We start from the raw sequence: 144179 nt of genomic DNA on the forward strand, positions 1-144179 counted from the left end.
AAGTCCTAATTTGCATACCCGAGGCGGCATTTCGACGCGAAATGCCCCCAGCGGCGGATGCGGTACTGCATCCTAAGATCCGACAGTGTAATTCAATTACACATGTCGGATCTTCGTCCTAACTATGGGAAACTGATTCTGTGGATCAGTTCCATAGTTAGGACCAGGGATACGACGGAGTAACAGCAGTTACTCCGTCGTATCTCTTTTGAGGATTTGGCCCCTAGTGTCTAGTTTCGCAACGGAAGTCCGCCAGCTCAGCGGGAGATGATCCAGGGCTGGACTGGGACGAAAATTTGGCCCTGGACTTCATCTAGACTGGCCCACTTTGACAGGCCTCTCCCACAACGGCCGGACAACTCCCGCACCCCCCCCCCCCCCCGGCCACCCAAGCCCCCTCTCCCCCTTCACTAGCCACTAGCCATTTTACTTTATTAGAGTAGAACGGCTGGTACTGGTACTCTTATAGGCAGTACCAGTGGGGAAGCTAGACATTATTTCACCCGGGGCAACAAATCAGTTTGGTGCCCCCCCCTTATGGGACAAGATTAGGCAGAAGTGAGAAACTCCCAGGCCGCTGTCACTGAAGCCGGCCCACTGAGCCATCGGCCCACCGGGAAAATCCCTGTAGTCCCAATGGCCAGTCCATCCCTGGGGAGATCTAACCGCAGATCTCCACTGAGCCGGCTGATGACAGGCTGCATTTATACAACACATTGCGTAAATTGGCTTCAATCTGCTTCTGTTACGCCTCGTACACACGATCGGAATTTCCGATGGAAACATTTTAGATAAAATTTTTTCCTCAGATATTAAGACGGTGTGTGTGTCCCATCAGAGTTTTTCCATCGGAAATTCCAACGGACTTAGACGGCTCCGAAGCATTGAACTTCATTTTTCTCGGCTCGTCGTAGCGTTGCACGTTTTGGACGGTCGGAATTTGGTGTGACAGTGAGGGTTATTTACGAAAGGCAAATCCACTTTGCACTACAAGTGCAAACTACGGGCCAGATTCAGGTAGATCAGCGGATCTTTAGATCCGCATGATCTATCTGATTTAAGATACGCTGCCGCAAGTTTGAGAGGCAAGTGGGTAATTCACAAACCACTTACCTCCAAACTTGCGGCGGCGTCTGGCAAATCCCCCTGGCGTTCCCGCGCCGATTTAAATGAGCATGCGCCGTCCGCGAAATTTCCCGGCGTGCATTGCTCCCACTGACGTCACTAGGACGTCAGTGGTTTTGATGTGAGCGTAACTTGCGACGCGCGGGTTTCTGAATCGACGTACGCAAACGACGTAAAAAAATTCAAAATCGACGCGGGAACGACGGCTATACTTAACATTGGCTGCGCCTCATAGAAGCAGGGGTAAGTATACGCCGGGAAAACCGCTACGGAAACGTTGTAAGAAACTGCGTCGGGTCCGCGTACATTCGTGAATTTGCGTATCGCGCTGATTTACATATTATTCAGTGTAAATCAGCGGGAACGCCCCCCGCGCCATTTTCAAATTGAAAATAAGATCCGATGGTGTAACACAGTTACACCTGTCGGATCTTAGCCATATCTATGCGTAACTGATTCTATGAATCAGGCGCATAGATACGACCAGTGTAAGTCAGAGATACATTGGTGTATCAGGAGATACACCGTCGTATCTCTTTGTGAATCTGGCCCTACAAGTGCACTTGAAATTGCACTGAAAGTGCACTTGGAAGTGCAGTTGCTGTAGATCCGAGGAGGATATGCAAGGAAAATAAAAAACAGCATTTTAGCTTGCGCATGATTGGATGATAAAACAGCAGAGCTTCCCCTCATTTCAGATCTACCCCTCAGATTTGCAGCGACTGCACTTTCAAGTAAACTTTCAGTGCAATTTCAAGTGCACTTGGCACTTGTAGTTTGCACTTGTAGTGCAAAGTGGGTTTGCCTTTCGTAAATAACCCCCAGTGTGTATGCAAGACAGCTTGAGTGGAATTCCATCAGAAAAATCAGTCAGAGTTTATCCCGACGGAAATTCTGATCGTGTGTACGGGGCATAAGTTGTACTGTCAATCAGCCTAATGTAATGTAGGGGATGGTACAAGCCCAGGATTTTTATAGAAGTCAAACAATAAGATAGGTAATAGCAATAACTAGTTATATTTAGTCATTTCATCATCTATGAACAGTATCTCATTCTTCCTTGAGTCCAGAGAACCTCTTGCCACTTTACAGCACCTTGAATTGCACAAATTCATACCTCACTTCTAGTGTTTGCTTTAGAAAGCAATCATAGCGAGAGTCTTACATTGCCGGAATAACTTGCGAATGGAGAGAGCCTTCTCAGCATCTCTTGAATAACACCTGGAACACTAGTGACTATTCTTCCTGATAGGAGCTGTAGACCTGGGTGCCCATTCTGCCAACAGAATAAATAATCAGGGACTCAAAAGAAGGTAAAACACACTTAAAACCCAAGGATCAAAATGGAATATATTTCAGCTTGCCATACCTTAGACATTGTGGCTACTTAAATTTTATTTTTATAAAAAAAAAAAATCTCAATTCCTCATATGCATGGATGCACGTGTACATCTGTGCGAAGGGATGGCTTTGCCCACACAGGATGTAGAAGTGTTCTGTGCATCAGCATGCGGGCACTCCCATTCATGTCTATTGGGATGCAATGGCCGCATGATCACAGCCGATGGTCCCTTTTTACAGCCGTGTGGGTGCGTGTCCCTGAACGCAGACAGCATGCAGATGGTATTTTTACCTGGCAATCCTGCAATAAGATACTTCCTGTCTTAGGGTGACAACATTTACTCACTGTACTGTATTCTGTATATAAGGAGGAGCAGCATTGTCAACCAAGGACAGGACTACAGATCATCTCTGACAAAAAACACAAACTCCTGCGCACAAGTGGGATCCTTGATAATTAGTCAGATGTCTACATACAGTTCTCCTTAGATGTCAAAAAAACCCGTAGTAACAGAGGCCTTGCTGCCCTTCATGGATGGGGGAATCCTGATAGAAGACAAAAAGGGAGAAAGAAAGGCGCACCAGCCTCGTGTACTACCGTTTGACAAATTTTAATGGAATAACAAAATAATAAAAACTACTCACAAACAAAGAATGATAAAAGGCTTGTCAAACGATAATTGAAATACCCCTCAAACCACACTCCAGAATGTAGGGGGGGTGGCGAGGTGCGTTGCTGCTTGGCTGACGCGTTTCGAGGTGACAGAGACCTCTTCCTCAGAGCCCAGCCATAGGCCAACCCCCCTACATTCTGGAGTGTGGTTTGAGGGGTATTTCAATTATCGTTTGACAAGCCTTTTATCATTCTTTGTTTGTGAGTAGTTTTTATTATTTTGTTATTCCATTAAAATTTGTCAAACGGTAGTACACGAGGCTGGTGCGCCTTTCTTTCTCCCTTTTTGTCTACAGATCATCTCCTTCACTCCTCTACAGGAAGTTCACAAGATTTCTGGCAGGATTGACGGGTACTTTTGCATTTATTGAACAGATATAGGGAAAAAAATTCAGTGGTATATTTAACAGACCTAAAGAGAGCAAACAAGAGAAGATAATGATTAGGGTTTACTTACACATGAATCTGTAATCCTATTCAATAAACAGAACAAAGAGCTCAGGGAATATGCAAGTACAGAAACATATAACAGTCAGAATTCAGGTAACTGCACTGCACTTGACATTTTTTTTTTTAATTCTTTCATTTGTTGCAGAAACATCAGCCAACAAGATGTGAAGAGACTATGTTCACCAACGAGCTATGGAGAGACTGTGAGGCCCCGTACACACGACCGAGTTTCTCGGCAGAATTCAGCCAGAAACTCGGTTCAGAGCTGAATTCTGCCGAGAAACCCGGCCGTGTGTACACTTTCGGCCCGATGGAGCCGCCGAGGAACTCGTCGAGAAAATAGAGAACATGTTCTCTATTTCCTCGTTGTTCTATGGGAGAACTTGGCCCGCCGAGCTCCTCGGCGGCTTCCACACTGAACACGCCGAGGAACTCGATGTGTTTGGCACGTCGAGTTCCTCGGCCGTGTGTACGGGGCCTCAGGCAACAAGCTGTGAAGAGACTATGTCCACCATTATGCTATGGGGAGACTATATCCAGCAACAAGCTATGGGGAGACTATGTCCACCATTAAGCTATGGAGAGACTATGTCCACCATTAAGCTATGGAGAGACTATGTCCACTAGGCATGTGCAATTTTTTAAGTTACGAATACGTTTTCCGTCAATTTTCGTTATTTTAGTTGATTCGTTAACATACGAATGAACAAATGGTTTAGCGCAATTAATAACGAATAACGATATTTTCAAAATAACGAATATGAAAAACAACGAAGATACGAAAGATGAAAGAAACGAAAACATAGAAACAACGAAAATACCGAACCCAAAAAAAATAATAATTACGAAAAACAAAATGAACGAAAATGCAAACTTACTAATATTCGAAGACCGAAAAGAAAACAACCGAAATGCCGAACAAAGACTAAAAAACGAAAATCAAAACTAACGAAAAATAAATTACGAATCTTCGGAAAACTGAAATGAAAACAACGAAAATACAAAATAATGTAAATTAGCTTTCGTTAGTACTGAAATATTTCTGGACATTGACCAATAGCCACTGAGCGCTGTCCCTTTCCTCTGAAGAGGTTTGTTCCTTCCCCCAATGAGCTTCTTTCTCATTACCTCCTGGCTCCTTGTGTCTTTTTCTGTGTTTGACTGCAGTGCATCTAATTTCTAGATTTGTATTTGTAATATCTGACATATTTTAGTTTTCTTCTACGTCAGACTTCATTCTAGACAGGGTGTGTGTGCTAACTAAGACAGTCAAGTCAATCACAGTAAAGTACAAATTACAAAATGACGACGAGTAGTGTGTGAATTACGAATTACGAACAGAATTACGAATGCAATAAAATCTACAAAAGTACGTTTTTACAATCAAAGGAAATTAGACACGAAAATACGAATGATCATAAAGCAACGAAAATATATTTCTTACGAAAATACGAATGCGGCATGATGGAAAATATATTGTAAATACGAATAGCAAAACAACGAATATTAAACTAACGTAAAAACGAAGGAACGAATAAAATCATTTTAAAAATACGAACGCGGCAGAATACAAAATATAACGAAAATACGATTCAACGAAAAATAAACTAACAGAAAAAAACGGAAAAAAGGGTGTTACGAAAATACTAAAGAGTACGAATACGATAACTAACGTCTTACGAAATTACGACTTGTTACGAATCACGATAAACGAACAGAAACGAAACAGAAATAAACGAAATTTTTTGCTGTACACATGTCTAATGTCCACCATTAAGCTATGGAGAGACTATGTCCACCATTAAGCTATGGAGAGACTATGTCCACCATTAAGCTATGGGGAGACTATGTCCACCATTAAGCTATGGAGAGACTATGTCCATCAACAAGCTATGGGGAGACTATGTCCACCATTAAGCTATGGAGAGACTATGTCCATCAACAAGCTATGGGGAGACTATGTCCACCAACAAGCTATGGGGAGACTATGTCCATCAACAAGCTATTGGGAGACTATGTCCAGCAACAAGCTATTGGGAGACTATGTCCAGCAACAAGCTATTGGGAGACTATGTCCACCATTAAGCTATGGGGAGACTATGTCCATCAACAAGCTATGGGGAGGCTATGTCCACCAACAAGCTATGGGGAGGCTATGTCCACCAACAAGCTATGGGGAGGCTATGTCCATCAACAAGCTATGGGGATACTATGTCCATCAATAAGCTATGGGAAGACTATGTCCAGCAACAAGCTGTGGCAGATGCTGAAATGTTGTTACATTCATGTATCTTTATATTTCCCTGTTACAGAGTCACAAAACTTAGTAACAATTTTTTTTAAACAGCAAAGATGATCCTAATGGTCAATAACATTATATTTTAATATATACCTAAGCCCAGCCCAATGGGGTCACAATGGGCAAATATAAACTTAACAGAAAAAGGTTTGACTGCGTTTTGGCTTTAATTTTTTGCTACTTGTGTATAGAAACCAGGGAGGGGAACACTTTTGTAATTCGTGTTTCGGTATGCGTGTTGTTGTTCTGTATAAATAATGCATTAGTAATACTGTACTGCAAACTTGAAATCAGTTTCGGTGCTGTGATTCATCCGCTGAATTCCAGGAAAAGGCTATATATCTACCGTACTTCTCAAGCCTATACTAAACCACAATCCAACCTGGGATAAGCTTCGCCCCTGCCATTCAAAAATCCTTGATATTGGATGCTGAATGGCAGTGGTTGGGCTTCATGCCGGAAGGGGTGAGCCTCATGCCAGCATGGACAGCCAGAAACTGATCTGAAGCATAACCCATACTTGAGGGATATTGTTAGTGAAGATAATGTGTAGAACCTGACAGCTTCACTTTAAAGTTATGCTTAGTTCTTAAAGTGGATGTAAACCCACTCTCATCTTTTCTAAACTACTGACATAGTGCTGATCTATAAGGATATACATGTATCCTTACCTGTCAAATGTTTCCCCTCTGTCTGTTATAAGAAATGAAAAACTGCAGATTCTGTGGATAGATCGGTTGTCTGGAGCTCGGTGGGTGGAGTCGTGATGTCAGTAGACTCCCCGCCCACCTCTACACTCCCCTTGTCAAAATGCATTTTTTCCTTACACTAAATTCTGCTATGATCACTAACATCCAGTCAAAATCCAGAAAAGTAACCACATGACTTCAGAAAAGGGGTGGGAATTAAAAAATAATGCCTGTCTCCGGGCTAGTTCATGAGACATGTAAATAACCTGTCACTCACAGCAAGGGGGCGGAACGGACCAAGGTTTTTCTCTGTAAGTACGTTTTATTTCACTGAACAATAAAAGAGGATTGCTCAGAGCTGGATTAACTATGTGTGGCAAGACTGGGCACAGATGATAGAAAATCTTATACTGTACATTGTGACATAATTTTTTTTTTTCGGGTTTACATCCACTTTAAGCATACACTGCTCAAATTTGGTCAGACAAGATCAGAGCTGTGAATAGCCCGGTGGGCAACCAATCCACTTGCCAGAATCCGATTTTTCAATCAACTTTTGTTGAAGGAGCTGATCCAAAAACTCCCAGCAGAACAGCATCTGCTGGGATCCTCCTCATAGACAGCCGATCCTCGCTGTCTCTGAGCGCTGCCGACAAAGCCCGAGCCGAGTGTACTACGCACTGGGCTAGGCTCGGCTCTGCCCGCGGCCACGCGAGAGGAGCCGAACACACCGGAAATCCGGCTCTGCACAGCTCGACCGTGGCGCCAAATTCAACGCTGCAACCCCCGGCAGACGGACGCGACGGACACAGTAAAGGCTGGACGGACCCCGCGCAAGGCCGCAGACAGACGCCGGATAAGGCCGCTGATGGACGCAAGACAGCAGACGAACACCGACAAGGCTGAGCATCCAAAAAGTAATTTTTTCCCTAAACTTCTCTTCTCAGGTTGGGGTGCGCGCTATACACCGGCGCGGGTGTATGCCGATAAATACGGTACTACCTGAATGTGACACTTCAGTCCCAATTCCTCTTTATTCTTCTGTTTACAGGAGCCTTCAAGTAGACGGTTCCTATTGGCTGTCCAGCAGTGGGGTACTCTCAGGATCCAGAAGATGATGATCCAGTGATAAAGTCAGTGCAAGAGCAAGTAGACTGTCTGGATCCCCAGTGCTGGGTTAGCTGTCCCCCTGAGGAACTAAGAGAAGAGACATAGGGGAATATATCTTCACAAGGTTAGTGGTAAAACAATAACAGATGGGCTGGGAGGATGAGAGGGAGGGGCGGGGGGTAATATTCGCCTTGAGATGAGCTGTAACATGTTAAAGCAGTATTAAACCCAAAATCAAACATTTATTATATTGTAGTTTACCAATCCTTAGATGTGTTGGCTGCATTCGTTTTCTTTTTTAGGCTTTTTTCCCTTATATTTTCATCTCGTGATCCAGTCAGTAAGTCTGTTGTTGTTCAAAAGAACAAGCTCTCTTCCAGATGTATCAGTTTAAAGGGACAAGATAAACCATGTAACACCAACAGGGGTGCTTGCAATGACCAGCTTTTATTTATTTATGTAAAACCTTTATCCCAAAAGAAAAAAGAACAACTGCTGTAACCGCTTATAAAGTGTGAGCTGGAGTTTGAGTTCAATTTGTTAGTGTATTTAACCACTTGCTGACCGCCTTCTGCAGATTACTGCTGCAAGGCGGCTCGGCTGCACAAAGAGACGTACCTGTACGTACCATGCATGAGATAGTGTGGAGCGGGAGCGTGCGCATGGGTCCGGTGGACTTGATGTCAGCTGGCCACCTGTGATCACTGCACAGAGAGGCAGAATTGGGATCTGCCTATGTAAACAAGACAGATCCCCGTCCTGACAGGGGACAACATGGAGATCTGCTGCTCCTAGTGATCAGGAACAGCGATCTGTGTGTTTTCCCAGTGAGCCCAGCGCCCTCACAGTTAGAACACCCCCAGGGAACACAGTTATGCCCTTGATTGCCCCCTAGTGTTTACCCCTTTCCCTGCCAGTGTCATTTATATATTGATCAGTGCATTTTTTTAGCACTGATCACTGTAATAATGTCACTGGTCCCCAAAAAGTCACACTTGGGGTATCTGCCGCAATGTCGCAGTCCCACTAAAAATCACAGATCGTCGCCATTACCAGTAAAAACAATAAAAAATAAATAAGTCCGTAAATCTATGCTCTGTTTTGAACACGCTACAGATTTTGTGCAAACCAATGTACGCTTATTGCAATTTTTTTTTTTTTTACCAAAAATATATAGAAGAATACATATTGACCTAAACTAATGAATACATTTTTTTTATATATACATATAGATTTTTTGGATATGTATTCTAGCGGAAAGTAATTTATTTTTTATTTTTTAACTGTCTGCCTTTTTTCGTTTACAGCACAAAAAATAAAAAGCGCAGAGGTTTTCAAATATTCCAAAAGAAAACAGTTTTTGTGGGAAAAAAAGGACATATATTTTATTTGGGTACAGCTTTGCAATTATCAGTTAAAGTAATGCAGTGTCGTATCGCAAAAAATGGCCTGGTCATTAAAGTGGATGTAAACCCGAAATGTTTTATTTATTTTTTTGCTGTCACAATGTACAGTATAACATTTCCTATCATCTGTGCCCAGTCTTGCCACACAAAGTTAATCCAGCTCTGAGCAATCCTCTTTTATTTTTTCAGTGAGATAAACAGACAAACAGGAGAAAACTTTTGTCTGTTCTTCCCCCTTGCTGTGAATGACAGGTTATTTACATATCTCATGCACTAGCCTAAAGCCTCGTACACACGACCGAGAAACTCGACGGGCGAAACACATCGTTTTGCTCATCGAGTTCCTTGTGAAACCGCCGAGAAACTCGACAAGCCAATTTTCTCCATTCCCGTCAAGGAAATAGAGAACATGCTTTCTTTTTGGCTTGTCGAGTTTCTCGACAGTTTCCTAGACGAAAATATACACACGACTGGTTTAGGGGTTAACACTAGGGGGTGAGGGAGGGGTTAAATGTGTACCCTATATAGTGTTACTAACTGTGGTGGAAGGGGGGTGACTGGGGGAGGTGACCGATCTGTGTCCCTATGTACAAGAGACACAGATCAGTCTCCTCTCTCCCTGACAGGACATGGATCTGTGTGTTTACACACACAGATCCATGTCCTTCTCTCTGTAACCAACGTTCGCGGGAGCCTGGCAGACATCGCGGCCGCCAGGCACGCGCATCGGCATCCCAGTGATGCGCGCCCACCAGTGGCCAGGAGGAGCGGAGGCCGTAAAAACACGGCGGCTCAGAGAAGTAGAACCACCCTGCGGCCGTATAAAGTCGTACGGCCATCGGGAAGTGGTTAAGGGGAACCCCGCCGTCAATTTAAAAAAAAAATGACGTGGGGTTCCCCCCAAATATCCATTCCAGACCCTTCAGGTCTGGTGTGGATTTTAAGGGGAACTCCACCCCAAATTAAAAAAAAAAATGGCGTGGAGTTCCCCCAAAAATTCACACCAGACCCCTTATCCGAGCACGTTAACCTGGCCAGCCGCAGAAAAGAGGAGGGGACAGAGTGCGGCCCCCCCCTCTCCTGAACCGTACCAGGCCACATGCCCTCAACATGGGGAGGATGTCCCCATGTTGATGGGGAGAAGGGCCTCATCCCCACAACCCTTGCCCGGTGGTTGTGGGGGTCTGCGGGCTGGGGGCTTATCAGAATCTGGAAGACCCTTTTAACAAAGGGGACCCCCAGATCCTGGCCCCCCCCCTATGTGAATTGGTAATGGGGTACATTGTACCCCTACCATTTCACGAAGGAAGTGTAAATAGTTGGAAAAAACACACACACCGTAGAAAAAAGGTCTTTATTAATAAAAAAAAAAATTAAAAAAATCCAGCGGTGGTAATCTACTCGTTATTGAAAAAAAGTGGTATTTACCCAAAAGCAAAGATTTATTGTATTGCAGTTTACCAACTCTTTAGCCGGCCATAGATGAACCACGAGTTGCAGAAAAGAAAATCGTCAGGCAGTTTTGATGGGGGAATCCCTCCCATTGTGTTCCCCTGGTGGGGGGTGGGGGGGGGGGGGGTGCGGGGAGCCATCCCTGCTGGAAGAACACAGTGACACAGTGATTATTGCTAGAAACTGGCAGTAATCGCATCCTAAAAATCTGACATGCTGGGGAGAGTTCCCCTCCCTTCCCATTGTGTGTATAGGGCAAGAAATTAAGGAAAATCTGATAAGCAAGTGGAAATTTGAACTGTCTATGGGCGGCTTTAGATTTGGTTTTCTTTTTGAAACTTTCTTTCTTTTATTTTCACCCAGTGATCCTGAAGATGTAGCAGTTAGAGGGTTGGAACAAACCATTTACCGCTGACAGAGGTACTTACAAGGATCAGCTTTTATTTATTCAGGTAAAATCTTTATCCCAAAAGGAAACAACTGTTTGCTTTAACTGCTTAAAAAGCGTTAGCTGGAGTTCAGCTTTAACTTTTTTAGTGTGTTTACAATCTGCTAGTGCATCTAAAACAGCCCATAGATGAGACTTTTTTTTTTTCATTCAACCAGCAAGTTGAGTAAAAAAAAAAAATCACTTGAATCCTCCATCCACACACTGAATGTGGATGGGGGGATCCTCCCTGCTGAGTTATTGTATTCTGACAGCAGAGCGACTTCCCCGCCATCAGAATACACTGATCAGCACTGCTGGCTGTAGCTGGGGGCGCTCGCTGAGCGGGGCTGAAGGAACAGAACTGTCTGTACAACCAGCCTGCCCATACAATGATCAACATTTGTCTACATGTATGGCTGGCTTAGCACTCCCTCTTCCCCAGACTGACAATGCTGCTGTCCAAAGGTGTCTCTGTTGCACCTTCATCTAGAGCGGGCATCACTAAATGGCGGACCGCGGTCCGGTTCCGGCCCCAGTGGCCATTCTATCTGGACCGCAGCCCCGCCAAGTAGTTTCCCGTGTGTCCTCTGTCACCGGCTCGCTCGCCCGCAGGCAGGTGCGGCAGGTCCGTGCCTTCTCTCACATCGCTGCACTCCCCCCTCGCTGCACTCCCCCCTCCCCACACTGCCTGTCTTAATCACACAGGACACGGAGCGGAGCGCGACTGCTCTGGACAAAGGGCGGGACTTTTTAAGTTAAAAAGTGGGTGATTGGTTGCTAGGCAGCGGGGGCGGTCCCAGCAATAAATCACTCACTTTTAATGGGCAAAGTCCCGCCCATTGTCCAGAGCGGCCATGCTTCATTTCCTGTGTGATTAAGGTAGGGTTCTGTGGGGAGGGGGGAGTGCAATGCAATGTAGGACAGGACAGGACAGGACAGGGGAGGGGAGGTCTGTGATGGGGAGTCTGATGTGTCAGGACCCGTCTGTGATGGGGGTTTGTGATGGGGGGGGGGGTCATCCTGTGATAGGTCAGGACCAGTTTGTGATTTGGGGGGGTCAGTCTGTGATAGGGGGTCTGTGATTTGGGGGTAAGTCTGTTATGGGTCAGGACCAGTTTGTGATGGGGGAGTCAGTCTGTGATGGGTCAGGTCAGTCTGTGATGGGTCAGGTCAGTCTGTGATAGGTCAGTCTGTGATGGAGGGGGGATTAGGCTGTAATGAGGGGTCTGTGATTTGGGCGGTCAGTCTGTGATGGGGGGGGGGGGGGGTCTGTGATGCGTCAGTCTCTGCAAGGGCAATAGAAAACAATTGTTTTCTATGTGTCCTGTTCACACTGCAACAGCGCCCCTGCGTACTGAGCAGTGTGTTGCAAAATGCATTCTGTTTCTATGCACCGCAATTGAATTGTGGTGCATAGAAATTAATAAAAGGTATTTTTACATTTCAATAAAGTTGAAAGAAAAAAAAGTGCGATGTGTGTTGGTCATAAAGGTGTGTGCATGTGTGTGGTGGTGGTGGGGCGCTGTGATGGGAGGTTGTCAAGTGGAGGATATCATGTGGCGTCATAGCACCAATTTGGCATTCGGACCTCCGCTGGAAGAATTTTCTTCCGACTGGACCCCGGTGAATTTTAATTCAGTACCCCTGATCTAGAGTGTAGGCATCTAATATAGGAGGTGTATTACTGGCCAGATCACTAGGTGAAAACAGAGGGAATTAAGCGGAACTCCTCTTTAAGATAGTATCTTCCAACAAATGATCGTCACTCACCTTCTTGTATGTATTATAATGGTCAAATGGATGGACATCTATGGATCAATTGTTATTATCCATTGATAATGATAATGATAACCAATTGTATTACCCATTGATAATAATAATAATGACCGATTTTATTATCCAGTGGTAATAATGATAATAATGATCGATTTTATTATCCAATTTAAATAACCCTAACTTCCCCTGCAATCGAGCAAGACTTGATATAGATCAAATTCGATCAATGTGAGTCGATCAACCAGGGTTTGAAAGTTATTAATTGATTCTGCATCTATCAGCCGCACTACATCTAATTAGAAAATTGTTCATGAAATTGCAAACGGATCAAATTCCTTACGATCGTATCTTCCAACAAATGATCGTAACCCGCCTTCTTGTATGTATTATAATGGTCAAATAGATTGACATCTATGGATCAATATTTATTATCCATTGATAATAATAACCGATTGTATTACCCAGTTATAATAATGACTGATTTTATTATCCAATTGAAATAATGAAATACCGTATTTATTCGAGTATAACGCGCAAAATGTTATACCCCAAAAAAATCAAAGTTTTGGGTGCGCGTTATACACAAGGACTGGGGTGGGATGACAGTGGCGGGACCGATACCGAGTATTAGCGGGAGTACTCGTACTCCCGCTAATACCGCCGATACTAGAATACTTCCCCCCTCCCCCCGCCGCCGCCACCAACGCCGCTACAACGTTAATCCCCGCGGCGCGGGGAACATTACAGACAGCTTTCGTTTGAATAGCTGTTTTCCCCGCCGCGCATAGACACTCCCCCTTGGACGGATCTGTCCAATCGCGAGCAAGGGGGAGTGTCTATGCGCGGCAGGGAAAACAGCTGTTCAAACGAACGCTGTCTGTAATGTTCCCGCGCCACGGTGATTAACAGTAGGTGGCTGCATATACAGGGGACATGGCTGCACATACGGGGGACATGGCTGGACATACAGGGGACATGGCTGGACATACGGGGGACATGGCTGGACATACGGGGGACATGGCTGGACATACGGGGGACATGGCTGGACATACGGGGGACATGGCTGGACATACAGGGGACATGGCTGGACATACGGGGGACATGGCTGGACATACAGGGGACATGGCTGGACATACGGGGGACATGGCTGGACATACGGGGGACATGGCTGGACATACAGGGGACATGGCTGGACATACAGGGGACATGGCTGGACATACGGGGGACATGGCTGGACATACGGGGGACATGGCTGGACATACGGGGGACATGGCTGGACATACGGGGGACATGGCTGGACATACAATAAATGATTTTTGGCAATTACAATGATTTTATACCGATTTTTAATCGAAAATTAGGGGTGCGCGTTATACTCGAATAAATATGGTAACCCTAACTTCCCCTACAATCGAGCAAGCCTTGATATAGATCAGATTTGATCAAAGTGAGTCGATTAACCAGGGTGGAAAGTTAATGATTGAATCTGCATCTATCAGCGGCAATACATCTAATTAGAATATTGTACATGAAATTGCAAACGGATTAAATTCCTTACGATCGTATCTTCCAACAAATGATCGTAACCCGCCTTCTTGTATGTATTATAATGGTCAAATGGATTGACATTTATTGATCAATTGTTATTATCCATTGATAATGATAATGATAACCAATTGTATTACCCAGTGATAATGATGGCCGATTTTATTATCCAGTAATAATAATGATCATAATGACCGATTTTATTATCCAATTGAAATAATGAAATAACCCTAACTTCCCCTGCAATCGAGCAAGCCTTGATATAGATTTGATCAAAGCAGGGTTGAAAGTTCATGATTGATTCTGAATCTATCAGCTGCACTACATCTAATTAAATTATTGTACATGTAATTGCAAACGGATTAACTTCCTTATGATAGCATCTTCCAACAAATGATCGTAACCCTTGAGGTATTTGTCTATGCCTATAGGAAAGTAGTAGCTCAGTTGATATTTAAATGTACTGTTTTTATAATTAGTATATTAGTATTTACTAACAAATTCTTAAGACCCCATTCACACCTGGGCGTTTTGTAGCTTGATGCCTGAAGCTACAAAACGCTGGAGGGGAAAAAATCTATTATTCTCTATGGAGATGGTTCACATCTCCACTCCAAAACGCCTGAAGCCAGAAGTTCAAAAACGCCTGAAGCTCAAACAAGTTCTGGGACTTTTTTTTAGGCAGATTTGGGCGTTTTTCTGTTTTTAACATTGGTGACCCTAGACCTGTCCAAATTCGCAACCAAACGCGGTAAAAAACGCCGCAAAAATCGTGGTAAAAAATTCCGCAAAATGCGGTAAAAACTCAGCAAAATCGCGGCAAAACGCTACGCTCAGGTGTGAATGCAGCCTTACATGTGTATTTATAAACCTTTTGTATTCATTGTAAATTAATTAAAGTCCCTGCGTCCCTGAAGAAGCCTAAACCAGGCGAAACATGTAGGACTGCAAGCTTGTGACTTCAAAGGAGTGCACTGTGTTGTATTTTCTTTCCTTATTTTTTAATGCTAATATCATGTTATTCATGAATAAAAACACAGATTTTTTTAAGAATAGTTTTTCTTTTTATTTGATAATGTTAATTTTTCAATAATCACCTCTAAAACCCCAAGTCCTTTTCCCCGGTTACGGGGGCTCCCATAAATATTTTTCTCTTTCATAGGGGTGTAGGTGCTATTGAACAAATAATGATATCTTAGCATTTGCTCTATATACTATTTATCTAAAGATCAATGGACCAGATTCACGTAGAATCGCGGCGGCGTAACGTTTTGTAGATACGTTACACCGCCGCAAGTTTTCATCGCAAGTGCCTGATTCACAAAGCACTTGCGATGAAAATCAATGGGCCAGATTCACGTAGAATCGCGGCGGCGTAACGTATCGTAGATACGTAACGTATCGTAGATACGTTACACCGCCGCAAGTTTTCATCGCAAGTGCCTGATTCACAAAGCACTTGCGATAAAAACTACGCCGGCAGCCTCCGGCGCAAGGCGGGCCAATTCAAATGGGCGTGTGCCATTTAAATTAGGCGCGCTCCCGCGCCGGACCTACTGCGCATGCTCCGTTTTGCAATTCCCGTCGTGCTTTGCGCGCCGTGACGTCATTTTTTCGAACGGCGACGCGCGTAGCGTACTTCCGTATTCCCGGACGTGTTACGCAAACGACGTTAATTTTTAAATTTCGACGCGGGAACGACGGCCATACTTTAGACAGCAATACGATTGCTGACTAAAGTTAGGGCACCCAAAACGACGACTTAATTTGCGACGGGAAACTAGACTAGCGGCGACGTAGCGAACGCGAAAATCCGTTGTGGATCGCCGTAACTCCTAATTTGCATACCTGACGCTGGTTTACGACGCAAACTCCCCCCAGCGGCGGCCGCGGTACTGCATCCTAAGATCCGACAGTGTAAAACAATTACACCTGTCGGATCTTATGGATATCTATGCGTAACTGATTCTATGAATCAGTCGCATTGATAGAAACAGAGATACGACGGCGTATCAGGAGATACGCCGTCGTATCCCCTTTGTGAATCTGGCCCAATGTTATTATCCATTGATGATAATGATGACCAATTATCCAGTTGTAACAATAAACCACCAAATAACCATAACTTCCCTTGCAATTGAGCAATACTTGCTATAGATCAGATTCAATCAAAGTCAGCAGATCAGCCAGGGTGCCTTTAGTAAATCATCATCTTATGTTGCTTGCAACCCGTTTTATTCTTCAGAAAGGTTTTGGGCTAGAGTTACACTTTAAGGCAAGCGATGAGAAAAGTGAGACAATGGTGTGACTCCGGTGGATGCTCTTTGTCGGTTTCCATCCAGTGGAGGGTACAGGACAGAGGAGACGTCTTCATCTGCTAGCTTGTCACTGACTTTAAAAAAAAAAAAAGGAGGAGGGAGCTGTCAAAGCCCGGCAGGGAACAATATGTTTCATACGCCTGGCATAACTTTAGGAAGAATCTGCCGTAAAAAAAAGAAAAAAGGAACGATCAGAAGCCTAAGTGGAGAAGGAGGGGCTGCGATATGAGTGGTAAACAGATATAACCAGCCCCCTGCAGCATTGTCCATACTACAGTAGAGGAATACTACACACCCTGCTAAAGGATCGCCTGACAGACAGCCTGAGCTGGAAGATTCACAACACAAGAGGAATGCACGCCGTGAAACAGGATCCCAGTGTTCCAACTTCAGGTATTCACCAGACACCGGCCAAGCTGTCTACCTGTTGATTATCACATGAAGAGACTGCTGGCTCTTCACCATGAAATCCACTCTCTCCGCCGACGTCGGCTGCAAACCTCCAGCTTCAGGAAACAGGTGAACGTCCTGCGGATTTTTAATTTTTTTTGCTTTTTTTTTGTTTTTTGATTTATTTATTTTTTGTTCTCCCCGCCGCTGCAAAATTCACACTTCAGTGGGAGACGACACTTAAAAAAAAAAGGAGACATGCACTGGATGATGGTGAAGAGCGATCACTAAAGGGTGAGCTTTGCACGCTGGCTGCATCACCCAACTCCACGTGTGACTGGCATACAAAATCCTCAGCTAGCCCCGAGTAAAGGAGGAGACGTTTTTTTGGGGGGGGTTGGGGGGGAGGGGGGGGGGAAGAGGCTGCCCACACTGACCGGACCTGGCTCTAGTCCCTTGGGATTTACAAACACTCACTGTCTCATCTCTTCACCAAAAGGGCTTTTGGTTGTTTTTTTTTTTGGTGTGCTTTGCTTTTTTGATGCTTTGACCTGGATCTCCTGTTCTCCCCCCCCTCCTCCCCGCCCCCCCCAAGACTGTCGGCTCTCAGCGCTTTGGATCCCCCCTGCCTAATCCAGGAATATGAACAAGAAGACGAGACGTTGGATTTTTCATATCTTTCTCAGTCTGGGGATTGTCTATATTAAGATTGGGTAAGTAGGATGACAGCGAAGGATGACCGCCGGGCATTGATCGCTGACCAGGAGCTGTCGTCTGTACTCAGTGCTGGTACCCAACTTCATTCATTCATCCTGGCTGGAGCATGGGAGAAGTTTTGGGACTGGATTGAAGTTAGTTTGGGAGGTCCAGGGTGTGAGGAGGTGATAAGTCCATTGATGCTCATACACCATAGACTGTGTATTGGGTGTACCTGGAATTCCATGCACAGAGAAATATACCTATGGTATAGGACCTAAAGCTCACCATACACATTACCTTTATTTCCGTACACAGAGAAGTATACCTATAGTATAGGACCTAAAGCTTACCATACACATTACCTTTATTTCCGTACACAGAGAAGTATACCTATAGTATAGAACCTAAAGCTTACCATACACATTACCTGTAATTCCATACACACAGAATAGTATACCTATGGTATAGGACGTAAAGCCCACCATACACATTACCTGTAACTCCATACACATAGAAGAGTATTCCTATGGTATAGGACGTAAAGCCCACCATACACATTACCTGTAACTCCATACACATAGAAGAGTATTCCTATGGTATAGGACGTAAAGCCCACCATACACGTTACCTGTAACTCCATACACATAGAAGAGTATTCCTATGGTATAGGACGTAAAGCCCACCATACACGTTACCTGTAACTCCATACACATAGAAGAGTATTCCTATAGTATAGGACGTAAAGCCCACCATACACGTTACCTGTAACTCCATACACACAGAAGAGTATTCCTATGGTATAGGACGTAAAGCTCACCATACACATTACCTGTAACTCCATACACATAGAAGAGTATTCCTATGGTATAGGACGTAAAGCTCACCATACACATTACCTGTAACTCCATACACATAGAAGAGTATTCCTATGGTATAGGACGTAAAGCCCACCATACACGTTACCTGTAACTCCATACACACAGAAGAGTATTCCTATGGTATAGGACGTAAAGCTCACCATACACGTTACCTGTAACTCCATACACATAGAAGAGTATTCCTATAGTATAGGACGTAAAGCCCACCATACACGTTACCTGTAACTCCATACACATAGAAGAGTATTCCTATAGTATAGGACGTAAAGCCCACCATACACGTTACCTGTAACTCCATACACACAGAAGAGTATTCCTATGGTATAGGACGTAAAGCTCACCATACACATTACCTGTAACTCCATACACATAGAAGAGTATTCCTATGGTATAGGACGTAAAGCTCACCATACACATTACCTGTAACTCCATACACATAGAAGAGTATTCCTATGGTATAGGACGTAAAGCCCACCATACACGTTACCTGTAACTCCATACACATAGAAGAGTATTCCTATAGTATAGGACGTAAAGCCCACCATACACGTTACCTGTAACTCCATACACACAGAAGAGTATTCCTATGGTATAGGACGTAAAGCCCACCATACACATTACCTGTAACTCCATACACATAGAAGAGTATTCCTATGGTATAGGACCTAAAGCTCACCATAAACGTTACCTGTAATTCCATACACAGAGGACCTAAAGCTCACCATACACGTTACAATCTGACCGTAAAATCGACTTTATGTTAGATACATACCGATTTTATTCTCAGATCAAATCGATGAACAATCGAATAACGTCCCTTGCGATCGAGAAAGACTTTGGTATAGATCAGATTCGATCAAAGTGAGCCGGGCAGCCATTGTAGTAAGTTATTGATTGATTCCACCTCTATTAGTTGCACTACATCTGATGTTACATGAAATTGCCCATACAATCGATTACTTAAGATCGTATCTTCCACTAAATGATCGTAGCCTGTCTTCTTTTATGTGTTATAATGGTCAAATGGGTGGACATCTATAGATCTAATTCATTATAGTTGCGCTACATCTGATTGTACATGAAATTGCAGATACGATCGATTACTTAAGATCGTATCTTCCACCAAATGATTGTAGCCTGTCATCTTTTATGTGTTATAATGGTCAAATGGATGGACATCTATAGATCGATTTCATTCTCCAGTGATAATATGATAATAATAACCAATTTTTTATCCAGTGATAATAATCACCGATTTTATTATCCAATCGAAATAATGAAATAACCATAAATTCCCTTGATCGAGCAAGCCTTGATATAGATCAGATTCGATCAAAGTGAGTCGATCAACCAGGGTGGAGAGTTATTGATTGATTCTGCATCTATCAGTTAGTTGCACTACATCTGATTGTACATGAAATTGCAGATGGGATCAATTACTAAAGATCGTATCTTCCACCAAATGATCGTAGCCTGTCTTCTTTTATGTGTTATAATGGTTTAAATGGGTTGACATCTATGGATTTCATTATCCAGTGATAATATGATAATAATGACCAATTTTATTATTCAGTGATAATAATGATAATAATGATAATAATGACTGATTTTATTATCCAATTGAAATAACTGTAACTTCCGCTACAATAGAGCAAGCCTTGATATAGATCAGATTCTATCAAAGTGAGTCGATCAACCAGGGTGGAAAGTTATTGATTGATTCTGCATCTATCAGCCGCACTACATCTAATTTGAATATTGTACATGAAATTGCAGATGCGATCAAATAACTTAAGATCGTATCTTCCACCAAATGATCGTAGCCTGTCTTCTTTTATGTGTTATAATGGTCAAATGAGTTGACATCTATAGATCGATTGCATTATCCAGTGATAATAATGATAATAATGACTGATTTTAATATCCAGGGATACTAATAATAATAATGATCCATTTTATTATCCAGTGATAATAATGACCGATTTTATTATCCAATCAAAATAATGAAATAACCGTAACTTCCCCTACGATCGAACAAGCCCTGATATAGATCAGATTCAATCAAAGTGAGTCGATCAATCAGGGTGGAAAGTTATTGATTGATTGCGCATCTATCAGCTGCACTACATCTAATTAGGATATTGTACATGAAATTGCAGATGCACTTTAAATATTTAAGATCGTATCTTCCAACAAATGACAGTAACCCGCCTTCTTTTATGTGTGGTTGACATCTATAGATTGATTTTATTATGCAAAAATAAAGATGATAATGTTAATAATGACCGAATTTATTATCCAATTAAATCAATAGGCAATGAAATAACCATAACTTCCCTTACAACCAAGCAAGACTTGATATAGATCAGATTTAAACGATCGCAAGGGTACAAACCTTATTGATTGATTCCGCTACTATCAGCTGCACCACATCTATTTAGGAGATTGTAGGAGAAATTGCGGATACAATGGACTAATTAAGATTGCATCTTTTAATGAATGATCGTAACCTGCCTTCTCGTTTTGTGTTATAACAGTCAAATGGGTTGATGAATATAGATCGATTGCACATATTGGGATTGATAGGAAAATACATTGATGATTTACCAAGGCATGTGCTAGGTTTGCCAAAACGATGTCAAAGTACAGATGCAACCAATTACTTAAGATCGTATCTCCCAACAAATGTTTTATAATGAATGAATGAATTGATGACTATAGATCAATCGTTTTTATGCATGACTTAGACTTCCCAAACCTACAGTATGTAATATGAGGACCTGCCTAAACTATCCAATTGATCTGATCGACACCCACCTTCCTGTTTGCTTTATAAGGATTGAATGAATTGATGACAATAGATTGATTGTCCATCTCAGAATATATCTATCGGAAAAAAATCAATGATTTATCAATGTGCATCCTAGGTTTGCCAAAGCAATGCACTAAGATCGTATCTTCCTACAAATGATCGAAGCACGCCTTCTCATATGTGTTATAATGGTCCCATAGGTTGACCACCATAGATTGATTGTTCTTATTGGGATACATCGATCAGAAAATAAATAGATGATTTATTGATGCGTGTGTGTTCGATTTACGCAAACTATGTAATATAAGGGACCTGCCTAAACTATCCAATGAATCTGTATCCAATCAGGCAAGATCTTACACTACATAGTTGTTGGTAGGTCTATAGTAGATTGCACAGTCAGATTGTAATGTGTGTGCTGAGCTTATGTTGGCCATACACTGACCAATCCAAGTTCTGAATCTTAGTTATTGATACTTTTTCACCACCATTTCATCAATCGTTTGATGAAACATTTGTTTTGATATACTATTCTAATCCAGCGATTATCAACTGTTACAACCATTTAGGTCTTTTTTGACCACTTTAGATTTTTCTATACTTTTTCCACTTTTGAAAATGAATACATAGATCTGAGCAATCAATAGGTTTTTTAGACATCTAACTGATGAAAACAATATGAATGAGCAAACACTGTGCACAGTGGTAAACAATAGTGTTTTCCCAATGGGCATAATGTGTAATTAAAGAGTCTCTGCAGGCACAAGAGACACAATGGCTAATCAATTGTATTGATAACGATAATGATTTTACTGTCCCGTGTCACTGTTTGTCTGGAGAGTGCAGTCACTGAAAGTAATATCCAGTATTCACTTTGACAAACAATGGCATGGCACTGATTATTGACATGCCACTGAGTACTGACATGCCACTGACTACTGACATTGCACTGACTACTGACAGGGCACTGACTACTGACATGGCACTGATTATTGACATGCCACTGAGTACTGACATGCCACTGACTACTGACAGGGCACTGACTACTGACATGGCACTGATTATTGACATGCCACTGATTATTGATTTGGCATTGATTACTGACATAGCACTGATTACTGACATGGCATTGATTATTGACATGGCACTGATTACGGACATGGCACTGATTATTGACATGGCACTGACTACTGACATGGCACTGATTATTGACATGCCACTAATTATTGACATGGCACTGATTATTGACATGGCACTGACTACTGACATGGCACTGACTACTGACATGGCACTGATTATTGACATGGCACTGACTACTGACATGGCACTGACTACTGACATGGCACTGATTATTGACATGTCACTAGTTACTGACATGGCACTGATTATTGATTTGCCACTGATTATTGACATGGCACTGATTACTGACATGGCACTGATTACTGACATGGCATTATTTATTGCTTGGGCACTGCTTACTGACATGGGATTGATTATTGACATGGCACTGCTTACTGACATGCCACTGATTACTAACATGGCACTGATTATTGACTTGGCACTTTTTATTGACATGGCACTGATTACTGCCATGACATTGCTTATTGACATTGCACTGGATACTGACATGCCACTGATTACTAACATGGCACTGATTATTGACTTGGCACTTTTTATTGACATGGCACTGATTACTGCCATGACATTGCTTATTGACATGGCACTGGATACTGGCATGGCACTGATTATTGTTATGACATTGATTAATCAACCTCCTGGATCAATAAAGGAAATTAGTCACAGGTCACATCAGGACATTTCCAGACCTTTGTTTAGATACACTGGAGGTGTCTGGGCTTTCACTTGCTGCCTCTGCTGTCAGCACTAAGGCTGGTCATAGACGGAGCGATTTTCTTTCCTGCAACCACAGACAGTGTTGACAGGGGAATCCCTCCTGCAGAGCCATTGTGTTCTCAGAGTTCTGAGAGAACACATTGATTATTGCTAGCGGCTATAACAGCCGCTGGCAATAATTGCATGCAAAATCCGACAGGCTGGTTGTGCCCAAATTGACTGATCGATTAACACAGGTATATTCAGCCTGCCCATACATGGTTTGAATCTTGGCCGGTTTCTGCTAACTTGGGTAACTACAAGTGGCACTTTCATGGAACTACATGTCCCATTCCTGTCCCTTCTTATATACATGTACTCACTCCATCATCAGCTGGACATCATTACTCCCAATATTCACAATGGTGGACCATGATGGGTCACGTCATAAAGATATCTCCACTGCACTCTATAGCAGTATTTGATCTTGTGTATAGGGTGCTGTAGCGATTAATAGACAACACTATTTTTAAGATGTGTCACCAACACATGTATTTCCATGAAGAATGGCAATCCTTTATTGGTGCATGGTTGAAGTCACAAAATCAATGCAATGTATTTGATTCTTGCAGGGTTCCTTCATCAAGGCAGTGTCAGTTTGCATTGATGAGGGCACCCTGTTGGGTTCCAAAAACTCCAATTTGTTTTGTTTCAGGGTGACAACACAGAAGCACAATTGGGAGACAGTAGTCACCCCAAAACAGAAAGTAACTGAGCAAAGACTAAACAATAGCTTCCACTGCTGCCAAAAGCCAATCAGGAGTGCAAGTCCACAGAGAGGCAAGGCTCTCATGGACATCGGGGGGGGGGGGGGGAGCCTCTTAACGCAACTGCCTAAAAACAACATTAAACTAAGCTAAGCTTACATTGGATGAGTTCAGGGGCAGCTGAAAAAAGTGTCCATCTGCCTCTGAATGCCTGTTTACCAGCAGCAGTGTACATGGGGCCTAACAGAGGGACATTGAGGCCCCATGCATACTGGATGTTAAAATAACGTTATAAAAACGCCAGTAGCTTTGCAGTGATTTTTTCAACTTTTTTCAACGTTTTTTCAATAGCGTTTTTTAGCGTTTATTAGAGTTTATTTGCGTTTTTCCGCATTAGCGTTTTTTTGTTGAAGAAAATATATATATATATATATTTTTTTTTTTTTCAATGGATCAAAAACGCAAAAAAATGCTGGCGAGTGAAGTATTTGAGCGTTTTTCTGCATTTATCGACGTTTATCAGCGTTTGTCAGCGTTAAAGCGTTTTTACAGCTGAAAAACATCTCTCAGCACCCACTAGTTTTGGGTTTTTTTTACTGCTCAAAAACGCCAGTGCCCAAAACTGCTAATAACAACCTACATGTGCATGGACACATAGGCAAGCTCGGATTTACTCCCTTTGCAGCCCCAAGGCAGGGTCCTTCAATGATGCCCCCCCCCCCCACGCACACACACACACACACCACAATTCTCGTCCTTTATCGATGACTGCTACAATAGATCAATTAAAAACATATTTCCACACATGAGAACACTGAAAATAACTGTGCCCACTAATTGCAGGCTCTGTGCCCTTGAATGCAGCCTCTGTGCCCACTGATTGCAGCCTCTGTGCCTATGAATGCAGCCTATGTGCCCATGAATGCAGCCTCTGTGCCTATGAATGCAGCCTCTGTGCCGACTGATTGCAGCCTCTATGCCCACTGATTGCAGCCTCTGTGCCCATGAATGCAGCCGGTGTCCATGAATGCAGCCTCTGTGCCCATGAATGCAGGCAGCCTCACCATTTCCTGGATGGATAACACTCAGCGCTTTCCTCCCTCTGTCCTCCGGCGCTCAGAAGTCACGGAGCTGGGTCTGTGTCTGTGTGCAAGGTCCCGCCACCCTAGAACAGCTTGTGTGATAGGCGGAACAGTGATTCAATCTACTATCACACAAGCTGGTCTAGGGGGGCGGGACCTTGCACACAGACACAGACCCAACTCCGTGACATCCGAGCGCCGGAGGACAGAGGGAGGGGAGCGTGCCGCCCCTGCACCCACTGCCGCCCCAAGGCCTGGCCTTGGTGGCCTTGTGAGGAATCCGGCCCTGCACATAGGATAACATGATGAAGAGTTTAATTAACTGTAGAAAAAAAACGTCTACTGCCAAAAACAGCTGCTGTAAAAACGTCCAAAAAACGTTCAGTGTGCATGAGGCCTGAAGGATGAAAAAGGATTAGAGGGACTTGGTTCCAGAAGAGGGACAGTGTCTTCAAAGGAGGGACAACTGAGAGCTTTGCTAGTTTAAAATAATGGCTTTGGGCAAGTAGAAGCATGCTGGCTGGAGAATGAAGGAAAATGCTTTTGTGAACAAGTCCTCATATAAGAGCCACTTTGAGGCACTACTGAGGTTCTCAACAGACTCAAGACAGTAATTTCACTGTGCTGGCATTTGTCTGTCTGAAGGTAGATAAGATACCATACCTGTCCGGAAGGCAAAGTAGTCTGTGTGGGGCTTGGTGACTGAGACAAGCAATTCCTAAAAATGGTAGTGAGATATAAAGATACATAGAATACATTCTCGTCAAAATTAGGAGAAATCTCCTCTGAGGCCTCGTACACACAACCGTTTTCCTCGACAAAATCCATCAAGAAACTTGGTGACAGAGCTTTTTTGCCGAGGAAAACGGCCGTGTGTATGTTTTTCGTCGAGAAAACTGTCGTGGAACAAGTTCTCTTTTTTCTCGTCGGGAGTCTCAATTTCCTCGTCGTGTTCCTCGTCAGGCTGGTTTACGACGAAAAACACGTTCGTGTGTATGCTTAGAAACCCGCGCATGCTCAGAATAAAGTATGAGACGGGAGCGCACCTTCGGTAAAAGTAGGGTTCGTAATAGAGATAGCACATTCGTCACGCTGTAACAGACTGAAAAGTGCAAATCGTCTCTCACCAAACTTTTACTTAACACGCAGTAACATGAGATTAGTAAATGCAGCCCCAAGGGTGGCGCAAGTGGAATCAAACTTCCCCTTTATAGTGCCGTCGTACGTGTTGTATGTCACCGCGTTTGAGTATGACAAGATTTTGTCTTGACAGTGTGTATGCAAAGAAAGCTTGACAAGATTTTCGACAAACCTGACAAGGAACTCGTCAAGGAAAACGATGTTTCTTTTACGACAAGTTTCTCGGTCGTGTGTACGAGGCCTCAGTCCCCATGCACATCTGAGCTGAGCTTTTATCAGGCATTTTTTCAAGCGTTTCTTTTGTGGCCATTTTTAAATTTTTTCCTTTCTTTAACTAATTGCCGACCGCCGCACAGATATATCTGTCTGCAGCATGGCACGGGCAGGGAAAAGGACGTACCTGTACGTCCCCTTTAAGAAGCGGTTGTTGCGGGCGTGCGCCTGCCGCGATCTCCGTGAGCGCGCCCGCGGGTCCTACGGACTCGATCGCCGCAGGCATACCCGCGATCGTCTCACGGAGAGATAGAACGGGGAGATGTTAGTGTAAACACAACATCTCCCCGTTCTGCCTAGTGACACTGTCACTGATCATGTTCCCTGTCATCAAGAACATGATCAGTGACGTGTCACAGCAAGCCACACCTCCCTACAGTAAGAATCACTCCTTAGGGAACACTTAACCCCTACAGCGCCACCTAGTGGTTAACCCCTTCCCTGCCATTGTAATTTTCACAGTAATCAGTGCATTTTTATAGCACTGCTCGCTGTAAAAATGACAATGGTCCCAAAAATGTGTCAAAAGTGTCCGATGTGTCCGCCATAATGTCACAGTCACAATACAAAAGTGCAGATCGCCGCCATTACTAGTAAAAAACAATATTAATAAAAATGCTATAAAACTATCTTATAACTTATTGCAATTTTTTTTTGGACCAAAAATATGTAATAGAATACGTATCGGCCTAAACTGAGGAAAAACGTTTTTTTATATGTTTTTGGGGATATTTATTATCGCAAAAAATAAAAAAATATTGCATTTTTAAAAAAAATATTTTTGTTTATAGCGCATCAAATAAAAACCGCAGAGAAACCCAAAAGAAAGCTCTATTTGTGGGAATAAAAGGACGTCAGTTTTGTTTGGGAGCCACGTCGCAGGACCGCGCAATTGTCAGTTAAAGCGACGCAGTGCCGAATCGCAAAAAGTGGCCCGGTCATTTAGCAACAAAATGGTCCGGGGCTTAAGTGGTACCTGAAGACAAAGCCCTCCAGGAGACTGCTTCCATCTTCACCCGGTCTTCCTTCTGGGTTCCCAGACTTCGGCTGTGTGAGTGGCCAAGGGAGCCGCCGCTCATGGCACAGGCCTCTGAGGGAACGGCACGATATGCGCATGCTCCGGTGTCACCGGCTGCTTAAAAAGTAAATATCTCCTAACCCGTGCATGTTTTGGAGATATTTACAGTACCTATAGGTAAGCCTTACTATAAGCTTACCTATAGGTAAAAGTCATTAATGGGAGTTTTTGCAAGGGAGTCATGCAAGTTTTTTGTTTTTTTTTGCATGTGTATTCAAGCTCAGGCATTTTTGTTTGGGTCAATGTAAAGCTGTATTGCTTTTGATATCATATATCAATACGTATACTGAGGTCTACAGGCAAATAGAGGCTCACTATATGGCTGTCATGCTATGTGGCAAAGTATGACTCCCAGAGTATGCTGGATTCCCAATGTCCTCCCAAGACCTTTGGCTCTTGCTCCTGCTTTTGTAATGTGCAATTTTGGAGTTGTAAAGATTGGTGTATGCCGTAGGGTTGCCACCTTTCCAAAGAGAATAGTAATGTGGCGCACATAGTGCCTCCTCTCCCTCCTGTCAAGCTCTGTCCTGAGCAACATTCCTGTCTGAATGATGTAAAATAAAAAGTAAATACTGCGCTTCCCTAAACTATCTCTAGTGGGCAGCCAACACAACAAAAGGATAATTGTAACAGACTAGGTAAATAAAAGTGCAGCGCCTATAACAGGAACTCCTATAAAAAGAGTTCTATATAATGAAGTGTAGTGAAACAAATTCAACCGTATCAAAGTGAATATGTGATTTACAACTTAAAGAGGATGTCCGCTAAAAAAAATATTAAAAGCCAGCAGCTACAAATACTGCAGCTGCTGACTTTTAATATTAGGACACTTACCTGTCCTGGAGTCCAGCGCCGTCCGCAGCAGAGGACGAGCAATCGCTTGTCACTCTGCTGCTCCTCCCGCCATCCTCGGTGAGGGAACCAGGAAGTGAAGCGCTCCGGCTTCACTGCCCGGTTCCCTACGGCGCATGCGCGAGTTGCGCTGCGCCTGCTGATTGGCTCCCGCTGTGTACTGGGAGCCGAGTGTTCCCAGCACACAACGGGGGGGGGGGGGACGTGACGTAATGCCCGCAGTCTGCCCGAGACTGTGTGGCAGGAAGTGGGTGCAAATACCTGTCTTTAGTGAGGACACAGGAATAAAAACCTGACAGGGTTCCAATAGTTCAGTACTCTATGTTTTGGCTTTAGGTATTCTTATTGCGTTTTGGATTATGGGAGGAAACTAACTTGTGTAAGTTGAGAACATACAAACTTAATGCAGATAAGTAGGCATTGAATCTAGGAACCCCAGCATTTCAAGTGCTAATATAAAGCGAAGCTCCACCCAAAAGCTTGTCTGCCCCCCACCCCCTTGCAGCCACATTTGGCACCTTTTGAGGGAGTGGGTACCTGGTACCTCCTTCCCCCACAGCCTTCTGGGACACTTCACAGGTCCCAAAAAATGCAAACAAGAAGAACTTCCACTTTTGAGTAAGGTTCCACTTTAATGTTCTTTGGGATTTTGAATGGAAACTAGGGAACCTGTATGCAACCCATGAAAGCATGAGAGAAAAAATACAAACTCCAGATACAGTGTCTGCAGTTGGCATTGCGACCCAAGCCTTCAGCAATGCAAGGCAAGAGTATTAGCTTAGTCCTAGTGATCCTCGATCTTTAATTGATCTGCAGGGGATGTTATACTGCCTTTTCACCACCTGTCAATTACCGTATATATATACTCGAGTATAAGCCGACTCGAATATAAGCCAAGGCACCTAATTTTACCACAAAAAAAATGGGAAAACGTATTGACTCGAGTAGAAGTCTAGGGTGTCCATCTGCATGCCTCACTGTGCCTCACTATGCCTCACTGTGTCCATGCCTCACTGTGCCCATGCAATACTGTGTCCATGCCTCACTGTGCCCATGCCTTACTGTGTCCATGACTAGACTTACGTTTAACATGGGAGTATATAGGTCCCCAAAGTTACCAGAGAAATTACCGTTTAACATGGGAGTCTATGGAAGGGGTGCCCGACTTTGAAAAATCCCAGACAGCAAACTTTGCACACTTGTAGAGGAGAACTGGGGCTACATGTGTGGCAAGTTTGGGGTTCAGGGGACCTACGGTCGGCTGATACCGGGTCCCCAAAGTCCGGGAAATTAGGCGCAAAAAGGTGACTCAAGTATAAGCCAAGGGGGGCATTTTTAGCACAAAAAAATGTGTTGAAAAACTTGGCTTATACTCGAGTATATACGGTACCTAATTTCAGAGGTGTTTGACAGGCGGTGAGGAGGCAGTATAACGTGGCTCAGCCACCTGCTTTAATCCCCCTTGTAGACTCCTATGTGAAAAGAGGCCTTAGTGCCCATATGTTGATGATTAGGCTGCAATATATATATAGCGATTTTCAATGCGCATTGTAACGTGTTATGCAATTCCATACACCTTACAACGCTGTAGACCGGAGAGGTCATATTTTGGAAATTATGCTGTAAACAGTGCAAACCTTACTTATAACATTGGGACTATGTGCAGACATTTTGTAATGTGGTGGTACGGTGTTCACCGGCCCTTAGTATTACAGCCTGAACGCTGGATCTAGAGCTGGAAGACAGTAGCACGATAGATAACTAGTAATAACTTTTTCCTTCCACACTTGAGAATCAGTGTGGCAGCTTGATCGCCCTGCACCGCTTCCACTATAGCCCTGTGTGTTATTGTACGCTTGTACTGAGCGCTCTTTGATTTATGAGTCAGGAAGTAATGTCAGGATTTGGCACAAGACACCGGCTTTTTATCGGTGTTATAATTATAGCAAGAAAAAAAAAAAATCACAAAAACACACACAAACTGATAGGGAAAAGGCGAGGTTGAGCTGTCCGTGAAATTTACACAATCCTTCCTCCCAGCGTCATTTGTGATTACAAGAGCTACTTTTGGAGAGGGAGAAGATGTTTGATACCAGACGTTACCGCACACAAATCCCGCGGTGTCCTTTGGAAGGGAATGTCTTCAGATCTACATGTGCAGCTGAATGAACTTGTCATTGTTTAGTCTCTCAAAGCAGGAGACAATAGGTTAACCAAGCAATACATAAAACAGGGAGGAACTGGACGAGAAGAAAGGAGATCCCTACTTATTATTACAGCTGGGATAGCCAATCCTGCCGGTTTCATCAACGAGGCTTTAAGGCTTCATTTAGAAGTGCAGTTGGGGGAGCAACATGCAAACTAGGGATCAACCGATATACAGTCGATACCGATATTTCGGCCACCTCTCAGGCCGATAGCTGATATTATGTGCTGATTTTCTGTACATTTAAAAAAAAAAAGTTTTTTAACCACTTAAGCCCCGGACCAATATGCAGCCTAAAGACCCAAGGTGTTTTTACAGTTCGGGACTGCGTCGCTTTAACAGACAATTGCGCGGTCGTGCGACGTGGCTCCCAAACAAAATTGGCGTCCTTTTTTCCCCACAAATAGAGCTTTCTTTTGGTGGTATTTGATCACATCTGCGGTTTTTAGTTTTTGCGCTATAAACAAAAATAGAGCGACAATTTTGAAAAAAAAGCAATATTTTTTACTTTTTGCTGTAATAAATATCCCCCAAAAACATATATAAAAACATTTTTTTTCCTCAGTTTAGGCCGATACGTATTCTTCTACCTATTTTTAGTAAAAAAAATCGCAATAAGCGTTTATCGATTGGTTTGCGCAAAATTTATAGTGTTTACAAAATAGGGGATAGTTTTATTGCATTTTTATTTTTTATTTTTATTTTACTACTAATGGCGGCGATCAGCAATTTTTTTCGTGACTGCGACATTATGGCGGACACTTCGGACAATTTTGACACATTTTTGGGACCATTGTCATTTTCACAGCAAAAAATGCATTTAAATTGCATTCTTTATTGTGAAAATGACAGTTGCAGTTTGGGAGTTAACCACAGGTGGCGCTGTAGGAGTTAGGGTGCACCTAGTGTGTGTTTACAACTGTTTGGGGGTGTGGCTGTAGGAATGACGTCATCGATCGTGTCTTCCCTATAAAGGGAATGACGCGATCGATGCGCCGCCATAGTGAAGGACGGGGAAGCCGTGTTTACACACGGCTCTCCCCGTTCTTCAGCTCCGGGGAGCGATCGCGACGGAGCGGCTATAAACAAATAGCCGCGCCGTGGTCCCGGATCGCTCCCCGAGCGGACCCGACCTCCGCATGTAGCGGGGGGGGTCCCGATCGGACCCCCCACCCGCTAATAGGCGAGGACGTACGTGTACGCCCATGTGCCTGTACGTGCCATATTGTGGACGTATATGTACATGCGGGGGTCGGGAACTGGTTAATCACTGTTATTGCTGCCACAAGGAATGTAAACATCCCTTGTGAAGCCTCGTACACACGACCGAGGAACTCGATGGGCGAAACACATCGTTTTCCTCGTCAAGTTCCTTGTTAGGCTGTCGAGGAACTCGACAAGCCAATTTTCTCCATTCCAGTCAAGGAAATAGAGAACATGCTCTCTTTTTGGCTCGTCGAGTTTCTCGACAGTTTCCTCGACGAAAATGTACACACGACCGGTTTCCTCTGCAAAAAAATATCTCCCAGCAAGTTTCTTGCTGGTTTTTGCCGAGAAACTCGGTCGTGTGTACGAGGCCTGACAGTAATAGGCAGTGACAGGTACTCTTTATGGAGGGATCGGGGGTCTATAAGGCCCCAAACCCCTCCTCTGCACTTAAAAGTATTCAAAACGTCAGGATCTGCATTTTTGAACACTTTCTTTTTTTAACAGCTTTAGCCCCGGACCATTATGCAGCCTAAAGACCTGACCACTTAATGCGATTCGGCACTGCGTCGATTTAACTGACAATTGCGCGGTCATGCGACGTGGCTCCCAAACAAAATTGACGTCCCTTTTTCACCACAAATAGAGCTTTTTTTTTGGTGGTATTTGATCACCTCTGTGGTTTTTATTTTTTGTGCTATAAACAAAAATAGAGCGACAATTTTGAAAAAAATTCAATATTTTTTACTTTTTGCTATAATAAATATCCCCCAAAAATATATACATTTATTTTTTTCCTCAGTTTAGGCCGTATTCTTCTACATATTTTTGGTAAAAATTTGCAATAAGCGTTTATTGATTGGTTTGCGCAAAAGTTATAGCGTTTACAAAATAGGGGACATTTTTATCGTGACTGCGACATTATGGCGGACACATCGGACACTTTTGACACATTTTTGGGACCATTGTAATTTTTACAGCGATCAGTGCTATAAAAATGCACTGTTTACTGTGAAAATTACACTGGCAGTGAAGGGGTTAACCACTAGGTGGCACTGTAGGGGTTAGGTGTTCCCTGCATAGTGTTTCTTACTGTAGGGGGGATGGGCTCTGTGTCACGTGACGCTGATCTCCGCTCCGAGTACACGGAGCGGAGATTAGTGTCATTCTCACTAGTCAGAGCAGGGAGATGCTTGTTTACACAAGCATCTCCCCGCTCTATACCTCCGTGCTACGATCGCGGGGATCCCTGCGGTGATCGAGTCCGCTGGACCCGCAGTCCGAATCACGGGGAAGGCAGCAGGGTCGCTAGCGCGCCGCCGACGTTGCGCTCCCGATGCGCTTGCGACCACATGGCAGGCATTTAAAGGGCCACGTACAGGTACGTGAATATGCCTGTCTGTGACATTCTGCCGACGTATATATAACGTGGGGGGTCCTTAAAGCGGGGGTACACCTGAATTTTTTTTTTTAACATTAGATTGAGGCTAGTTACGGGAAGCAGAATCGGGTGTTTTTTTTTAAATCAATGCAGTACTTACCGTTTTAGAGATAGATGTTCTCCGCCACTTCCGGGTATGGTCTCCGGGACTGGGCGTTCCTATTTAATTGATAACCTTCCGATGGTCGCATACAGCACGTCGCGAGTTGCCGAACGTCGGTGTGGCTCTATACGGCGCCTGCGCACCGACGTTCGCCTACTTTCGGAAACTCGTGACGCGCTGTATGCGACGGTCGGAAGGCTGTCAATCAAATAGGAACGCCCAGTCCCGCAGCCCATACCCGGAAGCCACGGAGAACATCTATCTCTAAAACGGTAAGTACTGCATTGATTTAAAAAAAAAACACCCGATTGTGCTTCCCGTAATTGGCCTCAATCTAATGTTAAAAATTAATTTTTTGGGTGAACCTCCACTTTAAGCGGTTAATGAAAACCAATTAACAGATTCCTCCTTCTGCACAAACGAGGTGGATGAAGGAATTCCCGCAGCTGGGATATTGTATATTGTAAATGTACACATGACCGGTTTCCTCTGCAAAAAAATATCTCCCAGCAAGTTTCTTGCTGGTTTTTGCCGAGAAACTTGGTCGTGTGTACGAGGCCTTAGGCCTCGTACACACGACCAGTTTCCTCGGCAGAATCCGTCAAGAATCTTGGTGGAAGAGTTTTTCTTTGCCGAGGAAACCAGACGTGTGTACATTTTTCATCGAGGAAACTGTCGAGGAACTCGTCGAGCCAAAAAGAGAGCATGTTCTCTTTTTCCTCGACGGGAATGGAGAAAATTGGCTCGTCGAGTTCCTCGACAAGCCTAACAAGAACTCGACGAGGAAAACGATGTGTTTCACCCGCCGAGTTCCTCGGTCGTGTTTACGAGGCCTCACACGGATTAAATATCCAGCACTTACTCACTTGCCTGCTTTTAGGGCTCATTTACACTTGCGATTGGAGAACGGGGTGCAGTGAAAACAAGCATTTTTTTACTGGTCCTCCTTAAAGTAGAACTAAAGTCAATGCTTTTTTTCTCTCTTGTTTTGGGGGGAATACTCTTCACTTTCTGTAACATAGCCAAAACAAAAAGTGAGGGAATCCCTGGTTGTCACCAGAACTAGTGTCCCCATTGGAAGATTTACCCTCTATTAATGTTTTGGCGTCAGCTCAAAATTTGTGACTTTCTTTTACTTTCACTTTTGGTGATAATGGTAAACAGGACGGAGGGTGAATATCCCTAAACACAGACAGCAATAAAAGTATAACAGGTGTTCTAATTCCTCTTCACTCTCTCCAAACGAAAAAACAAAAAAGTTTTGCCTATGCTTATAATTTAAACTGCAAAGGAAGCTGGATAAGGGTGTATACGTGTAATGGTAAAATGATGCCCTCTGTTGCATTCAGTAGGCAGTGCAGGTGCTGAACCCAACCAATTTAAGTGAATGGGGTTTCATTGCAACCACCCTGCAAACACAAGTTATGCACGGGTGATGGTGCAGCATTTACAGGGTTGAACCCTCTGGGGTTGATTTACTAATGGCAAATTCACTGTGCACTTTGCAAATTGCAGTTGCACGCTGCAAGGGCAGTTGCTCCAGAACTTAGTAAATGAGTAGAAGCTCTGCTGACTTTCATCATCCAATCATGTGCAAACAAAAATGCTGTTTTTTTTTCTTTCTTGCACGTGATTGTGTATTCTTTGCAAACTGATGCTTCATCTCATTTACTAAGCCCTGGAGCACTTGGACTTTCGGAGTCAACTGCACTTTAAAAACTGCACAGTCTAGTTACCTTTAGTAAATCAACCCCTCTGTCTTGTGATAAGTATGGAGGTTGCCATTGCTGGCCTTTCTCTAAAAATGTCTATTTTTGGCAATAATACTTGAAATCACTGACCTGGAACGTGCATGTTGTGTTTGAGTGTCATAAAAGTGTCAACATTCTTTATTTCTGCTCTTGTTTTTAAGCCAGTCACTAAGAAAGCAATGAAGCCAATGACTTATGCCTCTCAGGCCTCATACACACGATGAGGAACTCGTCGAAAAAGACACATCATTTTCCTTGACGAGTTCCTTGTTAGGCTTGTCGAGAAACTCGACAAGCTTGCTTTGCGTACACACGGTCAAGACAAAATCTCCTCGTTCTCAAACGCGGTGACGTACAACACAGGAGAAGTTCGATTCCACTGGCACAAACCTTGGGGCTGCTTTTGCTAATCTCATGTTACTGCGTGTTAAGTAAAAGTTTGTTAAGAGACGATTTGCACTTTTCAGTCTGTTACAGCGTGAAAAATGTGTTATCTCCATTACAAACGCTACTTTGACCGAAGGTGCGCTCCTGTCTCATACTTTATTCTGAGCATTGGCGGGTTTCTTAGCATACACACGATCATGTTTCTCGTCGAATACCAGCCTGGCGAGGAACACGACGAGGAAATTGAGACTCCCGTCAAGGAAAAAGAGAACTTGTTCTCTTTTTTCCTCGTCGAGTTCCTTGACAGTTTCCTCGATGAAAAACATACACACGACCGGTTTCCTCTGCAAAAAAGCTCTGCCACCAAGTTTATTGATGGATTCTGTCGAGGAAAACGGTCGTGTGTACGAGGCCGTACACACGATCGGTTTTCCTGACAGGAAAAGTGCGATGTGAGTTTTTTTTCAGGAAAACCGACCGTGTGTATGCTCCATCACACTTTTTTACACTACGTCACCGCGTTCTTGAGGTTCGGAATTTAAGACAAGATTAGTGTGACCGTGTGTGTGCAAGACAAATTTCCTGTCGGAAAAACTGATCGTGTGTACGAGGCATTATCATGATAGCCAGGAAACTAGGATATTCATAAGTGACACAGCAATAGCAGACTCTATACTTCCTCATGACAATTAAAGGACAAGTTCATCCAGAACTGATATTTTAAGTTGAACCGCTCACAGGCTTATTTTATCTCTTGGGCATCTCAAATTTCCCTAGCATAGTTCTCCAGCATTCCTTATACTGCCTTGGAATCCTCCTGGACTTTTTCTGTATAATAGAGGTTCCAATTCTGCAACCCATATAATATGAGGGTTGTACCGAAACTAATGCAAAAGTGGGCGCAACTTTTTTATTAACTAATCAAATTTCACATGTTAGTAGAGTAATCCTTCAATGGTAACTCTTCTTTTTCATTGCAGGTAAATATAGGATTCCAAGCAGAAGCAATGTGCTGCCATTGAGTTATTGACAAAGGAGGGATACAGGCTGTCCAGCATTGATAGTCTCCCAATGTGTGGTGTGTCCTAAATGCTGGTTTGCCCTTCTGTAAACTTTTTAATCCATCGGTGAACATTGCTCTTGTCAATGGTGTCATCTCTGTTTATAATTCTGTAGCCTTCTGTAGATGATGGACAGCCTATACAACTCCTTAGTCAAGAACTCAATGACAGCACAGTGCTTCTGCTTGGAATCTGTTATTTACCTGCAATGAAAAAGAAGGAAGAGTTTCTGTACCAACATGTAAAATTTTAATGATTTAAGAAAGTTGATAAAAAGTTATGTCCAGTTTTGCATTACGTTCAGTACAGCCCTAGTATAAAGCATAATAATAATACAAAAGGGAGTGCGAGATCAGCTTGTACTGACCTCAGCACGTAGGATCCCAAGGACCACCTTGTCCTTTAAAGGTAAGAGAAGCTGGTGGGTTATTGACTTGACATATATATACCAAAAACTGTCGCGCATGGGATGACCCTCTTGGTAATGAATAAGAGCTAAACGAAATGTGATATGCACAAGCAATGAACACAGATGTTATTTCTAATTAACAACATTGCTAGCGACAGACAATTCCTATGATAGTTCTACGTTGTAGAAGGACCTGTGATTGACTTATTAGGTCAGGCAATGACTGGTACTAATGTTACTCTTTTTCCTGTCTCCTATAATAGAGGCTTCTCTTCCGTGGTGGCACTGGGGGCCAGTGTAATCTGCAGTAAGATTCCAGGCTTGGCACCCAGACAGAGGACTATCTGTCTCAACAGACCTGATGCTATCATCGTGATCGGAGAAGGAGCTCAGATGGGGATCAATGAGTGTCAGTTTCAGTTCAGACATGGACGCTGGAACTGTTCTGCCCTGGGAGAAAGGACAGTGTTTGGGAAAGAGCTGAAAGTGGGTATGTTACTAATGATTTGATACTGTACAGCTGACATCTCAGTCATTTTCTTACCTCTGAACAATAGCAAAGTTATCTGTCCAAGTCAGCCATCTGCAAAACTGGGTCACGTACTGGGGAGTCACTCATCGTAGAATCTTCAAGGAGTCATTCATGAAAGTCTTCTTTCTATTTAGTGTGGAAAATTCCACATTTATAGGTATTTGATCATAACCCTTTTTTGTCTGTGGTTCATTTGAAATCCTAAAATAAAAATGATCTAATATAAAAAGCTTGCAATAAATTTCACAATTATATAATAAAAAAAAAATCCTATGGCTTTATAACACAATTTCACAGGCTGTGAGGCTGTGTTTTGCCCATGCTGGACAGAAAACGGTTTGCATCATTGCCGCACTACTCTGCTACTTGTTTTCACCTTCCATTCACTTCCTCACCACCCCATTTTCTTGCTGACAGGTTGGAGCTTAAACAGAACTAGGGACTCAACCCCACATGACAAGCTTGAGGGCCTCCTCCCCATTCTCACTGCGGTGCTGCCATGGCCAACCATAACCAACCATGGGAGATATCATATGTTACACCAATGCCAGAAGTACTGGATATAAGGGGTGATGGTAGGGATGTGCACTGATAGTCGGCACACTGAAATATTTTGTTGCGGAATTTCGTTTTCGTTCCAAAAATTAATTTATTTAGTTACTCCCGAAATTCGTTTTTATTTATTTTGTTTTTCGTTAGAAATTGCATTAGTCCGAAAATCCAAACAAATTAAGGTTGAATCTGTCATTGAAGGCTTATGGTGTCTGTCGAATGTTCAAAGACGATTCGACGGAGCAGCGAAACTGTATGACGCCGCAATCATACAATTCTGGTCGAATGTTCGGCCTACAAGCTAGCTATAGTAGAATTCTAATGTTGTATGATTAGTAATAATTATATTTATTAATTATTATTACTAGTCTCCCAACATTAGAATTTTTCTATAGCCTATGGGCAGAGCATTCGACCGGAAATGTATGATTGCGGCGTCGTACAGTTTAGCTGCTCCGTCGAATCTTCTTAGAACTATCAACAGACACCATAAGCCTTCAATGACAGATTCGACAATCAGCCAATAACATTCATCTTCATCATTATTTTTTATTTTACTTCCCCCACCCAATTCCAGTAGCGATCTTTTCTCTCTATGTCGAATCTTTTCTTTATAATGTAGAATCTTTTCTCTCTATAATGTCGAATCTTTTCTCTCTATAATGTCGAATCTTTTCTCTCTATAATGTCGAATCTTTTCTCTCTATAATGTTGAAACTTTTCTCTCTATAATGTTGAATCTTTTCTCTCTATAATGTCGAATCTTTTCTCTCTATAATGTCAAATCTTTTCTCTCTATGTATAATAATCTTGGACTAATAGAGTTAAGGTTAGGCACATTCAACCAACGAAAATGAAAATAAAGCATTTGTTTATGTCGGATCTTTCGGTTTTCGTATTCTGTGCGTTCGTTTTCATTCGTTAAAACGATAACGAAAAATTATTGGCTGAGTTCTGCTGCCAAACTCGGACCTGAAAGCAAGCCGGCAACGCACATGTACATTTCCGAGCCTGCACCTGCTGAAGGTTAAAGTTGTACAGGTTTACTTGTTTATTTATGTACAATTTACACAGTGTTTTGTATATAGTATATTCATAACAGTCCGCTCAAGGAGATGAGGCTTGATATACACAAATTTTTGTAATTTGGCCTGTAGGCTGAGCGAAAAATATGCAAACCTGGTCATACACTGTTGGTTTTCTCAATGAAAACGAAGGGCAGCCAGTTAATTGAAACTGTTACTCCACTGCATGGGCAAAGCAGAGGTCTTCTTTGCAATATTGAGAACTTAAAGGGGTTGTAAAGGTTCATGTTTTTTCACTTTAATGCACCTTAAGGTGAACAAACTTATGACGATTACCGGTCCCCCAGCACCCCGTTTTACTTGCCTGAGCCCTGGAAGGTCTTGCATTTAAAACATGCTCTTCCTTTGCTCGGGCTTTATCGGATAGATTGATAGCTGCGCAGCCTTGCGCTGCTGTCAATCAAATCCAATGACGTGGACGCCGGGGGGGGGGCAGGGCCGAGTCCTGTACTCGGCGGCTATGGACGCCAAATGCAGGACTCGGGAGCATGCTCGCAAGGTAACCCCCTTGGGAAAGCGCTTCCCAGAGGGGGATATCTGAGGCGGGGAGGAGCCGAGAGAGACGCAGTGAGACCCCAGAAAACACCATTTGGGGCCACTCTGAGCAAAACGAGCTGCACAGTGGAGGTAAGTATGACATGTTTGTTATTAAAAAAAAAAATGCGAACCTTTACAACCACTTTAAATATAATCTTTGATAAGAACAAAGGTCAGCCAAATGTACTACATGGATTTTAGCATTCTTACTAAGGAACCCTGCCTAACTTTGTTTTGTAAGTATTATACATAGGCTTTCCAAGTGGAAAATTAGGCTCAGCTCTATTCATAACATTGATCTTGGTTTTGGAGAGAGTGGGAAAGAGCTTTTGAGAGGTTTTGTATTTGAGTCCTAGTTGTAGCACTCCCCATTCTATCCAAAATGGGAAACAAGGGGCCAGATTCACAGAAAAAGTACACCGGAGTACCTAAAAGTACGCCGGGAATGCGCCTAATTTAAATGATACACGCCCCATTTGAATTATGCGGGCTTGCGCCGGACGGATTTACGCTACGCCGCCGCAAGTTTACAGGCAAGTGCTTTGTGAATCAAGCACTTGCCCGTAAAACTTGCGGCGGTGTAACGTAAATGGGATACGTTAGACCGCCGCAAAAGTACCTGAATCTGGCCCCTTGTTTTGATGTAAGTCAGGAAGCCCAACTCCAGCCAAGACTGGGGAAAAGTTAACATTTTGGTCAGTTTTTATTCAAGTCTGTGACATCTTTGGGGAGATTTTCATTCACTTCCTGTACCTTTAACACCCATGGAAGAAATGAAAGGAGTTGTAAAGGCAGTTTTTTTTTATCTTAATGCATTCACTGATTCACACTGTACAGGTCACAGCACCTATGTGAATGAGCCCCAAGACCTCACAGAGATTTATATATCACTCAATACAGTTTTATCTTTATCCTGTCCTGGTATGAGGTCTGGACCTAAGCTGGACATACATTATACAATTTTCTTGTTCAGTTTCCTTTACATTTACCTTAACTATGTAGTACAAGGACCTGCCGGATTGCATACAAATAAAAGGGTTTAGGTTTGACCTCATATTATATGGTTTTGGTAAATCTAAAGGAATATTGTACAAAAAAATTGTATAATGTATGGCCAGCCTTACACTGGATATACAATAGGTTTTCAGGGGGAAAATGTTCATAGGAATATTTGTCTGAAAATTGTTTGCACATTTAAAAAATGGATAAATGTTTTTCTAAAATTTCACTTGCTTGATTTCCCAAACGAATACCACATACAGTACACTATCTGAAAACACACTCGAGAAAAATTCTCAATCCTGCTCCTTTGAATTTTCTCATGACTGTGGTAGAAAACGAACGTTGATCTTACCCAACTAACGATTAGAAAATTAAACAAATGTTCTTAAAACTAAAATTTTCAAATTAAAATCTATTTGTGTATGGCCAGCATTAGTTAATATTTGGACAAATAAACATGTACGTTTTATGATAATTGTGGGAAAAAGTATTCGGTATGTACAAACCTCCTTGCATTACCAATCAGATATAGAGGACTGTCAGAGATGTCTTTTAAATTGGGTTATTTATGTGATATTCATCTTTATTAATTTACTGCAGATCTCTCGTTATTTTCCATTCATCTTATTGTATTTGATCACTTTCTGTACTAAAGAATCTATCCAATCCATTCAATTTCAATGCATTAGGATGGCATATTTTAACTTTCTTTGTCCTGCAATTTTTCACGCATTTTTTGCGTGTTAATAAGTCTTTGAGTTTCTCAATTGACTCATCTCCATTGAAAACCTCTAAAAAACCTTAAAGGGTCTTATTATCACCCACTCTGCACTCTGTGACAGCTCTCATGGTTTTACAAAGGGTGTTCAGTTAAGCATAATATCCATACATGTTAAAGACACCACAATACGATGTTGTTTAAGTGACTTTAGAAAATACAGTTAGCCTTGCTCTTAACTATGTTTTCACAAGTGTGGTCTTTTTTTTCGGGGGGTAACCAGGTTTCTCCCACGGTCCAAAAACCATTCTAGTTGGTTAATTAGTATCTGACAAGAATTTGCATGTTTAAGTAAGTGCAAGTTGTCCTATGATATAGCTAAGCTGAAATACCAGTAAACCTATACTGGAAAATGTATTGTATTATCCACAAATGTATGTGTTAAAATATCCATGTAAATAATCTAAGACAGCCTTTCTAAATATTTTTAACATGTAGGAACCCTTGAAGTAATTTTCAGGTCTCAGGGAACCCTTGTTAATAAGGACTAAGGGCCAAATTCTCAAAAGAGATACGCAGACTTAACTCCATTTTTCTAATTTTACACGGCGCGTATATTTGCGCGCGATCGTCAAAACGACTTAAGCAAAGATTTCCGTATTTTCAGCCGTACTTAAATTAGTTACGCCTGCGCATTCCCGGGCGCAAATTACGCTAGGCTCGCCGCTGTTTTTGATAGGCAAAGATGCAAATGAGGGAGTTAGGGCGATTCTCAGAATTAAGTGTGTGTGCCGTATTTTCCGCCCTGTGCGCACCTGTTAGTTTTTCTGACTAAATTTCCACATTATAAAACCAGCCCTAATTTTACACATGCTGTGGAAGGGTTTGCAGAAGGGAGTTACAGCTCTAGTTGTGAAGTTTGTTGCTGAAAAATGCCAGGACCAGCAATGATTTTGACGGCACTTGCTGCCTTACAGGCACAAAGGAGGAGGAGGGCACAGAGGAGGAGGATGAGGGCACAGGCGCGTGTTTATCGGCCACGTCGTGATATTTGGCAAATGCCAGTTTATGAGGTCATTGGCAACTACCGATTTGATAGGGAGGCCATCCTGGAGATTACCCAACTCCTTCATGAGGATCTAATCGCCCCAACCCTACGTTCCCATGCCCTGACACCTCTGGAAAAAGTTATGGCAACACTGCATTTTCTAGCGAGTGGCTCCTTCCAGCGAGCATCTGGAGGTGTGGCTGGGATGGTGCAGTCCACCATGAGTAAATGCCTACATCAGGTGGTCCCTGCCATACTGCGGCGCATGAGCCATCAGTTTGTCATGCCCACCCAGGAGGACCAGCGTGTGCAAGCCATGACAGACTTCTACAATATTGCTGGCTTTCCTAAGATCATTGGTGCGATTGACTGCACCCATGTGGCACTCCAGCCCCCCCATGAAACTGAACACCTGTTCAGAAACAGAAAAGGGTGGCATTCCATCAACGTCCAGATGATTGTAGATGCCCATGGCCTCATCTGGCACGTTTGTGCCAAGTTTCCAGGGTCGTGCCACGACAGTTTTATTCTACGGCAGACCAAGATCTACCAAGACTTGGAGATGAACGTTTATGGAGACAGCTGGCTGATTGGTGAGTGACATTGGTGTCAGGTATGCCCCCCCCATGATGGAGACATCACAAGGGGCACATGCATGACTAATATCCTCCTGTCTTTTCCCTTACAGGTGACTCAGGATATGCATTGGGACCCCACCTGATGACCCCCTTTAGAAACCCCCAAACACCCGGACAAAGAAAATACAATGAGGTGCACGTCCAGACCCGGGCTATAGTTGAGCGGACTTTTGGCATGCTAAAGTCACGATTCCGATGCCTGGACAAGACTGGGGGTACACTATTATATTCCCCAGACTTTGTGTGCAAAATTATTGGTGCATGTTGCATACTGCACAATTTTGCATTAAGAAAGGGCATGCATGTGGACATATCTCCTGACCTGACCCCCCACCCAGGCAACCCCCCCCCCCCCAAACCCCTCTACCCGGTCTGCTGAGGGCCAGGCAATCAGGAGACAACTGTCTGAAGGCATCTTTGCCCAGTAAATGCATCCTAATACAATTTTTGTTTTTGATTTGCCAAGACCAAATCACAGAGATTATGTGAGCTTTAAATCTTTATTTTGTTAAATAAATGCACATTACTTATATGCCAAACAGAATGTTTATTTTGATTTACAAAACGCACATTAATTATGTCACAATGAGAATGCATGAATGCACGTCACTGTGGTCCCTAGCACAGACACATCACATGCACATAGAATTGGATTAGATCCAAGTACCCCCCCCCCCCCTTTGGTACTTGGGAGCAGTAACGCCCCGCCACGGCTCCAATTATGTCACTGTGCATTCATACACCATTCAGGAACCTAGGATGACTTCTCCCTGGTCCTGGGGATCCCTACTCCACCAAAACTGAGGGTGACACCCTTATGTTTTCAGGAATGCCATCCCCCCACATTCACACATCATTCACACACATAGACCAAATCATAAGTACAGTGTAAAAAAAAAAAAAAAAAGTACCCCTGCAAATTAGGGATGTTGCCGAGTGCTCCTTCTGGGCTGCCCACGGGCACGGGCACGGTCACGGGGACGGGCACGGGGACGGCCACGGGGACGGCCACGGCCAACTGGGGGATCTTCACGGGGGGGGGTCTGTGCAGGGGAGGGAGTATTTTCAGGGGGGGGGGAATGTGCAGGGGAGGGAGTATTCTCAGGGGGGGGGGGACTGTGCAGGGGAGGGAGTATTTTGAGGGCGGGGGGACTGTACAGGGGAGGAAGCAGCCTCCCCTGGTGTCTGTCCTCCTGCTGGCCTTCCCTCCAAGGCAACGGCTATCCTTGTCAGACATGAAGTTATGGCAGCCGTATTGGCCTGCACAGCCCGGGTATTGGCCTGCACAGCCTGGGTGAGGGCAGTCACCTCCTGGGCCACACCTGTTGTGGCGTTCCTCATGTCCCACAAACAGGTGATGACCCCCACGGAGTTGGTGGCCACGTCACCCAGTGACTCCCTCATTGCACCCAGGCTGCGCTCCACCTTGGTCATTGTTTTTTGGATCGCAGACAGACTGCGGGTCTGCCGGACATTGTCCCTCAACAGACTGACCGGCAGACGCACCAACCCCCCCCTGTTTTCAGGGGTCGGCATCCTACTTGCCCCTGAGGCTTGTGGCCTTGGAGGAGGAGTTGGAGTGAGCCATGGGTGCTGCTGCATGTTGGAGGAGGGTTGGAAGGGGCGACCCATGATGGTGGCCTGACTTCTGGGCGCCTGTGGGGTTCCCTCAGGGGATGATTCAAAGGTCATATCTTGGCCCATCATTATTTCCTGCCCAATCAGAATATTGTCATCTTCCTCCCCCTCATCCTCCTCCCACTCAACATCCAAATTAGGGGAGTTGTGGGCACTCCCCTCCCATGGCGAATCCTGCCCTTCTTGTGACTCTGCATGAGCCTGTCTTGGGGGTGGTGCAGCAGCCTGCCCTGATGGGCCAGCAACCTCCTGACCTGATGGGCCAGCAACCTCCTGACCTGATGGGCCAGCAACCTCCTGACCTGATGGGGCTGCCACCTCCTGGGCTGATGGGGCTGCCACCTCCTGGGCTGATGGGGCTGCCACCTCCTGGGCTGATGGGGCTGCCACCTCCTGGGCTGATGGGGCTGCCACCTCCTGGGCTGATGGGGCTGCCACCTCCTGGCCATCTGGGGAGGACACAAAACAATCACAGGTTGTTGTATCCACAAACTTGACACATCTTCCCTTCCCCCACCCACACATGCTAATCACCAGATAGAAATTCCAAAAAATTACCTGTCCTCATAAGAGGATCATTGTCAAAGCCAGGCAGGCCCACCACCTGCTGTGGGTGGAAACACTGGGCCACTGCCCATTCCTCCTCACTCATCCTGACTGGGCAGGGTCCCCCTCCTCCAGTGCCCCTGGTATGGGCATGCAGCGTTGCCAGCTTGTTCCGGGACACGCTCCTCAAGTCATTTATTTTTTTTTGAACTCCAGCGATGGTCCTGGTCTCCCCCCCCCCCGCCGCATTGATCCGATCGGTGATCTTTTGAAGGATCTCCTTCCTCCTGGCCGGGGGTGGTGGTGTGGCTCTCAGGGCCATGGAGAAATCGCCCAAATTTAAGGACGCCCTGAGCAAGTATATGCTTCTCTGCCGGTGAAAAATTTAGCTTCCTGCGCTTGGGAGCCATGACAGACAACACCCAGCAACAGGGAACTCAGCCAACAAACAAACAACAATACACACACACAACAAAGAAAATACAAACAAGCCAAAATAAAAAATAGACAGACAGCTACTATTAATTCAAAAACAAACAGGCAAAAAAGAAAATCAAAAAATATAAACAAAACCCAAAAAAAACTATTAGTAAAAACAAACAGGCAAACAATCAAAACAAAAAACAAATTAGCAAAAACAAACACCAACTATACCCTCCAACTCCACAAACACTTTTCTCACAAAACAATCTTACCAACAAACACTGACAAACGTTCAAAGCAGAAGCAACTTGCTTTAGGAAGGGAACACAGGGAAATACTTTTGCAATTGAAGTGTGTTTGACTGGGGCTATTTAGCCACAGGGCGATCTTCAAACTAAGTACGCTTGGCCTTTTACCTATCTCACTGATTGCGCTGACCAAAGTTCTGCACATGCGCATTGAGGTCCAGATTCGTGCGCGCATGCGCAGTACGGCCGGCACTTCATTTGCATGGGGTCACGGCTCATTACAATGAAGCACGCCCACTTCAATCCCACTTGCCATAACCACGCCTTAGGCATTGAAACTTAAGTTAAGGATGGCGCAGTTTTGAGCGCAAATGCACTGAGAATACGGTAGTTACGACACCAACTTAGGGCGCCCTAACTTAAATGACATAAGTTAGATAATCCTAAATTTACACATGGTTTTGAGAATTTGGCCCTATATCTACAGCTCACAGTACATCAGCAAGATGGTCAGTGGGAAGATTGGACCAAATCCTCAAAAGGGATACGCAGGCGGAACTGCTGTTCAGCCTGCGTATCCCTGTGCCTATCTTTGGAACTGATCCTCAGAATCAGTTTTCCAAAGATAGGCAGAAGATCCGACATCTGTAAGAGACTTACACTGTCGGATCTTAGGATGCAGTACCGCATCCGCCGCTGGGGGCATTTCGAGTCGAAATTACGCTTTGCGTATGCAAATGAGGACTTAGGCAGATCCACAAAGCTTTTTAGCTTTGTGTTTTCTGCGTAAGTTACGTTTTGCATACGTAAAATTAGGGATGCTTTTACAAGGTGTAAACTAGTAACACCTTGTAAAAACATACCTTTTTTTCGATCGCCGCTATTTTTTTTAAATTTCAAATTTTATTTTTCGCCGCGTAACTTTTTTTTCCCCGACGCAACTTTATTGTCCCGTCGCAATCCACAAAGCCCGACGTAACGTAATTTCGCGCGCTGCCCGTCGGGAAAAATGATGTCACACGCATGCGCAGAACGTCCGGCGCGGGAGCGCGCCTCATTTAAATTGTCATCGCCCCCTGGATGAGAAGACCGCCTTGCGACGGAGGCACTTAAGTTACACAGCCGAAAATTTCTAGGTAAGTGCTTTGTGGATCGGGCACTTAGGTAGAAATTTTCCGCCAGTGTAACTTAACTGCTAAAAGTTAAGTTAGGCAGGTTTTTTGAGGATTTGCCCCATTGTTTCTTACATTTGTGTTCGGGGGAAGAATAGACTCTCAGATTACTAAAAAGATCAGTGATTACTAATGTGAGATGAAAAAATTGCTCATTAATTGCTCAAGAAACACCTAGCAACCCGTGGAAGAGCCCTGGTTGACAAAGGTTGAATACGTTGTGCCAGCTATTCTGCTGTATGCTATTTGCTTCTTTAAGCCGGCAGACTTAAAGTCTAAGTTTTCACTTTTGTCAGTCATGAGGATTTTAACAAATGTATTTACCATTTTCTGCTCTGAAGAAAAAGCTGTTTGTGTCGCCATGTCCTTTGCAGACCGAATCTCAATTGGTGGGACTGATTGATTATAGTCAGCTGGTGCACTCTCAGTGTTCTGATGGCAAAAGCTGCAGTGTCTGAATCCCTTTATGCCGTGTACACACAATCGGATTTTCTGTCGGAAAAATTTTGGATGTTTTTTCGGACGAAATTCCGCTCAAGCTTGGCTTGCATACACACGGTCACACAAAAGTTCTCTGAACTTTCGACTGTCAAGAACGTGGTGACATACAACACTACAACCAGCTGAGAAAATGATAGGTTCCTTTAAGCTAGTGCAAAATATATTACTGCGCTGATCCTAATGTTAATTCTTTAAATAATACAAATAATCAATAATAAATAAATAAACTAACAGCATTATTAAATCTAAAAAAATAAATTCACCAAAAAAACAAAAGTGACTAAGTGTGTCAAAAATATGAATTCAATATAAAAAAAGTCCAATACTCCCCAAACTCCAAAAATCCCCCAAAAAAGTATGAGAGCTCCGTGAAGTGAATGGATCAATAGTGAATCTTCCACCAGTTGTGCCATCGCCACCTACTTCCAAAATGCACACTCACCAGACCCAAATGTAATAATCACCTTTAAGATCAGCCAGTACGCTATTTCTCAAGTGTAAAATGGATGTTTCTTCTCTTTCCAGCCCGTTCACTGTTTCCCTCTTTCCATGAGGTGGTGCTATAATTCTCTTAAAACAAGGGGCTCAACATAGTGTAGTATGCTCCAAAAAATTGCTTTATTAATGTAAAATCTTTAAAATACACTCACATGGTATTGTGCCTCTTAGACCGGCACCAGTCTCTCTAGCATTACCGAGCGCCACCAACGCTCCTTCGTATGTTGCTCCACGCCTCGGTCTCTGTGCGGTTCAGCGGCAGGGGATTTGCGCGTGACGTATTTCCACCCAACCTGAGTTTACCCAGAAGGCTCTACGCGTTTCGCAAACAGTGTTGCGTCATCAGGAAGCTAAGATGCACAATACCATGTAAGTGTATTTAAAAGATTTTAAAGATTTTACATTAATAAAGCATTTTTTTGGAGCATACTACACTATGTTGAGCCCCTTGTTTTAAGAGAATTATAGCACCACCTCATGGAAAGAGGGAAACTGAACGGGCTGGAAAGAGAGGAAACATCCATTTTACACTTGGGAAATAGCGTACTGGCCGATCTTAAAGGCGATTATTACATTTGGGTCTGGTGAGTGTGCATTTTGGAAGTAGGTGGCAGTGACACAACTGGTGGAAGATTCACTATTGATCCATTCACTTCACGGAGCCCTCATACGTTTTTTTGAATTTTTGGAGTTTGCGGAGTATTGGACTTTTATAAATTGAATTCATATTTTTGACACACTTAGTCACTTTTGTTTTTTTGGTGTATTTATTTTTAGATTTAATAAAGCTGTTGGTTTATTTATTTATTATTGATTATTTGTATTATTTCAAGAATTGACATTAGGATCAGCGCAGTAATATATTTTGCACGAATTTCACACACCTTATAATTTTGAGGTGTTCACTGTACTGCAGCAGACCACTTTTATTATATTTATATATTCCTTTTATAACAAAATATTTACATTATTGATGAGCCGCTGGTGACACCTAATATACATCTATCCTTTAGAGTCGGTTCTCACTGGGGCGACTTGGGATCCGACTTGAGGTCGCCTCAAGTCGTCCCAAGTTGCGCTGTAGAGAAAAACAATGTAAGTGAATGGGAGTGGTGTTAATACACACTACTCAAGTCGCTCCGACTTCAGAAGAGGTTCCTGTACTACTTCAATCCGACTTGTAGGCGATTTGTACCCATTGATTTCAATGGAAGTCGCCTCCAAGTCTGATCACTGTCTTAACTAAAGCGACTTTCCAGGAAGATAACATACATTTCTCAGGCAAACCTCTCCCTCCCTCCCCTAGAGCTGATTGTTGTTTGATTGGCCACTGGAAAGTCTCCTGTACTGGAGACGACTTCAAGTCGTGTTGTAAATCGCCCCAGATCGCCCTGTGGTTCATGCTCAAGTCGCCTCTGAAAGTCGCGCTGGAAGTCGTGTCGCCCTAGTGTGAACCGACTCTAAAGCTAGTGCATTGTTGGTTCACTTACCTTTTCCTTTGATTTCCCTTATAAATATTTGTTTTCTTTGTCTGAATTTCTCACTTCCTGTTTCTCCTCAGTAAGCTTGCCACCATCATCCGAGCGGTGGTTAGTCAGCCAGAACAGCTTACTGAACAGCTTACTGAGGAGGAACAGGAAGTGAGAAATTCTGACAAAGAAAACAAAGAAAAAAAACATTTAGAAGGGAAATCGAAGGAAAAGGTAAGTGAACCAACAATGCACTAGCTTAAAGGAACCTATTTAGAAAATAAAAAACAAACCTTTACAACCCCTTTAAGGCTTAGGGTCACACAATCTGTATATAGGGCATTCCATTAATTCCAGTGGGCTGTCATACCTGCAGAAACATGGGGAAAATAGTCCTGCGCACTTGTTAAAAAAAATCACGCCACAGCGAACCGCATGATCTTGCAGCACCATTTGGCTTGGTGTACGTGAAGATGCTCTATGGTTGCTGATTCTTGAGGGTGCATGCACAATTAATGGCCCCCTGTGTGTCTGCTAAAAATGCAGCATGTTTCACTGCGGTGTGGGAACACGTGCAATTTTGCCTCCATTTCTACGCACAGATATGTAAACTTAGGGTAAGAGTACCCACACATCATTCTATTTTTATAACATTAACACCCATACTTGTGGATTTTTTCTTCTTAAAGTCCATTACTTTTTTCATAAAGGGAGTACAAGGGATTCTTGGGGGGGGGGGAGTGGGGTTGCCTTGCAAGCCTTTAGAAGTGGGAATTCCCAAGACTTTGACACCACCGTTTGTTCTGCCTCATTGCATCTTCTGAGAAAATGACACCTGGGCCTCTTCCCTTTTAAGCTTTGATGTTGTCTTCTTCAGGATGAAATGCTTCATTTTCTTTTAAATAAAGAAGCCAAACACTTCTTTTAAGAGAGTGTTTCTGTATGGCATAATGAGCCACAGTCAATCAGTGAAATAGATTGAGATAGAGCATTGTGATTTGTGCAAAGATGTTGTCATTAAATTTGCCAAATTTTTAAATGCCATGCCACTTTCCCATCTTCTCTTTTGAAATATATATGGAAGATTGGCTATGCATGGGTCACTAGAGACATGGTGCACTAACCTCGCCCCTCCTTTTTCTTCTAAGAGGGTTTCTTTTGTTGTCAACTTTTCTTTAGTAGTAAAAGTGTGCCGTTCATTGAACAGTAGAATACAGAAAAGAAAAATATTGTTTTGAATACATACTGTTTTTTTACAAAAGCTTCTTGTGAGATGTACACAACATGATTAAAGCAGAACCCCAGACAGAAATACCAATAGCCCATTAAAAGATGAAATAAAAAATAAGTTGTTTATTGACTTTCAACCAGGAGCTCCCCCTGCAGTACTTCTTCTGCCACAAGATGTCCTCAGTCTGATGGCCAGTATTATTCAGTCTGCTTCCTCTGAGCCCAGACTGTCCTGGACCTGTCCCAGTTTGTGAGTAGACAGTGAAAGCAGAGGTAGCATAGCCATGAGCTCATCTCTCTGCCACTCTGCCCTCCTATCTTATCAGCATGCTACTTGTCAGTACATGAACTGATTGCCTTCTTCTGCCAGTTTTTCCAGACTAAATTGGTGCTTGCATTTAAAACGTGTATTAATGTTTACAGAGCTGCATTCACATGTGTCTATTATGGCCCAGAGTTCAGCTTCAATTGGTTAGTTCAAGCTTCAATTGGTTAGTTCACCTGTACAATAAAATTGCCCATGCTACCTATTAAAAAAAAATGCCCATGTATGCCAGCATCCCCAGTACAGTAAAATCCCTCATACTACTAGTTTTTGAAAAAAGAAGCTATAATGTTATACCTGTAGACCATGCATGACCTTTCCCAAGCCTGTCCAATTAGCTCCTAGGTAAGCGACCCCTTGCAGAAAGGAGTTGCTTCTTGTACAGAAGATTTTCCAAATGAGTTTGTGTTAACAACACAGAACAAGACTTAGGGACTGAAGATAGAAATTATAAAGTTAATCTGGGTACACACGGGCTAAAAATGGTCGGTTCAGCAGGAACTGGCTGAGTTTCGGCCCGTGAGTACAGCTCTCGCGACCGACTTCTGTCAAACGAGCATGGTGAAAAAAATGAATTCGGTCACTGGCAGTCCCTGTCTGAACACAAAAGCTCAGAGGGGAGATCACTGCACTAACTTCGGATGTGATAGTATGGCGAACTTCCTGTGTGTGCCCAGCATTAGTAAATGCATGTCTAATTTACTGCCTTTGTTATGGGGCAAAAAGCATGCACTCCAAAAAAATCTAATTACCAAGATTTTATGAAAAGTGACAGACATCAATGCATTTTCTCTGATTTCCAAGTTTTAGTGATGTTTAATTAAACGACAAATATCGGTGATGTTTTGTGACTGTTTTACGTACATATGTATTATTAATGTGCTGGTCATGGTTACAAAACTGTCGGTTAGTTGCCAGTCTTGATTAATCATGCACTCAATCTCCCGAACACATTGGCCCGGATTCACATACATTGGCGCATATTTATGCTGGCGTAGCGTATCCAATATACGCTACGCCGACGTAGCGCAGAGAGGCAAGCACCGAATTCACAAAGCACTTGCCTCCCAAACTGCGCTGGGTTCCCTCGGTGTAAGCCGTCGTAGGTGGAAGTGGGCGTGAGCCATGCTAATGAGGTGTTACCCCATGCTAAACGACGTAAAATAAGACGGCTGTGTTCCCTGGCCCATACCTTAGCATGAGTTGCGCCTCATATATGGGGAATAACTTTACAGCGGACGTACGACTTACGCAAACCGCGTATATTATGCACCGGGCGCAAGTACAAACGTGATTTGACGTATCTCTCTCATTTTCATATTTGAATAGGAAATCAATGGGAGCGCCACTTGCGGCCAGCGTAAATATGCGCCCACGATACCCCGGCGTATGAAAGTTACGTCGGTCAGATGAAGCCTATTTTCAGGTGTATCTCAGTTTATGGGCACGGCGCATAGATACGATGGCGCATATTTACACTTACGCGGCGTATCTCGAGATACGTCGGCGTAAGTGCTTTGTGAATCCGGGCCATTTTCTTTGAAAGACCAGAAAAAAAAATCTACTGCTCATATAGCTTTACTGTTGTTATTAAATGTATAGTATACCAACTGAGATTTGTGTCTTGCTGAAGGTATCCAAGTGACAACCACACCCAGTGACCAAGTGACAGGACACAGACAGAAATAAACATCCAAAATGTTATTTCAATATATATGAAAGAAAAAATAAATCAATGAAGGCTTGAAGGATTGGGTCAAATTTTCAGAAAAAAATTAAACGGTGAACTAACACCCCCCAGTCCCCTGGTACTTGCCTCCATAAGTGAGTTTTCAGTGCCGACACTGCCAGTGTAGCGGTCTGGAATTTGAAAACTCTGCTTTTCTCCTTCTTATTTCAGATGCTCTGTTCTGACACTCTGCCCTCACCAATCAGAATCATCCCTCTTGTTCTTTTCTTGTGACAGGAAAATAAGAAACTCTGCATGTTACTATTATCTATTCTCCTTTTGAGTCAGTTGATTGAGTTCTAGTCTGATTTTTACCTGTTGGGCTGATTTAGATTTATGTGCTAAAAAAAGTATGCGTACGAATGAAGCCTCGTATACACGACCGACGAACTCGACGGGCGAAACACATCGTTTTCCTCGTCGAGTCCATTGTTAGGCTTGTCGAGGAACTCGACAAGCTTGCTTTGCATACACACTGTCAAGACAAAATCTCCTCGTTCTCAAACGCAGTGACATACAACACATAGGACGGCAGGGGAAGTTCGATTCCACTGGCTAAACTCTTGGGGCTGGTTTTGCTAATCTCATGTGTTTGCGTGTTAAGTAAAAGTTTGTTAAGAGACGATTTGCACTTTTCAGTCTGTTACAGCTTGAAAAATGTGTTACCGTATTTTCCGGCGTATAAGACGACTGGGCGTATAAGACGACCCCCTAATTTCCCAGGAAAAATTTTGATTTTGGGATATACTCACTGTATAAGACTACCCCCTTCCTACCAGTCTTTCTGGAAGCTGAGGGGTAGCCAGAACCGCTGACAGAAACAGGCTTTTTCAAATCTCACTGTGCCATTACATTCCTCACTGTGCCATTACATTACATGCCCAAACTGTGCCACTGTGCCATTACATGCCCCCACATTGCCATTGTGCCATTACATGCCCCCACATTGCCACTGTGCCATTACATGCCCCCACATTGCCACTGTGCCATTACATGCCCCCACATTGCCATTGTGCCATTACATGCCCCCACATTGCCATTGTGCCATTACATGCCCCCACATTGCCATTGTGCCATTACATGCCCCCACATTGCCATTGTGCCATTACATGCCCCCACATTGCCATTGTGCCATTACATGCCCCCACATTGCCACTGTGCCATTACATGCCCCCCACATTGCCACTGTGCCATTACATGCCCCCACATTGCCACTGTGCCATTACATGCCCCCACATTGCCATTGTGCCATTATATGCCCCCACATTGCCATTGTGCCATTACATGCCCCCACATTGCCATTGTGCCATTACATGCCCCCACATTGCCATCACTTGCCCCTCACATTGCCATTGTGCCATTACATGCCCCCACATTGCCATCACTTGCCCCTCACATTGCCATTGTGCCATTACATGCCCCCACATTGCCATCACTTGCCCCTCACATTGCCATTGTGCCATTACATGCCCCCACATTGCCATCCCTTCCCCCCAGTGTGCCTGAACTTGTTGCCCCCCCCCCCCCCCCAGTGCAATAACACTCACTTTTTTTCCCCAGCGCTGACAGTCTAACATGCTGCGATCGCGAGCGTGTATTGATTTCAAAGCCGCGCCTTCACTGCAGAGTGTTCTGTGATAGGAGGAACAAAAATCTTCCCAGCAGCGCCTCTGTTATGTTTTCCGCCTATCACGGACGTCTTCTCATCTCGTCCGAGGATGAGAAGGCATCTGTGATAGGAGGAACAAAGAACAGTGGCGCTGCTGGGAAGATTTTTGTTCCTCCTATCACAGAACACTCTGCAGTGAAGGCGCAGCTTTGAAATCATTCACGCTCGCGATCGCAGCATGTTAGACTGTCAGCGCTGGGGAAAAAAAGTGAGTACTGAGACTGTACCCGGCGTATAAGACGACCCCCGACTTTGGATTCATGTTTTTGCATCCAGAAAGTCGTCTTATACGCTGGAAAATACGGTATCTCCATTACAAATGCTACTTTTTCTCCCGTCTCATACTTTATTCTGAACAAGCGCGGGTTTCTTAGCATACACATGCTCGAGTTTCTCGTCGGAAACCAGCCCGACCAGGAACTCGACGAGCCAATTTGAGACTCCCGTCGAGGAAATAGAGAACTTGCTCTCTTTTTGGCTCTTCGAGTTTCTCGACAGTTTCCTCGACGAAAATGTACACACGACCGGTTTTCTTGGCAAAAAATATCTTCCAGCAAGTTTCTTGCTGGTTTTTGCCGAGAAACTCGGTCGTGTGTACGAGGCCTGAGACAAAGGGTTGACTCCCCTATCAGAGATTTCTCAGTTTCAGTCAATGAGCCACATAGTAATTAGTGTTTAATGACTTGTGGCTTTAACTAATCCATACTGCTCTAGGGATCCTTGTTGTGTTTTAGATGTTTACCTGCAAAAAAGATATATATATATATATATATATATATATATATATATATATATATATATATATATATTGAATAACATTTTAAAATGAATAAACAAATAAAAAGAATAACACACTGCTAGATTTCTCCTGCTTCCTTTCAACTGTAGTGCCTTATGTACCCAAAAGATAATGTTAGAAGCCACACTAGAGGTCTTTTGGAGTCATGAATAGCTGGAGTCTCCACTAGGATTTCCCTCCCTTTGGTTAGAATAACTGCACTGCACATAAAGTTATCTGTCTTTCTTTAGTAGAATCCAGTTCACCTTCAGAAACATAGTTCAGGCTGAGACACTCAGCAGTACATTCCAGCTGCAGGAATCCTTTGAAACGCAACTGATTTCTTGAAATTAAAGGGGGAAAAGCAATAGTAAAAGAACCCCCTGTCAGGTGTCCTTGTTAAGGAGATACACTTTCTCTATTTACCCAAATGATCATTGCCACTGAGACTGAAAGTGAAGGAGAATCCAAAATTGTGAGTTGTCACCAGAACCAACAATGGAAGGGAGAGAGAGAGAGAGAGAGAGAGAGAGAGAGAGAGAGAGAGAGAGACTTGTAAAGCGCAACACATGGGAACTGAATCACCTCTGGGCGCTGTATCCATTTCATGGGTAAGGAACCCCTTGACCTCAGAAGAGATGGGTTTTAATCTTTCTCCTGAAGGCCAAGTGGTCCGACTCCAGTCGGATGGTGGTTGGTAGTGCATTCCACAGGCGAGGTCCCTGGACTGCAAATCTTCGATCTCCTTTGGACTTGTATCTGGCTTTGGGTATCTGGAGGAGGTTTTGATTGGTGGATCGCAGAATGCGATTGGGGTTATGGGCTTTTATTTTTTCGCATAGATATTGGGGGGCGTTGCCTTGAATACACTTATGTATTAGACAGAGTGCCTTGAAAGTGATTCTGTCTTTTACTGGCAACCAATGAAGGGATCTCAGTGAAGGTGAGATTGATTCCCATGGTTTTTTCCCAGTCACTAGTCGAGCGGCCGTATTTTGAACGACTTGCAGACGAGTGATTTGGTATTTGGGGAGTCCTAGATAGCGGGCATTTGCGTAGTCGAGTCTGGAATTGATGATTGTTCCCACCACGACTGCAATGTCCTCTTTCGGGATAAAGGGCGTGAGTCTGCGTAGTAGGCGCAGCAGATGGTGGGATCCGCTGACTACTGACCCTATTTGTGCATCCATTGTCATGTAGGTATCGAAAATAACTGTGAGACTTTTGACTTTGGTGCTAGGGGTGATAGTTTTACCCAGAATGGGTGGGGGAGTCCATGTTGACGCGGGGTGATTTTTCCGGTTAGCGTGAAACAGGAGAAGTTCTGTTTTCTAACCATTGAGTTTAAGATAACTGTTTGTCATCCAGTTATCTATTAGAGTGAGGCATTTCTCTAGTCCAAGAGAATGATCCTTTTTGTTGCAGATGCGGAAATACAGTTGTGTGTCGTCTGCATAGGACGGGAGATCTTCCAGTGGGGACATTTGTTTTAGGGACAACTAAAAGGGGATATCCCTCACTTTGGAAATTCCCTCTCACTTCCTTTTCTGTCTACTGTACAGGAAGTGAATGGAAAGCTTTCCAGTGGGACACAGATGGCAAAAAGGAGAGGGATTTAATTCCACATAAGAAAAAAGGTTTGGGCTTCATTAATACATTAAGTGGCCTATGAACTAAAAAATAAGTTAGCTACCCCTCTAACAAGAGTGCTGTTTATAATGCTGGGTTTCCTGGCCTAATCAAGCTTAATTCAACTACTTGCGTTTATTGAGGAGGTGACTACTTTTAGAGGGGAACTTTCAATCTTTGGGAAAAAGCAGGCTATGTGGTAGCAGCCCTGTAAGTGAAAGGTTAACAGGGTTAAACTTTCTGGCATAAAGGGACTTATGTTGTAAGTACCGGACTTGCTAGGATTTATTTGAATTGTATTTATTTTTCTCTGGAGACATAGTTGTTTTGGGTGCTGGAAATTCAATATAGCAAACTCAAGATTTGGGGAAAGAAAGGCTGCTGTTATTATAGTAGTTAACAATTATTTACTATTAAGTCACTGCTGAAAAGGCTGCAGGGACAATAATATATAATTGCAGGTCTTCATTGATATATTACTTTAGATTCCCATGATTTCCGACCTCTGTCCTAAAGACATTCTCAACACTGAGGCCTAGTGCCAACCTCAGCTCGGATGTTTGCTATGTTATGTTTACAGTCTTCAGCGAAGATTAGAAGGACTGGAATACTTACCTGGAGTAAATGTTCTTCCATGCTCCCTTTAGTTATGGTCACGTGGCTAAAACTTTAGGAATGTTGGGCCAAATTCTCAAAAGAGATACGCAGACTTAACTCCATTTTTCTAATTTTACACGGCGCGTATATTTGCGCGCGATCGTCAAAACGACTTAAGCAAAGATTTCCGTATTTTCAGCCGTACTTAAATTAGTTACGCCTGCGCATTCCCGGGCGCAAATTACGCTAGGCTCGCCGCTGTTTTTGATAGGCAAAGATGCAAATGAGGGAGTTAGGGCGATTCTCAGAATTAAGTGTGTGTGCCGTATTTTCCGCCCTGTGCGCACCTGTTAGTTTTTCTGACTAAATTTCCACATTATAAAACCAGCCCTAATTTTACACATGCTGTGGAAGGGTTTGCAGAAGGGAGTTACAGCTCTAGTTGTGAAGTTTGTTGCTGAAAAATGCCAGGACCAGCAATGATTTTGACGGCACTTGCTGCCTTACAGGCACAAAGGAGGAGGAGGGCACAGAGGAGGAGGATGAGGGCACAGGCGCGTGTTTATCGGCCACGTCGTGATATTTGGCAAATGCCAGTTTATGAGGTCATTGGCAACTACCGATTTGATAGGGAGGCCATCCTGGAGATTACCCAACTCCTTCATGAGGATCTAATCGCCCCAACCCTACGTTCCCATGCCCTGACACCTCTGGAAAAAGTTATGGCAACACTGCATTTTCTAGCGAGTGGCTCCTTCCAGCGAGCATCTGGAGGTGTGGCTGGGATGGTGCAGTCCACCATGAGTAAATGCCTACATCAGGTGGTCCCTGCCATACTGCGGCGCATGAGCCATCAGTTTGTCATGCCCACCCAGGAGGACCAGCGTGTGCAAGCCATGACAGACTTCTACAATATTGCTGGCTTTCCTAAGATCATTGGTGCGATTGACTGCACCCATGTGGCACTCCAGCCCCCCCATGAAACTGAACACCTGTTCAGAAACAGAAAAGGGTGGCATTCCATCAACGTCCAGATGATTGTAGATGCCCATGGCCTCATCTGGCACGTTTGTGCCAAGTTTCCAGGGTCGTGCCACGACAGTTTTATTCTACGGCAGACCAAGATCTACCAAGACTTGGAGATGAACGTTTATGGAGACAGCTGGCTGATTGGTGAGTGACATTGGTGTCAGGTATGCCCCCCCCATGATGGAGACATCACAAGGGGCACATGCATGACTAATATCCTCCTGTCTTTTCCCTTACAGGTGACTCAGGATATGCATTGGGACCCCACCTGATGACCCCCTTTAGAAACCCCCAAACACCCGGACAAAGAAAATACAATGAGGTGCACGTCCAGACCCGGGCTATAGTTGAGCGGACTTTTGGCATGCTAAAGTCACGATTCCGATGCCTGGACAAGACTGGGGGTACACTATTATATTCCCCAGACTTTGTGTGCAAAATTATTGGTGCATGTTGCATACTGCACAATTTTGCATTAAGAAAGGGCATGCATGTGGACATATCTCCTGACCTGACCCCCCACCCAGGCAACCCCCCCCCCCAAACCCCTCTACCCGGTCTGCTGAGGGCCAGGCAATCAGGAGACAACTGTCTGAAGGCATCTTTGCCCAGTAAATGCATCCTAATACAATTTTTGTTTTTGATTTGCCAAGACCAAATCACAGAGATTATGTGAGCTTTAAATCTTTATTTTGTTAAATAAATGCACATTACTTATATGCCAAACAGAATGTTTATTTTGATTTACAAAACGCACATTAATTATGTCACAATGAGAATGCATGAATGCACGTCACTGTGGTCCCTAGCACAGACACATCACATGCACATAGAATTGGATTAGATCCAAGTACCCCCCCCCCCCCTTTGGTACTTGGGAGCAGTAACGCCCCGCCACGGCTCCAATTATGTCACTGTGCATTCATACACCATTCAGGAACCTAGGATGACTTCTCCCTGGTCCTGGGGATCCCTACTCCACCAAAACTGAGGGTGACACCCTTATGTTTTCAGGAATGCCATCCCCCCACATTCACACATCATTCACACACATAGACCCAATCATAAGTACAGTGTAAAAAAAAAAAAAAAAAGTACCCCTGCAAATTAGGGATGTTGCCGAGTGCTCCTTCTGGGCTGCCCACGGGCACGGGCACGGTCACGGGGACGGGCACGGGGACGGCCACGGGGACGGCCACGGCCAACTGGGGGATCTTCACGGGGGGGGGTCTGTGCAGGGGAGGGAGTATTTTCAGGGGGGGGGGGAATGTGCAGGGGAGGGAGTATTCTCAGGGGGGGGGGGACTGTGCAGGGGAGGGAGTATTTTGAGGGCGGGGGGACTGTACAGGGGAGGAAGCAGCCTCCCCTGGTGTCTGTCCTCCTGCTGGCCTTCCCTCCAAGGCAACGGCTATCCTTGTCAGACAGGAAGTTATGGCAGCCGTATTGGCCTGCACAGCCCGGGTATTGGCCTGCACAGCCTGGGTGAGGGCAGTCACCTCCTGGGCCACACCTGTTGTGGCGTTCCTCATGTCCCACAAACAGGTGATGACCCCCACGGAGTTGGTGGCCACGTCACCCAGTGACTCCCTCATTGCACCCAGGCTGCGCTCCACCTTGGTCATTGTTTTTTGGATCGCAGACAGACTGCGGGTCTGCCGGACATTGTCCCTCAACAGACTGACCGGCAGACGCACCAACCCCCCCCTGTTTTCAGGGGTCGGCATCCTACTTGCCCCTGAGGCTTGTGGCCTTGGAGGAGGAGTTGGAGTGAGCCATGGGTGCTGCTGCATGTTGGAGGAGGGTTGGAAGGGGCGACCCATGATGGTGGCCTGACTTCTGGGCGCCTGTGGGGTTCCCTCAGGGGATGATTCAAAGGTCATATCTTGGCCCATCATTATTTCCTGCCCAATCAGAATATTGTCATCTTCCTCCCCCTCATCCTCCTCCCACTCAACATCCAAATTAGGGGAGTTGTGGGCACTCCCCTCCCATGGCGAATCCTGCCCTTCTTGTGACTCTGCATGAGCCTGTCTTGGGGGTGGTGCAGCAGCCTGCCCTGATGGGCCAGCAACCTCCTGACCTGATGGGCCAGCAACCTCCTGACCTGATGGGCCAGCAACCTCCTGACCTGATGGGGCTGCCACCTCCTGGGCTGATGGGGCTGCCACCTCCTGGGCTGATGGGGCTGCCACCTCCTGGGCTGATGGGGCTGCCACCTCCTGGGCTGATGGGGCTGCCACCTCCTGGGCTGATGGGGCTGCCACCTCCTGGCCATCTGGGGAGGACACAAAACAATCACAGGTTGTTGTATCCACAAACTTGACACATCTTCCCTTCCCCCACCCACACATGCTAATCACCAGATAGAAATTCCAAAAAATTACCTGTCCTCATAAGAGGATCATTGTCAAAGCCAGGCAGGCCCACCACCTGCTGTGGGTGGAAACACTGGGCCACTGCCCATTCCTCCTCACTCATCCTGACTGGGCAGGGTCCCCCTCCTCCAGTGCCCCTGGTATGGGCATGCAGCGTTGCCAGCTTGTTCCGGGACACGCTCCTCAAGTCATTTATTTTTTTTTGAACTCCAGCGATGGTCCTGGTCTCCCCCCCCCCCCGCCGCATTGATCCGATCGGTGATCTTTTGAAGGATCTCCTTCCTCCTGGCCGGGGTGGTGGTGTGGCTCTCAGGGCCATGGAGAAATCGCCCAAATTTAAGGACGCCCTGAGCAAGTATATGCTTCTCTGCCGGTGAAAAATTTAGCTTCCTGCGCTTGGGAGCCATGACAGACAACACCCAGCAACAGGGAACTCAGCCAACAAACAAACAACAATACACACACACAACAAAGAAAATACAAACAAGCCAAAATAAAAAATAGACAGACAGCTACTATTAATTCAAAAACAAACAGGCAAAAAAGAAAATCAAAAAATATAAACAAAACCCAAAAAAAACTATTAGTAAAAACAAACAGGCAAACAATCAAAACAAAAAACAAATTAGCAAAAACAAACACCAACTATACCCTCCAACTCCACAAACACGGGGCCAAATTCTCAAAAGAGATACGCAGACTTAACTCCATTTTTCTAATTTTACACGGCGCGTATATTTGCGCGCGATCGTCAAAACGACTTAAGCAAAGATTTCCGTATTTTCAGCCGTACTTAAATTAGTTACGCCTGCGCATTCCCGGGCGCAAATTACGCTAGGCTCGCCGCTGTTTTTGATAGGCAAAGATGCAAATGAGGGAGTTAGGGCGATTCTCAGAATTAAGTGTGTGTGCCGTATTTTCCGCCCTGTGCGCACCTGTTAGTTTTTCTGACTAAATTTCCACATTATAAAACCAGCCCTAATTTTACACATGCTGTGGAAGGGTTTGCAGAAGGGAGTTACAGCTCTAGTTGTGAAGTTTGTTGCTGAAAAATGCCAGGACCAGCAATGATTTTGACGGCACTTGCTGCCTTACAGGCACAAAGGAGGAGGAGGGCACAGAGGAGGAGGATGAGGGCACAGGCGCGTGTTTATCGGCCACGTCGTGATATTTGGCAAATGCCAGTTTATGAGGTCATTGGCAACTACCGATTTGATAGGGAGGCCATCCTGGAGATTACCCAACTCCTTCATGAGGATCTAATCGCCCCAACCCTACGTTCCCATGCCCTGACACCTCTGGAAAAAGTTATGGCAACACTGCATTTTCTAGCGAGTGGCTCCTTCCAGCGAGCATCTGGAGGTGTGGCTGGGATGGTGCAGTCCACCATGAGTAAATGCCTACATCAGGTGGTCCCTGCCATACTGCGGCGCATGAGCCATCAGTTTGTCATGCCCACCCAGGAGGACCAGCGTGTGCAAGCCATGACAGACTTCTACAATATTGCTGGCTTTCCTAAGATCATTGGTGCGATTGACTGCACCCATGTGGCACTCCAGCCCCCCCATGAAACTGAACACCTGTTCAGAAACAGAAAAGGGTGGCATTCCATCAACGTCCAGATGATTGTAGATGCCCATGGCCTCATCTGGCACGTTTGTGCCAAGTTTCCAGGGTCGTGCCACGACAGTTTTATTCTACGGCAGACCAAGATCTACCAAGACTTGGAGATGAACGTTTATGGAGACAGCTGGCTGATTGGTGAGTGACATTGGTGTCAGGTATGCCCCCCCCATGATGGAGACATCACAAGGGGCACATGCATGACTAATATCCTCCTGTCTTTTCCCTTACAGGTGACTCAGGATATGCATTGGGACCCCACCTGATGACCCCCTTTAGAAACCCCCAAACACCCGGACAAAGAAAATACAATGAGGTGCACGTCCAGACCCGGGCTATAGTTGAGCGGACTTTTGGCATGCTAAAGTCACGATTCCGATGCCTGGACAAGACTGGGGGTACACTATTATATTCCCCAGACTTTGTGTGCAAAATTATTGGTGCATGTTGCATACTGCACAATTTTGCATTAAGAAAGGGCATGCATGTGGACATATCTCCTGACCTGACCCCCCACCCAGGCAACCCCCCCCCCCAAACCCCTCTACCCGGTCTGCTGAGGGCCAGGCAATCAGGAGACAACTGTCTGAAGGCATCTTTGCCCAGTAAATGCATCCTAATACAATTTTTGTTTTTGATTTGCCAAGACCAAATCACAGAGATTATGTGAGCTTTAAATCTTTATTTTGTTAAATAAATGCACATTACTTATATGCCAAACAGAATGTTTATTTTGATTTACAAAACGCACATTAATTATGTCACAATGAGAATGCATGAATGCACGTCACTGTGGTCCCTAGCACAGACACATCACATGCACATAGAATTGGATTAGATCCAAGTACCCCCCCCCCCCCCTTTGGTACTTGGGAGCAGTAACGCCCCGCCACGGCTCCAATTATGTCACTGTGCATTCATACACCATTCAGGAACCTAGGATGACTTCTCCCTGGTCCTGGGGATCCCTACTCCACCAAAACTGAGGGTGACACCCTTATGTTTTCAGGAATGCCATCCCCCCACATTCACACATCATTCACACACATAGACCAAATCATAAGTACAGTGTAAAAAAAAAAAAAAAAAGTACCCCTGCAAATTAGGGATGTTGCCGAGTGCTCCTTCTGGGCTGCCCACGGGCACGGGCACGGTCACGGGGACGGGCACGGGGACGGCCACGGGGACGGCCACGGCCAACTGGGGGATCTTCACGGGGGGGGGTCTGTGCAGGGGAGGGAGTATTTTCAGGGGGGGGGGGAATGTGCAGGGGAGGGAGTATTCTCAGGGGGGGGGGACTGTGCAGGGGAGGGAGTATTTTGAGGGCGGGGGGACTGTACAGGGGAGGAAGCAGCCTCCCCTGGTGTCTGTCCTCCTGCTGGCCTTCCCTCCAAGGCAACGGCTATCCTTGTCAGACATGAAGTTATGGCAGCCGTATTGGCCTGCACAGCCCGGGTATTGGCCTGCACAGCCTGGGTGAGGGCAGTCACCTCCTGGGCCACACCTGTTGTGGCGTTCCTCATGTCCCACAAACAGGTGATGACCCCCACGGAGTTGGTGGCCACGTCACCCAGTGACTCCCTCATTGCACCCAGGCTGCGCTCCACCTTGGTCATTGTTTTTTGGATCGCAGACAGACTGCGGGTCTGCCGGACATTGTCCCTCAACAGACTGACCGGCAGACGCACCAACCCCCCCCTGTTTTCAGGGGTCGGCATCCTACTTGCCCCTGAGGCTTGTGGCCTTGGAGGAGGAGTTGGAGTGAGCCATGGGTGCTGCTGCATGTTGGAGGAGGGTTGGAAGGGGCGACCCATGATGGTGGCCTGACTTCTGGGCGCCTGTGGGGTTCCCTCAGGGGATGATTCAAAGGTCATATCTTGGCCCATCATTATTTCCTGCCCAATCAGAATATTGTCATCTTCCTCCCCCTCATCCTCCTCCCACTCAACATCCAAATTAGGGGAGTTGTGGGCACTCCCCTCCCATGGCGAATCCTGCCCTTCTTGTGACTCTGCATGAGCCTGTCTTGGGGGTGGTGCAGCAGCCTGCCCTGATGGGCCAGCAACCTCCTGACCTGATGGGCCAGCAACCTCCTGACCTGATGGGCCAGCAACCTCCTGACCTGATGGGGCTGCCACCTCCTGGGCTGATGGGGCTGCCACCTCCTGGGCTGATGGGGCTGCCACCTCCTGGGCTGATGGGGCTGCCACCTCCTGGGCTGATGGGGCTGCCACCTCCTGGGCTGATGGGGCTGCCACCTCCTGGCCATCTGGGGAGGACACAAAACAATCACAGGTTGTTGTATCCACAAACTTGACACATCTTCCCTTCCCCCACCCACACATGCTAATCACCAGATAGAAATTCCAAAAAATTACCTGTCCTCATAAGAGGATCATTGTCAAAGCCAGGCAGGCCCACCACCTGCTGTGGGTGGAAACACTGGGCCACTGCCCATTCCTCCTCACTCATCCTGACTGGGCAGGGTCCCCCTCCTCCAGTGCCCCTGGTATGGGCATGCAGCGTTGCCAGCTTGTTCCGGGACACGCTCCTCAAGTCATTTATTTTTTTTTGAACTCCAGCGATGGTCCTGGTCTCCCCCCCCCCCGCCGCATTGATCCGATCGGTGATCTTTTGAAGGATCTCCTTCCTCCTGGCCGGGGTGGTGGTGTGGCTCTCAGGGCCATGGAGAAATCGCCCAAATTTAAGGACGCCCTGAGCAAGTATATGCTTCTCTGCCGGTGAAAAATTTAGCTTCCTGCGCTTGGGAGCCATGACAGACAACACCCAGCAACAGGGAACTCAGCCAACAAACAAACAACAATACACACACACAACAAAGAAAATACAAACAAGCCAAAATAAAAAATAGACAGACAGCTACTATTAATTCAAAAACAAACAGGCAAAAAAGAAAATCAAAAAATATAAACAAAACCCAAAAAAAACTATTAGTAAAAACAAACAGGCAAACAATCAAAACAAAAAACAAATTAGCAAAAACAAACACCAACTATACCCTCCAACTCCACAAACACGGGGCCAAATTCTCAAAAGAGATACGCAGACTTAACTCCATTTTTCTAATTTTACACGGCGCGTATATTTGCGCGCGATCGTCAAAACGACTTAAGCAAAGATTTCCGTATTTTCAGCCGTACTTAAATTAGTTACGCCTGCGCATTCCCGGGCGCAAATTACGCTAGGCTCGCCGCTGTTTTTGATAGGCAAAGATGCAAATGAGGGAGTTAGGGCGATTCTCAGAATTAAGTGTGTGTGCCGTATTTTCCGCCCTGTGCGCACCTGTTAGTTTTTCTGACTAAATTTCCACATTATAAAACCAGCCCTAATTTTACACATGCTGTGGAAGGGTTTGCAGAAGGGAGTTACAGCTCTAGTTGTGAAGTTTGTTGCTGAAAAATGCCAGGACCAGCAATGATTTTGACGGCACTTGCTGCCTTACAGGCACAAAGGAGGAGGAGGGCACAGAGGAGGAGGATGAGGGCACAGGCGCGTGTTTATCGGCCACGTCGTGATATTTGGCAAATGCCAGTTTATGAGGTCATTGGCAACTACCGATTTGATAGGGAGGCCATCCTGGAGATTACCCAACTCCTTCATGAGGATCTAATCGCCCCAACCCTACGTTCCCATGCCCTGACACCTCTGGAAAAAGTTATGGCAACACTGCATTTTCTAGCGAGTGGCTCCTTCCAGCGAGCATCTGGAGGTGTGGCTGGGATGGTGCAGTCCACCATGAGTAAATGCCTACATCAGGTGGTCCCTGCCATACTGCGGCGCATGAGCCATCAGTTTGTCATGCCCACCCAGGAGGACCAGCGTGTGCAAGCCATGACAGACTTCTACAATATTGCTGGCTTTCCTAAGATCATTGGTGCGATTGACTGCACCCATGTGGCACTCCAGCCCCCCCATGAAACTGAACACCTGTTCAGAAACAGAAAAGGGTGGCATTCCATCAACGTCCAGATGATTGTAGATGCCCATGGCCTCATCTGGCACGTTTGTGCCAAGTTTCCAGGGTCGTGCCACGACAGTTTTATTCTACGGCAGACCAAGATCTACCAAGACTTGGAGATGAACGTTTATGGAGACAGCTGGCTGATTGGTGAGTGACATTGGTGTCAGGTATGCCCCCCCCATGATGGAGACATCACAAGGGGCACATGCATGACTAATATCCTCCTGTCTTTTCCCTTACAGGTGACTCAGGATATGCATTGGGACCCCACCTGATGACCCCCTTTAGAAACCCCCAAACACCCGGACAAAGAAAATACAATGAGGTGCACGTCCAGACCCGGGCTATAGTTGAGCGGACTTTTGGCATGCTAAAGTCACGATTCCGATGCCTGGACAAGACTGGGGGTACACTATTATATTCCCCAGACTTTGTGTGCAAAATTATTGGTGCATGTTGCATACTGCACAATTTTGCATTAAGAAAGGGCATGCATGTGGACATATCTCCTGACCTGACCCCCCACCCAGGCAACCCCCCCCCCCAAACCCCTCTACCCGGTCTGCTGAGGGCCAGGCAATCAGGAGACAACTGTCTGAAGGCATCTTTGCCCAGTAAATGCATCCTAATACAATTTTTGTTTTTGATTTGCCAAGACCAAATCACAGAGATTATGTGAGCTTTAAATCTTTATTTTGTTAAATAAATGCACATTACTTATATGCCAAACAGAATGTTTATTTTGATTTACAAAACGCACATTAATTATGTCACAATGAGAATGCATGAATGCACGTCACTGTGGTCCCTAGCACAGACACATCACATGCACATAGAATTGGATTAGATCCAAGTACCCCCCCCCCCCCCTTGGTACTTGGGAGCAGTAACGCCCCGCCCCGGCTCCAATTATGTCACTGTGCATTCATACACCATTCAGGAACCTAGGATGACTTCTCCCTGGTCCTGGGGATCCCTACTCCACCAAAACTGAGGGTGACACCCTTATGTTTTCAGGAATGCCATCCCCCCACATTCACACATCATTCACACACATAGACCAAATCATAAGTACAGTGTAAAAAAAAAAAAAAAAAAGTACCCCTGCAAATTAGGGATGTTGCCGAGTGCTCCTTCTGGGCTGCCCACGGGCACGGGCACGGTCACGGGGACGGGCACGGGGACGGCCACGGGGACGGCCACGGCCAACTGGGGGATCTTCACGGGGGGGGGTCTGTGCAGGGGAGGGAGTATTTTCAGGGGGGGGGGAATGTGCAGGGGAGGGAGTATTCTCAGGGGGGGGGGACTGTGCAGGGGAGGGAGTATTTTGAGGGCGGGGGGACTGTACAGGGGAGGAAGCAGCCTCCCCTGGTGTCTGTCCTCCTGCTGGCCTTCCCTCCAAGGCAACGGCTATCCTTGTCAGACATGAAGTTATGGCAGCCGTATTGGCCTGCACAGCCCGGGTATTGGCCTGCACAGCCTGGGTGAGGGCAGTCACCTCCTGGGCCACACCTGTTGTGGCGTTCCTCATGTCCCACAAACAGGTGATGACCCCCACGGAGTTGGTGGCCACGTCACCCAGTGACTCCCTCATTGCACCCAGGCTGCGCTCCACCTTGGTCATTGTTTTTTGGATCGCAGACAGACTGCGGGTCTGCCGGACATTGTCCCTCAACAGACTGACCGGCAGACGCACCAACCCCCCCCTGTTTTCAGGGGTCGGCATCCTACTTGCCCCTGAGGCTTGTGGCCTTGGAGGAGGAGTTGGAGTGAGCCATGGGTGCTGCTGCATGTTGGAGGAGGGTTGGAAGGGGCGACCCATGATGGTGGCCTGACTTCTGGGCGCCTGTGGGGTTCCCTCAGGGGATGATTCAAAGGTCATATCTTGGCCCATCATTATTTCCTGCCCAATCAGAATATTGTCATCTTCCTCCCCCTCATCCTCCTCCCACTCAACATCCAAATTAGGGGAGTTGTGGGCACTCCCCTCCCATGGCGAATCCTGCCCTTCTTGTGACTCTGCATGAGCCTGTCTTGGGGGTGGTGCAGCAGCCTGCCCTGATGGGCCAGCAACCTCCTGACCTGATGGGCCAGCAACCTCCTGACCTGATGGGCCAGCAACCTCCTGACCTGATGGGGCTGCCACCTCCTGGGCTGATGGGGCTGCCACCTCCTGGGCTGATGGGGCTGCCACCTCCTGGGCTGATGGGGCTGCCACCTCCTGGGCTGATGGGGCTGCCACCTCCTGGGCTGATGGGGCTGCCACCTCCTGGCCATCTGGGGAGGACACAAAACAATCACAGGTTGTTGTATCCACAAACTTGACACATCTTCCCTTCCCCCACCCACACATGCTAATCACCAGATAGAAATTCCAAAAAATTACCTGTCCTCATAAGAGGATCATTGTCAAAGCCAGGCAGGCCCACCACCTGCTGTGGGTGGAAACACTGGGCCACTGCCCATTCCTCCTCACTCATCCTGACTGGGCAGGGTCCCCCTCCTCCAGTGCCCCTGGTATGGGCATGCAGCGTTGCCAGCTTGTTCCGGGACACGCTCCTCAAGTCATTTATTTTTTTTTGAACTCCAGCGATGGTCCTGGTCTCCCCCCCCCCCCGCCGCATTGATCCGATCGGTGATCTTTTGAAGGATCTCCTTCCTCCTGGCCGGGGTGGTGGTGTGGCTCTCAGGGCCATGGAGAAATCGCCCAAATTTAAGGACGCCCTGAGCAAGTATATGCTTCTCTGCCGGTGAAAAATTTAGCTTCCTGCGCTTGGGAGCCATGACAGACAACACCCAGCAACAGGGAACTCAGCCAACAAACAAACAACAATACACACACACAACAAAGAAAATACAAACAAGCCAAAATAAAAAATAGACAGACAGCTACTATTAATTCAAAAACAAACAGGCAAAAAAGAAAATCAAAAAATATAAACAAAACCCAAAAAAAACTATTAGTAAAAACAAACAGGCAAACAATCAAAACAAAAAACAAATTAGCAAAAACAAACACCAACTATACCCTCCAACTCCACAAACACTTTTCTCACAAAACAATCTTACCAACAAACACTGACAAACGTTCAAAGCAGAAGCAACTTGCTTTAGGAAGGGAACACAGGGAAATACTTTTGCAATTGAAGTGTGTTTGACTGGGGCTATTTAGCCACAGGGCGATCTTCAAACTAAGTACGCTTGGCCTTTTACCTATCTCACTGATTGCGCTGACCAAAGTTCTGCACATGCGCATTGAGGTCCAGATTCGTGCGCGCATGCGCAGTACGGCCGGCACTTCATTTGCATGGGGTCACGGCTCATTACAATGAAGCACGCCCACTTCAATCCCACTTGCCATAACCACGCCTTAGGCATTGAAACTTAAGTTAAGGATGGCGCAGTTTTGAGCGCAAATGCACTGAGAATACGGTAGTTACGACACCAACTTAGGGCGCCCTAACTTAAATGACATAAGTTAGATAATCCTAAATTTACACATGGTTTTGAGAATTTGGCCCACTTTTCTCACAAAACAATCTTACCAACAAACACTGACAAACGTTCAAAGCAGAAGCAACTTGCTTTAGGAAGGGAACACAGGGAAATACTTTTGCAATTGAAGTGTGTTTGACTGGGGCTATTTAGCCACAGGGCGATCTTCAAACTAAGTACGCTTGGCCTTTTACCTATCTCACTGATTGCGCTGACCAAAGTTCTGCACATGCGCATTGAGGTCCAGATTCGTGCGCGCATGCGCAGTACGGCCGGCACTTCATTTGCATGGGGTCACGGCTCATTACAATGAAGCACGCCCACTTCAATCCCACTTGCCATAACCACGCCTTAGGCATTGAAACTTAAGTTAAGGATGGCGCAGTTTTGAGCGCAAATGCACTGAGAATACGGTAGTTACGACACCAACTTAGGGCGCCCTAACTTAAATGACATAAGTTAGATAATCCTAAATTTACACATGGTTTTGAGAATTTGGCCCGTTATCTCTGTTAAAGGATCATATTTAAGATTCGCTACCCTTTAGTAGAGGTCACGTGAACAAATGCCTAGGGTTCTGGTGACATGGCCAGCAGTGTAGAATATACTTTTATAACAGTTTCAATAGGTGCAGATTACATTTTTCATAAAGCTAAATATGCTGTTCTACCATTAAAATAAATTTGTAACAAGCTTCAGCTATTTAAACTGACTATATGAAGAAAAAATGCATAAGAAAAGGTTTGCTATAGTGAATGAAAAAGTACATATTAAAACAATCAGTATATTTAGTAATACAGACAGCTGAAGTTATAAGCCAATCTCTGCTTTCTATAAGTCTTGGTTAACCCAACTCTCTGTCACCTCCCAAAATCTACCTTTTTGATATTGTAATGTAGTGGTCTGCAAATTTTCTAAACAAAAGAACCAAGTTTAGTGACCCTATAACATTAGGTGAACCAGACTGACCCAAGGGAGTAGAAAAATACCCCACCATTAGTGGGGCTAAGTAATGCCTCAGACTTGGTAGTCAGTGGGGGTATAAAAATTAAATAGCGCCTGTAGTCATTGGTATCAGTGGAAGGACTACTGCCCATTGTTTGTGTCAGTGGAAAGAATGGTACCTCATTGTTTTTCAGTGGGAGAAACAACGTTCCTCATCATTGGGAGGTATATTACCTCATATTAACAGGAGGAATAGTGCCTCAAGAGGACTGCGCTAAGGTAAAGGAGGCAATTTAGGGAATTTTTTTTTTTACATTTACAACCCCTTTAATGTAATGGGTATCCTCATTAACCACTCGGATTGCTTAGAAAGACAGTGGGGTTGGAGCCAACTCAACTTTACAGCAAAATGTGAGATTTTGATTTAAATTTTAATGCCTTTATCTTTAGGTCAACTGATCACTTTATTGTGCAATTTTCCCCGTTCATAGTCTGGCCTAGTACACACGACCGTTTTCCTCGATAGAATCCATCAAGAAACTTGGTGGCAGAGCTTTTTTGCAGAGGAAAACGGCCGTGTGTATGCTTTTCATCGAGAAAACTGTCGAGGAACTCAACGAGGAAAAAAGAGAACAAGTTCTCTTTTTCCTCGACGAGAGTCGCAATTTCCTCATCGTGTTCCTCGTCGGGCTGGTTTTCGACGAGAAACACAATCGTGTATATGCTAAGAAACCCGCGCATGCTCAGAATAAAGTATGAGACGGGAGCGCACCTTCGGTAAAAGTAGCGTTTGTAATGGAGATAGCACATTCGTCACGCTGTAACAGACTGAAAAGTGCAAATCATCTCTTACCAAACTTTTACTTAACACGCAGTAACATGAGATTAGCAAAAGCAGCCCCAAGGGTTGTGCCAGTGGAATCGAACTTCCCCTGCCGTCCTACCTGTTGAACGTCACCGCGTTTGAGAACGAGGAGATTTGGTCTTGACCGTGTGTACGCAAAGGAAGCTTGTCGAGTTCCTCGACAAGCCTAACAAGGAACTCGTCGAGGAAAACGATTTGTCTTTTCCGACGAGTTCCTCGGCCGTGTGTACGAGGTATCAGTAATTGTTTCATCATATTCTCAGCTTGATTTGCCAGAGTTTGTGGCAACTTGCTTTGAATTAGCTTGCACTTGAGTGCCTTATGTAAGAAAGGCATCTAAAAAAATACATAATTTATATTCATTGTTATAATAGGTAAAGCAATACATATTCTGTATTTAAGCATTATAGTTTGGGGCAGTGTTATAAGAAGAATCACAAATAAATAATGATTATATTAAACAATTGATCTTTAAAAGGTTACACATATTTAGTATAAAAAAAAGTACACCAAATGGCTGATGTGCTCAAGTGAACTTCATGAAAAAACCCTCATGTTCAATTCATATTTCTTTTGTTTCATATGTTCTAAATTATTGTCACGTACACAAAAGAAAGGGATGTCAGAAATGTAAAACCGGAGCTGTATGTTGAAAAATGTATGTTTTATTTATTACCCCTTCATAAATGCTAATCTCACACAATTGTCATTCATCTATGCATGAATGTATTCGTGCCTCTCCTCAGGTTTAGGGACAATCATATTTTCCATTAATTCATTATTCAATGCTTCATCAAGAATCACCTCCGTATGTGCTACATATTTATTTCAGAAATAGGTACTGAAATAAGTTTGTTTACCAGATAGATCTGACAAGTCAGCCAGAGACTGTTAAGGGCCAGTTATGGGATCCTCTTACAAGCGGCTTAAAACACGATTTTTATAAATGTACCATCCCTCTAATTAAGAGATTTTGAGGACGTAATGAAAAATCTTGCAAGATTAGTATAAAAAGTTTCCAGTGCAAAACTTTAGTCACCTGTAGGTCCATAGAGGGATTTGTGGACTCAAGACAAAGAGGGCAACCAGTCTCCAAACTGTATTTTCATTTGATTCTGACTCGGCTAGTTCCACTAAAAGTAATATTCTCAGGATGTGCAATTCTTTAAAAATGTTTAAGCTAGTTTTAAAATCCAGACCAGATGCTTTCCAAGATCTTGACCATGTTTTCTTCTTCATTGAAATCAAAGGAATACAATTTATCCCAAGCTTGTGAATAGGTAGTAAAGGAACAGTAGGTCACTGATAAGGTAATCTCTGAGCTCTCTCTTCCAATTAAAAAAAGCTTCTTTCTGTGTAGTCACAACACCGTGCAATGCTGCTAACCTTTATTGGCTTACTGCCTCTCCCAATCTAATGATATGAAGGGGATTACAGGAGGCTAGGACAAAGACGATGGAATTTAACCACTTAACAACCAAGGACGTCATATGACTTCCTCGACTTTGTGCAGTGATATCTGAATGATGCCTGCAGCTACAGGCATCATTCAGATATCACTGTCTTCAGCCGCCGATTCTCTGCACGATAAGAATGATCAAAGCGGCAGTTCCGTTGCTTGATCGTTCTTATAGGCAGCGGGAGGGGACGTCCCCCCCTCCCGCCACCATCCGGTGCTTCTCCGGGCTCTCCCGTGCCATCGGGGGCCCGGAGAGCGAATCGGCCGGCGCTGACTGGGAAGCATAGAGATGACTGGTGACCAGATGGTCACCAGTCATCTCTATGATCGTCGGAGGCCCAGGTGCGACGTTATGACGTCACGCCCAGTACCCAAAAGTAAACAAAGCCGCAATCGCGGCTGTAGGGGTGAGATCTGTGAATTTTTTTCACAATCTCATGCTTGTAAGCCTGGAGGAGAGATGTGGGGTCTTATTGACCTCACATCTCTCCATAAGAGGACCTGTCACACTGATTCCTATTACAAGGGATGTTTACATTCCTTGTAATAGGAATAAAAGTGATAAAATAAATAAATAAATATGTAAAAAAAATGAAGTAAAATAAAATTAATTATTTTTTTTTTAAAACGCCCTGTCCTCGGTAGCTCGCGTGAAGAAGTGAACACACATGCAAGTCCCGCCCACATATGTAAACGCCGTTCAAACCCCACATGTGAGGTATCATCGCGTGTGTTAGAGCGTGTGCAACAATTCTATCACTAGACCTCCTCTGTAACTCGAAAATAGTAGCCTGTAAAACATTTTAAAGCATCGCCTATGGAGATTTTTAAGTACCAAAGTTTGGCGCCATTCCATGAGTGTGCACAATTTTAAAGCGTGACATGTTAGGTATCTATTTACTCGGCATAACATTAACTTTAACATTATTTAAAAAAATTGGGCTAACTTTACTGTTTTGTTATTTTTTGATTCATGAAACCGTTTTTTCCCCCCAAAATTGCACAAATACAGTGCAAAAAAAAAAGTTGCAATGACTGCCATTTTATTCCCTAGGGTGTCTGCTAAAAAAAATATATAATGTTTGGGGGTTCTGATTAATTTTCTAGCAAAAAAAAAATTGATTTTTACATGAAGGAGAAAAGTGCCACAATAGGCCCGGTGGTCAAGTGGTTAAACATACATTTATGAATTTTTACAACTACAGTATATAAAATGTGTGTTTAAGTTTGTTTGTGTCTATATTTATCAATCCAATTAAAACTGGCAAAAAGTCACTTTCCACCATATTTCTTTTTGGACTCAACAAACTTTAGTTTTCTTTGCCTGTATAGAAAAATGACTTAAACCCCTTCCAAAGTAGAGAACTCTGGCTTGGAAATTAGCAGATCAGCTTGGTCACCTGTAAAGGTTTTAAGGACCTAACTTGCAGAAACCTTAAACTAAAGAAACAAATTAGAGAGTGGGTAACCGCTCAAAGAGAACCAGGTAATCTGATTCCTGTGGTCCGAGCCAAGGGTGCAGGCAGTGCAATCAAAATGCAGGTTAGGATGAAGGAAAAAAGCTGGGACAGCCGCACTTCAAAAAAACTCCTCCTTTAATTAAAAATCACAAAATACATGCCACAGCAAAAAACAGCACAACAAAAGAAAAGCTGACGTTTCGCACTATGCCTTAGTGCTTCTTCATAGCTGTTGTGCTGTTTTTTGCTGTGGCATGTATTTTGTGATTTTTAATTAAAGGAGGAGTTTTTTTGGAGTGCGGCTGTCCCAGCTTTTTTCCTTCATCCTAAAGAAACAAATTAGCAGATCTTTTTAAATGTTCTAGGTAACTGTATCAAAACTTGAGATGTTAACATAAAGGTTACAGTGCAGTACTATTACTAATGAAGACATAATAAACCTTAAACCCTGTGTGAGCTGCATACAGAAGCTATTTCACAGTAGTTAATAACAGCTTAAAATATTTTTACAATTATACATTAAAAATGTATCAGTGATAAGATTATAAAATGAATTATGGAAAGTTTTTACTTCTTTTTTTAACCCTTTTTCCTAAATGACACAAAAAGTTTCTTTTTGTTTATATGATCATTGCAGTTTTTTTCCAAAGGGCAAATTAGCAATATTTTTAACTTCATGTCAGCCTTGATTAATGGCCCCTTATCTTATGATATGGACATAACTGGTCTTTGTTAACAGGCAGTGTGGAAACTTCAAATGCATATAAATATGGCAGTTTTTAGTGCTCCTATAGTTTGGATTTATTTCTAATAAACCTAGTTACTTTGACATTTTCTTGCTTTATATAATTACACTTTAGCAGGTAAGACATTAGTTGGGATTTAGTACATTAAAAAATAGGTTATGTTTTTTTGTTTTAAGGACTTAAATCCTAATGAGTAATGCTTTGTTAACTTTTTTGGGGGAAAACCTTAAAGAACTTGCTTTGGAAAATTAGATAAGATCCATTCTAATATATTTGGAAAATGTCTGGTGATAATAGAATGGAATGGAATTTCCATTAGACACCTTACAATATAGAAGGAATCTGGATTGTTTTAAAGTCTAAGGAGTGATTTACTAAGGTTTACCAGAGCATCAGACCCATGTTCTATTCAAACTATGGTTGTAGTAATGAGAAATGTAAAAAACAAAACAAAAAAAATAATGGTTATTGGAAGCAAACAAAAAATAACCTCATGCAAGTAACTTGGTTAAGTATAAAAAAAAACACATACAAAAATATGCTATATATTTTACCTGCTATACATTTGACTTTCCTCACATATATATTCTACGTAGCTCTGTAGGGATCACAAAAATATATAGGATGCATTGATGATTATCAGGTACTGTAAGCTGTTCCTTGCAGCTAGAACCCCTGAAATTCCCATGCAGATATATACTTACACAGTTAAACCTTGCACAGACATAAGCAAATTCCTCGGTCTCCATGCAATAGTGCCTAAGTCTTGCAATTAGCTCTTCATGCACCAAGCACTGCATTTTAAAAGCCAGTGAGCCCATGCATTAGTGCCCTATACCCAGAAGTACAAATACCTGAGGGACTTTTGTCAGTGGATCCAGCAGTAGGAAGTTCAGTAGATGTAAAATACGCTAGGTAGGGGCACTCTTTGTTATACTTTTTACCTACAGGTTCTGAGTTACATCCACAAAAACATAGCATCAATATATTCACCTGTGACCCAGCATGTTTCTTCTTCAGGTATTCTGTATCCATGCTACTTCCTGTGTAACTCTAAAACTAGAAATGTGTGCGACAATCGCACTTGTTGACTGCCCCCTGCTTGAACAGCCAATTAATGCCTTTGCCTCTAATATCCCCAGCTCCTCGGCTGGTAGGCAGAAAATATCGGGGATGTAGAGGTCCCATTGGAGGACTGCCCCAAGTCCCAGTTAAATATTTGGGTTCCATTTATTACTTAAGTGAAGCTAGGCAGCATGGGGTCAAGTTGGACCTAAACCCAGTATTATGACCAGTTTTAGAAAGGGTTGCACTGTGTTTGCTTGTACCATTTATTTATAAATTATTATTATTAATTATATTTTATATAGCTATATGTTAAATGTAAGCATTATTAAGCAATAGATGTTTGAAATGCCCGTTGTGTTCAATTTGAGTAACATTTCTTATCTTTTTCTACAGGCAGCAGGGAAGCTGCATTCACTTACGCCATCATTGCGGCTAGTGTGGCCCACGCCATTACGTCTGCTTGTACTCAAGGAAACATGAGTGACTGTGGGTGTGATAAGGAGAAACAAGGACAATTTCACAGGGAAGAAGGCTGGAAATGGGGAGGCTGTTCTGCCGATATCAGATATGGATTAGTATTTTCCAAGGACTTTGTGGACTCAAGGGAAATCAAGCAGAATGCAAGGACACTCATGAACCTGCACAACAATGAAGCTGGACGCAAGGTAAGAATCTGACCGTAGGCTCTTAATTACATGCAAACATTGGCATCATTTGGCATGTGATGGTTATAAAGACTGAGGTCAGACTTCCTAATAAAGGAAAACTTTGCTAAGTATTGCCTGTATGTAACATAGCCACATGGCTTGAGCCTAAAGTTGCTAATAAAATTTGAACCCATTCTGTGTCCTCGCCATTGTAATTGCTAGGGCCCATTTAGAGAAACATGTACTTTGCCCCAGTGTATAAGCACTTTCCCTCCTCAACAAACCATAAGTGAGAAGGTCAAAACCAGGAACTCAGACTGAGCTCCTACTATACAAAAGAAACTTTCAGCACTTAAGGTATGTAAGTTGTCTAGTCTGGTGTAGTGGTGACCTCCATACGTGGGAATATCAGACAAAGGGTTACAAATTACGCACATCTCAGGTAAAAATTGGTGAAGGCTTTTTACATACGTACAAGTTAAATATATTTAGCATTTTTAATCAGTCTTTAAATATATGATAGATTCTTCTCCTCCATCCTCCAAATTTTTTTTTAGAGTAATTACTTACCTTAAATCAGTTGTGGTTTACTCTGCAGGGCTGGGACAGTTTTTGGGCCTCTCCAGTCTCAGTGCTCCTTTGAAATTTGATGCATTTGTCTAGAAGATGATATGGAGAATATTGATTGTCCCCATTTTTAGAGTTAAGGTGACCATTGCTCTGTATGGTGGCTCATGTCATATGTACCGGATTAACAAAGATGCCCTAGAAGAACTGGAAATCTGACACACTGTTACAAGCCACAGTAATCTGGTTAGTGTAAAAGCTCAAGGATATTTACAGGGGCCTTATAGTGTTTAGGTGTTTGTCAAGTGCTTCACCTCCTATTTTATCTCTTTTGGAGGGTTCAGTCTTTGAGATTCAGCACTGGATAGGCAAGCAACTGTCAAGCCTCGTACACACGGCCGAGGAACTCGACGTGCCAAACACATCGAGTTCCTCGGCCAGTTCAGCACTGAAGCCGCCGAGGAGCTCGGCGGGACGAGAGCTCCCATAGAACAACGAGGAAATAGAGAACATGTTCTCTATTTCCTCGCCGAGCTCCTCGTCGGCTTCCTCGGCCGAAAGTGTACACACGACCAGTTTCCTCGGCAGAATTCAGCCAGAAACTCGGTCGGAAGCTGAATTCTGCCGAGGAAACTGGTCGTGTGTACGAGGCCTCAGACTTCAGGTGTCCCTGACACTCCAGATAAAAACTATCACTCTGAGATATAAAAAAGTAAGATTTTTTTAAATATAAGCCTGCACACGCCAGTCCACTCTATTGTTGGTAGAATCAGAGGAAATGATTTCCCAGCTTGAAGAAAAATCGTTCTAAGCTGATATTTGGTATCAAAAACTGTTGAACAGACAATCATTTACATTGCAGGGCTAATGCAATAACAGATATCTGAAATTGTTCACAGCACAGACCATCCAAAAAATAATATCCACTTACGCCAAACTCATGCAAGTTGTATAAAATGAGGCCAACTGTGCCACGATCATGTATTCACTTATAGCCATTATGGTAAAGAATTTTCATTGAATTTTGAACATTATAAAAATTAGCTGGGCCTGACCCTTCTAAGAGAATTCCTTTGTTCAGCTGTAATCCTATTACTATAGCTGCATTGTCTCTTCTATGCATTCAGTGTCCTGCATGATATGTAGATAAGTGTGCCATCCAGCTTAAGTTTCCATGGAAATTTAATTAAAATGTTGGCAGCAATTGATGCCTTCAGGAGGTAAGTTTAACAGGCAGTGGAAGAGAAGCCAAGAACCCAAAAGGGAATTTACCCCTGGGCCAGTGTATTTATCTAATGAAACTGACAAATAGAGAAGGAAAGGACTCATTTTATGGTGTAATTAGTTCTTTAAGCATGCAATTAATGCATATAGTAAGGGAAAGTGTCTCAGTAGGCCTTATGAGCAGTATATAGCACATTTTTGAAAGAAGGAGATTGCATAGATACTTCCAGGGTTATACAGTAAAGCAGTGCAAGGACATACAAGTCACGGGTTGAAAAATGACAAATATCCAGTTTGTTCAACCAAGAGACAAAAGTATAACAATTAAAAAGCTTTGTTTTTACAACTGTAAATCTGTAAGTTGATCAAGAGGAAAAAAAAAAAAACCTTCCAATTTTCTGCCAAAGGAAAAAAAAATGATTTCTTAAGACAATAGGATACTTCCCTGGATAAACAATCTATGGTGTTATTACATGTGAATAATAATGTATAGATAAACACAATAGCAAATATGTCATATACAGTAAAACCTCAGATTGTGAGTAACGCAATTTACGAGCGTTTTGTGATACAAGCTGCTTTAAAAAAAAAAACCTGACTCGGTTTGCCAGCATTGTCTCGCAATACAAGCAGGATTCAAGCCTCTGGAGTATGCAGTACCGCATTTGGCCAGAGGTGCAGGGGCGCCGGTGACACTGAGATACACTCGAAGACTCTCGGAAACACTCTGTTCCCGAGTGTTTCAGAGCGTCACATGCGGTACTGCATACACTGGCAGTGACACTGGAACAAATTATCAGATTTTTCATTGATTCCCCTTGGGAAAACTCGCTTTGATATACAAGTGCTTTGGATTACAAGCATTCTTCTGGAACGGATTATGCCGGTAATCCAAGGTACTACTGTACTGCAGCTTACCAGTCCCTAGACGTGGTGACTGCATTCGTTTTATTTTCATGTTTTTTTTTCATCTGGTGAGTCTGCCAGTTACACATTTCGGGTCCTAGGATTCGTACACTAACTCATCCTTCTGTATTAGAACTACAGAAACAAGATAGGAATATAAAATTCCATCCCATAACACAAGGGAACATGTATAACAAGGGAACATGGTTCTGTAGTCTTCGGAGATAGATGAGAACAACCTGGCAGCAAGCACAGGGAGTTATTAGCTCACAAGATTTCTGCCAAGATCAACAGGGATTTTCTTAAAGCTTATTAAGTACTGTCCGTGATACTTTTTATATTTGCACAAACACTTCAGGACAAGCTTACGGGGTATGTCCCCTTCTTTAAGGTCCCAGAAAGATCCCAGCAGGGGTACTGCTGGGATCTTGAAGAAAGGGACATACCCCGAAAGCCTGTTAATATTTTTTATATATATATATATATATATATATATATATATATATATATATATATACTGCTCAAAAAAATTAAAGGAACACTTTGAAAACCAGATCTCAATGGGCAAAAATCTCATGCTGGATATCTATACTGATATGGACTGGGTAATGTGTTAGGAATGAAAGAATGGCACATCATTTGATGGAAATGAAAATGATTCACCTACAGAGGGCTGAATTCAAAGACACCCCAAAAATCAGAAAATCAAAGTGACAAAATTATGCAGCAAGCTAGTCCATTTTGCTGAAATTTCATTGCAACTCATAATGGTCCTCAGTAGTTTGTATGGCCCCCAAGTGCTTGTATGCATGCCTAACAACATCAGGGCATGTTCCTAATGAGATGATGGATAGTGTCCTGTGGTATTTCCTCCCATATCTAGACCAGAGCATCACTGAGCTCCTGAACAGACTGAGGTGCAACCTGGCGGCACCGGATGGACGAAAAAACATAATGTCCCAGAGGTTTTCTTTAGGATTTAGGTCAGGTGAGCGTGGGGGTCATTCAATGGTATCAATTTCTTCATCCTACAGGAACTGACTGCATGCTCTCGCCACATGAGGCCAGGCATTGTCGTACACCAGGAGGAACCCAGGACCCACTGCACCAGCGTAGGGTCTGACAATGGGTCCAAGGATTTCACCCCGATACCTAATGGCAGTCTGTGCGTCCCTCCATGGATATGCCTCTCCAGACCATCACTGACCCACTACCAAACCAGTCATGCTGAACGATGTTACAGGCAGCCTTGAGGTGATTCAGTTCGCATTTGTAGCGCTATACAAGTTACTCACTCACTTACTCACTCACTCATAGTTCTCCGCGGCTTCTCGAGACCCTTTCACATCTGTCACATATGCTCAGGGTGAACCTGCTCTCATCTGTGAAAAGCTTTGGGGCGCCAGTGGTGGACCCGCAAATTCTGGTGTTCAATGGAAAATGCCAATCGAGCTCCACAGTGTCTGGCAGTGAGCACAGAGCACACTAGAGGACGTTGGGCCCCCAGGCCACCCCCATGAAGTCTGTTTGGTCAGAGACATTCACACCAGTGGCCTGCTGGATGTCATTTTGTAGGGCTCTGGCAGTGCTCATCCTGTTCCTCCTTGCACAAAGGAGCAGATACTGGTCCTGCTGCTGGGTTAGGGACCTTCTACAGCTCTGTCCAGCTCTCCTAGAGTAACTGCCTGTCTCCTGAAATCTCCTCCATGCTCTTGAGACTGCTGGGAGTCACGGCAAACCTTCTGGCAATGACACGTATTGATGTGCCATCCTGGAGGAGTTGGACTGCCTGTGCAACCTTTATAGGGTCAAAGTATCGCCTTGTGCTACCAGAAGTGACACTGACCCTAGCCAAATGCAAAACTAGTGAAAAACAGTCAGAAAAGATGAGTAAGGAAAAAGACACCTCCACCTGAAAAACCATTCCTTTTTGGAGGTCGTCTCATTGTTGCCCATCTAGTGCACCTGTTGTTAATTTCAATTAACAGCAAAGCAGCTGAAACTGATTAACAACCCCCTCTGTATGCTCACCTCCCCCTGCTACTTAACTGACCAGATCAATATCCCAGGAGTTCTGGTTCAAAAGTGTTCCTTTAATTTTTTTGAGCAGTGTATATATACATACATACACACAAATGCATCGTTTTGTACATTTTGGATATACTAGCTGTGATAATTAAAAATGTATAATAGGCAGGATCATCGGTGTTGTAAATTAGATTTAAGTTTTTTTTCTTTTTCTCTCACTGCACATATGATTTAGAATTTGGGAGTTGTCTTTATCTGTGGGTCAGACGTAGCATTTCCTGAAGAATGCAGTCAAGGTTTTAACAATGGCAGCAGAAAGAGGCTAATATTTCATCTTCTATTGCAGAGTTGTTTGGCCAAAAAGGGCTGCCTTCACTCTCAAGGCAGGAAGAGAATCCCAATCTTATTGTGCTTCTCTATTTATTGCATTTAGGAGCCTGTCACGATGAAGTCAGCCCATTGGAAGGTGGTGGCCTCATAAAGATCAACAAAGGACACCTTAGTAAGCAGGAGTTAGCACTCTTAGCACAGTTAGCATTTAGACTTAAAAAAAAAAAAAAAGATTTGATTTCTAATGTGGTTCTGTGGGGGTCACTGAAGTTTAAAGGAATTGTAAATTCTCATATTTTTTTTTTTTAATAGAAATCTTCACTGCAGGGCTGCCCTGTCCTCTTTTTGCTGCTGAAAAACTGCCACATGTTCTGAAAAACAAAATAATCTAGCCTCTCCCCCCTACCACCCTAGAACAATAACAATCTGACCGATTCTGACTTTTTGTATTCTACTAAAACAAAGAATTTTTTTGTGTTACATTACAGAGTTCCCATTACATGTCAGGTAAAATGTTGTCAGCAGAATAGGAAGTTAAAGTAAATATCTCTAATGGAGCTGCAGATAGGCGTAAAAAACAGACAGGAGTTCTAATCCTTCCCCTCTCTGTCCAAAATCATGCAATAAAAAAACTTTATTGTCTTATGGAGACACAGGAGTGTTGGAAATCCTTGAACTGTCAGGTTTTACTGCCACCCACAGAAGTTTGGTACACTGGCAACATTTTTTTTTAAGCCAGCTCCTGTTTAACAACTGCCATGCTTTTTAGCTCTTTTTTGACTTTAATAAAAAATGCTGCTTAAACTATTTTGTTTGCAGCAACTATCAGGATCAATTTACACAGCCATGCCTGTATCCCGTTGGACTGGAAGATAATGGGTGTAGCCTGGAATTTTACCTTTAAGCACCAGGGTCTTCATTGTGGCGCTTTCTAGACATTTGTGTGTTAGCCACAGAGTGCTCCCCAGGTCAAGAGCCATGGTGTGACCCAGCCTCTATGGTTGACGCAGAGAGAACTAGCACTGATAGTACTAGCACTGACGTAACTCGTGAATCATCCAGTCTCCGGTCTTGTTTCGCTGTTCACTTACAGTGATTTGATCACTTCTGGCCACCTGTGACCCTCAGGGGCGTTTTTTAGGTGTGAAAAAGACCAGGTGTTTCAGTCTGAAGTCCAAGGCCGGTGGTGGTGGCGGGTGTTAGGCTCACTTGCTGGTTGCTGCCTGGCTCACCAGTGCCCATTCATGCTGACCACTAAACTGACCTACCAGACCCCTACACTACTGATCCCCCTGACACCCACACTGATCCCCCCTGACACATACACTGATCCCTCTGACACATACACTGACCCCCCCTGACACATACACTGACCCCCTGACACATACACTGATCCCCCCTGACACCCACACTGATCCCCCCTGACACCCACACTGATCCCCCCTGACACCCACACTGATCCCCCCTGACACCCACACTGATCCCCCCGACACATACACTGATCCCCCTGACACATACACCGATCCCCCCTAAAACATACACTGATCCCCCTGACACATACACTGATCCCCCTGACACATACACTGATCCCCCCTGGCACATACACTGATCCACCCTGACACATACACTGATCCCCCTGACACATACACTGATCCCCCTGACACATACACTGACCCCCCCTGACACATACACTGATCCCCCGCTGACACATACACTGTCCCCCTGACACATACACTGATCCCCCTGACACATACACTGATCCCCCTGACACATACACTGATCCCCCCTGACACATACACTGGTCCCCCCTGACACATACACTGATCCCCCCGACACATACACTGATATCCCCCTGACACATACACTGATCCCCCCCCCCTGACGCCCACTTACTTTCACAGTCCCCTCCTTTCTGGTATCCTGGTCCCCTTTACAGCCATCTTCTTTCTTTGCAACAAACACAGTTCCCTTTATGTCAATGCCCCCTCCCTTACCTTATACAGCAGGGAGAAGAGAGAGGATGCGGCATGTCTGAGCAGAAGGCACGAGCTGTTCAACTTTCCATGTAACAGACAATTGGTTGCTAGGACCACCCCTAGCAACAAATCACAGGCTTCTTGACTTGAAAAGTTGGACAGCTCCCACCTTCTACTCAGTCATTCTGTCTTCTACCTGCTTTTTGTAAGGATGAAAGCGGCGGTGGGGGAAGAAGGAGTTACAATGGGAGAGAAGAGGACACCCAGGCAGGATGTTCAACAGGTTCACTGTTGTCACTTTGCACATGTAATCCACTCGCCATGCACCCCGTCCAGCAGTGATACTTTGCAGCCTGTACTGGAATTGTGCACATGCAGTAGTTGCAATGGGTCCCGCTACCTTCCTCCCCAGCCAGCAGTCACAGTGTATACAGGCAGTTTTCTATGTACTAGACGAAAGGACCCTGCATATGGGTATCGGGGCGTGTGGCCGCAGTGAGAGTGGAGCTGTCAAATCTAAGCACTGATGTTGGGGATGGGCGGGCCCCCCCGACATCAGTGCTTAGAATTGACAGCTCCACTCTCACTGCTGCCGCACAACCCCGGCTTGCCCACCAATCACTGGATGTTTACACTCAGGGCTAATATTTCTACATGAGAAATACGAGACTCTGGGCTTTTTGGGGACCCATTCAGGGTCCAGCCCCCCTCCCGACGCCCCTGGTGACCCTTATCAGCACCTTGCAAACCTTATCATAATGCTTGAGTTTTTGATTATGGGAGGGCTTACCTTACTTTGGCCCTAGTTGTTTTCCACTATTAAGTGGAATATGTTTTTTCAAGGACACACAGAAGTGCTCCCCAGGTCAAGGGCCATGGCACAGCTTCTGGTGTAACCCAGCCTCTAAGGACTCACATAACGACTAATGCTGGTCAGCTTTAAACACTATTAGCTTCCTCGCAGTCGTTACCGTTGGGTGGTTATGGTAGACGATGAAAGAACTAGTGGAGTGTCTCTCGGCATATGCATGCTCCAAGCTCTCTTTCCTGCCATTCTGCCTAGAGAAAGCACTTTCCTTCTGTTACTCTTTCTTCAGAAGTACCTTGTGGATCATCCAGTCTCTGGTCTTGTTCCACTGTTCACCTACAGTAATTTTGATAAATTCTGGCCACCCATGACCCTTATCAGCACATTGCAACCCTTATTAGTTGCTTGTGTTTGTGATTATGGGAGGGCTTTCTTCACTTTGGCCCTAGTTGTTTTCCACTATGCAGTGCAACATGTTTTTTTAAGGACTCACAGAAGACATATCTGTTGTAAAGGATGACCTTTCTCGGTATCTACAGAAGGAACTAATATCTGTAACCGTGATCCAATTGGTATAAGGTCATCCTCATTGAAGACATCTATAGCTCTGCTTCATGAAGCTGAGACCTTCCGCGTATCCATAAGACCGCTTATATCCACTTTGAATTTGAATCTGCTCACAGAAGCTGTAATTGTGCTCTGGCATCATTCACAGCACAGTTTTATTCTGACCCTACTTGGCCTCCATCCCATGTGTGCGTGAGGCCCCTAATACTTTGTGAGTCCTATTTCTGAAAGGACAACGAAAGTTCCATCTGACTCTAACCTGATTAAATCATTCCTTTACTAGGACTATAAACAACCTATGGAATCGTGGGCATCTTCTGACAATATGAAAAAAACTTTTCTCTTTGAAAGGGAATTGATTGCTAAATGGTCTCTGTCCGTTGCAGACATTCCAGTCATCTACCTGACAAGTACAGTATATCATTGAACAGGTTAATGGTGTTCTTACCTTTCCTTACTTAGTTCTCAGTTCGAATCAATTGTAGTAACCCTCCCTTTTCTATTGTGGGTGACTTGAATTTTTTAAACCACATCCACTGGATCATATTCCTTAAAGAATACCCCTCCAGAAAAACATCAGCCCTGTGTCCTGGAACTTTGAAACAAATGTCTGTGCTTCAGCTGTGATGGCCTTTTATAAGCAACTTCGTTTCATATGGGAATAATTTAGGTTTACGTAACTGGGGACTTTCCTAAGGAATATCTGGTTCACTTGCCCTTTAAGGGATGGTGTCTCTTTGGACTTGCCCTTGACAATGTCATTTCAAAAGATATTGGTGACAATGTACACCTGCCTCAATGCAGGAGATCTGTGAATCACCAATAATTGTGGCATTGTTTTGGGGGGGTTAAATTGTTTTGGTGTTAACCCTGATATTAAACAATTCCGTTTTAGTGTGATGAAATTTCATCCTTTAGGGAGCTTTCTTGCACTAATAAAGGAAGACTTGCATTCGTGGTTTACTTTTACAGCCTAAGCGCACCTTAACTACCTCAATAACAGCAGGGTTTCTTAATATCAAAAATATTGTGGAAAAAAATAAGAACACTTTGGGGTGTCATGGAGCTTTTTCAAACTTTTTCTTGATGTAATAAAAAAAAAGCTGTAGTTATTAAATACCACCAAAAAGGATATGCAATTAATTTGGGTAACACGTTGCACAATCAAGTAATTGTTAGTCAAACTATCACAGCACTGAAACATGGCATAGAAAGAAAGGGGATGTCACATGCTGGTTTTGAGGCAGTTAAGAAGGATTTAATGTTGGTATCCTTTAATTTTTTCCCAGATTAGGGGTTCTTTCCCTTTTTTCTATTTGCATTTAATGCTGTGAAAGCTCACACATTAGGAAATTAGCTGTTTATCTAGTAACATCCTTTCTTATGTTGAACCTCCTTCTCCTTGAAGTTAAAGGTTTTAAATGCAGTCAACTTAAATGCTTAGTTCACCCTTTCACTTACCTTCATGGATGATTATCTGTCTGATTGGTCAGCACCACCATGTAAATGTTTTGACAAATCAGAATAGCTCTAATCCATCATGGAAGACTTACAGAAAGATATGGAAGAAAAGCAGGGGTTTCAAATCCCCAGGCAGCTACACCGGCTGCGTGGGCACTGACAACCACAAAGGTAAGTGCAGCGGGGACTAGGGGGAAGGGGAGTGTATAGGATGTTAGTTAACTTTTATTTATTTTTATTAATAGGTGAACCTACAGTTGTTGATTGGTTAGTCTTTTCCCTTGACCTGTTTTGTCTGTTCAAGATTCCTTTCCCTGAGCTCAAGGGTTAGGTTTGCTAGCCTTAGCCTTCCTGCAATTATCCAAAAGGTTTCTTTACTATTGGATGTGCACTGTCTTTTTTTCTCTGGGACTTGGCCCAGTAACTATATCTTTTTTTTGTTGGCCAAATTAGTCGTTGGTCTAGTTTTCTCACATTCAGGTGGTGTGCATTCCACCTGTTTTAGGATTTGTGTCTGGTTGGTCCTCTATTGGCCAGTTTCTATTCATTGCTCCTTCAGGTAGCCTGTTTTCCCTTAGTAGTATTGTCCTGGTCTTCAACTGTCCTGGTCTTTAATATCAGATTAAACCTTGGTGCCCTCTTTCTGTTACCGCACAAGTTGGTGGGCCTTTCTTCATCAAGTTTTTGTTCAGGTGCTGATTCCTTCCGATACTCTTTGAAGTATAATTTCCAAATTGATGGTTCTAAATGTGGGCTATTCCATTCCCCTCAGTTGGACTGCTTCTGGATGTCCCGACTGTTCAGGAATTTTTAACACTCTTGTGTCTCTTAATGGACTTTAAGAAAAAGATTTTACAGTAAGTACAAAAATCTTATTTTTAGCTTGACATACACGTTAATCCTTGCCAGAGTTATATTTTAACTTTGTTCCCTGACCCTGAAATGAATATTTATTTTACATATACAGTGATCCTACTCGCTTAGACAGCAAATTGTAAACAGTTAAGGTTACCTAGCAAAGCAATCCGAAAACACTATCTTGTTCACACATTTCCCTACACTCCCCCACAAATGTAATGTGGATGAACATGCCCTGCATCTGACAAATTACTGACACTCCTAAGCTTACACAATATGTTGTTTCTCTTTTAAGAGATCACTAGGGGAGATTACGACTATCGTGGAACACTTACGCTGTATTATATAGGAAAGTCAAACTTGACACACAAGTTCTGTATCTTTTCAAATGCAATAGATAACAAGACATTAATGTCTTGAATTATGAATGGGAATCATAGAGAACAAAAGTTGAAATCCGGAAAATAAATTTTACATTAAGGCTATTTTATCTTGTCCAGTTTATCTTAGAAGATCTTAGTGATTGACCTAATTTTATTTCATTCCTTCAGTTACTGGGATTAAAAAGCTGAATGCTTGCTTTGTGCACTGGGGGCAACACTGTCATCTGTTTTACATGAAAGTAAAGATAGTGAGTTAGTTTATCAGCAGGTGGTTCGGAAGGCCAATAAACTTAAAATACAATCGGTTTAAAAAAATAAAATAAAAAACGTATACATAGTATATGCTTTTTTTCTCTGGAGCGTATGCAGAGAGTGAAGTCAGTGCTCCCGATTTACATACTGTACTTGTTCCAGTTTAGTGACCCAGAATGTACTAAAGACAAGGATCAATGTGACAGACAAGTGACTAGAAGGTTCAGAGGGTGTGAATAGCAATAGGAATGAGCAGAAAAGTATTTTACTGACATATCCCCCAATGCTGTTCTAAGTCATTCTCCAGCTACCGGATGTTGTCATCACCTCCCCGTTGCAGTAGGAACAAATATAGCTCCACGCACTGCTTCTTCCTATACATTCAAAAATTTATTGTGCAAGTGTTTTTCTCCCTACAGGTGCTAAATCGTAGAACTAAAGAACAAGACTAGACTTATAGTTTCCTAAAATGAAAAGCAATTTTTTATTGGGCTTAATAAAAAAGTTTTGTTTTCTTTGCGTGTTGATGGTGGTTTTTGGAGCAAAGACCTGTAGCATTCCTCTATCATTATGTGAACACTTTGGTGAAAGGCAAATATGGAATTCCAGTTCTACATATTCTGTTCTTTCCTATGACGTTGGGTGCTAGACACTTTAATGTTACTTGTTGAACTGTTCTGGAAAACCTTAAAAGCCTTAGAGGCCTCATCTGTAGCTATTTACTTCTAATGCCTTGTACACACGATCGGAATTTCCGATGGAAAAAGTCAGATGGAATTTTTTCATTGGATATTCCGACCGTGTATCTGACTTTTTCGATCTTTTTTCGTCTGTATGGAACTCCGACGGAGAAAAATCACGCATGCTCGGAAACAATTTGACGCATGCTCCGATGTATTGAACTTCATTTTTCTAGGCTCGTCTTAGTGTTGTAAGTCACTGCGTTTTTTACGGTCGGAATTTGGTGTGTCTGTGTATGCAAGACAGCTTGAACAGAGTTTAATCCGACAGAAACTCCGATCGTGTGTACAGGGCATAAAAAAGTTCTTTCTACTACTTTTCAGGCGAACATGACCATTCCCACTGCCTTCTTTTATCTCTCTGAGACTGGAATGTTTTATTTCTAGGGTATAACTACAGTGGGTGATCATAAGGTTTGAGGTGCAAGCATATACACTATTTAATTTTCCATATTTATTCTTTCATATTTAAAGTGGTATTGTCAAATGTCTGTGGTAGTGAGCCCTTTTAGATCGCCAACTCAGGGTTCCCCAGGGCGCAGAGTCTACAGTGGGGATCGAAAGTTTGGGCACCCCAGGTAAAAATTTGTATTAATGTGCATAACGAAGCCAAGGAAAGATGGAAAAATCTCCAAAAGGCATCAAATTACAGATAAGACATTCTTATAATATGTCAAAAAAGTTAGATTTTATTTCCATCATTTACAGATTACAGAAAACAAAAAAATGGCATCTGCAAAAGTTTGGGCACCCTGCAGAATTTATAGCATGCCCTGCCCCCTTTGCAAAGCTGAGACCTACCAGTGTCATGGATTGTTCTCAATCATCATCTGGGAAGACCAGGTGATGTCAATCTCAAAGGTTTTAAATGCACAGACTCATCTGACCTTTCCCCAACAATCAGCACCATGGGTTCTTCTAAGCAGTTGTCTAGAAAACTGAAACTGAAAATAGTTGACGCTCACAAAGCTTTCCTGCCCTGACACATGTCCCATGAATCTTCCCACCCTTGCAGAACAAAGCTGCTTGCATAATCTTTAGCATACAATATATTCGGGTATATCAGATACCTGAGCCCCACTGTGCACTGCGATTCCACCAGCCAGGAGGCACTAGTGACATGGCAGCTGGCAGGTGGAACCGTAGCGTTGCAGTCGAGAACCAGACCTGCCACATATATGGAAGTGTGTCAGATGCTCACTGAGAGGCTGGGACTGCCATCAGTCCAGGCACCTGGTGGATCCAGTGCCTGGACTGATTCCAGTGACGTCAGTAGAAATTCCAGTGACGTCAGTAGAAAGAGTGACCCTTAGGAGAAGCCCAGCCAAACGAGCGCAGGCTGGACTTTTTTAAAAATTGTGTGCGTCCGCCATAAGCCGCACGCAGCCATGAGCTTGTTATACTCATTTGCAGGCTGGAAGCTTTTGTATGTTTGGTGGTCAGCAAGTGGTTATTCTGACCCTGCTATCAATTTTAAATATAAAAAAAGAACCCTTGAAAAGAAGATTATTTAAACTTTCCTGCCCTGACACATGTCCCATGAATCTTCCCACCCTTGCAGAACAAAGCTGCTTGCATAATCTTTAGCATACAATATATTCGGGTATATCAGATACCTGAGCCCCCACTGTGCACTGCGATTCCACCAGCCAGGAGGCACTAGTGACATGGCAGCTGGCAGGTGGAACTGTAGCGTTGCATTCGAGAACCAGACCTGCCACATATATGGAAGTGTGTCAGATGCTAAAGATTCTTTTTGCATTTTCTCTTTAAAAGAGCAAGGATTGACAATACAAACGTAGAGTAAGTATAAATAGTCTTCTTTTGTTGAGTGTTTTATTTTTTTCTGAAATTGGCAATTTAAAGAATGGTAATTCTACTTAAAAGAGAGAAAAAAACTTTTAATTTCAAATTTCACATTTTACAACAACTTCATTGAATTCCTAACAGCCTTTGTTCACGCCTGACTTTCTGTTAGGAATCGACATACTGAAGTGCTTGTCATTCTGAAAGATTTGTGACTCTTGAGACATCTATGACAAGCACAAAATACTATGATATGAATGTAAGCAAGTATGATCCTGCTCGGTGCTCTAGGCTGAGTTGTTTGTTGCATAGTTGAAAAGACTAAAGAGGGTAGTTTATCAGACTGTTTAAGTTACTCCAAAAATTCCCTGTTTTCATCTGGAGGATACATTTATCATATACAGGCTGTCCCAAAAGTCTGGATTCATAGGCAAAGAAAGTATTTACAGGTTTTGCTAGTTAATGCCTAAATTGATGGTCTTGGACTTCGCAACACTTCACGCTGAATACATGAACAATGGACATGTATTTCTGTAGCAGAACATATGTTGCTTTATAGATAATACTCCTTTATTCCAATTGTTCTGGGCAGACACCTATAGACTACCTATTCTCAGAAGACCCCAAAGATAAAGTTGAGTGGTGCTAGTTCTGGAGATCTAGAAGGTATTTCAACTGGACCCTGCCTTGTAACCTACATGTAAGGAAAAGTTCAAAAATATTATCTCTTCCGACAGCAAATGTCCGATGGAGCATACACATGGTCGGAATTTCCGTCAAAAAGCTCACAACGAACATTTGCTGTCGGAATTTCTGATCGTGTGTACGTGGCATAACAGTATTAACGAATACAAAGCCATCAGTGCCCCATACCAATACAATTGCAGTGAAAATAAAGTTGGTGATATAGTTAAAAAAAGGAAAAGAAAGAAACAATATTTGTATACACAGTAGCCAACTGGATACAAATTTAGCATCCGTGTATGAATTATTTCTGAAGAATTAGAATATCGTTTAGTGTGACTTTAATTTCTGCTGTTGTAAGAACCACTCAGAACATTCCATATACCTGTCTGTGTCCTGGGCCAGCTGCAATTCATAGGGCTCAAAATTATGTTTTCTCATAATTCGGTGCACGTGAATCCAAACTTGTGGAACACTGTGTATATTCAGCATAGACTAAAAGGAGTAGTCAAGCGAATCTTTCTCAATACATAAAATACCACTTTGTTCTAAGGTTTAATTCACACAGGCACCTATCTTACTGCACTTGACATATAATTTGGCAATAAGTTAAAGTATAACACAAGCCAAACTTTTATTTTTTTTGCAGATAGAGCAAGAAAGGGTTAGAGCATGTGTCCCCCTTCACTAGCCACTAGCCATTCTACTTTATTAGAGTAGAACAGCCGGTACTGGTACTCTTATAGGCAGTACCAGTGGGAAAGCTAGACATTATTTCACCCGGGGCAAAGAATCAGTTCGGTGCCCCCCCTTACGGCACAAGATTAGGCAGAAGTGAGAAACTCCCAGGCCATAGCTGTTGAGTCAGCTGTCTGTCCCCTCCCCCATGCTCCTCTGTTGTCCCCCCTGCTTCTCTGTTCCCCCCAGGTGAGCTCTGCAGGGAGGTAGAGGAGGTGAGCTCTGCAGGAAGGGAGAGACAGAGGAGCGGAGGGAGCGGCAGTCCGCTGTCACTGAAGCTGGCCCACTGAGCCATCAGCCCACCGGGAAACTCCCTGTAGTCCCAATGGCCAGTCCATCCCTGCTATTGAGGAACTGTCCTTTTGATTTCTGCCAGCCCCGGAAATAATTGGATCTCCCCAATGGGAACAGAGTAGGAAACTGTTAGAACTGCTGACTGTGCTTTAAAATAGGTCTTTGCCTTCCTGTCCTGCTCACAACCACTCCTGTCATGTCGTTTCTTGCCCTGGTGTCAAATGGACAGGATTGTCCCCAGTGGGGTCACAAAAAAAAAAAAACTGACAGATGTTATAACTCTTCCCTACTTTATCCTAACCGAAATGAAAACATTTTAATTGGCGTTAGTTTTAAAGTGGCCACATTCTGGTGTTTTCTGGATAGTGTTGGATGTCCAGAAACTCTGTGGTACCTGTATTTCTAGTGTAAGTGCAAGGCCTGACATTATACTGTACATGAAAAAAGTGCTAGTGGATCTTGTATTCTATACATTTGTTATGTTTTTTTTTATTGTGCATCTTTTAAAAATGGAGTAATAGAATTTGATAAAGGTAACACATTTATTTTTTTTGTTATAAGGCTATTTAGATGTCTGGAACATTTTACTATAATGAGTAATATAGGGAGATTATTATCTTCTGACTCAGAATATCTAAATTCACCTTAATAACACTCAATGAACACAACACTCTCCATGTGTAATTGATGGGAATCTACTGATTGAAAGATAAGAAAGTTATTTACTGGAAGATAAGAAATTAGAGCTATTCTTTTTTGACCTTCAGAAATCAGAAACTTTAGCTGTTTATCATATTTACTGTTTGTGGAACTTAGGATGCTTTGCAAAACATAGTCTTCAGTACATTTTGTACTGTAACTTATAGCACAGTAATGCTGCGTACACACGATCGGAAATTCTGACAAGAAAAGTCCGTTGTGAGCATTTGGTCGGAAATTCCCATCCTGTGTAGGCTCCATCGGAAATTTCCGCCAAGAAAAATTTGAGAGCTGGTTCTCAATTTTTCTGACAAGAAAAGTTCTTGGAGGAAATTCCGATTCTCTGTATGTAATTCCGACGCGCAAAAAAAACACGCATGCTCTGAAGAAATTTGGTGCAGGCTCGGAATCATTGAGCTTAATTTTTGGTGCAGGCTCGGAATCATTGAGCATAATTTTTCTCTGCTCGTTGTAGTGTTGTACAACACCGCGTTCTTGACGGGTGAAATTTGGTGTGACCGTGTGTATGCAACACAAGTTTGAGCCGAAATTCCGTTGGAAAAAAATCCACGGTTTTGTTGTCGGAATTTCCGATCGTGTGTACACGGCATAAGGCCTTGTAAAAACCAGAAGGATTTCACATGCGTCATTCCAAAATGTAATTGCTTTAATCCCTGATAAACATAACCTGTAGGGTTATTCTTGGGTCCCAAGCCCTACTCCATAGAAGCCATGGTTTCCATACATACCTGCTGTGATGATGGCCAAATAGCCAGAAACACCTGTAGGCAGTTTGGAATAAATGGCTCTATAATAGTAAGGTCAGCATTAAAAATAAATTCTAGGCATGGTATATGTTTACATTCCAGCTTGAACCAATGTAACTTTATGGCTCCATGCACACAGAAGCTAAAAAAAAAGCTATAAAAAAAAACACCAGTAGCTTTGCAGGGAGCCTTTCAAAGTTTTTTTGCATTTTTGCAATAGCATTTATTAGCGTTTTTCAGTGTAGCGTTTTTTAGCTTTTTTTTTCATTTTTTTTCAATGGATAAAAAATGCTGGCACAGGCGTTTTTGAGTGTTTTTCTGCATTTTGCATTTTCTCCCGCCGGAAAATGGCACTTTGAACGGAAATTTTGGGCGTTCAGAAAAAAGCCAATAAACTCCAAAGCTCATTAACACTAAAAAACACATGGGTACATAGGCTAACATAGAGTTCAGTTCATGGGCTTTTAAAAAAAAAAGCCCAAAACGCCAATAAACTGCAGTTTATCAGCTTCAGTGTGCATGGAGCCTATACCATACATGGTGTATATACCCCCTGGAAGCTGGAAACCACTGAAGTAGACACAGCTATTTCAGTGATCTAGACTTGCTCCTGGGTCTCAGCAGTCGGCCTGATACATTGTGAACACAGGTTGTTGGCAGCTCAGGCTGGGCTCACACTATTGCAAAATGAATGCAGGGTTTCCCCGCGTACAATTCGCATGATAGGAGACTGTCACTAAAGCTGGTTCACACATCTCTGGGGCGGCCACAGAGCATAAAGCAGAAGAGTCCTGTGCGTCTTTGGCCCCCGTTTCAGTTCCAAATTTAGCCAACAAATTGCACCTAATTCAGACCTGAAATAGTGAAATGGGAGGCATCAAACTCCCTGCTGCAAGCTGCGCCGCACACAGTGTGAACCCAGCCTCAGAACACACACCGTTCAGAGATTACTTTGCATTTTCTAAATTAAGGCAAAGCATTTTACAATTAGATGAGAGGCAGGGCAGTGATGTCATACTCTCCACCTTGTCCAATCAGAGAACACTTTGCATTTATTTACAAAGTGCAAACATTCCCTGAATGTTCACAATGCATCAGCCCAGCTACTCAGCACATGACCCAGAAAGCTATTGGATATCACAGAAGTAGCAGTGTCTATTTAATTGATTTTTCAGCTTTCAGGGACATCACCCAGGTTTGGTATATACATAGCTACAATGGACCATGCTGGACCAATGTAACTATATATATATATATATATATATATATATATATATATATATATATATATATATATATAATTAATCGACTAATTTCCATTAATTATAACACACATACAGATCCAACTACTTTTAGCTGATCTCCTTGCAGGTTGATTCCCAGTGCAGCTACCAACCACTGGAAAAATGGATAGCAGGATACAAAAAACACACAAAGGCAGCGCTCAATGGGAATAGCATTACAACTTTTATAGTCTTCAAGTAGGTAAAAAAATAAACATTGCACTGGAGATAAATCGATGTAGCTACATAAACTGTAAAAGTGGTGCGAGTAATACCAAATGGTAGCAAAAGCAGTCATAAAAACATGTAGCTAAGTATGATACTGGTATAAAAATGTGTACAATGATACCACTGCTGAATCCAGATGAGGAGGGGTTAACATCAGTCCGTCGGCATTTAGATGTCCCGTGAAGGGAACTATCACAACTCCCAGTGGATGGCTGTAGAATCCCAGGTTGATAGAGGGAAGTGATAGAAAGAAGTGTAACAGCCCTTGCGTGTGGCAGATAGTAAGGTCCTGCCGGCATGCAGATATGAAGGCACAGCAAAGGAGCCCTTCAGATGGACACGGCAAGCCCCGCCGGTGTCCGTGACGTCACCGGATCTCCGACGGAACTCCCTGAAGACCCGGAAGTCGGCGAGAGGTGAGTACCGATCAATTTTGATCGATCCAAAAATGTACGATTAATCAAGGAATTAATAGTTAATTTCCATAGCCCCAAAAAATAATATATATATATATATATATATATATATATATATATATATATATATATATATATATATATATATATATATAATATACCATGCCTGGAATTCTTCTTTGAAGACAGGCAACTAGCATTTGCAGAATGAAAAATTAGCAATGGCAGCCGCCATGTTTCTAGCAGAAAAGGTTTCTGATGAACAATGGCAAACAATACTACAGCGTTTTATATATATATATATATATATATATATATATATATATATATATATATATATATAAACTGTTTTGTTTCTGTGAATAAATACAGTAAGTAAAGCTGTACTGAGTACATTTCCTTCGTTATCGGTTTAGGAGGGATACCGAATCTGTACCGTGGTACCATGCCAGGTATGTGAGACCCAGAACGCTCTGAGCTCACCAAGCTCCTGACTCAGCTGGCATATTGTGTGATACCGCAAAGGGGCTCCATGAACAGTGGCCTCTTTCGCTTGTTGATCCACTTTAGCAGCACACTCAGCTTTTTCCAATCAAACTGTTTATTCCCTTTAGAGCATAGCCATTGTCTGTAGCTTGGCTGCTAATGAAATACGTGGCTAGGAAATTGATGCTTTTTGGAAGAGGCGTATTAGGAACACATGGATGGATAGACAATATATTGACAGTTTAAATTCGCAGCTCATCTGGGTACTTAGCTAAATTTTGGCTGAGCAGCACTAAGATTTGCTTCCCCTTTGTTCTCTATTATTTTATACAGTTACATTGATCCTAAAAATAACATTAAAACCAAGCTAAGTAGAATAAAACAGGGACACAATTTGCAAGAGTTGCATGTTTGTTTAACTGAATAGACATTGCACATTTTAAAGTGAGTGTACCTTGAGTTTTTTTCATAATTTTTTTTATGTGTGAACTTCCTGTTTATTTATACTCCCCATTTTCTCTTTTGTTAGTAAAAAATATAATTAGAACCTAATAAGAATTTCCAACAATTCGGTCTGTATATCACAAGCATTCTATCTTAATCATACAGTACAAGACGTAAGCATCTTATTCATATACCATGAGTTATAGACGTATATCTTCAGATGATACAAGCCTATTACCCGTCGTATCATATGATCAAGTTGCCTGTGTCCTGTACTGTACTCCAAGATATGGAATTTATAGGTAAGTCAAACTTGCTCTTTTTTTATTTGATCTGTAAAACATGTGACCATACTTCCACTCACTCCATCAGAACGGCTTGTCTCCTAACTGTCACTGTACATGCACACAGTTGACAGTTACTATAGCAATGTATAGTGCTGTTGGTTCCTTTAAAGTAAGGCATGGATCGAAATTTGAAAGAATTTTCTTTCGAAAATCGTATCTAAGAATTTTCGTTCGTATTTGGCACCATTAGTGGGCTGCAGCAACAGCCGAATTTCGTGTGGCCATTGAATTTTAATAATTGGACATGTTGGAAATTTTTTGAAAAACAAAAGATTTTCTAATCAATGATGGTAGAATCGTGCGAGAAATGTAATTGAAAAAGAAATACGCATGTGCAAGAAAAGAAAATTCCCGGAAAGAAAAGAAGATTTCCAGATACGAAAAGTATTTTCTGTAGGAACATGAAGTGAAATTGAAGGTTTAGTTGGTCAAATTTTAAAATCAATGGTAACACCATCGGATCACAAAACGCACACATTTTTTTATTTTTTTATTCCTAAATTTCGACCATGTATGGTCTGCCTAAATCTGCCATTTGATGATGCGTTGGTTCTTACCTTCCCCATGCTCCCTTGCAGGACTGTCCAGTTGCCAGGGATTTTTAGTAGAAGGACCTATGTAAACTCATTAATGGATTGAAACAGATCTTTTACAGATCTTACAAACTTTCCCTCTGCCCACATTATAGTGCTCAGACCTGGTAATTGGCTGCCCAGGTGCTAAGTCCAGCATCACCGGAGGAAGAGGAGAAGGTCATATGTTCCCATATACCTAGACATACTAGGCATTCCCAAAGGCCCCAGAAATGGAACGGTAAATCTCAGGAGAAGGAGTTTTCCTATCAAGAATTATTGAGTGTCAGGATTACTTTAAAGGATAACTATGGAAAAATATGCAAGAGATGATACCGCTCTAAAAACTGCTGATCCCTTGGCTTTGCTTCCGTCCCACTAAACCAAAAGGGTGCTGGCTATGCACAGGTGCATTGGATAGAAAAGGATCCTGGACTGCCGCATTTCTTGAAATGATGTCTTTATTGTACAAATAAAATCCAAAAAACAACCAAAGCGATGCAGTCAAAATGAAGTAAACAACAGGAAATGTTGGAAATGTTGTTCACTTTATCTTAACGGCATTGCTTTGGTTGTTTTTTGGATTTCATTTGTACAATAAAGTCATTGTTTTAAGGAGTGCGGCAGTCCAGGATCTTCTTCTATCCTATGGAAAAATATGGCAAATAAAAAATACAGCATATACAATTCATACACAAGCTATATTGTAATTTAATGTTATTAAGAATTACCTTTCCTTTTCAGTCTGCAGCCACTGTAATCCAATATGACAACTTGGAGGGGTTATGTAAACAGTTTTTGTACAGAACTTCCCCAGAAATGTAATTCCATTCTTGATTGATGTGCTCCCTGATTTTACCAAAAGTCTGCAGTAAGATACATTCCCTGCAATAGGAATTTCAGTTTTAGTGAGATACTCTGCAAGAGTCAACTACTCCTAAAGGCAGGCAGACACTTCCACTTTCTTTATGACTCCTTTCACACTGGGGCCGTCTGAGCGTTAGCGATAAAGCGCTGCTCATTTTAGCGGTGCTTTTCGGCCTCTAGCGGGGTGCTTTTAACAATTTTTCTAAATTCTAACAATAAATATGTTTTTTGATTGGGAAGCTCCATTAATTCCAAAATCAAACTAAATAAGGTCACCCTGTCCACCGGGTGACAACGCTGGTAATTAACAGCTTTATCACCCTGTTTAAGAAACTAAACAAATCAACAGATCTGCTCGGAGGATAAACACATTAAAAAAAGATGGATACATGGGGGGGAAAACAGAACTGCTGCGTTAATGTTAGTGACAAACTGCAATATCTATGTCATGTTTTTATTAGTCAATTTGTTTTGGAGGAGTGAAAACAACTACGAAGCTCTGGTCTTTTACACTGTTATGCACACTCAGGAGTTGGAAAACAGTGGGGCTTATTAAATAAAGTAAATGAACAAGAGCAGGGAAAAGTACTATATCACACTTGCATGGCAAGCTAGCATGAGGGTGAATGTGCACATAAACATAAAGATCTCTGAACCTATGTAGCAAATTATGTTCAGTGCATATGTCCTAGTTTGCTATGATCATTGAACACCAAAGTACGTTTTTGGGAAAAATTATTATTGTAGGCATGCAGGACTTACGCACAATGTGGATGTTTAGTAAATATTATTATTGTGAGCGTATGATTTGCTTGCAAGCACCAAATTATATGCCGGCATATGTGCGTGATACCTGGTTAGATATCATCTGGTTTGCCAATGGTGATAACTAGCCAGCAACTGAGACTTTATATAATGGAAATCACTTCCTTGCCCAATGAAAGTTTGCATAATCTCCAGCACTAATGAGAGAGTAATGATGGAGCTAGATTTAACTGATGTAGTCAGCGAGGGATTGACACCATAGGAGAAGACGAGTGGATTTAGACCCATTCAGACTAATGCACTGCATTAACACTTAATTTTTAACATGTTACCACAGTGCACTTGCCATGATGCAGTGCGTTAAGGTGGCATATGTTTTGAATGGTACCCTTGGTACAAAAAATCCAGTGCTACATTTGACTTTATTTTGCAGACTTGATTGTGGAGCATTAACAGCACACACTTTAAAGAGCAGTACAACCAATGTTAATGTGCGTTAGTAATCACAACATAATGGATCAGACTGGTTTGAATGGGACTGTAGTGATTCTTTCTGGTGTGCTGACCTTGAGATGCTATGAAAAAGGCTGTTTTTGTTGTAAATTTACCGGTTGTGCCAATAAAAGCCAAGTTTTATTAAGGACATATGTTGGGTGCAGGTCTTCCTATCTTGGTTCAGTGTCCTGACCTTGAAACAGAAGAATTGTCCCTAGTTTTTTTTTTTATATATAAAAAAAAAAAAAGAATTGTCCCTAGTTAAATATAGCAGTAAAATACAATTTCCAATATAATGTTTATGTACATAGTTGGTATGGATGAAAAAAGACACCAGTCCATCCTGTGGTGTGTAAGTATTTGTGTGTTTATGTCACTAGTACATTGTATATCCCCTGTATGTTGTGATTGTTAAGGTGCCCAACTAATAGTTTTTTGAAGCTATCGACTATCCCTGCTGATACCACTGCTTGTGGAAGAGAATTCCACAACCTAACCGCTCTGACAGTAAAATACCCTCTACGCAGTTTGAGGTTAAACCGTTTCTCTTTCAATTTTAGTGAATGGCCGCATGTCTTTTTAAATTCCCTATCACAAAATTTCCCTATGCTAGGGTGACCAGTATGGTGTTTGTACATCGCTATCATATCTCCTCTCAAGCGTCTCCTCTCCAGAGAGAATAAGTTCAATGCTTGTAGTCATTCCTCATAGATGAGATCCTCCAGTCCCTTAATTATCTTTGTTGCTCTTCTCTGGACTCTCTCCAGTTCCAGCACATCCTCCTTGAGGACTGGTGCTCAGAACTGGATGGCATACTCAAGATGCGGCCGGACCAGAGTCTTGTAGAATGGGAGAATTATTGTTTTATCTCTGAACCCCTTTTAATGCATGCCATATTCTGTTAGCTTTGCTTGCAGCAGTTTGGCATTGCATGCCATTGCTGAGCCTGTCATCTACTAGGACCACCAGGTCCTTTTCCATCCTAGATTCCCCCAGAGGTTTTCCCCCTAGCGAGTAACTTGCACTCGTACACAAATGCATTACTTTACATTTTTCAACATCAAACCCCATTTGCCATGTAGTTGCCCACTCCATTATTATATGGTCCATGCCGATAGACCTCAGTTTGTAAATTAAATGTTTGTGGGGAACTGTATCAAATGACTTTACAAAATCCAGCTACAGGGCCTACCTCTATCTAGATGGCAGCTCACTTCTTCATAGAACGTTAATAGATTGGTTTTGCAAGAATGATTCTTCATGAATACATGCTGATTACCACTAATGATATTGTTTTTATTACTAAAATTGTGGATATAGTCCCTTATCATCCCTTCCATTAGCTTACATACTATTAATGTTAGGCTGGCTGGCCTGTAGTTTCCAAGGATATATCTCGGCCTGTTTGTAAATATTGGTACCACGTTGGCCTTTATTCAATCAGCCGACACCATTCCAGTTCATAAAAATTAGGAGCAATGGTATAGCTTTCACCTGACTGAGTTCCTTAAGGACCCTCAAGTGTAAGCCATCTGGTGACTTGTTTATGTTAAGTTTTTCAAGTCTATTTCTGATACTGTCTTCTGTTAGCCATGAGGGTACATTCTGTGACGTGTTATTAACATTACATTCTTGGTTACTATAGCCCCCTGTTTCCTTTGTGAAAACCGAGGGGAAAAATGCATTTAAGGCTTCGCCTTATGTTTATCTTTTGTAACCAATTTCCCATCATCATCCTTTAGGGGGCCAATCTTTTAAGTAGACTTATCACAATTTGTTGGTCAAGGCAAGTTATTTTCTTGTTTCTCTTTGTCCAAAATGGTGAGGTTGGTCCACACAGTGTTTTTCCTACAAGGCTCTACAGACCTACATCTGGCCCGATACATATCACTTGCCAGCATCTGCCCATATATTACCACCTTTAGACCACAGTTTGAAAGATATATAAAGCTCAGGACAGGTGTTAAGTTTTCATGTGTGTAATCTGTGGGGATATACTGTATTTATTGGCAACACTCACTTTTTTACCCTGAACATAGAGGGTAAACTGTGCCTGAGTGTTATATGCAGGGGGCTGTGGAATGTTTTTTTCCCTGAAACTTCCCTCTTAAAGTTAGGATGCGTGCTATACGCCTGTGCGTGTTATACGCCTGTGTGTGTTCTACGCCGATAAATACGGGCAAGTACTTTTTTAATCTCATTTTACTGAACTGATCCTTTATCCTTTATGAAATATCTTGGAAAAGCTGTGAAATCTCACTTTTAACTTGAAGATAAGGTGGATCAAAAGTGTCAACAATAAAAAAAAGTTTAGAAATCAATATGTTGTAAGTCAACAGCATAAAATGAAGAGGAATGAGAAAACAATGAACATTGCTGTCTTTTTAAAAAAATATTTATTTTTTTAGAAGTTTTTAGCAACATACTGTAAATTAGTCAATTTTGTAGCCAGGACCAAGAAATCTTAAAGGGAATAAAAACACCTCCATATCACCATATATTGTTTTAATAAGTTACCTGTATTGCATGTCTGGGAATTTTACAAATAATTTAGTTGATATCAACAGTAATATATATATTTTTCCTTATGTCCTCTATTTTACTGCAGGTCCTGGAAGAAAGCATGAAACTGGAGTGTAAATGTCATGGTGTATCTGGCTCCTGCACCACAAAAACATGCTGGACAACATTGCCAAAATTTAGAGAGGTGGGATTTCTTCTGAAGGACAAATACAGTGAAGCTGTTCAAGTGGAGCCAGTGCGTGCCAGCCGAAATAAGCGGCCAATGTTTCTCAAGATTAAAAAGCCTTTGTCCTACCGCAAACCAATGGATACAGACTTGGTGTATATTGAAAAATCCCCAAATTATTGTGATGAAGACCCAGTGAGTGGTAGCGTTGGGACGCAAGGCCGCATGTGCAACAAGACAGCTCAACACGTCAGTGGTTGTGACTTAATGTGCTGTGGGAGAGGGTACAATACACACCAGTACTCCCGGGTGTGGCAATGTAACTGTAAATTCCACTGGTGCTGTTATGTAAAATGTAACACATGCAGTGAACGAACAGAGGTGTTTACCTGTAAATGAGAAAATATCCTGAAACAGAATGCTTTTCAGCTTTGGGAACTTTTGCCGTACATTTGCACAGAATCTCAAGCCACGTACCGCAAATTGGAGGTCTATCACTCAACCAGAGACAGCCTAACAATCTAGTAAATTCTTACTTACTGTCTTCTATAGAGAGAATTACTAGCACAGGGGCATAAAGTTGAGTATAGGAAGGGCTCTACATAGCCTTAATTCATTCAGTTATGCATTCCATAATGGAACCCACTTCAAACTGAGTGATGTTGTACAAGTAGGTGAGGTGCGTGTTCTGTTTTATTTTTTTTATCTGGGTACACATGAATAGTCAAATGGATCATATATTCATTGATGGTTCACACCTAAACGTTAGTGGTTAGACATACTGGAATATATAGATGGATATGAAAAAAACAGCTGCCATTTTGAAAATGAGATTAGGATGAGCTAACAATGAACATGTGTGAATTTCCGCTTCGAGTGTGCATTATACAGATTAAGGTTGTAAATGTTCAGAACTTTGTTACCACCATTTCAGATTGGCTGTAGTTTTTTTTTCCTGACCAATTTTTTTTTTCTTTTTTATAAGACGCTGTTTTATATATATAAATATATATATAAATATATATTAATTATTTTTGTTGGCACATGGACTATAAATATTAGCATTGAATATTTAACAATATATTTTAGAATAAACTAATATTAATTTATTTAATAAATAAACCTACTGCCATGTGCAACTGTCTGTGCGAAAAAATATATAATTAATTAGGGAATTAAAATGCTGTCTTGGGAAACTGGAGATGTAAATAGTATATATAACTCAAATCCCACATATAGCTGTGCACAAGGGATAATCTTGTTACTTTTACTTTTTCGTGGTGAAAGCAGACATCTTTACATTAATACTTTAATGCTGTTTGCTGCTAGCTGTCTGGAAACTCATTTATCAATATTTAATTGTTTGGTTATGTTTATTTTCTTTTTTTCTAAAGTAAGTAATTTGGATTCCATTTGTTGGAATGTTCCAGACAAAAAAGGAAAAAAGGACCATATGGAACAAAAAAAAGAATATATTTTGTAAGAGACTATTTTTATATGAATATTTTATTTATATTATGTCTGCTTGTATAATTCCATAATCATCAGTTTCTCAATAAAATAAAAAAAACACCTTATATCTAATTTCCGGTGTTTGAACAAATCAGTAAAAGTTTAGTCCGTAATATACAAGTTCACAAAATATTTGCTGATTTCTTTTAAAAAAAGTTTTTTTTACATCAAAACCTTCAGTCAAGATATATCTTTATTTTCCCCCTTAACTTTGGATTAACAATTAATAGATGGCGTGTGTGTTTCTTGTTAGGCACTTTGGCAGAATACACACAATAGACAAAGGTCATTTAACACTCATATGATCACATGGCTTAAATTTGTGATTAGCATTAAATTTTTGCTCGCTGATCCCATTCGGAAGAGGAAAAAGAAAAATCTGAATTTGCTTCCCACATGCATCAGTCATTAAACTCTAGGTTTTCTTTTAGCAAATGTGCTGCGTATGCTGCCTATTAAATCTCTATATTGTGTTACTGTCAAATTTGATTTTATCAGTGACAGGCTATAGACTATGACTGTACAAACTAACTTGACATACTCTGTCTGATTCTCACAGATAGCACACAAAGCTTACAGGTTTTTCCGCCAACTGCTTTGAGCGTTTGCCCACTTTGTGCCTTAAAAAAATAATATGCAATGTTAAATAATTTCATCCAAATAACAATACCATACAATAAAAAAAAAAAAAAGAAAAACTCTCCTTACACTCAATTAACAATTAGAACAGTATTTTTTTTAATCCTTAGGTCCATTATAATTTTGATTTCACAAACAGTGTTAGACCAGTGTACATCAATATATAAGATGTCAGGATAGATTTTAGATTAGATTAATTTATTGTCAGACTACTGAGCTGGTAAAAGAAATATAATGCAAATATTTTTATAACTTTTTTTTTGTTTTATTAACTACTGAAATATAATGCACATTGCTGATAGTTCTGGTAAGAGGGTATAGAATGGGTGTTTCTTTGGACAAAATGGCTTCTCTATAATTCACTATGGATTTCATTTTCTTTCTGGAAAAAAGCACCAATGGTCTTTGGAAGTCAGAAATAGTTTTGGGATTTTGAAAGGAAAAAATGGTTTAATCATAAATGACTTGTGTAAGATGGCGTCTTCCAGAATTTGTTGGGTTTTCTTTTCATTCAACCATTAATTTACAGTGTGGGCTCATATCAGTTCATCAATCCATTTTAGTTACAATAAAAATGTGGTTCTCAAGCTTTGTTTTTTTGTGTGTTGTTTATTGTGATGCTTGATTTACTTCTCGGACTTGTTGAGCTAATTTAAACTACTGGCTGCTAATATTTCTTGGCACTCTCTATAGTGAAAGTTCTGAATCTACTACCTCTCACACCTTCTGCAAAAAAGGAAATATCCCATAGAAAGGCTGCTGTAGGTGGGAGTTGCTGGAAGCAGACAACAAATTCACTGTATACTTTGCCATTCACTAGAAGGAAGAATTAGTATTGTTTCCTTCAGAAGTGTTTCACAGCTTCAAAAACATATTTTTAGGATACTGTATTTTCCGGTGTATAAGACGACCAGACGTAAAAGACGACCCCCTAATGCTACTGTATTTCCTACATTTTTGCCTATACTCACTGTATAGGAAGACCCCCCTTCTGAGGCAGGACGATCCACCTTCTGAGGCTTTCATATTGCCTAGATTTCCTTCTTCTCAATCGAAGTTGGACCCATACGGCGAGCAATGTATTCTATTGAATACAAAGCCTGCTCGGATTGGCAGAGGCTGTGACATCATCAGCACGCGCCGCTCTGACTCACTGTAATGTAGCCTGCTCGGATTGGCAGAGGTTGTCTCCAATCCGAGCAGGCTTAGCAGGCTCTGTATTCATCACAGGCTGCATCGCCCGCCGGGATGGGCTGAGCGGTGCAAAATGTATGCATACAGTATTACCGAGCATCCTGGCGCTGACATCCATCTGGCGGCTGCTTCACCCGGCGTATAAGACGGCCCCTGGTTTTTGGATGTGAAATTTAGATGTGAAAGTGAAAGTTCGTCTTATATGCCGAAAAATACGGTATATGCAAGACAGACAATATTGAAAGTAAAGCTTTGAAATGCACACAGAGAACGCAGTCCATCTGGTCAGGACTACGGATTTTCATGGAGGCATTGCTGTAGTACACCAGTCCATCCTCTGCCTTTTTGTACGATGATTACAACATTTATTCTGCTAAAAGACAATTTACAGCCTCCTCCCCAGAGGTCACACCAATATCTATTTTATTATTATTACTTTTTTTAGACTTACCTTTTTCAGATATCTTCAGACTAGTCACATGACTTGCAGGTTCCTTTTCCTCTTTGTTTCTTTTCTGGCCTTGGGCCTCGATTATGAAGAAAACTTAGATGACCTGATGATGTCAGCGCCATTCTCTGCATCTTTGCACTGTGGTGATGCTCCACCCCAGGGGATGACTAACCGCACTTACAGAAAGTGGGTTAAATGGCACTGGGCATCATTCTACCCAGAAGAGGAGAAGAGGACCGTAGAAAAGGAGGTGAGCATTGCCACCAGAGCTGCTTTTTGTTTTTACAACAGATTGGGTGGGGTATCTAATAAAAATAAAATTCCTGGAATATTTTGAGTTATTCTCAAATACTGTGGTCTCCCTGCTATCTCGCATACGAAAAGCCTGATGGATCAAAGTGTGAAACCACAAATTATAGCAAAGCAGCTGCTCACAGGACGTGAGTCTCAGTGCTGGAAGCTTCAGGACATACTATTTACTTTGTTCACAGAACTTGATAACCTGTAGCTGCCAGGCTCTGTAGAACTACAAGTCTTGCCATTCATCTGTCACTACTTTATATAGCTATAAATCACTCACTGCTTAGCAGTACAACATTTCTGTCATTGCGATCTCTTAAAGATAGTGTAAGATTGGGGTGATCAGACTTCAGGGATAGGTGCGTTTTCCAGTGAGTACGCCAGTCCAGAACTGAGTTTTTAAGGACCTGGTAGCCCACTTTATTTAAAAGCACAAAAGTTCACAAACACAACAGTATTTCTGCATCTTGCATAACCAACAGTTTCGCCTCCTGGCTTTCATTCTTGCCATCCGGCTGTTTCAGGCCTTTAGCTTAGGCCTAAGTTATGTTCCTCAGAACAAACAGTTTCCCAGGGATAAGCTCAAACCTAGCTTTCTCCTAAAAGCGTCTTGCTGCTCATTCATCAAACGACATCTGCCTCCTGCAGACATGCATGCTCTAGCTGCACCCATGCAGCGTCTCTGACTCCTCTCAGAGGGATTGGGAATCCACCTGATTCCCAGGAACAGACTTCCTGTCTGTTGGGTGGGGCTCTGAGCCATGTCAGGTCAGAACTAAAAAGCCCAAAACACAGCTGTGCAATTAATGTGTCTTTCTCTCCAAAAACTGGTGTAAACCCGCAATATTTTACATAGCACAGAGTCCCACCATCACAATAGGTACATTAAACTGGAGATATATATACAGTATCTTACAAAAGTGAGTACACCCCTCACATTTTTGTAAATATTTTATTATATTTTTTCATGTGACAACACTGAAGAAATAACACTTTGCTACAATGTAAAGTAGTGAGTGTACAGCTTGGAGAGGCCTGTTCTGAGTGGAACCTGTCCTGTTAAACTGCTGTATGGTCTTGGCCACCGTTCTGCAGCGCAGCTTCAGGGTCTTGGAAATCTTCTTATAGCCTAGGCCAGGGGTCCTCAAACTATGGCCCTCCAGTTGTTCAGGAACTACCATTCCCATCATGCCTAGTCATGTCTGTGAATGTCAGAGTTTTACAATGCCTCATGGGACTTGTAGTTCCGCAACAGCTGGAGGGCCATAGTTTGAAGATCCCTGGCCTAGGCCATCTTTATGTAGAGCAACAATTATTTTTTTCAGATCCTCAGAGAGTTGTTTGCCATGAGGTGCCATGTTGAACTTCCAGTAACCAGTATGAGTAAGAACGATAGCACCAAATTAAACACACCTGCTTCCCATTCACACCTGAGACCTTGTAACACTAACGAGTCACATGACACCGGGGAGGGAAAATGGCTTATTGGGCCCAATTTGGACATTTTCACTTAAGAGTGTACTCACTTTTGTTCCCAGCAGTTTAGACATTAACGGCTGTGTGTTGAGTTATTTTGAGGGGACAGCAAATTTACACTGTTATACAAGCTGTACACTCACTACTTTACATTGTAGCAAAGTGTAATTTCTTCAGTGTGGTCACATGAAAAGATATAATAAAATATTTACAAAAACGCTAGGGGTTTACTCACTTTTGTAAGATACTGTACCGTATGTGTTGCATGTGCAGCAAGAGGTTAAAAAAAACTATACCTGTCGGGCATGTGGTGTTCATTTTATTGAAGTTTTATTAAAGTGAGCACTTTCAATCCTAATTAAATATATTTAATCTCAGAATCAGTGTCCATGCCACGCACAGATTGAGTGCCAGCTGCGTGCATTGACAGCCCCTGTGCACACAATAGCCCATGAACCCGGAAGAAATGCCTGGGGATCATGTCAGCCCCCACAGCGGTGACCGGGCGCTGCTGCAGGGGCTTTGTTCTAAGGTATTTCATAATGTGCTAGTATGTGATGCATACTAGCACATTGTACCATTGTTTTTCTTTTTTCAGCAGTTTACTACCACTTTTATTGTTAAACCAGACTGAAATGCATGAAATAAAGAAGGAAAATAAAAATATTGGTTGTTGTGAACGTTCCACTTTAAACCCATATTCCTAAAGTAATTTTGTAAATGGCATTTTCTTTAGTAACAAACATCAAAACAAAATAACTGTTCTAAAAGTAACACCCAACAATTTAGCATGGGCAATCATAACATGAAATATCCAGAGGCTTAAAGTGTCATTAAGCCCGGCAGTAATATGAAAATAGCTCAAGCTCTGTCAGATTGGATGGAGAATATCGGTGAACAGCAATTTTTAAGTCTTGCCACTGATTCTCAATTGGATTTAGGTCTGGACTTTGGGCCATTCTAACACATGAATATACTTTAAATATAAACCATTCCATTGTAGCGCTGGCTGTATGTTTAGGGCAGGGGTGCCCAACCTTCTGAAGAGCGAGGGCCACTTAAGCGACTTGTTAACTGGTCGCGGGCCACAATGAACAGAGCAGGCAGATGACAGGTCCATGTCCACTCTGCATATGCAGAGAAGACAGGGCACAGCCCACTCTACTATATTGGCACTCCAATCCTATCTGCCCAGATAGAAGGGGACGGATCCCCCCTTTTGTTTTTTTGTTTTTTTAGAGGATCGAATTAGCGCTAGGTGGGTGTAAACGGTCACAAGTCCGTCTGTGGCTCAATAGAGGTGAACTGATCGCGTCAAAGGAGCCCAAGGCTGCTTTCACACTGATGTGCTGCGGTATACCCACACCGAGGGTGTGGCGCAGTGCACCTGTGGCTTTCCTGCGGGTTAGCTGCACTTGGACTTCTATTATATCCTGCAGGTGTGGTTCACTTTCTAAAGTGCACCAACCCACAGGTAATAACAGAGGTCTATGGATTAGTGCAAGTAACCCGCAGTTGTTCTGCGCTGAACCTGCGGATCAGTTTGAAAGCAGCCCAGTAACCACTGCAGAACAGATATGCCCATATATACACTGTGATTTTAGTATTAAACTTACCTTTAATGACAGTCTTCCATTCAGGTATCACCAGCTGTTACTGTCCCAGGCAGAGAGAATTTGGTATCACTCCACCTGTGACATGAGTTAGCGCTATACATGAAGCATCGGCTTATGCCAAACCACCATCCCAGAGCAGGAGGTTGCAGGCCACATCAGAGGGTTCGGCGGGCCACATGTGGCCCCCGGGCCACTGGTTGGGCACCCCTGGTTTAGGGTCATTGTCCTGCTGGAAGGTGAACCTCCACCCCAGTCTCAAGTATTTTGCAGACTCTAACAGGTTTTCTTCTAAGATTGCCCTGTATTTGGCTCCATCCATCTTCCCAGCAACTCTGACCAGCTTCCCTGATGAAGAAAAGCATCCCCACAACATGATTCTGCCACCACCATGTTTCACAGTGGGGATGGCGTGTTCAGGGTGATGTGAAGTGTTAGTTTTCCGCCACATATAGCATTTTGCTTTTAGGCCAAAAAGTAAAATGTTAGTCTCATCTGACCAGAGCACCTTCTTCCATGTTTGCTGTGTCCCTCACATGGCTTCTCGCAAACTGCAAACGGCACTTCTTATGGCTTTCTTTCAACAATGGCTTTCTTCTTGCCACTCTTCCATAAAGGCCAGATTTGTGGAGTGTATGACTATTAGTTGTCCTGTGGACAGATTCTCCCACCTGAGCTGTGGTTCTCTGCAGCTTCTCCAGAGTTACCATAGGGGTTCTTTGCTGCTTCTCTGATTATTGCTCTCCTTGCCCAGCCTGTTAGTTTAGGTGGATGACCATGCCTTAGTAGGTTTGCAGTTGCGTCATACTCTTTCCATTTTCGTATGATGGATTGGACAGTGCTCCGTGAGATGTTAAAAGGTTGGGATTTTTTTTATAGCCTAACCCTGCGTTAAACTTTTCCACAACTTTATCCCTGACCTGTCTGGTGTGTTCCTTGGCCTTCATGATGCTGTTTGTTCACTAAGGTTCTCTAACAAACCTCTGACGGCTTCACAGAACAGTTGTATTTACTGTATACTGAGATTAAATTACACACAGGTGGACTCTATTTACTAATTACAGTAGGTGGCTTCTAAAGGCAATTGGTTCTAATAGATTTTAGTTAGGGGTATGGGAGTAAAGGGGGTTAAATACAAATGCACCCCACACTTTTCAGATATTTATTTGTAAAAAAAAATTGAAAACCATTTATCATTTTCCCTTTCACTTCACAATTATGTGCCACTTTGTGTTAGTCTATCTCATAAAATCCCAATAAAATACATTTATGTTATTGGTTGTAAAATGACAAAATGTGGCAAATTTCAAGAGGTATGAATACTTATTTAAGGCACTGTACATTAAAATACTACCAGTATATAGCTTTTTGGCTGATCTGTATACCACGGCCACGTGATAATCTGCAGGGTCTGCCTGATTGCTGAGTGTTCAGGTAGGAGATTTCCACTATAGGGGCAGATCCACAAAGGTATTACGCCGGCGGATCCGACAGGCGTACATCTTAGTACGCCGTCGGATCTAAGCTGCAATTTTTTCGGCGGCCGCTAGGTGGCGTTTCCGACTAAATCAGCGTTGAGTATGCAAATTAGCTAGTTACGGCGATCCACGAACGTACATCCGGCCGGCGCATTGTTTTTACGTCGTTTGCGTTCGGCTTTTTCCGGCGTATAGTTAAAGCTACTGTTATGAGGCGTACTCAATGTTAAGTATGGCCGTCGTTCCTGCCTCGCATTTTGAATTTTTTACGTCGTTTGCGTAAGTCGTTCGCGAATAGGAATTTGCGTAGAATGACGTCACCGTTGTAAGCATTGGCTTTTTCCGGTTAAATTTCGAGCATGCGCACTGGGATCCCCCCAGGGACGGCGCATGCGCAGTTAGGTAAAAAACGTTGTTTATGTCGGGTCACATAAAGCACGCCCCCATTACATCCATTTGAATCCCGCGCCCTTATGCTGCCAAAGATACACTTACGTCGCAAATTCTTTGAGGATTCGAAATAAAAAAATAAGTTACGGCGGCATAGTGCATCTTAGATACGCTGCGCCCGGCGTACAGATGCGCCGCTGTACGAGAGGATCTGCCCCAAAGTCTGTGTCCTCATGCTGTTATGGGAGGTGGGTCATCCATAAATCAAGATGTGACATCCCCACCCACCGTGTTATTTTTTAGTTACTGGGCATGGAGGAAGAGGGAGGGACTGGGCTGTCATTTAGGATCTGTATACACACCCACAGCTCAGCTTAAACAAGAAATATTCTTTCCAGCAATAGAGACCAAACTGAGCATGTGCAGCAGTACTACCCTCACTGTGTTTTATCTGGTCTTGACAAGAGAGACCTTTGCAGGAGGGGAAAGATCTGTGCATAGTGGCCTTTTTACACAATAAAGAGGATAACCCCTAAGTTCCACAGTGAGTATAACAAGCATGCTATCCTGCATATACAGAAAGATTTTACTGTTATGGGTTTAGTAGACTACTCTGGTGGGTAGAATGAGGAAAACTAAAGTCGTTTTCAACATGTGTAGGTACTCCATTTTGCTGGTAATCTAGTGACATGAGAACCCCTCTTGAAATGAAGGATAACACACTTATAGCAATCCTGGTGCAAGAAGATGTCTGTATTAGGAGGCTTCTCCCAGCTACCAGCTGCCTTGGAAGTTTGAATGTGACAGGTGATACAGGAAGATGAGACGAGATTGTAAAAACATGACATGACTTCAGGAAGTGCCCTCCCAGTGACCCTTGGAGGTGCACTCTGGATCTGGGTACAATAGAGAGCTCTTATTAAACGCTTCAGCCCCGGACCATTTCGCTGGCCAAAGACCAGGCCACTTTTTGCATTTCAGGCACTGCATAGCTTTAACTGACAATTGCGCGGTTGTGGGACGTGGCTCCCAAACAAAATTGATGACCTTTTTTTCCCACAAATAGAGGGCCAGATTCTCGTAGATCGGTGTATCTTTGTGCGGGCGTAACGTATCCTATTCACTTATCTTAAAAATCTTTTGGTCGATGAATTCAGTGATCTATATGGACTATCAAATCACATTATATATTTATACACATTTAATATTATTATAATCCAATAAAGTTAGCACAGCTCTCTTTGCCTTCTATTCTCCTAGAGTAACACATGTCATATCTCTTTTTACATTAGACAGATTGTGTCTTATTCTCTTTGATGTTTAAAATCATGTTCTAATAAAATCTTTGTAATTTTATATATTTGTTGATGCTTATTGATGCCTCAAAGTCCCCTCCATGGTTGCATTTACTCATAATTTATCACTAGGGATTGGCACCTCTACCCGTGAGACCCATTAGGCACAAGCGGTATATTTTGACTGCCTGTACACCATCTTTAATATTTGCCATAAAGTTCCACTTTGAATTAACACTGCTTTATCTGTCTTTGCATTAAATGTATTCTGTTGTTTTGTGTGGGTTTAGGATTGTAGTGTATTTTTTACATACATGTTTTACATTTGTACCAAATTAACGATAGTACTAGGGTTCCATTATTTTAAAATAAAGTTTAGCTGTGGAGGTCTTTAGTAAACTTTAGTAAACTTTCAAAAAATGTATGTGCATTTTGTTGGTTAATATTTGCTGGCAGGGAAAGGGGATAATACTTTGACTTTAGCAAAGCAAAGAAGTTCAGGGCAGTGTTGACCATCCACCTGTGGGTAATCTGCAGGAACCTGAACTCCTGAGGTTAAAGTGTTACTAAACCCACAACAGTAAAATCTGTCTGCATATGCAGTAAAGCACGCTTGTTACACTCACTGTGGAACCTAAGAGATTAATCCTCCGCACTGTGCACTGGTTGGTCTTCTCTGATCCTCCCCTTCTTTTACTGTCCCCAATTCATCTGTTGATAGTACAGAGCCTTGGCGACACTCTGCATATGCCCAGTTTAGTGTGCATTGCTAAAAATGTTTTTTTTGGGTGTGCATGTATTCATCACAGGACCAATCAGCACTGTCCAGACAGAGGGTTAGGGGTCATGCAGCCTCACAGGACAGTAATAGGAGAATGAAAAGTCTTTATACAAGCTTTAACCAATGCTCGGTTGGACACTGATAGAAGTCAAGAGTATTTGGCTACAGCCAAAAAAGTTAATGTATTTTATTGGAATTGTATGTGATAGACCAACACAAAGTGGCACAATATTGTGAAGTGGGAGGAAATTGATAAATGGTTTTCACATTTTTTACAAATAAATATCTGAAAAGTGTGGCGTGGATTTGTATTCAGGCCTCTTTACTCTGAAACCCCTAAACAAAATCTAGTGGAGCCAATTGCCTTCAGAAGTCACCTGATTAGTAAAGAGAGTCCACCTGTGTGTAATTTAATCTCGGTATTAATACAGATGTTCTGTGAAGCCCTTAGAGGTTTGTTAGAGAACCTTAGTGAACAAAAAGCATCACAAAACAGGTCAGGGATAAAGTTGTGGAGAAGTTTAAAGCAGGGTTTGATTTAAAAAAAAACTCCCAAGTGTTGAACATCTCATGGAGCACTCAATCCATCATCCGAAAATGGAAAGAGTATGGCACAACTGCAAACCTACCAAGACATGGCCATCCATCTAACCTGACAGGCCGGGCAAGGAAAGCGCTAATCAGAGAAGCCGCCAGGAAACCCCATGGTAACTCTGGAGGAGCTGCAGAGGTCCACAGCTCAGGTCGGAGAATCTGTCCACAGGACAACTATTAGTCATGCAATCCACAAATCTGGCCTTCATGGAAGAGTGGCAAGAAGAAAGCCATTGTTGAAAGAAAACCATAAGAAGTCCTGTTGCTAAAAAACATGTGGGGAACACAGCAAACATGTAGAATAAGGTGCTCTGGTCAGATCAGACCAAAATTTAACTTTTTGGCCTAAAAGCAGAACGCTATGTGTGGCAGAAAACTAACACTGCACATCACCCTGAACACACCATCCCCACCGTGAAACATGGTGGTGGCAGCATCAATATGTGGGTATGCTTTTTTTTCAGCAGGGAGAGGGAAGCTGGTCAGAGTTAATGGGAAGGTGGATGGAGCCAAATACAAAGCAATTTTATACAAAAACCTGTTAGAGTCTGCAAAAGACTTGAGACTGAGGCGGAGGTTCACTATCCAGCAGTAAATTTACCCTAAAAATACAACCACAATGGAATGGTTTAGATCAAAGTATATTTATGTGTCCAGACCTAATTCCAATTGAGAATCTGTGGCAAGACTTGAAAATTGCTGTTCACAGACGCTCTTCATCCAATCTGACAGAGCTTGACCTATTTTGCAAAGAAGAATGGGCGAAAATGTCACTCTCTAGATGTGCAAAGCTGGTAGAGACATCCCCAAAAAAGACTTGCAGCTTTAATGCAGCGAAAGGTGGTTCTACAATGTATTGACTCAAGAGGGCGGAAAAAAAATGCATGCCACACTTTTCAGATATTTATTTGTAACAAATGTTGAAAAACATTTATTATTTTCCTTCCACTTCACAATTATGTGCTACTTTGTGTTGGTCTATCTGTCACATAAAATCCCAATAAAAGACATTTACGTTTTTGGTTGTAACATGACAAAATTTGGAAAATTTCAGGGGGTATGAGTATTTTTTCAAGGCACTGTAATTAGCTTCTGGATTATAATTGATCCAGCTGCTTCTTGTAGGTGCATTTGTTTCTTATTATCTTTGTGTGTGTACTAGCAATCAATGATATTGTGCAGCCCTATTCATCCCAACAACCAATAAACACTTTCAGGGAACTCATACATCATCCCTATATGTAAACAATTTGAGTGGATTGCAATGTAAGAGGGAGAGACTAGGCAGTTTTTATCATGAAATAAAAATTAGAGTGTCGTATTTTTTTATAGACAGTATCCAAACATACATTACAGGGGCTGAGGAGTATGTAAGCAGCTTGACTGGGCTGCAATAAGAGGGAAAGACAAGGCATTTTTTTCATGAAATGAAAATGTGAGTGTACTAATTCTGAGATAATAGCCAGAAATATTATACAGGTGCTGCACAGTATGTAAGCAGCTTTATCTACCTGCAATTTAAGTGGAAAAGGCAAGGTTTTATCATGAAATAAAAGTAGCCTAAAATCTTGCACAGTGGATACACATTGGGCCTGATTTACCAAGCCTTTACTCCATGACTCATGGAGTAAAAGCAGGAGTAGCAGCCGTTTGGCCATTTACTAAAGAAATACGCTGCTAGTGCAGTGTATTTCCCTAGTTACTAATGTGCTCCGTGCGCCCAGGAGAGGGTGCATTGTGCACCAGTACAGACCTGGCGCACGGCACATTAAACTGTAAATTGCGGGGGTTTGGGCGGGAGTTTATTAGGGGGGGAGGTGGGGGGATGCAGGGGAAGTGAAGTGACATGTGTTTTGAAGTGTTTGGCGGGCCGAATTGAAAGGGAAAGTGTTTTTTGAAAACAGATCCCCGTACGCTTGCACAGTGCGCCTGAACCTCGGGAGGTTCATTTGCATACTGGGCATGCGCAGAGAGAAAAGTCAGGGATTCCCGTGCGCCTTGTCAGTACGCCGTGAAAATCTTGGTAAATACCAAGCGGCGTACCCGTGATTGCGCTGCGTGACGCGGCGCACGGGAATCTCCGAGCTGTTTTCAACCCTGAAGGGGAACTCGGCGCCAAATTTCAAACTTGAAATCGGCGCGGGTCCCCCTTCAGGGCTACATTAGGCTCTTAGGCTTGGTCCGGAACGTGAGGGGTTAAACCCGCGCCGATTCGGCGCTGGGGTCCCCCCCAGATCCAAACCAAGCCCTCATCCCAAGCATGCAGTCTGGCCCGGACAGGAATGGGGGAGGGGACGAGCGAGCGGCCCCCCCCCCCTCCTGAGCCGTACCAGACCGCATGCCTACATATTAGCAACGCTCTATCCTGGCCTATTGGCATGGTTATATTTTCTTAGGGCTCTCAATAAAACTCTATGAAATTTGTGCTTAAACTAGAACCAGGGGCGGACTGACAACTCATGGGGCCCCTGGGCAATAGAAGATTATGGGGCCCCTCTGGCTTACAGATGACCACCACGCCAGGAGGTAGTGCAGAGGCGGGCAGCTAAAATCTTGGGATATTCACATTAAAAGCATGTCATTTTCGGACATATCGGGGACAGATCTAAAAAAAAACACAGATTTTTACATACTGTCCCTGGTTTTACTGAGCCTGGCAACCCGGATGGGGCCCCCTAGTGGCATGGGGCCCTCGGGCAGTGCCCGAGTGACTCAATGGTCAGTCCGCCCCTGACAAGAACTATAATCAACAAGTTTTATTTTCTTTAATTTTGGATAGAGTGAGGGAGGGTTATAGGCCCTGTCAGTTTATTTTGTATTATCTGTGTCCAATTGGGGAGATTTGCCTTCACTTCCTGCCCCATAGCCAAACAGGAAGTGAGAGAAAAACTATGCAAATTAACCACTTCCCGCCCAGCCTATGGCCGATTTACGTCCGGGAAGTGGTTACACAATCCTGACAGGACGTCCTGCAGGATTTCATGCCGCACGCGCCTGTGGGGGCACGCAGCGCGGCGATCGGTGATGCGGGGTGTCAGTCTAACACCCTGCATCTCCGATCTCGGTAAAGAGTCTCTCACGGAGACGGAGACTCTTTACCACGTGATCAGCCGTGTCCAATCACGGCTGATCACGATGTAAACAGGAAGAGCCATCGATGGCTCTTCCTCACTCGCGTCTGACAGACGCGAGTATAGGAGAGCCGATCGGCGCCTCTCCTGACAGGGGGCGTTCGCGCTGATTGTTTATCAGCGCAGCCCCCCCTCGGATCACCACACTGGACCACCAGGGTGTGCAAAAACAAAAAAAAATATAGAACAAAAAAACAAAAAGCATTAAAAAATAAGAAAAAAGATGCCAATCAGTGCCCACAAATGGGCACTGACTGGGAAAATCAGTGCCACCCCACAGTGTCCATCAGTGCCACCCCACAGTGCCCATCCATGCACAGTGCCCACCTATCAGTGCCCACCTGTGCCACCCATAAGTATCCATCAGTGCCACCCATAAGTGCCGCCCATCTGTGCCGCCCATGAGTGCCGCCTATGAGTGCCCATCAGTGCCGCATAGCAGCGCCGCCAATCAATGCCACCTCATCTGTGCCCGTCAGTACTACCTCATCGATGTCCATCAGTGCCATCTCATCGGTGCCCATCAGTGCCGCCATATCAGTGCCCGTAATTGAAAGAGAAAAACTTATTTACAAAAAAATTAACCTTAAAAAATAAAAACGTTTTTTTGTTTCAAAATTTGCAGTCTTTTTTTAGTTGTTGCGCACAAAAAAAAAAACCCAGAGGTGATCAAATAACAACAAAAGAAAGCTCTATTTGTGGGGAAAAAAGGACGCCAATTTTGTTTGGGTACAGTGTTGTATGACCGCGCAATTGCCATTCAAAGTGCGACAGTGTTGAAAGCTGAAAATTGGCTTGGGCGGGAAGGTGCGTAAGTGCCTGGTATGGAAGTGGTTAAGGGAATCCAGTGCCCCCCCAGAACTAGTGTGTGGGTCCCCTGAAAATTACTGGGCGGGGTTATACAAAAACAGGGTGTGACCTTGACAGGAAGGGGTGGGTCATTTTTCTATTAGGAGGTGCAGATATGTAGTCAGGCCTAGGGCAGAACCAAACCTAAATATACTACTGCATATTAGGGCTTATTTAGACCGGATCCAATTTACAGCGTGTTTTTATATTGTGGGAGGAAACCCACGCAGGCACAGGGAGAACATGCAAACTCCATGCAGATGCTGTCACGGGCGGGATTCGAACCAACGACTCTTTTGCTGCTAGGTCAAAGTGCTATACACTACACCACTGTGGTGAACGAACATGATTGCAGCTGAAAGCATGAGATCTTTTATTTATTTTTTCAATACCATGCTTTCCAGCCTTATTGACCCCGCCTCTCTCCATAAAGAGGACCTGTCACACACTAGTCCTATTACAAGGGATGTTTACATTCCTTGTAATAGGAAGAAAACTGATCTTTTTTTTTTATTTTTTTATTTCAGTGTAAAAAATTATAAAACTAAATAAAAATAAATAAGAAAACCCATTAAAACATTTTTAAAGCGCCCCGTCCCGACGAGCTCGCGCACAGAAGCAAACGCATACGCGAGTAGCGCCCGCATATGAAAACGGTATTCAAACCACACAAGTGAGGTATCGCCGCGATCGTTAGAGTGAGAGCAATAATTCTAGCCCTAGACCTACTCTGCAACTCAAAAAATGCAACCTGTAGAATTTTTTTAACGTCGCCTATCGAGATTTTTAAAGGGTAAAAGTTTGACGCCATGCCACGAGCGGGCGCAATTTTTAAGCGTGACATGTTGGGTATCATTTACTCGGCGTAACATTATCTTTCACAATATATAAAAAAATTGGGCAAAATGTATTGTTGTCTTATTTTTTAATTCAAAAAAGTGATTTTTATCCAAAAAAAGTGCGCTTGTAAGACCGCTGCGCAAATACGGTGTGACAAAAAGTATTGCAATGACTGCCATTTTATTCCCTAGGATGTCTGCTAAAAAAAAATATATAATGTTTGGGGGTTCTGATTAATTTTCTAGCAAAAAAATTTTGATTTTCACATGAAGGAGAGAAGTGCCAGAATTAACCCGGTGGGCAAGTGGTTAAAGTACTCATGGCTATAAAGAATAGAGTCATTGCTCATTAAAAAAAAAAAAAAAAAAAAAAGGGGGTCCCTCCAAATTAAATTACCAGGCCCTTCAGGTCTGGAATGGATATTAAGGGGAACCCCGCCGTAAAAAACCCCCCAAAAAATGGCGTGGGGTCCCCCCAAATATCCATACCAGACCCTTCAGGTCTGGTGTGGATTTTAAGGGGAACTCCACCCCAAATTGAAAAAAAAATGGCGTGGAGTCCCCCTAAAAATCCACACCAGACCCTTATCCGAGCACGTTGACCTGGCCGGGCCGCAGAAAAGAGGGGGGGACAGAGTGCGGCCCCCCCCCCTCTCCTGAACCGCACCAGGCCACATGCCCTCAACATGGGGAGGATGTCCCCATGTTGATGGGGACAAGGGTCTCATCCCCACAACCCTTGCCCGGTGGTTGTGGGGGTATGCGGGCGGGAGGCTTATCAGAATCTGGAAGACCCCTTTAACAAAGGGAACCCCCAGATCCTGGCCCCCCCCCTATGTGAAATGGTAATGGGGTACATTGTACCTCTACCATTTCACCCCAAAAAAAATGTCAAAGTGTTAAAAATGACAGTAGCCGGTTTTTGACAAATCTTTTAATAAAATCTTCTTTTCTTCTTTCCTTCGGGTTTCTTCCGCTGCTTCTATCTTCTCGTCCACATCTTGCCCGACGTCTTCTTCTATCTTCTCCGTCCGTCCTTCAGCCTTCTGGTCACGCATCTTGCCCGTTGTCTTGTCCTGTCTTCTTCTCCGTCCTTCCGCCAGCCTCCTCGCATCTTGTGTCTTCTCCGGTCTTCTTCTCGGTCCGCCAGCCTTCTCGTCCCCGGACTCAGCGTTTGAATTTGAATTGGGCCGTCGTGTTCCCGCTCCTGGGACCCGCCCCCCTCTGACGCCACAAGTAAACTCCTTAGAAGGTCATGTGCGTCAGAGGGGGGCGGGGTCACATGAGTGTGACACGGCGGGAACTTCTTCTCCGGGCGGCGCGATTGAAATTGAATTCCCCCGCTGTGTGACGCTCTGTGACCCCGCCCCCCTCTGATGCACATGACCTTCTAAGGAGTTTACTTGTGGCGTCAGAGGGGGGCGGGTCCCAGGAGCGGGAACACGACGGCCCAATTCAAATTCAAACGCTGAGTCCGGGGACGAGAAGGCTGGCGGACCGAGAAGAAGACCGGAGAAGACACAAGATGCGGGACCAGAAGGCTGAAGGACGGACGGAGAAGATAGAAGAAGACGTCGGGCAAGATGTGGACGAGAAGATAGAAGCAGCGGAAGAAACCCGAAGGAAAGAAGAAAAGAAGATTTTATTAAAAGATTTGTCAAAAACCGGCTACTGTCATTTTTAACACTTTGACATTTTTTTTGGGGTGAAATGGTAGAGGTACAATGTACACCATTACCATTTCACATAGGGGGGGGGGCCAGGATCTGGGGGTCCCCTTTGTTAAAGGGGTCTTCCAGATTCTGATAAGCCTCCCGCCCGCATACCCCCACAACCACCGGGCAAGGGTTGTGGGGATGAGACCCTTGTCCCCATCAACATGGGGACATCCTCCCCATGTTGAGGGCATGTGGCCTGGTGCGGTTCAGGAGAGGGGGGGGGGCCGCACTCTGTCCCCCCCTCTTTTCTGCGGCCGGCCAGGTCAACGTGCTCGGATAAGGGTCTGGTGTGGATTTTTAGGGGGACTCCACGCCATTTTTTTTTTCAATTTGGGGTGGAGTTCCCCTTAAAATCCACACCAGACCTGAAGGGTCTGGAATGGATATTTGCCGGGAACCGCACGTCTTTTTTTTTTTTTGTTTTTACGGCGGGGTTCCCCTTAATATCCATTCCAGACCTGAAGGGCCTGGTAATTTAATTTGGGGGAACCCCTACACATTTTCTTGTTTGTTTTATGAATGAATCCCTTTAGAATTGTCAGAGCCGACAATTCATTATAGCCGCGAGTGAATTTTTAAATGACTTTTTTCCTTCTGAATGTCACTTTGTGCAGGGGGAGTTCTAAGTGCGGGAAAAATGCGCTATTTCACATGCTGACATTACACCCCCCCTAGGTACGAAATTTAAAGGAATATTTCACTTTTATTGTTTCACTTTAAGAATTATTAATTTCACTGCTCCCAAAAAAAACGGCCGTTTTAAAAAATAAAAAAAGCATTGATACATGTTCCCTGGGGCAGGACTGAGGTCCCCAAACACTTTTTAGGACAAAACTTGCAGATTAGCCTTTAAAATGAACACTTTTGATTTCTCCCATAGACTTCTATAGGGAGTTCAGCGCGGCTTTTCATATTAGTTTCAATGCGCCGGCTGCTGCGCTGGTTCATGCGCCCAATTAAGCCTCCACCCGGAGTACTAATTAACGCATGAACCAGCGCAGCGCACAGAGCATAGTAAATCAGGCCCATTGTGTATACAGCTGTATTAGGCCACATAATATGTAGACTCCCTACACTTTGATCAACAGTAATGTAACACAATACAGCACTATGAAGACTGTGGGTGTGGGGCACACTAATAAGTAGCCCACCATATTGCAATACTCGTGTGGCACACCCCCTTAAGGGCCACAGATGAACTGGGATCCCCTACCCTGCACAGCCAGGCACACAACATTTTCACACACACTTTTGAGTCAGACAACAGTACGTGACTTTGTTCTTGTTATACATTGACGAATAATAAATTGGATAGGGATGGGAGATTACCCATGGACAATGGCACATGCCTTAAGCACACAGTCACAAATAGGCAGAGCACATAATTCTGTCTCTCCGGTTTTAAATCGTCACAGTGGTCCTGAAACAAAGCACAGTCCTCTGGCTCGATGAACTCTGGTTGCTAGGAGCAACGGCTGTGCAGTTTGCTGTGGGCAATATCCTGGAGAAAGCCACCAAAAGTAGCGCACCCCCTTGCGGGTCACAGATAAACTGGGATCCCCCACCCTGCACAGCTAGGCACACCAAATTTTTACAGGCACAGTTCATGACTTTGTTTTTGTTATTTATTGAGGGATAATAACTTGGATAGGGATAGGAGCTTACGGAATGCCAACTTGACTTCAACAACAACTTCAGGGACAAGTCTTCCTATATGCAGCCTCTATATACACCTCAATTTCTTCCTCCATCACTCACTTGCAATTTCTTCCTCCAGCGGTCACTCAGTCAGATTACAGGCAAACATTCATTACAGACAGGAACCCAAGGCTCCTTCGTAGTATAGCAAATTTCAGTGTCCAGCTTGCATTGCTCCTGTGGCTACTGATCCCAGCACCACCTCTTTAGGCACTGTCAACCCACCTTCCTGCTTCCTGATTCCCAGCCTTCTCTGGATCCCTGTAAGATCACACCAGTGCCCCAGGCTGCAAAGGGAAAACATGACCCTAAATAGGATGTTTATGAGACTCCAGGACTGGCGATCTTCACCACATACTGAACTCATCTAATTTAACCTGTGAGTTACTACTTGTTTTTATTAAATATATGATTTATACTGCACTCAGTCCGGCATCCCTCTGTTCCCACTGTCAACCCACCTGGCTGGAGCTGCCCCATTCCCTAGCCCTCCAGGCTTTCTCCCCACAGTCTTCCAGACTGACATTCACCAGCCCACCCGGATGACTTTCAGATCTCCCAGGAAAGGGAATGAAGATTTGCCACATCATGGTATTCAAGGAAAACTGGCTACACGTGGCAGTCTTGGTAAGTCCTCAGTAGTGCTGACCTTCTCCCACTGTCCTCTCTCCTTGCTCCCGTACCTTCAGGAAGAACATCCTCCATGTCTCTTGGCAGGATCCTTCCAGCACCTGAGGCCTGGCATGAGGTAACCCCCCCAGACTAGGGAGCACCCTCAAGGGCCATCAACAGCCTCCACGGCACTATGTCTCCATCTTCCACCCAACTGCCTCTACTGGGATGGCCCATGTCTATTTATGAGGTAGGCTCTGCCCCTTGCCAGCCCAATGCTGGGGATTGGCTTAGGCCTCATATATGTGCATAGCAGCCCCTACTTACTCCCACCCTCCATCTCTAATAGTTTCTACAAACTTCCAGACCAGGGGTAAGTGTCAGGGTGTGCTGCCAGATGAGTCATCAAGCCCCTGAGTCACTAAATCCTGACCCAGAAACATATTACAGCACTATGTATAACACTTTATTTAGCACTGCACGGCACTAGAACTATGTACAAGTTGGGTTCACCTCAAACTAATTTTCTGTTTGTTTTGGATAGAGTGGGGGACGGAAGATACCTCTGCTAAATTTTAATAGCAATCTTTCGAGATGGGAACCCTTGTTCAAATTAAAAAGAAGTTGTACTTTGTCAATTTTCCATTTAATGAAGTGTTTTATGCCTATGCTTTTTTCTTTGTTTTTGTATCCGTGTATAATGTATTTGTGATATGTTGTCTTCTGCAATATGGTGATTAAAAATTCATATTTTCCTAGAAAAATTCTAAATTTACCCCATCACGGCATGGTTATATATAATTTTTCTTTCACAATACCTTTGCTTCATTTGTTTTTACTATCACGATTGCTTTATTATAGACTTGCAGAGGACACCACGATGTAAATTTGTAGGCAACTGTAACAGTTTTATTGCTTGGCTCAATTGCTTAAAAACTTTGTTGTGACATGTTGGTTTTGCTTTTCACATATGTACCAATATATACTTATCTAATCTTGTTGAAGTAAAGCTTAGAGAAAAAAAATGATTTAAAAAAGCATTATGATTCCTATTTGAGCTGATCACACATCTATATTTTGTCCATTCACTTTTTTTTGGCTATGTTAAACTTTTGGCAGATTCAGAACTATGCAAAGCATGTACTAGCATATCTGTTCTTTTACTGTGGACATGAAAAATGCATTTTCTACTTGTACTTAATGAGGGCCAGAGCCAAACCGTCACCTCTGTGTCTTGCTTGGGCAAGGAGAGCAGTAGGAGAATAGTGATAGATGGCTCATTCTTTGCCTTGCCACCCCGACATTCCCTTTATTCACAAATTAGTGATGTGTTGCTACAACAACGGCGAGTGTTCTGCAGAAAATGCTGCTGAGAGCATCCTGTCTATCTAAAACACAATGTTAGCTATGCAAAACCAAACAACATTTAGGATTTTCTTCAATGTAGAAAGGAAAATAAAGTCAAATGTAGGCAATACGGAGACATGGTTGAAAGGAATTTACATTGAAAAAGAGAAATGTTTAGTGCATGATGTTACAATTACACAGAGACACTTTCAATTGAAAAAGAAGAAATTAATTTGATGTATGGCCAACAAGAAGAAGCAAATTCATTTCAACAGCTCACAGTTATTTAGTGCTGCAATCTTGCTTTTGATATGGGAGGTCATTAATGCTGTTTCTGGAGCAATAAACCTTTTTGAAATATTGTAGCGTGTTGAGGAAAGAAGAGGCGGGATGGGATTTGTGGATGTGAACTAGTAAAGTCAGTTAAGATTAAGTGGTGGATTGTTTTTAAGCTGGTCTGCCAAATGTTATATTGGTGTCAAAGTATTGATGTAGGAGCCTACATGGGAAAAATTAAAGAAATGAAAACTTGTGCTGCCATGGTCAACTGTGGATGAGGATGCACCTTGTACAGATATTTTCTCATCAACCAATACTAATTGATTAACAGAAAAATTAACAGTAGTTGTGTTAATAGAGAGAGTTTGTCACCTGCTTTAATTTTAGAAATTCTATTAGACAATACAATCTACTGATGATTAGCTCACACGGAAAGAGAAGGTAACTTATGTTATTTGGGGGTCTTGACTTTTTCCACTGCCTCTGTCAACCTTATCCTTCAGTCCAGTTCTACAAGGCTGCTGTAAGGTGTAGTAACCATCTCAGACTTCACTGGTTACTATATTCTATGCCTTTGGCAGCCACTTTTTCGAGTGTGCTAAATATACATTAATGGGTTCATCAATCAGGGCCAGTTTTAGGCAAATTGGGGCCATAGGCAAGAATAAAAACCAAGTTGAACCTTCAGTTTAAATGATTTACTTACATTCCAGGTGTATTAAATGTAAAGGTCTTAAAGATGAAGGTTTTTTTTACCTTCATGTATTCCAAGCATGAAGGTAAAAACCATCAGTGTGCAGCTTTCCCCAATGCTCCCTTCCTCCCCAATACTTATTCAAGCCAGATCACGATCCAGAGATGTGCACAAGAGCGGCTGCTCTCCTGGATCTCTGCCTCCTCATTGGCTCCCGTGGCTGTCTATTACAAGCTAGTGAGGAGGGAGCAGGGGCCAGGGCCAAGCCCCATTCTGTGTGCCTTATGGACACACAAAGCAGGGCTGGGGAGCAAGCAGGCACAAATGCCCCCATAGCAAGTGGTTTGCAGTCGGTTCACTTGGAGAAGACCAGGAGCACGTGCGGGGGACCTGAGAAGAAGAGGTTTGGGGCTGCTCCGAGCAAAACAATTGCACTGGGCAGGTAAGTATACATGTTTGTTATTATTTAAATGTTTTTGTTTTAAAATGTTACCTTTATTATCTCTTTAATGTCCTAGGCCCCATTCGCATTTGCAAATGAGGCTGTGGGAGCCCCAGCGGGGGTTCCTGATGGTTAGTTGAGAAAGGCAACCCATTGAAAACATGGAGAGATTACCTGTAATTGATCGGCCCTGGATGCAGTCTATCTGTGTCCAGGGCCGATCACTCACAGGTAATTGCTCTTTGAATACTTATATGTGAGGGGCCCTGTGATTAGCTATGGGAGCTGCCAACCTCCTGTTGCTTTCAATGGGGCTGCCTTCCACAGCTAATCTCCAGGAACCCTCTTGCTTTTGATTGTACACAGCCGCATACGCAATTGTGAATGGGCCTTAACAGTTCTCTTTCCTTCTAAAGCAGCCACAACCTGTATAGAAAAGCCTGTCCCCTGCCAGTGTCAGACCTCTGAAGAAAGACTATGGCTTTCAAACAGAGAGCAAGTGTCCCATTGTGAAGCATGCTGGCAGGGAACAGGTTGTACCTGCTTTCGAAAGAAAACACATTTTAAGACACTGCTTCACTTTCTGGTTTGATGCTCCTGAAATGTATTTTGTTGATTTAGGGCCGGTTCACACCACGTGCAGTCCAGTGTATTTTTTATCTGCATCAAAAACACATGGACAGTAGGTTTCATGGATTCCAATGGCAAAGTTCTCACCATTGCAGTCCGTTCCAGTACAGCCAGCAAACGTAGAAAATACATTTTTTTTTTTCATGAAACTGCATTGGAACACAGCTAAACATTTTAAAAATGCTCTAGAATGTACCTACAGTAGGTGACCATGATATTGTGTCAATCTCGCTGCTTTTATCTGCGAGATTGACCACCTACGAGCCCCGTCGCAGGAGCCAGCGCCAAACTGGCTCGCCGGGAAGGGAAAAATGTGTTGAAGCCGACATACAGTAAATGCATCAAAAACGCACAGGAAAACACATGCCACTAAATACATTAGTGTGTCTTCTGATGCAAGTTGACACAGAAACACATGACAAGGTAAATCACACTGAATGTTTAATTACAAGGGGTTGTAAAGGAATTTTTTTTTTTTTCATAATAAGCATCCTTTACCTGCAGGTATTCCTCTTTTCACTTCCTCATTGTTCGTTTTTGCTCAGAAGTTGCTCTATTTCTTCTCTGTTCTGTTCACTTCCTGCTTGTCTGATTGTTACTCACCACCGTGAAGGGAGGCTTTACTGCGGTGGTCAGTGACGTGCTCACCCCCTTCTGGGAACTACATCTGTGCGGCAGGACGCTCTCTACGTGTTAGAGACTTCAAGGAGTGGCGAATTACTGGGCATGCCACAATGCATACTGGGAAATGTAGTTCTTACATGAACGAGCGCCACAAACCAGGAAGTGAATGAGAGAACAGAAACTAGAACATCGGAGGTGATATAGATGAAGGAATTTAATAGGTACAGTATTTACTATTTTTTTAACAGAATCATTACACTATTGTGTCTGTCTACCTTGCAGACATTAATTTTAGGCAAAAATTTGTTTTCCTTTACAACTCCTTAAACTAAGCTTTGGCTATAATAATTGAAAGACCTCCAGCACAGTCCAATTAATAAGGCACAGAATGTTTTGCTCCCATACATCTTTATACCTTTAATTTTACAACACTCTATGAATAATGGTGTTTTGAGTTCAGTGGGGAACTTCTTGGAGCCCTTAAGAATGTGAGAGCCCTTTGACCAACCCTTTTCCAAATGCTTACACTTTACACAGGTGCCACTAGCATAGAGCATTAAAATCATGGTAGTAACCTAAAAATGGCAAGATAGGGTAACAAACTGTCAGAGTGTACAAGAGACACTAACCATAACAGGTGCTATACCTTAAAATGATGGACACTGGGTACCCGTACCATGGATAAAATAATGGGATATGTTAAATGTAGGATTTGTAAGTGGGAGTAAACATAATTAGATTTCTAGAACCATTGAGGCTAATGCCCTCATGTTTCAGATGCTTTAGCAGTCCAAGGAAGGCACAAAAAAATAAATTATCAGGGGTCATAACAAGTTGGGCAAAGAGAGTGCCAAAGAACAGGATGGATGCTTAGCAAACAAGCAGATCCTAGGTTTATGCCAGGGGTAACTAGTCAAATTTATTAGAACCAGATATAACAGCTAACTTATGGTTCAAGATCAAAGAAAGATCACAGAGAGTGAGGTTTAAGTGAGGTCAATATATGTAAAGTCAATAACAATGGTTAGGAAAACGGCAAGGCTTGTACCCAGGAGCCAAACAATCTCTTAAACAAGCAACTTGAGAGTAAAGTTTGCTGTCCATGCCCATGCAGTTGGACAGGGCACCAAGGGGGACAAAGGTTACAGGATGGAGAGCAATAATTTATATTAAGTTTTAGTTTTTATGTTCCTTTTAATGGGATCCAACCAATCATTAGGGATTCCAGGTCAAAGGTTTATGCCAGATAAAATGGAAAGGCTATTTTCTATCTTTGCAGAATTGCAGTCAACTGTTATTGGCTTGATTTAAAATAAAAATGTCTACGACAACAATAAAGGCGAATTTAGGAGATACTTACCTTTATAGATCGATCACATTTTTCAGGTAATAATTTCGCAAAATTTTATAACAGATCCAGGACACAATGACCAAAGTACAGCTCCCTAATTCCAAACCTAAAGCGGGAACATAACAGTATCTGAGCACCACCAAAAAAAAACGCAATTTTATTTATTTTTAACTACTTTACCTCTGTAAAGATCTACCCCCTTCATAACCAGGCCATTTTTAGCTATATGGCACTGAGTTACTTTAACTGACAATTAAAGTACATACATGAACAACTGGACTCCTAAAATTTACAAACAGCATCAATTTTTTAGTGACAAAATTCTGTTGTTATTCATAAAAAGGTGCTATGATGTCACCAATCATCTACCCCACCCCCACCTGAGTCCAGCCAAAATCAGCTGAGCTTGCCCCATCCACAGTGGGAAAGTTGCCCGAAACCCTTTTTTTTTCACAGCCAGCTGCCGTCCGCGAATGGATATTTATGGACAGGCCACATATGGTTAAAATGTATGGATTGTCTGTAAATTCATGGATGTTTGGCAACCCTGATCCATGGCCCTATTTAGCTGTCGGGTGGGAGATTCCATGGCCCAAAGCCTTTTACTTCCTGTTCCATCCTCAAGATAGAAAGCAAAGAAAGATATCTTAAATGTAACACAGAGGGAAAATAGTTGACAAGGGCTAAATCTCCTACTCTATCCTAAAAACAAAAACAAATAAAGCTTTTGGCTTTAAATATGCGTTAAAGCAGAACTTCACTCTCTCAACACTGACAATGCTGCTAGCATTAATAAATTGATAGGAAAGTATATTTGATTTACTTGTTTTAAAGGCGTTGTAAAGGTTTTTTATTTTCTAAATAGGTTCCTTTAAGCTAGTGCATTGTTGGTTCACTTACCTTTTCCTTCGATTTCCCTTCTAAATGCCCATCCTCACTGTGCCCAGCGTCACTGTGCCTATCCTCACTGTGCCAATCCTTACTGTGCTCATCCTCACTGTGCCATTCCTCACTGTGCCCGTCATCACTGTACCTGAAATTGAGAGGCTGCGGGCGTCCATTCAATGTTTAAAACTTGCGGTCTCCTCCCGGTCCTTTCCGTGATAGGCGTTTCTCAGCTGACACAGTTTCACCTATCACGTACGTTCTCTATCCTCTGACTCAGTTTCCCAGCAGACACTGTGTTCAGTGTTCCGACAATCACGGACGTCTGAGGATGAAAAGGCATCCGTGATTGGCGGAACACTGAACAGAGTGTCTGCTGGGATGGGTGAGGATGAGAAAACGTTTGTGATAGGCGTTTCTCAGCAGACAGAGTTCCGCCTATCACGGAATGGACAAGAGGAGACCGCAAGTTTTAAACGATGGACGCCCACAGCCTCTCAATATTTCCAGGTACACTGACTCGAGTATAAGCCGAGGGGGGGCATTTTCAGCCCAAAAAAAGGGCTGAAAATCTCGGCTTATACTCGAGTATATACGGTATATAATTACCAAATATTAGGATTGTGAAAAGTCTTTTTTTTTTTTTGGTGCAAGAATTTAGATAAGTATTTAAAATTGCCCAAAAAAAATGTTTTATCTATCAGTACAAGTGTACTAGATTTTAATTATAATGATATTTTACTTTATTTAAAACAGGTAAATAAAGCATTTTTTTTTAAAAAATAGCATGACTTTAAAGTAATGCTGTAGAAGATTTATATCCTGAAATAGTTAAAAACTCTGCTATTGTGCGACAGATTTTTCTCATAGTCTGGTCTAAAACCCATTTGTGGAAATAGCTCTAGATAAAGCCAGCCACACAATAATTATGCCTCCTGTGTCAATACCACTGTTTGGGAATATTTGATGAGAATTTACATCTCTAAAAGATACAATGCAATGGCTGTTTCTATGGCAATCCGCTTCTATTAGGAAAAGGCCAAGAATGGGATTAACTGGGTTACTGATACAAGTCTACTTTTAAACCATGAATCAAAGACTCCCCAAGGCTTGCTTTGCATAGCATTTGTTACCTTTTTTATCAGAGTAACGATAATTGAAATGAGACTTTGTTCCAAAATACTGAATTTCTCTTTTTACAGATATTTAACATTTGCTTTTTTTGACATCTATTTAGTGGACTGAACACAATTAAAAGTATATTACAGTCAAACCCTAAGTCACATTTGGCTTGTAAATACAGTGGGGAAAATAATTATTTGATCCCTGCAGATTTTGGAAGTTTGCCCACTTACAAAAAAAATGAAGGGTTTATAATTTTTATTATAGGTGTATTTTGACCAAAAATCCAGAAAAAAACAAAACACAATACAATTATACAAATGTTATAAACTGAGTTGCAGTACAGTGAGTAAAATAAGCATTCGATCCCCCACCGACCAACAATAAGACCCCTTTCACACTGGTGCCGCCCATAGCGTCGGCGGTAAAATAGCATCAGCAAGATGTTTGGTGAGAAGGAGACAACTGTTGGAGCGATTTTTTGCAAATTAAAAAAATTCGAAACAACCATCACTTGCCCTCCATGCAAGATTTCACCTCATGGGGTAAGGGTGATCATGACAAAAGTGAAGGATCAGCTGAGAATTACATGGGAGGAGCTTGTAAATTATCTCAAGGCGGTTGAGACCATAGTCACAAAACAAACCATTGTATCACAATACAGCGCCATGGATTGAAGTCCTGTAGTGCCCGCAAGGTCCCCCTCCTCAAGAAGGCACATGCACAGGCTCATCTGAATTTGCCAATGAAGGATTGGGAGAAAGTGCTGTGGTCAGATGAGACCAAAATTGAGCTCTTTGGCATTAACTCGACTACCTGTGCTTGGAGGAAGAAAAATTCTGACTATGGCCCTAAGAACACCATTCCTACAGTCAAGCATGGAGGTGGTAACATTATGCTTTGTAGTTGTTTCTTTGCTAAAGGTACAGGCCAACCTTGCCGTATTGAGGGGTCAATGGACATTGCCATGTATGGTAAAATCTTGGATGAGAACCTTCTTCCCTCACCCAGAACACTGAAGATGGGCCATAGACGGGTCTTCGAGCATGACAATGACCCAAAACAAACCACCAAGACAACAAAGGAGTGGCTCAAGAAGAAGCACATTAAGGTCATGTGGCCTAGCCAGTCTCCAGACCTTAATCCTATGGATAATGTATGAAGGCAGCAAGCAACAGATCTGTAAAGAAGAGTGGACCAAAATCCCTTCTGAGATGTGTGCAAACCTGATAACCAACTACAAGAAATGTCTTACCTCTGTGCTTGCCAGCAAGGGTTTCTCCACAAAGTACTAAGTCGTGTTTTACTTGGGGATCAAATATCTATTTTACTCACTGAACTGCAACTCAATTTATAACATTTGTATCAGTGGCGGAACTACCAGGGTCACAAACGTTGCATTTGCGACCATGCCCTGGAGTTCCACTACCGTTGGGGGGGGCAAGCAGTGTTGTCATCCTTCCATCAGTTTGAAAAAGCAGCCTGATTTCTCCCATCTGTAGGACAAGAGAATCAGCCTGAGAGAGGGTGACTGAAGCTGAGTCGAGCTGTGACAGCCCAGCTATAGGGATGAGCTTCGTGTTCGAGTCAAACTCACTTTCGACTCAAATATCGTATGTTCGATCGTTTCATCGAATTACGAAAATTATGGGCCGTTCGCTCCAAATTCGAGTGGCGTGTCACGGCTCATAATTCACTGCGGCGTCGCAGTGCATTGCTGGCTGATGATTGGCCAAGCATGCACTATGACCCGCCAGGGTGGCTTTGACCAATTATGGCTCAGGGGGTTTAGTACACGCCCCACACTATATAAGGCCGCCTTATATAGTGTGGAAGTCGGCCTTGTGTAGTGTGTAGGGGTGGTTAAGACAGAGAGAGAGAATGTACTTTTTTTGAGTTAGATAGAGCAGGCAGGCAGGCAGGCTAGTCAGTTAGAGTTACAGTGTATAGAGGATATATATGCATCCCAGGTGTTGTATATATATTTATACACTGTATTGAGTTTAGCTAGATCCGCTCTTCCTAATATACTGACAGGCAGGCAGGTGATTGTGCTAGCTGCAGTATTTTCACTTGGTGTACTGTGTCTTCTGCACAGTGTGCACCTAAAGCTACATGAATACAATTGCTGTTGTTCTCATATTAATACCACAGGCAGTGACTGATCAGCAAGTATTTTCACTTGGTGTACTGTGTCCTCTGCACAGTGTGCACTTAAAGCTACGTGAATACATTTGCTGGTGTTCTCATATTAATACCACATGCAGTGACTGATCAGCAAGTATTTTCACTTGGTGTACTGTGTCCTCTGCACAGTGTGCACCTAAAGCTACGTGAATACATTTGCTGGTGTTCTCATATTAATACCACAGTGTATTAGCTCCAACTAGAGTATATGTGAGGGGTTGCAGTGTTGTGGCATCAACACCAGTGCCTAAGGCCTAATTTTTCTGCCCCTGTTTAACAGGGGTGTGTAATTAAAATTTTTGATGCAATACGTTGCAGAAGGGCTCATTAGTGCGCTCCAACTAGAGTATCTGTGAGGGGTTGCTGTGTTGTGGAACCAGTGCCTAAGGCCCAAATTTTCTTGACCTAATATTTCACAGCAGGGCCCATTCCTGCGCCCACCAAGAGTAACTGTGAGGGCTTACAGTGTTGTGGCAACACCAACACCTAGGGCCCAAATGTATGTAGAGTATATACGGCAGGCCCCTACTTTCAAACATCCAACTTACAAACGACTCCTACAGAAGGAAACAACAGGAGGTGAGAGGAAATCTACCCTTAGGAGTGGAAATTCTCTTCTGTAAGAGGTGTCTCCTGTCCACTGATGCTTTATCACCAATCCTTGTTTCACAAATTATTTTTTTTCAAAAAATCATTTGTCATTGGGACAGAAAGTGAAGTGCAATCTTCTGAACAGATGCGCACAGACAGCAAAACAAATGTTACAGGGGTAATGACCCTTCTCTATGTTTTCCAAAAAGCTTAAAAATACACTTTAAAAAAGTACCAGTTCAAAATTATAAACAGATTCTACTTAACAACAAACCTACAGTCCCTGTCTTGTTTGCACCGTCTGTATACTGCTGTTCAAAGTATATAGGGCCAAAGGGGCTGGTAATGACCTGGGGGGAGGGGAGGGGGGCCCATGCTATTTTTCTCAATGATTTTCATCCATATTGCAGGCACCAGGCATTACATTAAAGCCGCAAGCAGTTTTAAATTACTTTTTTCTTATAGTAATCTAATTTTGTGCAGGGACAGTTCTAAACATGTGTCACTTCACAGGCATATTATAGACACCCAGCAGGTACGATATTTAAAGGAATTATTCAATTTTTTTTTTCACTTTAAGCATCATTAAAATCACTGCTCCCGAAAAAACTTCAGTTTTTTTTTCATTGATACATGTTCCCTGGGGCAAGACCCGGGTCCTCAAACCCTTTTTACGACAATAACTTGCATATTAGCCTTTAAAATGAGCACTTTTGATTTTGAACGTTCGAGTCCCATAGACTTCAATGGGGTTCTAAATTTCGCGCGAACGATCGGTCCGTTCAAAGGTTCTGGTGCGAACCGAACAGGGGGGGTGTTCGGCTGATCCCTACCCAGCTAGCACACTCCCCCCCCCTTTCCGCAGAAACTGGTGAGCAGAGAAAAATACAAACTCCTCCTCCCGCCCCTGTTTCTCATGTGTCTGCTTGGCAAATATGGAAATATGAAAAAGAGCAGCCTTCTACACATTGCTATCTGTATCAGTGATGAGCCACCATTTACCAGCCTCAGCCCCTTGGGCGAGTGAGCTCTGCTCTGTGATCACTGAACTGTCCCTATCTCTTTCCTTTCTCTCCCCCATCTCCCTCCCCCTCTCAGTTCTTCTAAGAGCTTCACAAACTTCACTTCCTAGCACTTAGGCAGCCCATACATTAATCTTCTTTTTTTCCAGTTCAATCATTAGACCCCTTTCACACCAGTGGACCGATCGGGTCTGCCTGTCAGTTTTTCAAGCGGACCCGATCAGACCACCTATTATTCTTTATGGAGCGGCGGATGTCTGCTGACATCCACTGTCATCCGATCCAGTCTGCTAAAAACAGATAAGAAAAAGGGTAGAGAAAAAAAAGCACCACCTAAGTGCAGTATTAAAAGATTCTTTTGATGACACAAATATCAATCACACTTACAGGAAAGGAAGCAAAGGAAGGCTCATCTGTAAAGATCCTGTAGTCCTCGTCCTGGGTCCATGGGCTGCACAGATGTAGAATATGCAGAGTCTGTTTTCCTCAGGCTTGTCCTGTGGCCATCAGGATGAGGCCTGGTTCAGTATGGAACGCACATGATGTCACGGGTCACGTGACTACTACCGGGGAACACTTCTAAGAGGGAGATCACACAGGAGAAGCAAAGGACTGCTCCTTATATTGGCCTGATTGGAAACTGAAAGGACTGGTACTTTTAAGCCTGTGCTGGCACCATGTGACTACGGGTCCCAGCACGGACCAAAAAGTGTAAAAAGGCTAAATAAATAGATAAATAGGCGAACTGACAAGGGATATAAACTAAATATGAAGGGGCATATAGGTAGAAACACTACAAATAAATCGAAAATACCTCATGAAGTGGGATTGTATAGGCAACGAATAAAAATTTCAAAAATATATATGAAAAAATAACAATTTATTACAAAAATAGTTACAGCATGTACAAAAATATCTCGAGCATTATAAGAATATACATAGTACAAAAAAACATGGATGATGCAGATACTGTCCGGCATACGGTACCATCACCATAAGGGAGGTAAAGTTGTAGCTGAAAAGCCGACGCGTTTCGAATGCTACGCATTCTTCATCATGGCATAAAACAAGTATTGCATCTAGAGTAGAGCAAAAGATATTAAATACATTCACATTAAATCATTGTATTCTCTCCATTGAAGTGCAAAAGCACATACACATCCTCTTCCTCGAGTGGGGAAAAGGCATAATTAACAATGAAGAGGACTCACCTATTGCTTAAAAAGCTCCACGCCCAGGAGTGTGGGGCAGAAGGCCCCCGGGTGTTCAGGGACGCCGATGTCTCCTATGGCAGGTTGCACCATTTAAAACAAATCCCCATTTGAATGTCACTCATAGAGTGGATAGAACCAATTGGTTCAATTTGGGTGGTGTTTTTGCAGTCCTATATAAAGGAGATATATCAAAGGCTTGTGTCAAAAATAATAACCCAGCATTTGAGCCTCAAATAACTGGTTGGGAATTGTATTCCAAACCGTTCATGGAAAACTCACCACCAGTAGTTTGAAGTCTTTGTATCCAAAAAAGCGGAGAGCCGGGTGCAGGTAAATCCTGAAAAGATTTTGGTTGCCCAGACAGATTCCCCTTGGAGAGGAAAGACAGCTCCTTGTTCTCCTACATATGGAGAGGGAATGACACCACCCAACCCTCTTGGCCCTCCTTAAGTGCTTACCTTAACTTTGTTCAGGTGCTGTAGTCCTCCCCCTCATCACCCATCAATTGAAAACATGTTGTTCAATTATAATAAGAATAAACGAAAAGCAAATAAACCCTCCCTATTTCTAAGTGTCATATATGTGCTGGGCCCTAACCTAAAAATGTCTATTGCGTTCACAGTGAAGGGGAAAGGGGGAAAGATTTGGAAAATGTGGGCAAAGTCATCCAGGAAATCAACATCGGGGACGACATTCTTCATCCCCGCTTGAGATCCTAATCTGTTTTGCCAGAAGAAAAATGGCTACGGGGGCGAACTGTGTGGCAATCGAATTGCAATCGAATGGCAATTCGCGATGGCGAGTCGAGTGACAACTCAGTCCCATTGGGGTGGCATTCGAGTGGCAATCGAATGGCAATTCACAACGGTGAATCGATTGGCACTCGAATCCCATTACCAAAATGGCCGCGGCGATACTTCCGGTTCCGGAAATGACGCGGATCTGTATACACTGAATGACGGCGCTACAATGCGCCTTGTAACAGCGGCGGTTTGCTTGAAAACAATAAGGAGCCACACATGGCTTCTCAGGAACAACATGTTTTCAATTGATGGGTGATGAGGGGGAGGACTACAGCACCTGAACAAAGTTAAGGTAAGCACTTAAGGAGGGCCAAGAGGGTTGGGTGGTGTCATTCCCTCTCCATATGTAGGAGAACAAGGAGCTGTCTTTCCTCTCCAAGGGGAATCTGTCTGGGCAACCAAAATCTTTTCAGGATTTACCTGCACCCGGCTCTCCGCTTTTTTGGATACAAAGACTTCAAACTACTGGTGGTGAGTTTTCCATGAACGGTTTGGAATACAATTCCCAACCAGTTATTTGAGGCTCAAATGCTGGGTTATTATTTTTGACACAAGCCTTTGATATATCTCCTTTATATAGGACTGCAAAAACACCACCCAAATTGAACCAATTGGTTCTATCCACTCTATGAGTGACATTCAAATGGGGATTTGTTTTAAATGGTGCAACCTGCCATAGGAGACATCGGCGTCCCTGAACACCCGGGGGCCTTCTGCCCCACACTCCTGGGCGTGGAGCTTTTTAAGCAATAGGTGAGTCCTCTTCATTGTTAATTATGCCTTTTCCCCACTCGAGGAAGAGGATGTGTATGTGCTTTTGCACTTCAATGGAGAGAATACAATGATTTAATGTGAATGTATTTAATATCTTTTGCTCTACTCTAGATGCAATACTTGTTTTATGCCATGATGAAGAATGCGTAGCATTCGAAACGCGTCGGCTTTTCAGCTACAACTTTACCTCCCTTATGGTGATGGTACCGTATGCCGGACAGTATCTGCATCATCCATGTTTTTTTGTACTATGTATATTCTTATAATGCTCGAGATATTTTTGTACATGCTGTAACTATTTTTGTAATAAATTGTTATTTTTTCATATATATTTTTGAAATTTTTATTCGTTGCCTATACAATCCCACTTCATGAGGTATTTTCGATTTATTTGTAGTACTATGGGATGATGGCAACCACATGCTATCATATGTGAGTTGGTTCTTTTTTCCTATAGGTAGAAACACTGGGAAATAAAAGGACCACAAATGTGTTTAAAATATATTAAAAAAAACTAAATCACCATTATTAGACTATTATAAAAGACAAAATAGGAAAAGTATGCTTACATAAAGCAGTAAGCTAATATTATATGAAGCCTATTCTAAAGAGTTTACAACACACATAAGAGGGAAACTAAGTGGCATAAAATGTGAAAGTGCTAAACTGGTCACTGACGAAGGGAAAACTCCCTTCATCTATGATGGAATCCAGCATACTAGTAATACATAAAGAGGAAAAAGACCCACTCAATACCTCCTCTTACAGACCCATATCCTTATTAAATACGGATATAAAAATACTGTTGAAAGTCCTAGCAGCTACATTAAACAAAGTAATAGAGAAATTGGTACATCCTGACCAATCAGGATTTATACCGGGTAGGGGCACCAGTAGAAAATAAGGCGAGTATACCTGAATCTTCAGATACCAACAGACAAAGATGGGAGGAGAGCAATTGTGTCCTTAGATGCTGTTAAGGTTTTCAATGGTCTTGAATGGCAATACTTGTGGAGAGTCTTAGCAGAGTTCCAGATCGGCCCGATTTTTACGAACTGGGTAAAGATGCTATACAAAACACCAGAAGCCAGAGTAAAGGGGAATAACGTCCAATCTGATAGGTTTCGATTGCCGAGGGGAACGAGACCCGTTGTCCCCCCTTCTCTTTGCCCTCGCAATTGAACCTTTAGCAATAGCCCTTAGATCGACCCCTGAGATAAGAGGGTTCATACGAGGCGAGATAGAAGAGAACGTGGTATTGTATGAGGACAACCTCCTCTTGCTCTTAGGAGACATGCAGAACTCTCTCATTAAAGCCATGGAAGAAATCAAAAAGTTTGGCCAATTTTCAGGTCTCACCATAAACTGGGGAAAATCCATGCTGCTACCAGTAGACCCTTAAGAAAACCCCCTGCCGCAAGAGGCCGCACAAATTGAAATAGCAACTCAAATAAAATATTTAGGTATAAACATCTCTAGGGACCCTAATCAATATACCACAGATAATATGACCCCATTACTCAATAAATATAAGGGGAAAATTAAAGTATGGAAACGTCTCCCACTATCAGTGGCTGGCGGATGTAACCTAATAAAAATGGTGTGGATGCCGCAGCTTCTCTACGTTTTACGAAACTCCCCAGTGTGGATATATAAAAAATGGTTCCAAAAGATAGATACTATCTTCAGGGAACTAATTTGGAAAGGAGGGGCAGCAAGAATTATATTAAATACTCTACAAAGGGCAAAGCCAGACGGGGGCGTGGCACATCCGTTTAGCTATTTCCTAGCGGCACAGCTTCAATATATGAAGGGATGCAATACGGAGGGGGGAGAAATACATAGGAGGATACTCCTACAGAATACCACACATAGCTCCCTAGTAGAAACTATGGAGGCAAGATCCTTTCCTCGGAAACTAACTACCTTAGATCTCATAATGAGAATATGGAAGGCAGCAAAAGCAGCATTGGGATATAACGGCATCACAGATTATACCCCCTTATGGGAAAATTACAATTTAAGGGAACTACAGAAGATGGGGACAATTAGGGAATGGGAGAGACAAGGAATAAAATATATTTTCTAGCTGTATCAAGATGGTATATTAAAAACTTTTCAGACACCAAGAGAGCAATATACACTACCAAATAAATTCTTCTATAGATACTTACAGATCAGGCACGCACTTGCAAAACAGTATAAAGGAATGGTAATGGTATGGAGTAAGACTCCCTTGTTACAGGAAATTATTAATACAAGAACATCAAAGGGTCTAATATCAAAAATATACCCAAGCTTATATAAGGGGAGCCTGAGAGGAACACAATGCCCAGTACCTAAGAAGAAGTGGGAAAGAGATGTTGGCAATATAACTGAGTTACAGTGGGAAAGAATCCTGGAACTTGCTCCATTGGTCTCATTGGTCTCACTGTCTCCCTCTCAGAGGATGTCTCACTTGTTTTTGTTAAACAGAGCGTATTACACCCCGTATAAGCTTTTTCGGTTTGGTCATAGAACATATGATAGTTGCCCCAGATGTGGAAGAACAGAAGGGGACTTGATCCACATGTTCTGGAGATGTCCGAAGCTATTTCGGTATTGTAGGGAGGTAGTGGGAATTATTGAGCAGACCTTTGAAGTCCACATGGAAATGGAACCTATACAATGTGTACTGGGCTGGGTAGAGGAACAATTGGTAATATACAGCTTGCAATCATAAGATGCCTATTTCAGGCAAGGAAGAGTGATTGCACAGAGATGGCAATCAGCTTCCCTACCGTCTAGTAAAGATTGGGAACAAAACATAAATATTGAAGGAAAGAGCTACTTATATTAGACAAGGCGCTTTTAAAAAATTCGATAAGATCTGGAGACTGTGGCGGAAGAAAAATAATATCCAAATATAATAAATAGCGGTGGAAGACGGGAATGGATGATTTAAGGAAATAAAGTTAAGAGGGGATGGAAGATGAATGAAAGGGATGAATGAGAATGTGGGATAAATGCGACTGATAGAGGAGGGAAGGCAAGTTAAAGGGAAGATAAGGAAAATGGAACGGAAGGAACGGTTTAAACTATTGGGGATGGGGAATTCCCAATGGTTTTAATAATATATTATGTCCTTTTTGTATTGTATGTTCCAGGGGAGGGAAGGGGGGGGGTTGAATGAATTGATGCACAATGGAAAATGGCTTAATAAAGATGGCTTAGGGGGCGTGGCCAGCAGGGAATCTGTATGGAAGCTCACTGCTAGAGCTCCATGTTCTAATACCTTCCTGAAGCGGCTAGCAGCGACGAAAAGCGCGCCCGAGGACACAGTATCGATCCGGAGAGGACAGAGAACATCTCCAGCATTATGGAGAAACGTAATTCCCGCAAGAAACCCCGCAAATTGGGGTTGTTTATCAGTCCGGCTGAATCCCCTCAGGAAAAAGATGGCGCCTCCTCCCTCACACACACAGACCAGCTGCCAGGCAACTCTGTGAGGAGAAAGACACAGGCTCTGATGCTGCAGCAGCCTGAGAAGGAACAACAAAATGAAGCCTTTGAATCAGACTTCATCAGCCCTGTAAAACAAAGGAGAAAAGTGTCATCTGGAGATAAAGTAAGTGACATTGAAATAGACTGTGATTCTGATGCTGATATTAACCCCTATGAGGTAAAATTGGACTCCTTTCCCACCTCTGGCAAAGCAATGCTTGACACTGATATGAAGGAAATGCTAAAATCATTGCATGGAGCGATCCAACATGACATGAGAGCATTTATGCAAAAATCTAAAGCGGAAATAGGAGATTTGGGTGAAAGAGTGGACTATATTGAAAACAAAATGACTGACTTCACTGACGCCCATAATGAATTAGTTGATGACCATTTTGCTCTTGAGGAAGAAGTCAGACAACTGAAGCTTAAAGTCTCAGACCTCGAGGATAGGTCTAGGCGAAACAATATTAAATTCCGCGGCATCCCTGAAAACGTAAAAAATAATGACCTAAGAATCTTTTTGCAAAAAATGTTCGTGGACCTTATCCCCTCATTGCAAAAACAAGATCTAGTGATCGACAGAGCTCACAGACTTCCTAAGCCCTCGCACATCGCAGCGAAACTTCCGAGAGATGTGATCGCCAAGATCCATTTTTTCCAGACAAAAGACATGCTAATGCATTTTGCAAGACACCATGCACCACTACCAGACCCCTACGCGGGAATTATCCTATACTCCGATCTTTCCCAAGCTACTATCTTGGCGCGGAAAAACCGGAATCCGAACACCAAAATACTTTGAAACCACAAATTAATTTATAGATGGGGTTTTCCAACCAAACTATCTGTGGAAAAAGATAACATCTCTCATACAATACACACACTGGAAGATGGCTTCAAGATTCTGAAAAAATGGAATCTACTCCCAAATGATGAAAGTACCCCGATCGATGGAACCACCAAAGAAAAACTGACCGCTCCTTGGAATGTCAGTCATGGATGACACAACCGCCGGTATAAAAATTCTTGTCTCTTTTCTCTCCAGTTTATCATGGCCTAAGTTCCTCAGGCACATGAATCCCAGGGAGCCCCTATCCTGAACCCCTGATCTATGATTAACAAAGCCCCCACAACGAGAGTGCACACATTTATGCACACAAGAGTTGCTCGACAACTCGCTTGTTTTTACATGTTATTTTTTGTTTTTGTCTCTGTTTTTGACCATGATCCTAATTTCCTTCCCTCCCCCCCTCACAAGCAATATCTTACAATCTTCTTTTTTCATGGAAGTTATGTAGTCGATGGACACGCTTTGCCTTTACTACATTCGATACATATACAATTCATCTATATGAAAATTATTCGCTATGCCTAATCTAAAACTACTCTCATTAAATGTGAAGGGCCTCAACAACCCCTTCAAAAGAAAAGCCCTATGGAATGATGCCCTAAAATTCGGATGCGACATACTCTGCATTCAAGAATCGCATTTTGCAAGAGACAACCCTCCTCAATTTTCACACCCTAAATTCCCGCATATCTTCGCAGCTCACAACAGTAAGAAAAAAAAGGAGTCCTGACGATCATCAAGGATTCAATCTCCTTTCAACTTTTGGACTCAAAAATTGACCAACAAAGTCGGTATGTAATACTGGTTGCAAAGATTGAAAATACAATACTAACATTAGTCAATATCTACGCACCAAATAGGAACCCACAACAATTCCTTCAAAAAGTTATCACAATAACAAAGAAAATACAAAAAGGCAATATTATCTTATGTGGGGACTTTAATGCAACGATGGACCCTACTCTGGACACCACTAAAGGGATCCAATCCAAACGAAGAGGTTTGAAGAACATCTTCTCACAAGAAGACCTCCATGATCCTTGGAGGTGTCTCCACGCAACAGAAAAGGACTTTACGTTTTATTCAAATGTCCATAAATCCTATTCTAGGATCGACTTCTTCATCACTGACAGAGCTCTCCTCCAGAAAACCACAGATGCCCATATACATAACATAACATGGTCTGACCATGCTCCAATCTCTTTAATTATTGATCTAGCCCAACAAAATTCGAAGCATGTTCTTTGGAGGAACAATACATATATTTTGTCACATAGAGGAGCTCTGGCAGAGATGAAGGAAAGACTAGAAGAATATTTTAAATTTAATGACAACAACGAAGTCTCTATCTCTAGTATATGGTGTGCCCACAAAGCTTTCTCCAGAGGAATGCTGATACAATTGACGTCTAGGGAAAAAAAAAGGCGGTCACAGGAGGTAAATAATCTATTAGTGAAAATAGACAAATTAGAGAAGGAACACAAGCTAGCCCCCAAACACATCCTCCTCCTCCAACAACTTAATGAAGCCAGACACGAGCTTAGAGCGACTTTGATCTCTGATCATGAAAAATACCTCAAAAAACTAAAACTAAACCACTACTCCCAAGGAAATAAAGCGGGTAAGTTACTTGCCATGCAACTACGTATTAGACAGAACAAACAGAAAATCCATGAAATTGTTCACCACAAGTCAGGAAAAGTATTGTATAACCCACAGAGTATAGCTGATGCGTTTGCAGAATACTATGAGGGCCTATATAATCTAAAAAAAGATCATACTGTCACCCAACCAACCCTAAAAGATATAACCCAATTTCTTGATAAACTTAACATCCCTACAGTAGATTCCGCTACATTAGAAAAATTAAATGATCCTATAACAGTAAATGAAATCAAAAAAGTAATCTCAATGTTACCACTAAATAAAGCGCCCGGTGCAGATGGCCTATCTAGTGAATACTTTAAGGCATTTGAAAATATGCTTTCTCCATACTTGACCAGATTGTTTAATCAAGCTGTTAACACCCGCTCATTCCCTAAGGAAATGCTTGAAGCAATTGTCATCACAATACCAAAGCAAGGGAAATACCCGACTTCTCCAACTAATTATAGACCTATCTCGCTACTTAATTCTGATTTAAAATTTTTTGCTAAGGTTCTAGCTAATCGACTATTAGAAATTACTCCTTATCTGATTGAACCAGATCAAGTTGGATTCGTGAAGGGACGTCAAGGCCCGGATAGCACCAGACGGATGATTAATCTACTTAGCCATGTAGAGCGCGGTCGGATGCCTTCTCTGCTTCTCGGACTGGATGCGGAGAAGGCATTCGACAGAGTGCACTGGGGATATGTAGCGGAGACCCTTAAGAAATTTGGTCTCACA

General features: G+C 43.0%; 1 protein-coding gene across 2 annotated transcripts; it reads left to right on the forward strand.

Annotated features, from left to right (window-relative positions):
* Positions 1-16748: 16748 nt before the first annotated feature.
* LOC120945270 (protein Wnt-7a) lies at positions 16749-105658 on the forward strand. 2 transcript variants are annotated; one of them, XM_040359314.1, is made up of 4 exons: positions 16749-17133; positions 37246-37472; positions 76987-77258; positions 102840-105658. In XM_040359314.1, the coding sequence occupies exons 1-4, from the start codon at positions 17078-17080 to the stop codon at positions 103317-103319; spliced, it is 1035 nt and encodes a 344-aa protein (XP_040215248.1). In that variant the 5' UTR covers positions 16749-17077; the 3' UTR covers positions 103320-105658. The 2 variants fall into 2 exon arrangements, with proteins under 2 accessions (XP_040215248.1, XP_040215247.1); XM_040359313.1 differs by having other exon boundaries at positions 16752-17717.
* Positions 105659-144179: the final 38521 nt, after the last annotated feature.

Source organism: Rana temporaria, chromosome 7, assembly GCF_905171775.1.
Source record: "Rana temporaria chromosome 7, aRanTem1.1, whole genome shotgun sequence".
Taxonomy (NCBI): domain Eukaryota; kingdom Metazoa; phylum Chordata; class Amphibia; order Anura; family Ranidae; genus Rana; species Rana temporaria.

Excerpts from the sequence above, each read along its gene's own strand:
- LOC120945270 (XM_040359313.1), top strand. The coding sequence starts at position 17,647 with ATGAACAAGAAGACGAGACGTTGGATTTTTCATATCTTTCTCAGTCTG. Across the intron at positions 17,718-37,245 it reads ATTGTCTATATTAAGATTGG|AGGCTTCTCTTCCGTGGTGG; the intron begins GTAAGTAGGATG and ends CTCCTATAATAG. Across the intron at positions 77,259-102,839 it reads ACAATGAAGCTGGACGCAAG|GTCCTGGAAGAAAGCATGAA; the intron begins GTAAGAATCTGA and ends ATTTTACTGCAG.